General features: G+C 39.5%; 6 protein-coding genes, 1 long non-coding RNA gene and 5 other non-coding genes across 13 annotated transcripts; 2 read left to right on the forward strand and 10 right to left on the reverse strand.

Annotated features, from left to right (window-relative positions):
- Nucleotides 1-4,173: 4,173 nt before the first annotated feature.
- Nucleotides 4,174-16,231, forward strand: LOC146390080 (toll-like receptor 2). The gene is made up of 12 exons (XM_084923156.1): nucleotides 4,174-4,255; nucleotides 7,727-8,007; nucleotides 8,839-8,995; nucleotides 9,111-9,260; nucleotides 9,815-10,021; nucleotides 10,114-10,236; nucleotides 10,361-10,511; nucleotides 13,567-13,731; nucleotides 13,840-14,019; nucleotides 14,095-14,235; nucleotides 14,312-14,820; nucleotides 15,426-16,231. The coding sequence occupies exons 2-12, from the start codon at nucleotides 7,728-7,730 to the stop codon at nucleotides 15,826-15,828; spliced, it is 2,466 nt and encodes an 821-aa protein (XP_084779282.1). The 5' UTR covers nucleotides 4,174-4,255; nucleotide 7,727; the 3' UTR covers nucleotides 15,829-16,231.
- Nucleotides 16,232-20,236: 4,005 nt separating this feature from the next.
- Nucleotides 20,237-22,348, reverse strand: LOC146390081 (uncharacterized). The gene is made up of 3 exons (XM_084918054.1): nucleotides 22,317-22,348; nucleotides 21,766-21,800; nucleotides 20,237-21,148 (listed from the first exon to the last, which is right to left on the reverse strand). The coding sequence occupies exons 2-3, from the start codon at nucleotides 21,769-21,771 to the stop codon at nucleotides 20,393-20,395; spliced, it is 762 nt and encodes a 253-aa protein (XP_084774180.1). The 5' UTR covers nucleotides 21,772-21,800; nucleotides 22,317-22,348; the 3' UTR covers nucleotides 20,237-20,392.
- Nucleotides 22,349-27,945: 5,597 nt separating this feature from the next.
- LOC146390082 (serine protease FAM111A-like) lies at nucleotides 27,946-29,671 on the reverse strand. The gene is given in 1 exon segment (XM_084920378.1): nucleotides 27,946-29,671. A coding segment is annotated over 1 exon segment (939 nt). The 5' UTR covers nucleotides 28,885-29,671.
- Nucleotides 29,672-37,737: 8,066 nt separating this feature from the next.
- Nucleotides 37,738-45,527, reverse strand: LOC146390083 (serine protease FAM111A-like). Its single transcript, XM_084923158.1, has 5 exons — nucleotides 45,326-45,527; nucleotides 42,861-42,926; nucleotides 42,698-42,760; nucleotides 41,088-41,135; nucleotides 37,738-40,994 (listed from the first exon to the last, which is right to left on the reverse strand). Exons 2-5 carry the CDS (start codon nucleotides 42,918-42,920, stop codon nucleotides 39,246-39,248), a joined length of 1,920 nt encoding a protein of 639 aa, XP_084779284.1. The 5' UTR covers nucleotides 42,921-42,926; nucleotides 45,326-45,527; the 3' UTR covers nucleotides 37,738-39,245.
- A 3,149-nt stretch (nucleotides 45,528-48,676) lies between these two features.
- On the reverse strand, nucleotides 48,677-61,102 carry LOC146390084 (RING finger protein 175-like). Of its 2 annotated transcripts, none has more exons than XM_084923159.1 (9): nucleotides 60,955-61,102; nucleotides 60,580-60,617; nucleotides 60,200-60,392; nucleotides 54,640-54,794; nucleotides 53,971-54,078; nucleotides 52,535-52,655; nucleotides 52,095-52,228; nucleotides 51,560-51,661; nucleotides 48,677-51,245 (listed from the first exon to the last, which is right to left on the reverse strand). In XM_084923159.1, the coding sequence occupies exons 1-9, from the start codon at nucleotides 60,973-60,975 to the stop codon at nucleotides 51,125-51,127; spliced, it is 993 nt and encodes a 330-aa protein (XP_084779285.1). In that variant the 5' UTR covers nucleotides 60,976-61,102; the 3' UTR covers nucleotides 48,677-51,124. The 2 variants fall into 2 exon arrangements, with proteins under 2 accessions (XP_084779285.1, XP_084779286.1); XM_084923160.1 differs by having other exon boundaries at nucleotides 60,251-60,392; nucleotides 60,955-61,086.
- A 919-nt stretch (nucleotides 61,103-62,021) lies between these two features.
- LOC146390085 (uncharacterized) lies at nucleotides 62,022-65,385 on the reverse strand. Its single transcript, XR_014799792.1, has 7 exons — nucleotides 65,300-65,385; nucleotides 64,051-64,126; nucleotides 63,732-63,842; nucleotides 63,114-63,237; nucleotides 62,801-62,862; nucleotides 62,536-62,593; nucleotides 62,022-62,323 (listed from the first exon to the last, which is right to left on the reverse strand). It is a non-coding gene; the product is annotated as an uncharacterized LOC146390085 (long non-coding RNA).
- Nucleotides 62,398-62,490, reverse strand: LOC146390086 (small nucleolar RNA SNORD14). Its single transcript, XR_014799963.1, has one exon. It is a non-coding gene; the product is annotated as a small nucleolar RNA SNORD14 (small nucleolar RNA).
- On the reverse strand, nucleotides 62,664-62,756 carry LOC146390087 (small nucleolar RNA SNORD14). The gene has a single exon (XR_014799959.1). It is a non-coding gene; the product is annotated as a small nucleolar RNA SNORD14 (small nucleolar RNA).
- LOC146390088 (small nucleolar RNA SNORD14) lies at nucleotides 62,967-63,058 on the reverse strand. Its single transcript, XR_014799956.1, has one exon. It is a non-coding gene; the product is annotated as a small nucleolar RNA SNORD14 (small nucleolar RNA).
- On the reverse strand, nucleotides 63,330-63,422 carry LOC146390089 (small nucleolar RNA SNORD14). The gene has a single exon (XR_014799970.1). It is a non-coding gene; the product is annotated as a small nucleolar RNA SNORD14 (small nucleolar RNA).
- LOC146390090 (small nucleolar RNA SNORD14) lies at nucleotides 63,912-64,003 on the reverse strand. The gene has a single exon (XR_014799971.1). It is a non-coding gene; the product is annotated as a small nucleolar RNA SNORD14 (small nucleolar RNA).
- Nucleotides 65,386-66,573: 1,188 nt separating the features above from the next.
- Nucleotides 66,574-101,439, forward strand: LOC146390091 (tripartite motif-containing protein 2-like). The gene is made up of 14 exons (XM_084923161.1): nucleotides 66,574-66,770; nucleotides 75,017-75,694; nucleotides 90,518-90,666; nucleotides 91,772-91,952; nucleotides 92,096-92,355; nucleotides 93,560-93,698; nucleotides 93,794-93,979; nucleotides 94,575-94,770; nucleotides 95,837-95,940; nucleotides 96,021-96,188; nucleotides 96,315-96,483; nucleotides 97,397-97,467; nucleotides 97,604-97,744; nucleotides 97,857-101,439. Exons 2-14 carry the CDS (start codon nucleotides 75,596-75,598, stop codon nucleotides 98,007-98,009), a joined length of 2,016 nt encoding a protein of 671 aa, XP_084779287.1. The 5' UTR covers nucleotides 66,574-66,770; nucleotides 75,017-75,595; the 3' UTR covers nucleotides 98,010-101,439.
- The last annotated feature ends 42,740 nt before the right edge of the window (nucleotides 101,440-144,179 follow it).

Raw genomic sequence — 144,179 nt, forward strand, 5'->3', positions numbered from 1 at the left:
CCAAAATAGAGCACAGAGACACTAATCATGGCAGCACAGGAACAAACTCTGAGCACAAGATCCATAGAGGCAATGATAATGACAAATTTCTGAACAATTTTGGTTAATCAGTCATGAAAAACACATGGTTGGAAAGACAAAGGATATTGTAGCTTCCTTAGCACCTCTGCAAACATTTGATAAACTTTACGTTGTGTGAGCCTTATAAAAAAAACCAACAACAACAAATACAAATTTCACCTTTCACACTCTGGAAGTGTTTTTACAAACATCTATTTCCTGTGGTTGAATCTTTTAAAGATGATATGTTAGACATGAAGCCACAACTCTTGTGACATAATGTTCGTACTTCAATTTATATTTCTTAAGAATACAACCGCAGCTGTTGGCTAATTGACAATACTATGATAGTGAGGTTATTTGCAAGTAAAAGACTTACATGCTTTCCTTGGGTATTTGTATGAATTTTACACGAACCCTGGCGTATAACACAGACAGACCTCTAGATGCATTTTAGTGAACTATAGTTACAGTGTTTGGAGCTGAAGGCTGTTTCTCTGACTCAGACCAGCTCACGTTCAGCTCTCATCTGACACTGCCACTCCAGGCCCCTGCTGCTGCTGGAAAGAGGGGAGACATGGTTAGCATGATGCAAATCAACTGTACCAGCCAGCCTTCCCCAGCACTGATCCCTCAACCCACTGCTCCACCCCTCCCCTTCGGCTGAGCCACAAACCACAACCCGTCACATTCAACTTTTACATACGTGTTGAATGATATTTGACCTGTTTCATATTTGATAGCATAAAAAATTACCATAATTATGATTACAGTACTTTACCATGTAATGTGATGCCTTTTCCTGAATTGACCCGAACTCCACCATGATAAGCATTTTTTGTAGCTGGTCACCAGGTCTGCACACATGTTGTGAGGCATTTTGGCTCAGTCCTCTTTACAGAAACTCTCTAAATCTTTTAGGTTTCTTGGCTGCTGCTTGGAAACTCCAAGCTTCAGCTCCCTCAGCAGAAGTTCTACCAAGTCGAAAGATTAGCTAGTCCACTCTATGAGCTTAATGTGGTTCATTTTTAGCTACTGCTTACCTTGCCAGTATGTTTTGAGTCATTTTTGTGCTGTTAAGCTGTTTCTATCTCTGTGTGACTGTGGAGACTTCCTTGGGTCACAGTCCACATTACGTTCCCTCCAAAGCTGTTTGGTATGAATTCAACCTGCATTTTTGTCTTCTTCTGACCACAGCATTTCTGATATTCTGTGTCTATCTTAAAATAAGAGAGAGAAATGAATCTACCATAAAATTAGAGACCATAATTATTTCCTCCATTTTAAGGAACTGGATTTTTGTTCATATTCTGGTTCTATCGTAAAAAGAGAGAGAGAGAGAACTGAAACTACCATAAAATTAGAGAGTTGAATTATTTTCCCCACTATAAGGAACAGTGGTTACACACATTAGGAACAATTTATTGTTCTGCTACCTGAGAGCTAACTGAGATTAAAACAATACTCAGAAGTGGGATTTGGTTGTGGTTGTTGTTTTGGTGGTGTTGCTGGTTTTCTACTATAGGTCTCGTCCCAAAAGCACACACATTCATGCAGCGTTTTTATCTATGTCTAAGTGCAATCTAGCATTCACACATGCTCTGATGTATGCATCAGAGGCAACTTTGGGTTCAGTATCTTGCCTGTTGATACGTAAAGCGTCATCCACCAACTTTCCAGTTGGCAGATGACCTGCTCTACCACCTTAGCCACAGCTGATCCAATTTTCTTTTGGCCCAAATGTTTGCTGGTTGACCAAAAATTCTTTATTGTTAATACTATAACATTTTGTTTGTTTGTTTGTTTTCTATCATCTATATATCTTAGAGTGGACAAAAACTTTTTTTTTGGAGTGGCACAAATAATTTGTGTGCCTTCTGATATGATGCAGCACACCTGATTGTTCTGTAAATAGTTTTAAAAGGTTATATAAAAAACGGCTGCATTTTATGCTCTGAGTCAATAAACTTAGCTAGCAAAGGGAGGCATCCACACTTAAGCCAAATCTGGTAGGAAGTGCCCTCACCTCTACTAAACCCTTAGCTGTCAGTGGGTTTCTTTTTTTGTTTGTTTTCCAAATAAGATCAAAACTCAAGAATGAAAATCTTTCATCTTGATTTTGCACCCTGGCAACTGGCAACGACTGCTAGCCGACATAAAGCTGTAGGTAGGCTTTAGGTTTTAAGTGAAACTGGAAATTGGTAATTGCTTTGCTTTGGTCACTAGATTGTTGCAGTTACTTGTTGTTTATAAAATATGTCCACTGACGTGAAAACACTGCAACTACAACCACGAGATCCAGCATTAGAGAAACTGTGAGGCAAACCAGACTACAGTCCCATCATGTGGTAAGATACCTGTATTGCAAACTACCATGCAGGTATAGTCACAATTTGGATTCTTTAGGAAAATTTAGGGGCGTGTGTCATTGTTCCTCAAATGTTGATTCTGTGTCGAATTTTATTTTTTTAGTTTCTGTCTCAATGTTGTTTCCTGTTTTATTCTTTATGTACTTTGTAATGAATTTAACTTTCATTTGGGGGTGGCTGTAGCTCAGGTGGTAGAGCAGGTCAGCCACTAATCAGAAAGTCGGTGGTTCGATCCCAGGCTGCCTCCTGGCTGCATGCCAAATATCCTTGGGCAAGATACTAACCCGATGTTTGCCTACTGGTGGTGGTCAGAGGGCCCGGTGGCACCTGTGTCCGGCAGCCTCGCCTCTGTCAGTGCGCCCCAGGGCAGCTGTGGCTACAATGTAGCTTGCTATCGCCAGTGTGTGAATGTGTGTGTGAATGTGTGTGTGAATGACTGAATGTAGTGTAAAGCGCTTTGGGGTCCTTAAGGACTAGAAAAGCGCTATACAAATGCAGACCATTTATCTTGTTATTTCTGATGTGTTCCCATTGCATTTCTCACCTTTTCCCTCTGCCCTCATTGCCTGGTGTATATTTATTGCCTCCACTTGTCCTTTGTTGCAGTCTCCTTCAGTTCTGTGTTTTGAACTCAGAAGGAGTATACATTCATCTCTGGATTTAGCAGGGTGCCAGTGAAGAAAAGCCAATATAGCAGACTAACAGGGACTAAATATATATTAGTCCCTGTTAGTATTCTTGCTGCAGCAAATTGGATTAACTGAAGTCTTTTACAGTAGTTCAGCCAAGAAGTAATAAATGCATCAACTCCCGAGCCATAAGAGAAAAAAAAAAGATATAAATGAATGGTGAATGACCCTGTGTACTGTCATCATCAGTCTCTCAATTTTTTGAGAAACTGATGATCCCCCACCCGACATGGACTGGTGTCAGTTTGAAACGTTGAAACAGATCGCTATGTCTGTTTCCCTACAAGTATGACACAGTGCCCTGGGTTATTTATTAATAAGTAAGCCAAAATGCAGAAGTCTGTGTGAAAAACTAAGTACACCCTTACTGCTGACTGATGATGATGTACAACAGAGCCGCCTGTATCCCGTTTTTCAGTTTTAGTCAGTTTAACTATCATCAGCACTGTGTGAAATCAAAAAATATTTATGCTCGTCTGGCCATTTTAGCAGCGAGCGGTTCAGGTTGAGGGGAGGAAGACAAGACACTGTACACTATAAATATAAAATTTTATTTATTATTTATATGATTACAATTACCTTTATCCAGTAACATCATATTAAAACATAGACAAGTGCAATTTTAATGTATATATAAATATATATGCTCGCCTACAAACTCTGCATGGTAGTTGCTTATGTGTGCCAAAAGGAAACAGGAAATCATGGTCATGGTACTGTGCACACAGCGGTTGAAGCATGTTCTGTAACTGAAACCATGTGCATGATAATAATTTTATAATACTGGTACTTCTCCAGCCAGTTTTTTTTCCTGATAACAAATAGTATATGTGATTAAATTTAACAAAATGTAACACAGTTTATTTTTCTCTTGATACAACTTAGCCTAATATAATTTTCCAATTTTAGTTCAGAAAGTCTGAAAACAGTTAAATAGTACATTTGAAATATATTTTTAAACTTTTGCACTCACAAGGTTTCCTCCCAAAGTTCACGTCACGCTCACTACCTCTTTTCACACTTGGTTCCAGCTGTCACCCCTGAGATTTATACTTCCTCTTTATGAAGTCATAAAACACTTTAACTCATCCTGTTGTCTTTAACGAGTTTCAGCAGTCAGCTCGGCAAAAATATAAGGTAAGACTTTGACAAACTTCTGACAGAATCCTAAAACAAACCATGAAAAAAACTTTATGCTGTAAAGTTTTGCTGATTTTTACAAGATTGTTTCAGTTTTTATTTTTAATTTTGCAGCAGCAGTGATGATACCATCGGCTCTGTCACAGATAGAGAAAAAAGGGGAAGAACTTGGGTTGAGTGCTGTAAAAGGCTCAGTAAAAGCTGTTTGCACACCAAACTAAGGATTGCTTTATGTCTCAACCACCACTTTCCACCAAAAGAAATATATTAAAAATAGTTTTATGGTGACATACTGCAGAGTAGCTGCATTTAATGTGAAAGTTGAGGCTCCAAAAGTGCATTTCTATCACCGGGATTGAAAAAGAATAAGAATAATAAAAAATTAGAAATTAATTAGGACTTTATTGTCAATATTCAATCCTATGCAATGGTTTCTGAGTCACCTCATTTTAAAAAAACAAGAAACAAAAAAGAAGAAGAAACAGGTTCAGGGAAGAAATACTGTATATAATCACTTCTGTTTGTGTGTTTGTCTGTCTGTCTGTTTTTTAGCAGTCTAGCATCCACAGTTTTCAAGATATCGCTCACAAATTTAGTATGGTAGATGGTAGATGGTAGATACCAACAACAGCTCAAGCTAACTGAACTTTGGTGAAAATCGGATAAAGGTCACACCAAATGTGAAAATCAGTATAAACGTTATAATACCCACAACATTTTATGGATCGTCTTCAAAGTTCACAAGCACATGTTTAGTCCTAGGGGACACGAGTCCCTGGGTTGACTAAGCATTTGACCATAACCTTCATTTTTAGCACCCAAAGTCAGAGTTAAACTTGAAAAAAACATGTACAAGAAATGACATTGAGAAATACATCATGTGTAGGGGCATGGGGAGATCTGTATAACACACCTTTTTTATTTTCTCAATACGATCCCCTATGACATCACAATGATGCCATAAAGTTTCTCAGTTAAAGTTATTTATAAATATATGCTAAAATCCCAAGTTTTTACAGCTCAAAGGAGCCAGCAGTTTGAGCCAAGTCTGTTTCTAGGTAAACATTATAAAACAGACTGATTTAGGATGTAATACTTTAATGTCATAGGTGAAAGCTTAGGGTCACTTGAGATAGAAAAAAATAATTTTCCAACTTTAAGCTGTTTTAATCGGTTTTAAAGAGCTCTTTTTTAAGTTCTTTAAAACATTATCTTTAAAAACAAAATTATATGACTTTACAATGAAAAGAGAAGATGAATAAACTAGAGTAGATTTCCATATTAACAATGCTAACATCACTGATGTTAGCATTGCGGATTGCTAATGTCAGTATTAGCAATGCTGACATTAGCATAAAGCTGTTCTATGTTTCCCCTTCAGGGGGAGTTATGGTCTACCTGAGTGCTCTTGTTGAAATGTTCAAATACAACTGGAAATACAGTATATTAGGCAAAGAAGTTTTTAAAAAAAACCTTAAAAATTAGTATTTTGCATGACCTTTTCACAGTATCAAAAACAGGAAAAAGTTCCCTGTGATGATATCACAAGGTCATTTTTAAAGTCTGCAAGTGAAATCAATTGAGAGCGCTGCAAGTCCTTCTGTGATGAACTCCATGAAGACGGGGGCAGATGAGGAGAATGCTTTTTGTCTGAGCTCTGTATGAACAGGTGAATCTAATAAAGTCCTGAGTCATGACTAAACTGTTTCTGTAACATGTAATCTGACAAATAAGAGGGGAGTAAACCAGAAACAGATTAATATATGAAGATATAAATGAACCATCCTGAATAAGGACAGTGGGGACAAGTCAACAGTGGTGTGTTAAAGGTTTACATCTGGTTATAGAATTTAATGCCCCATTATAAACACAATCCAACAGATGGAGAGAGTAAGTAGATATATGTCAATTATATCACCATAATCCAGGAGGGGTAAAAAGTTGGCAGCAACAAGCCTTTGACTTGCAGTGAAAGATTTCATAAAAAGAACTTCAACTTAAGCCTCAGTTTGTTTATCAGGCGGTCAATATGTAGCTTTAAGGAAAAACTATTATCAATCACAATACCTACTGTAAGTATCTGTATGAAGCCACAGTTTCAACACAAATTGTCTTGAGCAAATACAAGAGAGGTAAGTACTGCAGGTATGCTGTTTTTATTTGAGAACAACATGATCTTGTTTTTTTCAGCAATTAAAATCAGTCTGAGCTGACACAGCTGTGACTGTATAAAATCAAAAGCCAGCTGTAATTGTTTAAAAACCATCTTGATGATTTGAGCACAATAAATAATTGTATCATCTGCATAGAAATGTACAAATGCATTAAAATTATGTCACAAGCCATTAACATAAATAGTAAATAATTCCAGCCCTGAGACAGAATTCAAAGAAACCTTGAATTCCTGCAAAAATCCCCAGCTATGGTATTTGTTTTGCTGTGATGAAACATGACCTTCACTGCAGGATGTGAAACAGATTTTTGCCATATTTATGTACATCTGTTCAGATCACATTTAGCCCCGGTTTCCTGTCCACAGCTTCATATCTGTGCTCATCCGTGAATGCAACATCTTGATACAAATCATATACCTTAAATAGATTGACAGGCCTTTCTTTAGAACCTCACCTTTATGTTTAAGCTAGCTTTTAGGCTTGGCGAAGGTGTTGATCCCTGTTTGTGTGTGTCCGCGTTAATTTGCAGAACAAAAAATTGATCCTAATGGGATATGCAGCCTGGTTTAAAATTTGCAGTGGTGTATTTGGCTTTTTGGACCTACCTTTACATCAATTTACATACTACATATTTCTATTTTAACATTTGGAAAATTCCGTATGGAAAAATAACTTTAAAAAACAATTACAAATATCTGTGTTATATTTTATACAGTTTCCATTTTACATTACATTTTACATAATATGTAAAAATGTATGAATCGAGTTGTGATTAATGTATGAAAAATGCACAAATATTAGACAAGCATTTGCTATTTCTGGAGTGAAAGGTGCAAAGATTCTTTTTACCATGGGATGAACTGCTCTATAAATGTATAAATATAAAATGCTGAGAAGTCAATGCTTTGAGATGATATTTGTTGCTTCCTGCTCTGATTTCAATGCACTGGCTTTGTTCAAAGAAGATCAATACCCTGGAGCCATAAGAATGGAGGCTGTTATTTGCAACATGACTGAAAACTTCATGTGCTTATGCTTTAACAGATGAAACCATTTTGTGTAGGGTGTGTGACAAGCTGAAGACATCTCTGTTTTCTGATAACACCTTTCACTTTTGCAGAATTGTGTTGTGAATGAAACTTTTTAGGCTTCCTCTTTGAAATTGTGCTTCTTCCCTGTTGTTCTTTCACTTCTGTGTGTGGGTCCTCTGCATTCTGAGAAGTATGACTCACTTTCTCCCTGATTTATAAATCCTCTCAAACACTACTTCATGTCCTTCACTGATTTCATGCAGCATGAGACGTCCAACCAGCTGCTCCTCTGGTCTCTTCTTCATCCTCGTCCTCCTCTTCCTCTCTGAGAGCTGGGGCCAGAGGTTGAAGACAGACAACAAGAAGCCATCCTGCGATCACTGCAACCAGCAGCTCTTCTGTAACTGCTCCCACAGTGGATTCACCAGTGTTCCCACTGTAACAGGCAGAGCCTTGAGTCTTGATCTTTCCTTTAATAAAATAACAGCTGTGACGAATGATGACCTGACGGGCCACATGCAACTGAAGGTTCTTGATCTCCACGGTAACACATAAAGTATTGATGGAGTGGGTGTTGGTGGAGGGGCAAGCTGTGGTGATGAAAAAAAGTGAGAAGAATACCAACAGCTAACTATAAAAAAATATTCTTTTGACAACGTTTTATTTTGAAAAGTGAGACTATTTCAGCCTTTTTATCTGCTTTTTCTGTAACTAGTAGGATCATCAGCATATCCCAATGGACAAAATACTGGTTTTGTCTACTCACTCTGTATTGTTGCAAGTTAAAATTTGAGAAAAATCTTTTTTTTTTTTTTTAATAATGGGAGTCAGTTGGATTTGTGGTTGCATGTTTTAGTCATAAGGGATGTAATTTGAAGCCAGAAGTCATGTTGTAGTGATAGTCCGACTGGGTGAAAGTCTACCAAAGTATATACATTTGGATGTGTAAATTATGCACGTCAAGGGACACTATGGCCATGAAACCTTGTCCTGAAATTTACTTTAAAACATTGAAAAGGTGATTTCAGGTTAAGTGCATGGCATCATCACACTCTCACTTGAAGACTCTGGGGGGAGGCAGTCATGCATAAAATGTGAACTATGATTGTGAAAAACTTGATCCAAAGTCTTGTTATCTATTTAAATATTTACTTTACAACAAAGTGTGCCATGAACAGGGGCTCCCAATGACATTATGATGTTTTGTAACAAGTCATTACAAATCCTTTATCTGCTACAGTTACTTTTTACTTGTTTATTTTCCAGTTGCTACAAAAAAGACTTGGCAGAGCTCTGGGATTTCAATTCAGTGTTTGATTTTCATCAATAAAATGTGTTTACAATTTGTTTTAAGATAGATGTTACTATCCTCCAGGCAATGGCTTAGCTGAGATCCATCCATCAGCTTTTGACTCTCTGTGGAGCCTGGAACAGCTGGATCTCTCTTACAACCAGCTGACTATGCTCAACCACAAATGGTTCAGCAAGCTGGAAGCTCTGCAGCAGCTCAACCTACTCAACAACCCATACAGGTAATAAGCTAAAGGTACCAAAATTGTGACAAGACAAAAAAAAAAAAACGTAAGTTATTATTATTATTATTATTATTACATTATGGTTATTTTCTTTTCCTGTGCTCTCATCTAGTTACCTCGGTTCTCCTCCAGTATTTGGGGCCCTAGTCAGACTAAGGAAGCTGGCCCTTGGAGGTCCTTCTCTGAAGGAGCTCCGGAGAGGAGATCTGTCTGGAGTCACCCAGCTGGAGGAGTTAACTGTTCATGCAAACAACCTGACCAGGTTTGCACGGGTTTTGATAGTGGTGTTAAGTTACTGTCTTTACTAGTGGTGGTAGCTTCAAATTAGTATCCTTTATTCTAACTGCCTTGAGTCTTTTTTGTTTATGGTTAACTGTAGTGAGGCTATGAATACATTTTTATAGGTGGCTATAGATGGCTAAAAGTAAGTTACTTAGTAGGTTAATGAATCAACACGCTTTATGAATTTTCTTTGCTATTGCAAAATTTAACCGTTTCCATCTCAACTTCAGAAATGTGTGTCAAAATAATGAAGAATAACTAAGAGACATCTTTAAAGACTCCTATTTATGGCATAACTCTTTTATATATAATTTCAGTTATATATAAAAGTTACTTTTTTTAAAAAGTCTTTAAAATGTGTTGGTTATGGTCTATTTTTATGGATTTTTTATCCTTATTTGGGCTAACAACACAACACTTCTCTATGTGCTTTTACTAAATATACAAATCAATATCTGATGCTTTTATTATTGTGTATACTGTCTTCCTTTTCACATATCCTCAACTTTTAGCTTCTGTATCTTGCTTCTGCAGCTATGACGCTGGTACATTAGCACACATTTGGCCGCTAGGTCATGTCACCTTGAGTCTCCATGGTCCTTTTCTAACAAATGTGACCTTGGCTGGGTCTATGATTGATGATGTGTCATATCCTGAGACACCCATCATTCTGAAAGACATCAATTTGATTGGAGTTCAGTCTGTTCAGCCCTTTAGTAAGGCAGCCAAAAGGAGGATCAGGTATGGACATCACTTCTACTTGGGTAAAACTGATATTCTAACAAACTGGGAAACAAACAAACCTATTCTTCCTCTGTGTTGTAACTCTTCAGGTATTTGACCCTACATAATGTTTCTGTGTCTGACGAGGCTATTGTTGACTTCCTGGTGGTATTAGATGGAGTTCCACTGACCAAACTTACCATAGAAGATGTCACACTGATAGGCGAAGGCTGGTAGGAAAAAAGCACATTATCTTTTTGGCATATGTCCCAGTTAGCAACTTTGGTTCAAAAGAAATGTTTGTGTATTATACAGGAAATTGAAAACAACGAACTTGTCTTTTTTGGTTGGGGTTAGGTGGGAGAAAGCTAGCCAAACTGATCACAGAAGCATAGATGAGTTCTACATCCGTAACGTTGCAATTCTGGATGTCTACAAATTTACCTCACTTCTACAATTGGGTTTTCTGCTGGAGTATCCAAGAAGGGTGTCTGTCATAAACGCCAAGGTAAAAATCATTTTCTCAATATGTTCCTAACTGTGGAAACAGACAGCTTAAATCTCTGAGACAGCTTTCTGTATCCTTCCCCTAAACCATGATGGTGAACAGTCTTTGTCTTCAGGTCATTTGAGAGTTTTTTTGAGACCCACATGTTGCTACTCTTCAGAGAAAATTTAAAGAGGAGGGAAACTTACGATTGACAATGTTCCCTCTGCTGGCACGGTCTCTGCGCACTGAAAGTCTGCGTTGCGCACAAAGAAAAAATCTAACCTGAATTGTAATTAAAATTCAAACTTCAACAATTCTGTTTTGCAGTGTTAGTCAGTAAGTGACTGGCTGCTCCCGTATGTGACTAGAACGATGACACCTTATCCCATAGTCCAGTCAATGATGCGATTCACATTCGTATATACGCAGCTAATCAACGTCATTTACAGGCTATGACAGCGTCCTTATGTGCCCACACCGGTGTTTTAGCTAGCAAAGCTGTGGCTGATGTGGAGTGAAGCCACGTTAATGACAACATGTACAACCATTGGAGATGTCGACCAATCAAAAAATGATATGGCAAGTTGTTAAGAAACGGGGGAAGTTTTAGGAGTGACGCTGGTGTTTTGAGATGTGAGAGATTTGCGACGTTTAGCGCAAATCTTGTGTAGTTAGTGTGTAGTGTAGTCAATAGTTTTGTTGTGTGTGTCAGAACAATGAGGCGACTGCTGAATGTTACAGGTGTTACAGCAGTGATACATCTGCTGTTGTCAGGACTGCAGGTATCAGGCTGTTGTTCTCCTTTATCACATAGTGGACAGAAATTTTTTTTTTACTTTTTTGAAGAAGTAACTATATAATTAATTGCCCAACATTGGTCTTTATATACTGTATTTTGCAGATAGAGTTACAGGACTCTCTCCCAGACCACAGACTCAGACTCATAATACAAGTCAGAGCTTTATGGAAAAAAAAAAGAAGAAGAAGAAAGTTGTGTTTTCAAAATTCGAGTTCAAGTTATTTTTTACTTCCAGTAGTGTTAACATACTACACAGGTTAATGACTACATTTTTGTTTTACATTTTCATTGTAAATGGGCTAAAGCAGTTAATTAAAAGTAGTCGAACATAAATGTAAATGCTGTAATTTGATTATTTTAATAAACCATGTAACTTGGATGGATTCAATGCTGGTATAACCACAGTGCACACGTCTGATGTCGCTCATAGTGGTCCAAGGAACTGCTCAGGAGGTTTGTGTGTTCGCTCAGACACAGGAAAAATTAGAGGGAACATTGACGATTGACCCTCTTAAATACTCTTTCTCATTATTGAATTCACCTGTGTATGTAGGTCAGGGGTCACTGAGCTTACCAATAATTAGTTCTAAAGGTTTTGGAATCAATAAAATGACAAGAGTGCCCAAATTTATGCACCTGCCTGGTTTTGTTTAAACAATTATTGCACACTTTCTGTAAATGCAATCAACTTCATTTCACTTCTCAAATATCACTGTGTGTGTCTTCTATACGATATATTTAACCTCCTAGGACCTGGCGTCCACATATGTGGACATCACATTTTGGGATGTCTAGACGAAAATACTTAATTTTTCTCTACAAGGGCCTGATATCCACTTACGAGGACATTATACTGCCACTGTTCTATCAAAATTTAAAACCAATGTCCTCATACGTGGATTTCATTTGTCTCAGAAACAAAAATTAGGTCAAAAAAAAGAATCTGGTAATTCTTTGTTTTTACATTCCTCAGGTCCCAATCAACCCAAATGGCAAAGAAAAATTTAAAATGCATGCCATGAAAGAGTTTGGGTCTTAGGAGGTTAACTGACATTTTTAATTGTAACAACCAACAATTTATACAGGAAAATAATGACTATTAACAACATTGCCCAAACTTTTGCATCCCACTGTAGTATGCTGTGCCAGTCTCTAAAGTGACCAGCTCTGTAATGTAAGCTGCTTGTGTAACATTTTGGAGAACAACTCTATGGAAAATATTGATTAGTTTACTCTCTAGAGACATTTTTCAGGATATCCATACAGTGATCAACTATGATTTTGAAAGCCTTGAGTTCACTGTTTTCAGTTGAAGATGGATGTTTTTAAGCTGACAAAAAAAAACTAGTCAGATGAAATCAAAACAAATCTGTCTAGCGGAACATAAACAGACACCTAGATGGTCTGTTTATTTTGTTACATATCTTTAGGTCATCTGTGAGTTTGGCTTTTGTGGAGTTTGTGTGAAGATGTGGATAATTTTCAGATCAGCATGTATTCAAGAGAAAGGTTTTAGCTTACAGGTTTTAGCTTACAAGTTTTACTTGTATATACTATTTATACATACCATAGATGAAGATGGCCATTTCATCTAAAAACTCTTGTTTTTATTTTCTCTGACCCTAGTGCAGTTGAAATCAAAGCCAGAGATTTGTTGAACTATTTACTGATATTATAGATTGTATCAACACATCCCTTTCATTTTAAGTTTTCCTTACAGAGTTAACCTCTTCAGGAGACATAAAATCAAACTAAGGATACTTGCAAACATGTTTATAATGGCCTGCATAGTAGTTGGATGCTCTTTCAAGTTTCTACATGAAACTTTTTTACCTGATAGTTGCTACAATATACTTTGTTCATAGACTGTTTTCTGCATTGTACATGGAAATGGAAATGATTGCCAAAGATGACCCATTTTCCTGTGCATGCAATATTTACATCTGTCCACCCATTTTCTTTAATTTGGCTAATCCAGGGTCATGCAGGGGCCCGGAGACTATCCCACCTTATAGGGTAGCAGGGTACACCTCGGACAGGTATCCAGTCTGTTGCAAGACTAACAAAGAGAGACAGATAACTATTCGTTTTCACAATCAGACCTGTGGCCAAATAAGAATCAACGGTTTACCTAACATGTCTGTCTTGTGGACGGAGTTGTGATGCAAACTGGAGGAAAATACTAGGGGAGACACTAATGGAACTAGTGTCTCCCCTTACCTTACAGCTTCCCACTTTGCAGTCTTATTGATGAGTTTTGGTTCTTTCCTTTAGGTGTTTGTGATGCCTTGTCTTACGTCCCATCTGCTGAAGAACCTGCAGTATCTGGACCTGTCTGACAACCTTCTGACGGACCTGACTCTGGTGGAGACGCTTTGTGGTACAACACAAACTTTGAAGGACATTCGAGTTTTAAACTTCAGTGGAAATGCTCTGAAGGTGAAGTATGAAACTTTAATAAAATCTGTGTTACCTACAAGTATTCAAGAATTCTGAGGATTGATGACAACAAGTACTTTCCATCTTTCATTCCCCATTTTTGTCCAGTCTTTGTCCACCGTGAGCCGACTGGTCACAAAGTTCTCTAAACTGACACACCTGGACATTAGTAGGACCGGTTACAGCTTCATGCCCTCAAGCTGTCCTTGGCCTTCCACCCTGCGATTCCTAAACATCTCCGGGGCAAAGTTCACAGCCATTACCCCCTGTCTACCCCAAACCCTGGAGGTATGAAGACCATGTATTGACCTGGCAGATTGACCTGGCAACCTATTTTTTTTCCTTATGCTTTATTCTTTACAGGTGCTGGATTTGAGCAACAACAACCTTAAAGATTTCACTCTACTTCTGCCTGTACTCAGGGAACTGTATCTCTCTGGCAACAAGTTTCTGAGGTTGCCCTCTGGGCTATCCTTCCCCAATCTACAAACCCTGACCATCCAGGTAATAAGTCAGATCATATGTTTATGCTTCTGATCCTCTTAGTGTTTCCATTATGATACACATTTTATTTCCACAGTCAAATACCCTGAACATGTTTGGCAAAACAGACCTCCAGTCATACCAGCGACTCGATAACCTCCAGGCTGGTCAGAATAAGTTTGTCTGCTCCTGTGACTTTGTCAGCTTTGTCCAGTTGGAACTCCGAGGAGGTGGAGGTATACAACTGACAGATGGAGTGGACAGCTACATCTGTGACTCCCCTTTCTATCTACATGGACAGCCAGTGGATCAAGTCCGACTCTCAGTTGTCATGTGCCATCAGGTTTTGTTTGTGTCAGTGAGCTGTGGCTTGGCGTTGTTTGTAGCCACTCTGCTATCTGTGGTGCTGTGGCGCATCCATGCCTTTTGGTACCTCAAGATGATCTGGGCATGGCTCAAGACCAAGCGTAATTCTCGACAACGGCAGCAACGCAGAGATAAGGCAGACACAGAAGCCCTGATATCCTTTGATGCCTTTGTTTCCTACAGTGAAAGAGATGCTGGCTGGGTGGAAAATTTTTTGGTACCTGAGCTAGAGGAGCCAAGGTAAATTCATCAGTTTTTGTGATATTATTTGACATAATTTCAGCCAAAGTGTCCACATTGTCATTACTGTGTTCATCAGTAATAAAGGTTTCAGTGTAGTTTTTCTGAACAAATACAACTATCTGGCATTTTTAAAAGGGTAGTTCTGACATCCGACAATGAAACTGCTCTCTGTGTAAATGCTGAATGATATAGGTAACTAGAGCTTTTGGCTACTGTTAATGACGGTTAAGAAGACAAAATTGGGTTTCAAACATAATTTAACCTAAATAAACTGAAACACTTCCAAACTGGGTATATCAACCTCTTTAAAAAGCTTCCATTTTTTAATAACCTAAATTTTGGGGTGATGTAGAACACTTGACATGGAAGATCTTTGATCAAGATCTGAGTCCAAAACAATGTGTTATTAAAGCAAATTTAATAGAGTTTTTAAAATTCTTGCGTTAACCATTTTTTAAATCATACAGATTTAAACTCATGAAATGATTGCAAAACTTTTAAAGTATATTAATTATTTTGATTGTGCAGTCTCTGGCTTATACGCTGTATACCAAATTAGAAAGTAGAAAGACTGAAAGCTGCTTTTTTCTTCACTTCAACAGTGAAAGCAGTTCTGGGACTAGGTCGACATCCCACCGGCCCTTGACTCTCTGCCTTCACAAGCGGGATTTCCTTCCAGGACAATGGATTGTGGACAACATCATGAATGCTATCGAACGCAGTCGGAGAACTGTCTTCATCCTCTCCGAGAATTTTGTGCAGTCTGACTGGTGCCGCTATGAGCTTGACTTCTCTCACTTCTGGCTTTTTGATGGTCATGCCACTGGTGAGGCAGCCATTTTGATCCTACTAGAGCCGTTGTCCAAGGATGATGTCCCCAAACGCTTCTACAAACTGCGCAAACTGATGAGTTCCACCACCTACCTAGAGTGGCCACAGGAGGAAGAGGAGAGGGAGGAGTTCTGGAGGAGTCTGCGCAATGCTTTGAGAGGAAACGATAACTAAAAGAGCAGAATATGATAAAGAATGAGAAGAAAAAGAAAGAGTTGGACAATAAGGGATACAAGAGAGGGATAAATAAAGTCAAAGTAATGCTGTAGCATTTTAATTCACTGATATCCAAGTCATCATTACTGAAAATCACAACCCTAGCTCCAAACCCCAAATTTATTCCTGTGTTTTGGAGAAAAGCAAAAAGGACGGGGTTGTGGTTGTTACCAGTTTCTGTCAGTCCAAGGAGGTGGCCTCCTCCACCAACTAGGACATCATTGTCACTAGGGATGGGAATTGATAACAATTTAGCAATCCCAGTTCTTGTTTCACTTATCAATCTCATTGTCTCCAATGTGAGAGTCACCACCATCTCTAAGCAGCATATCAAAGACATTAAAATCATACTAATTAATTACATGCTGTATGCTCAAATGTTTGTACATGTCAGAGCCATTTTCCCTCTTTGTTGTGAACAGTTTTGGGATCATTACTTGAAAAAAGTAATTATTGCACATATTGCAAAGAACGCTTTTCTTTAAAGTAATGCAGTACATTACTTCATTACAAACAGGATAAAGATGTTTGTTATACTACTCATTACTTTAATTTTACTATTTAAAATTATCTGAAAAACACTTTCACATTATTACCGTTCACAATATAAACCTGAGGCTACAGCCCTAAACACCAACACAAATCCCTATCCTGATGACCAGAGATGGGCAGTAATGCATTACTTGTAACACGTTACTGTAATCTGATTACTTTTTTCAGGTAACGAGTAAAGTAAGGGATTACTATTGCAAAAACGGTAATTAGATTACCGTTACTTTCCCGTAGGAACGCTGCGTTACTGCGTTACTAAAACCGTGATTTTTTTTGCGAGAATGTCTCATGACAGTGACGTAAGCGAGTGCGACGTTCGTGACAACAGCTGTGTGCAGATCAACAGTGGATCATATATCGAGTGCGGGAGAGAGTATGAGCGTGCAGTGTTTAAAGCGTGGAAGTACTGACCTTACTTTGAGTTTGATTCCATAAAAAGTGACAAAAACATTAGTGTCCGTTGTGCGTGGGAAGAAAACTTCTTTTTACAGTGAAAAAAAACCCCTAAACTTCCAAGCAAGCACCGGGAGTGCGCTACCACGTAATAGGGCTTTGGAGTCACGCCGCAATGCATTGTGGGAGCGTGGCACCATTTTCGGGGTCTACGAATCAAAACAAACACACTGTGTTGGAACCACGACTACAAGATGCTTAAAAGCAGCTCAAAAGAGAATGGACTGTATAGAGACCGATTTCGTTCAGAGGCGAAGCAGCGGTACTTGCAGAAAATAGCGTGCATTGGAAATGTGGACCCGTATGAAATACGGCCATGGAGTAGAAACCCTGAAGACCAACCGCTATTGACGTAGCCTGACATATTTTCGTACCTTATCTGTGGAATCAGCGCGTACAAGTCGTCATTCAAACAAAGGTAAGTCAGCTCGAGTACTGCGTGTGAAATGCGTTGTGTGAAATGTTTCCCTGCAAACATTCACATTAGTGCAGCATAAATTCTAATTATACATCTTGCTTCCATATTTGTATCTTGTGTCACTAAAAATACATTTTATTTTAATTTTATACATTGATTAATGACCTGCAGAATCTCCTTATCATATTAAGTGATTCATAATTGTCACTTTATGCTTTCTCCATCTCTAAAGTGATGACATCCTTGCATTACATACTTTAGGTTCATTTTCTGCAGGCAGGTTTCTGACAGAGAACAGGCAGATTTACACTATAACATGCAGCGTTCTATAGATGGATGCATAAAAAAATGAAAAATTACATGTATGTGCCAACTTTCTAAACACTTTGTTACATAAAGTAGATAAAACACATTTATGTCAGCCTTGGCTCATAGTTCTTGTCTTTAAATTAACTTTGTCTGTGTGTGTTTCAGGTACTGCACTCTCAAAGACTGAATGAACCAGCATTGCAGCCATGGGTCACTGTGAGCATCACAGGGAAGGTTGAAGCCGCCCGCTGCACCTGTAAGGCCGGAGTCGCGGAGACCTGCACCCACGTCACTGCTCTTCTGTTTAATGTAGAAGCAACAGTGTTGATCTGTGGCACAAGGACTGTTACAGATGAACCTGCATACTGGGTTTTGCTGGGTAATGTGACCAAGATACAGCCAGAGGTTGGCCATAAGATAGACTTCTCCTCTTCAGCTGCCCAAAAAAAGGCTCTTTATCAAAACATAAACAGACCATCCGTATTGAAAGGTAAAAGGAGCCGTCCTCAAAAAAGAAAAATCCCACCTGCTACTGTGGAGGAGTTGTCACTGCTATAATGCCATAATGTTTTATCTAGGGGTCCAGATTTATGCCTGTAGTACACTGCTGCCAAACACCCTACCATAAACATAAATTGTCTTTATGATAAAGTCCATCTGTTGAAAGACAAAGTCCGCACTTTACTGATTACTTATCAGTAAAGTAACAGGTAATATAGTAATCTATATGTGTACCATGTGTTCCTATTTAAGTCAAGAATCAACATGGACCTTTTGCTTATAATGTGATAAAATAGACACTTGTGAGAGCAGGTGGTTTATTATAGCCTGATGAGTTGCAGATGGCAGCAATAACGTCTGAAGCAAACAAAGAAAAGTGACACAAACTGTCTTTATAGTTTTGATTTCATTAGATTTTTTATCATATTGTCTTCATTTATGAACCAAGTTTACAGTAATTAAATTCAGGGATGTAATGATAAAAAGATAAAGGTGTCAACAAATATATTTGTTGAATAAACCATTTAGGTCAAATGTCCCAAGTAATCTGTTGTTATTTTTATACAGTACATTTTTTAAGGCCCTATTTTTTTTTTTTACCAAACCAATACTTTCTTCCTCTACCTTTTTCACATGTCTATAAGTATTGTTTTCAATCATTTTTATTCTGAAAAGAAGTTCAAAACGTACATATTTGCTCGTGAAGAATGGAATTTACTTTAATTGCTTCCCGCAAAACACATTTTCTTCCTCATTTTAAAACTTAAAGCATGCTTGAGTAAATTTTCTATTAAAGTATGATGCTGTCAACTTAACATTAAACACTGAATGAACGTGTGCCTCTGTAATACTTTAATCAACAACAAATTCTTTGTTTTTTGTTCATTCAGTGCTTAAATTTCAAACTATATCAAATGCTTGGATTGTAGATGTGTAATATTGAAATATTTCATCCAGAAAAACATAAAGTTAAACCTTTTGGAGCTGTAAAGCTTTTAATTGTAGGCGTGTTAACCACGATGCTTTGCCAAACATCACAATAAATTATTTGTAATAAGGACAAATTACAATAAAATGAAACCTATAAAAATATACATCTATTTTCATTGTCTTGCTGTTGTTTTTAAAATACACACAAGTACAAGTGACTTCTTATTTGTCATGTTCATTCATCATCTGTACAATAATTTACAAACAGAATATCAATCAAAATATACTTTAGGAAATTTGGCTCTAACACCAAATGAAAGCAACCTTCCTTTATGAAAAAGAGGAAAAGTCACATTAAAAACATATTTTAAAGGAAGCAGGACAGCTCAGTGTTCAAACTTAAAGTCCAAAATGAAACAAGAACTGAGCCTAAAATGTCATATTAAAAACAACAAGAACTAAAAAGAGTCATGTTTTCATGGTCCTGGATCTTGGACCCAGGGTTTATGAGCTTCTAAGATTCTTTTTTATTTAATTAATTAATTTATTTATTTATTTATTCATCTATTTATTTATTTTGCTTTTAGTCATCAGTCGTGTTTCTTTATTCTTCTTTCTTTGGGAGACCAGTTGGTTGTTGTTTGTTAATTAGATTTAGTTTCTTGTGTTTGCTTCCGTTACCTTTAACCTCTGAGATGTGCTTTGTATAATGTTTAATCTTTAATTTGGTTTATTATCAAATGTCAAGTATTCAGGTTAGTGTTCTTCTCAGGTTGTTTCCTGTTTTACTCTGTGGGTTAGTTTTCTGTGATATCTTGTGTTACTTTACTGCATGTCTGTCACTCACCTGATTGTTTCCAGCTGCTGATAATTAGTCTGAATCTCGTCTCTCACGTGTTGTTGTGTTTACAGCCTTAGTATGTCTCTGTTGTTGTTGTGGCATCTGTCATGCGCCCCTTTTTAAACTTCCTGGAGGAATCTCCTTTTTTTCCTGGATTTTGTTATTGGTGAATTTTTACAGAAGTCTGTCTCCTATGGCTGGCATGTGGATGCTGTCAGTTCACAATATGTATAATATTTAGTCTCTAACTTGAATACATCACAATCAGACTAACAACATTTTTGAGTATATATTAAACAGCTTTGGTAAGACAAAAAAAACAACAAGATTTTAAGCAGATAAACTTAAATATGGAACAAAAATACAATTTATTTTTTCAAAGACACAGACTCACAAACTGAGAAGATCACTATTACAATTTCTTGTGATGACAAAGTTGGTTTGAATAAATCTGTACCAAGGTTGTTATAGCAAACTAAAACTAGGTTTTGGGAACAATTACAATTAAAATTACATCTTTATTGTTGTTGAATATATGTTGAGCTGCTTCTTCCTGGTACAGTTGTTTGGTATGTGGATGGGTATCTGTCGAGAGCCACGTCTTTTAGTGTCCGGGCAAAAATGCGGACTTTGTCTTTCAACAGATGGACTTTATCATAAAGACAATTTATGTTTATGGTAGGGTGTTTGGCGAAGTGGACATTGGGCAACTCCTCACACTCTTTTTCTAGTCTGCTGTTGATCTTGTTGATGGTGTCACAGTGCATGTTTTTCATTGGAAGCAGGGCTGACATGACCACTCTGCTCTCGGGGAAAGTGTTGGAAGCTTTCTCTATGACTCCTTTCAGAGATTCTGACAGTCTGTCCTGCTCTTGCCTCAGCTGACTGGAGCCAGTGTGGATGATGATGTGGGTTGGAGTTCCCAGATGCTCCTCTGACAGAAGCTCAATGGCTTTTTGAGTGTTTGGACAATCAAATTTAGCCACTTTGTCCCTGGGGAAAAGTTTCTTCTCACGTATAAATCTTCCATTGGAGTCAATGAGGATAACAATGTCATTCTGGGCCCTCTTTTCTGGTTGTGAGGGGTCAGGGTTTTGACCTATGTGTGACATTGAGAGGATCTCTCTCAACACCTGGATCTCTCTATCTTTTTCACAAAGCTGTTCTTGTAAAGCTTCTACAGTTTGTTCCTCTGTTTCGTCTTGGCTTGAGTCTTCCTCATCAGTGTGGTCAGCATTGCCATTAAATGGAGGGGCAGCTGTGTCTTCACCGCTCTTATAAACAATATACAACAGCATCATTAATATAACATGCAGACTGATAATTACTAATTACTAACACAGAATGTGTGCGCTACAAGGCTGTAGCAAGTAAGGGTTGCTGCAGCACCCCCTGTTGGATTGCAGAGGATTAGCATGGCCACAACTACTTACTATAAAGACTGAATATGAAAAAGCATTTAGTTTTCTTATCTTATTCTGCTATATAAATTCTTTTTTTTAGGTCAGGCATGGTTTGCCTTTTGTCCTCTCTCTCTGCTTTCTCCCCTTCCCTCGTCCCCCACTGGTTGCAGTGATGCCTGCCCCCCCTTAAGCCTACTTATGTGGCACGTGACTGAACACCACCTAAAACTTGATTTATAGTAATGTAATAAACTACATGTTGCTGCTACGCAAACCTCAACACCTGTCTAAAGTCTATTTGGCAGTATTATGCTGTTTAATCACAGCCTTTTGGTTAGAAGGAGCTGAATACTGCTGTAATAATCCTCAGTATCTATTTTGCTAAAACAATTGCTATTATTCCTCTTCTGAAGGAAGAATAATATTAAACACTCAACAAAAACCATAAGAAACTACTAATACATGATTTAGCACATACAGCCACTTACCGCCATCTTGATGCTTTCCTCTTTTGAGATTTATTCTGAAAGAGAATAATCATGTTAGGAGGACAGCTGGAGATACTCTCTCGTACTAACACAACACAAGTATAAAATATACAGGAGGAGTTATGTTATAGTACAAAAAAATCCTCCTCTTCAGACTCAATTAGCACGTTTCTGATCAAATTTCAGCCCTTTTAGAAACAGATAGACTGTTCACTAGACTGTGGAACCCACCCCACTTATGTTATTAGTCATTTCGATTTAATGTTAGCTCACTTTACCTTCCTGACATAGACAGATGTGGAATAATAGAGAATAAGGTTCAACTTGGCACACAGTAACACAAAAAACAAGTCATACTTTCTGTTAAATGGAAAAAAAAGGGCTGACAACATTTTTAAAGCGAAAGTAACTCAAAGAAAAATATAGCTGGAGAGTTTTTTTCTGCGCTGGAGCAAACATTTTTTTTCTATTTTTAGATAACATTTTTGAAGACATTTAGATTCTACACCATCCAATTATTCATTAAAAAAGAAAGAACATGAGCGTCTTACCACAGCTTTACTTGAAGAGATCAGACAGGACAAGGCAACCTCAGCTGACACCACTTGACTGACTTTCAGGTAGTGCTGGTGGATTATTTTACCATTTATCGGCTGATGGCGTGGCCCTGACTTGTTTTGCACGTTCTTTTGTACTTACCCAAGAATATTTCGTGCACACATCTTCAACAAGTTTTTCAGCATACCAACAATAGTTATAGTGAACAAATGCTTAAAACTGAAACTGAATGTGCATTACAGTCACACAAAGCAAGAACTGAACTGAAAAATTGCCTATGGTGGCAACCAGTACATGCCCATGCTACAGTATTGTTTGGCCTGTGATTCCAGTTTATTGCTAGGCAACACGATGATGTCATAATATATAAGACATACAGAAATAAAAATGTCCAAAAAATTGGTCAGTTTAGCAGGCAGATTGCAAAGCAACATGATGATGATGATGATTTAGAAATAATCTGGTTTATAGTGCTCTGCTTTCATTTACATTTGACAAATACTGAAGGTCAAAAGGTCTCTTTTAATGCATGTTATATGTTGATACTCTCTTTAGTCTCAAGTACACTATTGGCAGAAAATCACTTATGTTGATGTTGAAGTACAAGATTCCTTTACGCCTCTTCTAATTAGCACCTTGGGCAACAACAACCTACATTTGTTTTAACATGTGACAAGGTATAAATAAATAACATTACATGAACCTGACCTAAATTAAAGCAGATCCAGTGTAGCAGGTTTCACAGCTACACTCACAGCAAAGAAATGAACCACATCCTTATTACAGTAACACCAGTGAATTTCCAGTAAATGCCTGTTGAATACTTACAAAATATTTAAAGACCAATCCCTTAATAAAATGTATTTTAGTTGTAAGATAAAATAAGATGGCCTTTATTAGTCCCAAAGTTGGGAAATTCACATTATTAGAGCAGCAGAGCGGACAGAGCATGAATAAATAGACAAAGGATAATATAAGAACTATCATAACTACACATAAGCAACAGAGGAAAAAACTCCAGTAAAGTACCATTCTTCTTTTGTTTTACACTTTCTTATCATCTGTCCTGAGACTCTGCTTTTTTGCAGGTACATTTATTGTAAAAACAAAAAAAAAAAATTTTGTTTTGCAGCCCCTCAGTGGGGTTAATTCTGGGAAAGGGAGTCCAGTTCTATTTGGAAAGGTTATAATGTAACATCAAGGCAATGATTGATGTCCACTTTGCTAAGAAAGTGTTTGAAGGGGGAACTGATTGACCCACCACATAAAGAAAAGCTAAGAGTGGTCAAGGGAAAATTTTGCAGAATTTCGAATCTCGAGAGTTCACCTGAAACCTTGGCTGATTGTGACCTACACCCGTTTTCACACCTTGGCTCGTGTGATTAGGATCATTAAGGGATCCTTTGTCCCTCTTGGGGGGACACTCCCATAGGCCTTAAATCTGGGACTTTCCACTATTTGATCCTGGAAATGAAGAAGCTTCTCGAATGAGAGGTGAAACGTCTTCAAGCAACTTAAAGAAGTCCAGACACTTTTCTTTCCAAGCTCCTTAGACTACGATGACCTGGATGACTGAGAACCTTCACAGACATATTGTGGAATCTATTCATCTGGACCTGCAGGTTGGTTAAACCTGCAGGTCCAGATGAGACTGAAGTCACCTGGATGTCTGACGAATCGTTTACCCAATAAAAGTTATTTTTACTTATGCAAATTCAGACATCATGGTTTTCATTACTCTAACTCATTTCTTATTTCCCATATTCACCAAACTTATAGTTTGACTTTTCTTTGATTAAAAATAAAGATGATTTACAACTAACAGGAAAATTTCTGTTTTAGCACTCTGATTGTTTTTACCACATAAGGATGGATGTTAAGATCATCAGATGTGATGTCAGGAGGAAGCCGGGGGGCTTTAATCTCTTTGTCTCATCGCTCTCAATACTTGGGGTTCTCAAATGGTATAGAGGAAGGTGTTGAAATAGTTGAAAAAGTAGTAAACATAGGAAAGTTTGCACTGTCACCTTTTCTCTGTCTACTTCATTTCATCAGTGAGACAGCAAATTTTAAAAGGAGACTTACTAAGCCCGCTTTTAACGTCATTCCTTCAGCACTTTGGTGGTGTTTAATGGATATAGGTTCAAGTGAAACCTAAATATATATTAAAAAAAATAAATTTACAATGTTTTCGTGCTTTCTCTTTTAGTATTATGTAACAATATAAAAGGCACAGAGGGCAGTGAAATAGCTTTGATTGCTTACAATGAGAACATTTTTTTTGTGAATATCCAAAAGCATTAAGTCCTTTCATTAACCACGGATGATCCAAGATCAAAGAAAAGAGAACAGATTGGTCAGTAGGTACTGCTTAGATCTGGGGTTTAAGTTTTGATGGCAATGAACCCCAAAAAGATCAGATTTTATTTTAGAGATTTTATTCTCTAAAAGTTTTTTCCTGGACGATTGAGAATGCATCAAGACATCAGATTTTATAGTTTTATTATGAGGGTTGTTGCTTGTAGTGTGGCGAAATGGTCACTAGGGGGAGCCGGTGGTGTATTGCTTACAGCCAGAGGAGGCGTTCATTCCAGCAACAACCTCAGAAAAAAACACGAAAGTGTCACTGCTGTTTTTATAGTCTGAATCACTTTCTTATTTTATCCTTTTCCTTATTTAGAGGCCAAATTTCTATTTTAAGATAAAGCCCAAATATGGTGAATATGGTAAATGAGGAATTGCTGTGATTCACATCCAGGGAAGCGCTGAATTAACAACTGGGCAAAATGTCTTTATTTAAATAGCATGATATCTGAAAAATGCCTAAAATATTAGTTTGGTCCTCTGTATTGCCATGTTTTGTTACTTCCATGCTTCTGTTTCAAACTAAATCCAAGCAAACATCTTGTATGTAGATGTTACATTTGAAATATTATGTTCAGAAATACTGAAAATCAAGGCTTCTCCAGCTTTAAATGTGGTCTGATAGTTGTGGTTCACTGAAGACCATAAAAACTGCAGACAAATGAAGATTTTAACTTTTGAAACCATGTAAAGCAGAGTTACAGCAACACCTTTTTGGCTGGAGTGGAGTTTCTTGCTAAATTATAGTGCTCAAACTTTTACTTTTTTAATAACTTCACACAGACAAACAAAATACTGTCTGCACATTTAGGGCATACTAACCAAAAAAAAAGACAATATAAAACAATTAATTGAAAAACTGAAAAGAATACATTCTTGTGATGATCTTCTATTAAAGTGGCAAAAGACCAGATTTAAAACTAGCGTCACAGCCAGAGGCCAATTCAAGGAAATAGACTCTAGCGCAGACAGCACTCAGAAACACTCGATCTGAGAGCAAAAGACTTTATTTACAGAGTGCGTGTAGGTGCACAGAGTAAACAGAAAGGCGAGGAGAACTTCAAAAATAAACCATAAACTTAAATGGTGCACAGAGCAAAACAATGATTCTATTACTCAATTTACTTCTATGAACGCCAACTAGAAGCATACTATGGTTCATAAACACAACTCCTTAGACAAAAAAAAAACAAAAAACACACAAACACTACCTGAGAAACAAGGGGTTAGCAAACATAATCAGTACTGTGAGGTTTCCGTGAGGAAGCCTTGGGGCTATCTGACACTGGGTAACTGCCAGTGCAGGACCCCTGGGGCGTGGGACGAAGAAAACGGGAGTAGTCACTAGAAACGAGGGAAACAGGATTTAGCTGGTACACTATGATGCCGATCCAAGGTAAACATGGTGAATTGAAAACAGTCTTACTTTGGAGCAGGCGGAGGTGTACCATAGAGGGGTAGGGGGTCCAGGTGAGGGGAAACCTGATCCGATGACGGAATCCGTGAGAATCAGAATGCTGGGTGGGGAGGCAGGCAGGTGAGCATGTGAGAGAAGCTGTGGGCTGACCAACGATTGTTTCCAGGTAGGTTATGGCAGTGACTTAGCAGTATCCAGAGATCTTCTGCGAGCAGAAAGCACAAAGGTCAAATTACATGGAAAAACCTATGACAAGAAATAATAATAATAATAATAACAATAATAATAATAATAATGGATTGCATTTATATAGCGCTTTTCAAGGCACCCAAAGCGCTTTACAATTCCACTATTCATTCACTCTCACATTCAATAACTGTGGCGGCCTTGACTAACACAGGTTTGCAGACAATCTGGCGAAGTGTGATTGTGAGCGTTGGTCTTAAGAAGTCGGCAGTTCAAATTAAATACAGGTGCAGCCTATCAGCGTTGATGCAGCAGCTCCACCCAGAGATGGAAACACCGGCACTGAGGAAGAACCAAGCACTCCCCTGGACGATGACAGTTCGTTGAAAAGTTGTGTTATGTGTTGTGATCGCAAATTTTGAAGCCAATAAGATACCCTCATTACGCTAATAATGTGGAGGTCCAGCTTTTCAGATCCAATTAAAATCAAATCACTCTTCTGGAAACTAGTAGAATTCTTGTATAAGAGTTTAATACACAGAATCATATGAACAGCAAAACCGTACATTTTACAGCAAAATAATAGCAAAAAGCAAAGCTGTTGTTGGGTATTTTCCATTCCACCAAACAGGTGTCAGTTTGCACTTTGTTCCTCTTTTAATCTCCGACACTTGTTTTACATAACTTTCTGGTGCTACTCCATAACTTCCAAGCGCTGTTGCCAACATCAGTTATTCAACATCAGGCTCCCAGGTGCATCTTAGCAGGGCCAAGTTTATGTAACCCTTTGTATGTTGGCCATAATACAATCAAAGGTTACTTATTGATCCTAATTTCAGACAGTATTGATCACATATGCTCATACAACATTCACGCTCATACAACACGTGGCACAAACTTCAATAATATATTTGTGGATAATATTTGACCTAAATATGTGGGTCTTGTGATTTTAAGCATTTAGGTTAATTGCTTATCACAGTGATTCCATTATATAAACACATATAGATAGATAGATAGATAGATAGATAGATAGATAGATAGATAGAGAGTGTATACAACTATGTATGATTACATAGTATATTGGAAGCAACATATAAAGGAATTTTTGCATAGAACCTATATCGTATTTTTCGGACCATAAGGCACACTGTTGATTTTTGAGAAAATGAATGAATAATGTAGCAGCTGAGCGAAAAAAAACCAAACACAAAACAAACAAAAGAAATTGCTCAGTGCTCAAAAATACTTCAGGGCATACAAACAGGGTATTTTACTATTAAAATATCCTGTGGTAATAAAGTTTATTCCACTAAGTAGAAAAGTAAAAGAAAACAGAATTAAAAGCCACAAGTAGGTGTGAAAAAAATGAAAGTTTGATGTGACGTTGACATAATTTTCACAAGACATTACACAACATCATATCTTAAAAGCTGTGGATGCTAACAGACAGACAAACAGACAACCTGAACCAATTGGATACTGCTGCCTTCAGGGAGAAAAATACTCTGGTATGTACAAAACAGAAGATAGAATTTTATTATTTCTAATTACTATAATCATTCAGTCTCTTTATAACTATATATGTTTTCCCTCTTGCTGGAGAATTTTTAGATCTGGCTACCTAACTAAGCTCAGCCTCGAGTATTTCAGTCTCACTCCATTTTATCCGAGCATTCTTCCAACAGTGCCTCAGGTATGTCTTGCTTTGACCCCACAAAAGATGCAATAATGTTTTCTAGGTGTGAATTTCCCTTTGCCTCCTCCTCAACTCTTTCCACCACCTCCCCATAGCCCTCTTTCTTCAGATTATCCACAAAGTTTTCAAATAGAGTGAGCAGAGGAAAGGCATACTTGAGCACACTCTGATTAGGCTTTAGAAGCCCAAAGAAATATCCACCAGTGTGCAAACCAAGCACTCGTCCATGACCATCGAAAACTGGGCAGCCAGAAGAGCCGTGATACATGAAAAAGTTGTAGGTCACATAGATATTTTCAAATGGGTTATTTTTGATCACCTGATTGACTGCATAAAGAGTGATGAAGTATTCCTTGATGTCCTCACAATTTTTATTAACAGCCTCCTCTCGTCTGTCTTTCTCAATGATACATATAGGATCCATTTTTTTCACTCACCCTCCTGGGTGTCCAACGATACAGGCCTCACCGTCTGAAGGTACAGGTCCAAATCTCTTGAGGAGCCCTGGTGGCACTTCCTCTGTTTCTAGCTTAAGTATGATGTAATCAAACTTCTTGTTGCCAAAAAACACCTTGGCATTAATCTTGTTCTTCTCTGATTCGTGTTTTTCAAAGTTAAAGACAGCAGTAACGTTTACAGATTCATGACAATTAGGTAATTTTGATTAAACCCAGTCTTCAAATAAGTGGGCATTCGTCAAGACATAGTTGTCAAAAAGCACAAAGCCTGTGCCCTGCTTTATGGAGGAACCAGTTATGAGACAAACTGACTTGCTCAGCTTTAGCAGCTCCCTGACTTTGTGAATTCCACTAAAAGACTCCTGGATCTTTCCAATGTTCTCCTTCCTCAGGTTAAATGCTTCCTGTAAAGAATTCCCAGGTAATCTACTTTCCATGTGAGGTGGACACTGGGCACGCAGTAGTTCATAAATGTTCTCAATGCTGATGCCGCTTTATTTGGCTGCTCTTTTTAGACTGATTCCTGTCCTCTGTGCTACATTTAGATTAATCTTATTTCTGTCTTTCATTGTGCATTATTTGATGCTTGTTTTGGTTTTTGCTGTTTGAGTTGTACATGGTCAGGCTGTTGATTTAATTATTTTGCTTCAGTATTTGCTCCTCGTGGAAGACATATCTGGAATTTCTTATTTTCCAGATTATCAATTTTGTCTGTGCACTCAGTCTTACATTTGTCATTGATGTTGACCAGCTCAAAGTAGCCCAGGTAATCAGTGAAGCGGCCATCTCTCTTTAGAGCCTCCACCACAGTTATCCCCTTCTCTCCGTAAACACAGAGATACCTGAACTGTTTTAAAGTTCCACTTTTAAAATGTTTTTTTTTTTTGGCATTTAGTCCTCCCTTTGTATCAAAGTAAAAGACAGAATAGGCATCTCTTGGATGTACTATTTTGGAATCTTGGACTTGAGCCGATTCTACTTTTTCTGATTTACATGAAATGGTCAGAACCTCATGATCCCCAACACAAGAACACGGGAAATGTGTTGGAACAATTGATACGTCGTCTCCTGTACCCATCTGAATGATAACATTTCCATCAGCACCCTTAACCATCTTCTTATACTTATTTGAAGATGTTATGGCCTCCAGCACTGTGCAGGGTTGAACACAGTCAATGGTGTATGTGTCATCAGAACTGAACTTCACTCTGAACTGATGTCCATGTGGTTCCTGCAGGAAATCAGAGTGGGGAAATGGAAGTTTCAAACTTTTGTGGTATTGAAATGAAGTGTATTTTGTACAAAAGGGAATATGCACCTTATAGGCATCACCATTCTCTTCCTTCATTGTCACTGGATGAGGTGTAGCAGTCTGCAAAATAAGAAAACAAAGTATATTTTCAGTTTAATGTGGTAACTATTAGAATTACTGAATAACCCTATTGAAGAGTTGTTTGACAATGTCAGTAAGGGAAAGATTTATATTTATTTCTAAGGTCAAACTATGCGTTGCACTGGACTAAATATTACATATCAAAAACACAAAAAACTTAAAGATGTATGTATCTTCCAGTCAGCTCAGGTCACATTGATGTGGCCTCACCCGAGAGGCTGGAGCTCCCTGTAGCTGCATGCTCACTCTGCGGCTGTCTGGACTAGGACTGCCCTGATAAAAACATGTGCACATACAAATGAAACCAGACAGAAGACAAATGATGAAGCATGAATACTGTAGTATTATTAGACAAGCTGTTACTTACAATTTTCTTCCCCAAAAAGGGCCTGACGTCCTCAGTTATCTTTTGCCATTTCCCGGGAAACATTTTCTTCTGATATCATAAACATAAAGTCAGAGTATGTAAGATGTTTCTACAGCTGCTTCAATCATTATTATTTTATATTTTTTAATACAGATCTTCTTTACTCACTGTACCATGTGGCAAATACACAAACTCTGATGATTCTGCCATTGAAGTCCTGAAGAAGTGATTTTCTGTGTCAGGCCTTTAATGTATCTTCAAACAAAAATCCAAGTTCAGAATATAGCAAACGTAGTTCAATCTGTGTTAAAAGCAGAATAAATACAGATATAACTTAAAAATAAGAAAGTGTCAAACTCATTAAATGCAATAACAGTTTAAAAATCTATATTTGCCTCGCCAGTGTGCTGGAGTTTTCAAAACTGGATCTGGGCATATAGGGTGCTGTGCAAAAGTTTCAGGAAGGTGTGAAAAAAAATGCTGTAAACAGGAAAATAAAGAATGCTTTTTTTTTCTTTTTTTTTGACTGTTTATTGGCCTCAAATGCAAGGGCGTAGATTTGGCATGGACGGAAGGGACATGTCCCCACCAATATCCAGCGATTATTGAATTGTCCCCACCAATAATTTTATCTCTTCGAGTAAAGAAAAACAAACCCGATAGAAAGAAAAAAACGATCTGTCCACGTCTCATTCACCTAGCGGTGCAGAAAGAGTTAAATTACGTTCTCTCCTACATCATGTGACAAATATGGCCAATGTGATTGGCTGTGCCTTTCAGGGAGCTCTGTTTAGTTTTAGCAGCGGCAAGCCTGCGCTACGAAGACCTGCAAGGAGGAGAGGAGGACGTCAGCAAAAAGGAAGAACCTGGACATAAGAAAGTATTTTTCAAAGAAACCTGTAAGTCACTTAAAGCCAAGTTCACTCATAAAATGTGCCCGTCAAAATAACGTTACAGGCTATGTTAGGCTTTGGCCCACATCAGTCTAAAAATGTATGTAACCATGAATAACGTGTTTTTGAAACTAACTGCACAACATGCAGCACTATTAGTTATCTCAGTCTCCCAGAGTAGCATTTCTAATTTTGATTGAAACTGTCAGAGAAAACGGCAGCCTCGAGCAAGCCAGGATATTAGTTTACAGAGGCTGTACCATGTCCACCAGGAGAGACTGGACAGTATAGATGTAAAACAAATATGCCAGCTTTATCTCAGTTAACGAGAGGAGCAGGCATGTGTTTGGCTCCTTCACATAGTGGACATTGAGTTGTTGTGTGGGACACCAGTAGTCCATGTCTGTTGCTGTAACAGTAGTTCATGTTTGGAATAAAACATCCCAGCTCACCGATTTGATCGGGGCAATAGTGCCTAAACTGTTGCATAATTTTGCTGAGAGATCTTTTACTTTGTGGTAATCTTAGATCAGTAGTTTTATGGACAAAAACCACCAGGTCATTCAGTGTTCCCTTAGTGCTAATGTATCAGAGATGTCGGTGTACTATAACTGAAGTAATGTTGTTAAGTCCTTAAAGTCATATTCTTTTATTGTCATGACTGTATTTGAAGCTATTTTTATTTTTGTGTGATACCTGATTTATATGGAATATAGCTGAAGTAAACTAAAGTCTAAAATACTTAGTCAGTCATTTGTTTAATAGTAATTTAACATTATTTAATTCACATATAAAACTATGAATTGTAATTTTAAATGGTTTAAAAGCATGTAGAATAGCATATGTAGGCAAGTATATTTCTCCTTTTTTTTCATCAAGAAGCAAAGACAAAAAGGAAAAAAAAGAAACAGGGCAGGGTTCGGTGGTCGAATCATCCGTCCCCACCAATGCCACAACCAAATCTACACCCTTGCTCAAATGTATTCTGCAGCAGGACAACAACCCCAAACATACAGCCAAAGTAATTAAGAACTATCTGTGTAAAGAAGAACAAGGAGTATTGGGAGTAGAGATGGCACGATACCACTTTTTTATGTCCGATACCGATATCATAAATTTGGATATCTGCCGATACCGATATGAATCCGATATAGTGTATTTTTTAATCAATAAAACGTTTTTTTAATAGCTTGCTGCATTTTGTATAAGTTTACACTCAAGTTTAAATAAATAACAACACTAAAGCTATTCTGTTATACCTGTATGTAAAAAATACACTGCGCCCAAAATATTTCATAGTTCAGCAAAACTGATCAATCTAATAAACTTAAACCTACTCAAGCCTCCCTATTCTGGTATTTTAAAGAGTACTTAGCAGAAATATTAAGCAACCTAACTAATAGGGTTGCAAACTCCCAGCAAAAAAAAATAGGGAACCAGCCTCTTCCTCATGATGCTTAATCAATGTAATCAAATTTAATTTGATGCAGTGGGAAAAATGCACAGAAATAAATTATTTTTCAAGAATAATTAAATAGATTCAACATCTTTCTTCAACAGAATTGCAGACTGCACAGATGGTATCTTCCCAAAGGAAAAAGTAGTATAGCTTAGTAGGGTATATTAGACTTAACAGTTACTATATACAGTAATGGACTATTATATATTTTACATCAGATTAAAACTTTGGGTGTAAGATTCAGATAATTATTTATTAAAAGCTAGACATTTTAAATGAGAATAAGAAAGAAAAGTATGTCTTTGTGCCCCCTTTTCCCTGTTCATGCCCTATCGGCCCCCCTGGCTAAACTTTGCTAGATCCGCCCCTGCACAGTTACCAGCTACGTAGAAAAGGATCCTGGTGTAGAAAGTAATATTAAATAAATTCTAACAACAGCTTATCAAGCTTAATAGTGCTGCTGTTGTTCAACCGCTGGTTTCCTCTTTCTGGTGAGAAGTGGGCCAAAAACTAAGAAGAGAGACGGACTCGCGACAGAAAAGCCGATCAGCTGATCATTAAACAGTTTCACGATTGAAGTAGCAGCAGGAGAGAGAGAGAGAGAGAGGCAGTCGCTCCATATATCGGTTGTTAAGCTTAACGCTAAAATGCTTTACAAACATTCAGAGATGAACTTACACACTTGCTTTACTTCTCTCTGGGATAACTTCCTAGGAGATGAAATGCTGGTTTGGTAGCGAAGCTACAAATACACACAGCCGCTCTATCACGTGATGCATACTGCTGCGACGTGCTAGGTTATGAGCCGAGTTACGCCGTGTAGCAAGTTTTGTGAGGTGCTTTTTTGATATTTAATGGATCGGATTACATTTTTTTATTTCTCGCCGATATCCGATCCAGTAATTTGGGTCAGTTTCGGACCGATACCGATACGTAATATCGGATCGGTCCATCTCTAATTGGGAGTGATGGTATTGCCCCCACAGTGCCCTGATCTCAACATCATCAAGTGTGTCTGGGATTACAAGAAGACACTGAAGGATGTGAGGAAGCCTACATCCACGGAAGATCTGTGGTAAGCTCTCCAAGATGTTTGGAACAACCTACCAGCCGAGTTCCTTCAAAGACTGTGTGCAAGTGTGCCTAGAAGAAAGCAAAGTGTGGTCACACCAAATATTGATGTGATTTAGAGTTCTCTTTTGTTCATTCAATGCATTTTGCTGATTGATGAAAATAAATGATTAACACTTCCATTTTTGAAAGCATTCTTTGCTTACAGCGTTATTTCTCACCTGCCTAAAACTTTTGCATGGTACTGTAAATCAGTACCATTTCTGTCTGGACAAGCAAGGAAAACATTGGTTGCCTTGTCAAATCTAAAACTAAAAATATATTAAAACTTATTAAAGTAAATCAATCTCCCTTCTTTTATCTCAGACAGTGCTGTTATAAAGCTCTAAATCATTCATCATCATTAAAATGGTGATAAAAACTGACACAATCATCCCCTCTGGCTGCCACTGGAGTGGGGCCAATATGGGTGGACTGGGTTGTCTGGTTTCTGGGCCCCTCCCGCAGCGTTCCCTCACATGGCCCTGCCACTGCGAGGCCTGGGTCGGTGGAGGTTGATTGTCAGGCGGTTGATGTTTATGATGCTTGGCTGTCTACCCTGCAGCCACTTCGCTGTGCTGAGGGGCCTGTGCAGGCGTGTGGAGACAGCTGTGTTCAGGTGAGGCGGGGAGGACTTGGACACTAGGCTCAGCTGTCCTCCAGTCCTCCTCCCTCCTGCTGCTGCTGTGGGCTGTGTTCCTCTGGCGTATTGCCCATGGTTCACTGGCTTACATGCCAGTCAGACCTCGCGACTGTCCACAAGTGTCTCTCTTTGGGCCCACTCTTGCTGGTGACGAACCTTGAGTCGCTCCACACTTGGGCCCTCAGTGAACTGAGCAACCAGCCCCTCCCCTGTCGTGGGATGGTGCAGGTTGGATGCTCAGCTACTGGGAGAGGCCTTGGGCCTTGTCCTACCTCAGCCATCCACTGAGTGGCCGAGCTGCTGTGGCAGGCTCTCTCTCCCTGGCAATGTGTCACTGCTTAGTGCCAGGCGGGGATCTGTTATGACGCCGCTTCTCCGGCCGGCAGCCCCAACTTCCCGTCTGCAGCATCGTCCGCATTTTGCAGGTTTCTTTCACAGTGATAGCCAGCTGCCATGCTCGAGTGGCCTGGTAGGCTGTGCTCCCCTAGCGTATTGCCTGCAGTTCGCCGGCTTACACACCAGTTGGACCTCGTTGTGTCTGATATGTCAGCCAGCGAGTGAGTGTTATCCAGCCTGCAGCGCTGGCTCCCTGTTTGGCGTTGCCCGCTTCTTGCAGGGTTGTGCAGCCAGTGGGGTCCCCACTCAGCAGCTCGGTGAGCTACGCTTCCTCTCCTTACTCTGCCCCTGGGATTCTGGGTTCTGGCCCTGGGCACCCCAGGCCCCAGCTGGGGATCCTTGGGGAGCATGCACGCGGGCTCGTCCTAGCCAACCGCCTGTGCTTTCTGGCGTGCTAACCACGTGCCGTGCGTTTACACGCTTGTCAGATCTCGCTGTGTCTGATACTTCAGCCAGTGAGTAAGAGCTCTCCAGCCTACAACGCTGGCTCCCTGTCTGGTGCATTGCCTGTGTGTCACAGGCTTACACGGCCAACACAGGCCCACTCAGTGAGCTGGGACTTATGACTGACCTTAAGTGTCTCGTTTGAGTTCACTCTTGAGGCTCATCTGTCTGCGGACAGCACGTAGTGACAGTGCTGGGGGTGGACTTTCAGATCGTCGCCTTACTCAGCCCTCCACTTCAGCAGGCTAGGCTGCCAGCAGAGGTGGGTCGAGTATCCAAAAATTGTACTCAAGTAAGAGTAGCATTACTTTAAAATATTATTACTCAAGTAAAAGTGAAAAGTAGTCTTCAAAAAAGTTACTCGCGTAAGAGTAAAAACTCTCAAGTAGCGAGTAACTGTTTGAGATGTCTGATTTATTTTATAAATAAATGCTATCAGACAAACAAAAATAAATAAATATACAAATTTTTGTATTTTAAAAAGGAATATATGTAAAAACATCAACAAAATAAGGCACAACAATTCTAATTTCCAGATTTCAGATTTCCACAACATTTTTCAAGCAAGCTTTTTTCACCAATACCTACAGTAAATAATATAAATATATAAACAGTGCAAACAATTTCCAGTGACAAGATATGCTGTAAACTTTATATTCATTTTTGCTCCAAATGGCACAGCAGCCTCAGAGAAACCATTAGAACGAGGCAGCTTCAACATATGTTCATACAAGGCAGCTCAGTTTACCATAAGTTGTATGGGTGTGCATCTATTTCTGCATATTTAGCAAAAATGTGCCATTTCTTAACTCAGTGAGGTGATGGTTAAGCTTCAGCAGCAGTTTGCTCTCAAGGTTCTTTCTGTGAAGCTCTAACTGTTTAGCAGTGAACAGGAGTCCTGCATGACTGAGAAGTCCTTCACAAACTCCAGATGCATGAAGAGCTGTATTGATTTTGATCGACAGCTTCTTGATGTGAGGAACGCCATGTAATAGAGCCACACCTCCAGTGAATGGACATGAAAGGTACCTCTCCAGCCCTGCTTCTGGCTTTCCTGACCCCATGGATCCATCATCTTAGTCGGTTAGGCTGCTGTTTGTGCTGGCCTCATCCAGCTCTGAGTCTAGGTGATGTCTGATGAAGTTGAGACCTCTGGAAAGATGTATGGTTTTCAAAAGAATTAGGTCTGGTCATTATAGTGCTGTATACACTGCAGCTGTGGATGTTTGGCAAGAAGATTTGATCACACTGAAGATGTTTTTTACTAACTCTTGTAGAAAAACAAAATCTTGTCATTCATATCCCGCACAAACAGTTTGCAATGAATTCCAGATTAAGTTTAAAATGAGAATGCGTGCAAGGCTAAGCAGTGCTAGCCAATAGATCCTCCTGTTTGGCTGTTACTCTGGGAAAAGACGAGAAAGACGGTGATGGAAGTGTGACTGGAGCTGCGATGTAGCCTATATAATATTTATATTGTACGAACGTGATAATTCTGTATATTGTAATAACATGATATTATATTGTTCAAACGTGAAAAGTATATTGTTAGAACAATATACTTTTCCACTTTTCTATTTTTCTTTTGCCTGGGTGGCAGCTCTACGCTTCCGTATCCGAGGCTTTTCAATGTGGCCTCACAAAATTATCACGACTACAACAACCATGAAAAGAGTTGGATGGACATTGCTGCTCAATCACAGCTGCCTGGTCAATGTTTTTCATTAGTAATTTAACAAAGTTGATGGTGTGTGTGTGTGTCTGTGTGAGTGAAAGACAGAGAGAGGGAGAGCGAGAGACAGATTTTGTATGATAAGCTTCATGTTATGGACGCACAGTGTGAGCACTCAGGTCGCATCAGAGCATCAGGCCGTATAGTGTGAGACCCTGCATCGTGACCTATGAACTTCTAACCCCTGAGATTCAATTGTACAGTTTGAGCAGGAGCTAAATAACGCAACTGAAAAAAATTGCACAGTGTTTGCCCAGCTGAATGCAGACTGTTTAAACTAAACAAGCTGCTGTTTCACATAATAAAGCCTGTCAGCCGCAGTATTGCCTTCTGTTTTAACAGTTAAAGCAGTAGAGACGAGCTGTTTGCATGTGCGTGGAACTCTAGCGTCATTAACCATGCGAGCAGTTAAAAGGACAGCCCAAGCTGCACTCGCAGCTTGCGCTCGACACCGCTGCTGTAACATAAGACTGACATCCAGCTAACCACAGCTAAAAAGATATTTAGAGAAAACTTACCCTTTCCTCAGGTTACACGAGCTGAGTTTTTTCACGCTGAAAAGTTGTTGTTTTGGCTCTCGCTGAAGACATAGCTGTTCTTTTGTACTGCTTTTAAGCAAAACATTCTTTGTATGTGAGGCCAAGGGTGGTCATCCTCCTCAGCTCTAGCGTAGACGACTGGCTCTGCCATGTTTTCATGGGTTTTTTCTTTCCGTGTGTCCGCTGCTACTTTGAAATGCTTGGGCGGCTCTGCCCGCCACAGTTTCAAACTGGTCATGTGACTGCATGGCCATATCTGATTGGTAAAAAAGTTACCGGAAACTCCACTGGCGGCATGTTATCTAATGTGTTAAACTAATTATTTTTTTAAAAAAGTAACGAGTCAAATTTTGCAAATGTAGCGGAGTAAAAGTACCGTTTCTTCTTCACAAATGTACTCAAGTAAAAGTAAAAAGTATCGTACTTTAAAAGTACATTTTTTTCAAAAATGTACTCAAGTAACTGTAACGGAGTAAATATAACTTGTTACTACCCACCTCTGGCTGCCAGCCCCCCTCCCTGTCTGTCGACAGCACGGGGCGGCTTTGGCTCTGTGGATGGACAGGTCTCATTCCTAGCTTGACCTGCTACTGCAGGCTGTGTTCCCCTGGCATGTTGCCTGCTTCACCGGCTTACACTCCAGTCGGACCTCGCTGTGGTGAGTGAGTCTTCTCCAGCCTGTCGTGCCGACTCTCTATCTGGCGTATTGCCCGCTTGTCGTACGCTTATGCGACCAGCGATCGTAGCTCAAGCATTGGGAGTTCGGCTTGTAATTGGAAGGTTACCGGTTCGAGCCCCGGCTCGGACTGTCTCGGTCGTTGTGTCCTTGGGCAAGACACTTCATCCGTTGCCTACTGGTGGTGGTCAGAGGGCCTGGTGGCGCCAGTGTCCGGCAGCCTCGTCGGACAATTGAACCACTCTAACATGAAGGTGAGTTTAGCATTTATTTTTTTAAATTTTATTCAGAACTGAAATAATAACAGGAGAAAAGGATTGGTGTTACTCACTATGACAGGTTTTATCTTTGGGAAGTTTTGCCAAAAAGACATGTACACCAAACCTCAAAAAATGTGTCTGACAGAAAATCTTTTCCTGTGTGGGTTTTTCAAGAATAGAGTGCAAATAATCTTGACTTGAAATAAACAAATTTCCTTTTTCAACAGGAAGGAAAGTTTAAAACAAAGAAACATTACAGTTCATAATGACAACACTAAACATGTCACAAACAGGTTAACAGCATATGGTTTGTATTACATTGTACTAAACATACACAGCAATGTTAAAACACAAGGGGTAAAAAAAAACATGATTTTCAAAGGATGGTTTTCATTCCACCAGTAGTTATAAAACAAAAAAACAGACATAATAAAAACCCTGGGTAATACATCTGAACAGAAAGCTACACACCCACTAAGTAGAAACTTCTACTAAAATCTAAACATTAAACTAAGGCCAGCTACAAGCTTGGTTTTAAAACATCACATCTATATCATTCATTTCCACCCATTGTAGTGTGCCTTTAAGGGTAAATACAAAATATCTGTGTTTTTCAGTCGCAAAGTCAGAAATTTTCTTATTATATAAATTATTTTACTCAGCATGAGGTTATGTCTGCAGTGTAAGCTTTGACTGTAATCTCTCTCAGTATAGGGCTACAGTAACTTCACTAAGCTTCAAATCCTCCTGTGCCTTATACCACAGGTCCCCAGAGGCACAGGTTCAGGTTACATCTTATGTGTTCAATTCTTTGAAGAATAATGCATTAGAAAAAAAGGAATCTCTGAAATCAGAAATAGTTTGCCACTTGCCCTAATCTGTATACCTAACTGACTTCCATTGGCTCCTCAGCATTGAGTATCTCTTTCAGGTGTGGGTTTCTTTTTGCTGCCTTCTCAACTTTCTTCAACAGCTCCTCATTTTCACTTTCCTTTAGATTTTCCACAAAGTTTTCAAATATAGTAAGAAGAGGAATGGCATATTCAATGATGCTCTCATCACTGTTGACTGAATCACAGACATAACCTGCAGTGTGCAAACCAAAAACTCTGCCAAGTCCATCAAACACTGGAGAACCAGAGGCACCGTGATACATGAAAGTGTGGTAGGTCGCTACCTTTCCTGCTTTACGTCCACCTATCAATATGTCATTAATGCCATGCTCTTTGAGCCAATCACTGATTGTTTTGATGATGAGCAGGTTTTTGTACTGATACAAATGTTCATCAATAGCCTGCCCTCTCTTATCTGTCTCAATGATACATGTAGGATCCATTTTTTTCACCCCCCCTGCTGGGTGTCCAATGATGCAGGCTTCACCATTGGCAGGCAGTGGTCCAAACTCACTGAGCAGCCCTGGTGGGACCTTTATGTTCTGTGCTCTTGTTTGCTGGTTTGGTTTTGAGCCTTCAGGGTTGAGCTCCAGAACTGCATAATCTAGATCAGCATCAAAGTCAGTGAATGTATTCTCTGCTCTAAAGTAGTAGAAATTTGTTTCTGGCTCAGACTTCTCGTAGTCAAATACAGCAAGCACTTCTACATCCTGCTGCAGCGCCTTTCCTTCAACGTAACCATCAAACAAATGTGCGCTAGTCAGGATGAAAGTATCAAACAGCACGAAGCCTGTTCCCATAGAAACATCCTTAACAATTACTTTGCAAACTGACTTTCCCAGTTCTAGCAGCTTCCTGACTCTGTGAACTTCACTGAAGGACTGCTGGATCTTTCCAAAGTTTTCCTTCCTGAGATTCAGTGCTTCCTGATACAAATCACCAGGGAATCTACTCTCCATCCATCGTTTCAGATCTGGAAACTGCTCACGCAGTAGTTCATAAATCTTGTTTCTATCAACATCACTGCTGGTTTCTTTCACTGCGGTTTTTACACGGATTCCCTCCTGTTGTGCTAAATAGACGATCTCTGACCCTGATCTTCTTTCACACTTACTTTGAGAATTATTTGTTGGGCTTTCTTGTGACTTTCCATTGTTTTCTTTTTTATCTTTTGGAAGGCGTATCTTGAATTGTTTCTGGTGTAGTTTTTCTACCTTTTGTGTGCATACAGTGAGGCGTTTGGGATCCTGATTGTTGGACAGCTCAAAGTTGCCAAGGTCATCAATGAAGCGACTGTCTCTCTTCAGAGCCTCAGCCACAGTTATTCCCTTTTCTCCATAAACACAGAGGTTCTTGAACTGTTTTGCATCATTATTTTTAAAAAGTTCCTTTGTTTTAGTGTGTAGCCCACCAACTGTGTCTATATAGAAGACAGAATAGTGCTCTTTTGGATGCACTATTTTGGAATGTTGGACTTTACCTTCAACTTTTTCTGCTCTACATGATATGATCAGACACTCACCATCATCAATACAAGAACAGGGGAAATGTGTTGCAACAATTGACTTCTTATCCTCTTTACCTAGCTGAATGATAATGTTCTCATCTGCACACTTAATCTTCTCATTGCATTTCTCATTTGATTTTATGGCTTCCAGCACTGTGCAAAGCTGATTACACTGAACAGTATATTCATAACTAGCTTGATTGAATTTCACCGTAAATTCATGGGAATGTTGAACCTAGAGGAAATTAGAGTGAGATGGTTAGAAACACAGTAGTACTAAAGAAGCAGAGCAGTATTTTGGTCATGTAATGTAACACGGTATACTTACAGTGAAATCACTGTCATTTTCCTCCTTTGGTCGAGTTGGCGTGAATCCCTGCAGAAATAACAGATATTAAAATATATAAATACATATCAAATTATTCAAGATTCAAAGTGTTTATTGTCATGTGTCCAAAGGAAAAAAAAAGCATTTCTCTATGCAACGAAATTCTTTCTTTGCTGTCCACCCTCAGATGCCGGTTAATATATACAATAGAAATAGAACAGAAAAATACAAATAGTGCAAATAAATAAATGAAGACAGAAAAGGAGACAAAATATTGAAGTGTGAAACAGAGATGTGTGCAAAAGACCTGTGGCTGTAATATGCTGGCTTAATATGCAGGATGACCTGATGTGCAAAAAATTATTTTTACTGTTCAAAAATAGGTCAGCTGTTCAATGACAGTGGGGAAGAAGGAGTTGTTGAGTCTGGATGTTCTGGATTTCACACTTCTAAACCTTCGTCTCGAGGGCAGAAGTGTGAACAGTCCGTGTTGGGGGCGTGTGGGGTCTTTGAAGATAGAGGCAGCTCTTCTCTGGACTCTGTGATTGTAGATGCTCTGCAGAGAGGGCAACGGGGTCCTGGTGATCTTCTCCGCGGTTGTTATCACTCTCTGCAGGTGTTTGCTGCCATACCATGCAGTGATGCAGCTGGTCAGTGTGCTCTCCACAGTGCAGCTGTAGAACCTGCTGAGGATCTTGGCCGACATACCAAATTTCCTCAGCCTCCTCAGGAAATACAGCTGCTGCTGAGCCTTCTTGACCAGCTGTGTGGTGTTCAGTGTCCAGGTGAGGTCCTCACAGATGTAGACGCCCAGGTACCTAAAGCTGTTCACCCTCTCCACTTCAAGTCCCCGGATAGACAGTGGTTGGTGAGGCCTCCTCTTCTTTCTCATGTCCACTATCATCTCCTTTGTCTTGTCAGTGTAGAGGGTGAGGTTGTTGTCCTCACACCATGACACCAGACCAGCCACCTCTCTCCTGTAAGCTGCTTTGTCCCCTCCAGTGATGCGGCCAATCACTGCAGTGTCGTGCGTGAACTTCAAAACGATGTTATCTTTGTTGGAGGTGACACAGTCATGGGTGTACAGGGTGTAGAGGATGGGAATGAGGACACAACCCTGTGGAACTCTAGTGTTTGTAATAATATTGGCTGAAGTCCTGTTTTTTAAGGTTAACCTAATGTCTTTTGTCTTGCTTTGTTTTTTTAGTTTGTAATGTAGATTATTTAAAAATACCTTTATGTCATGTTTTTTGAATATTTGGTATTAAAATGTTGCATTCTGATTACAAAAGTGTGAAAAATGGTGAATCTCCTTGTATGACCTTCCTTTGTCACAATTTGTGGGTTGCACACAGTGTTGGATAATATGAAGCAGACCCTTGCAGAGATGTAAAGCATGAAGTGGCCCTCAGACCAAATCACTGGTATGTGCATATCTCATCAATCATACTTCAACTCCCTATAAAGCTCACACAGATTCAGTTTTCATTGACAGTGTCAGAAAGGTAAAGGTTCATATTTCATGATTACATAAAATATTAAACATCTCAAAAACATACGAGCTTATTTATTGTTCAATCAGCTATTTTCACACTGACATAAGACCTCACCTGAGGGGGTTTAGGTCCTTCTGGCTGCATGCTTGCTTTGCTGCTGCTGCCACTGGGACTGTTCTTTATAAAAAAGAAAAGCACAGATAAATTAATTTGGCTGATAAATACAGAGTAGAAATGGGGAAGCAATAACATTGCAGCATTATTAGTTTTTACTTACCGTTTGCTTGGAAAGAAAGTCCCTAATATCTCCCATGTTCTTTGATCGTTTGGGAGGCATTTTCTCCTGCAATCATGAACATAAAAGCAGAGTATGTCAAGTGTTTGTTCTTAAGACGGAAAAAAACTGTGGTGTTTTGAACAGTTTTGTTGTCCAGAAGACTCACATTGAAACTACACACACCTCTGTTTTCTACTGTAGTCGTCAGGGAGGGATTAAAGAGTTCAGATGTTGATATCCTGATAAAAATAAATAATTAATATCTAAAAAATATCCAGAAAAGGAAAATGCTGAAAATGCCTGTTGGCACACATTATGAGCAAATAGTTGGAAAATGTCAAAATACAACTAATCATGAATGTCTTGTGGGTTTCTCTAAGTTTCTCCAAGCTGAGGCTTAGTTGCTTTTCTAAAATACACTACACAAGTAGCAACAAATTGCCCACCAAAAGTCACATGTGTGTGCTGCTTACTCTTACTCTTACTCTTGAGCCTCTGAACTAATCAGCATAGAGCCCTGCCCAGCAGCTAAGGTTGCTTAGAAGGACTTACACCAGAAGAAGTGCATTTTTTTTTCTTTTCCTAAAAACGTCTAACAGGAGCATTTCCTGCTCTAGGAAACCAAAACATGGCCCATCATACTCATTTTTGTGTTGGATTTGATTTCATTTTGTAACAAATTAGATATGGCAGTATGTCTGTAAGGGGGTAATTTAGCCAAAAAACATAAAAAGCAAAATAAATGCTCAACAAGTATAAATTGTTATGAATTATTATGGTACATTAAATATCTTAGAATCCAAAATTACAACCAGAGCCATGATAAGATAAGACTGGTCTAATAACTGTATGAAACACATTTCCTTTGTGCGTGTGCGTGATGCATGCAAAAGAAAGGCTGCAGGAAGCACTTTGTTCTTTAACGTCTCAATGGTTTGGTTCAGCAAAGAACAGTGTCTCTTTACTAAAGCTGCATTTGTGCCGGCAGATGCTTATCTCATCTCCTATAAAGTTGTCTACTGAGTGGCACAGTCTCAAAAGCCGCACAACTGCCAAAGAATTAATACTCCCTGTGCTGTGGCTATGGTTTTCACTATGATTGATGACACAGCAGCCAGCAAACTATGGGCTATTCCTCTGTCCAGTAATACAATCAGCAGGCAAATATCTATGTCAAAGAGGAGCACCTTAATGATAAGGTGCGTGACAGCCGCTTTTCTCTGCAGATGGATGAAGTTTCAAATTTAACTTTCAAATTCAACTTTCTTATGAAACCTTGTGGCATACCTCAGTGACATGTTTCTGAAACTCAATGAACTGGATTTCCGCTTCAGCTTTTGTTAATGCACAGTTAAAGTGGCTTTGTTTAAAGTGTATTGCACAGCGCTATGCACTGCCCCCTTGTGGTCATCCTACAAACAATGCAGCATGAAGAAGCTGCATGTTGCATATAATGATGCAATGAGGATCCTTTTTTAGGATAGGGGGCAGTGCCAGTTAGATGTTTGCAGCTGTGGGTGTTTGGACTTTTAAAGCACCTTTAAGAAATTTAATGTTCACATTTAGAGGTGTGTGCAGCTGCTTTTTCTCTGCAGATGGATGAAGTTTCAATGGCTCCAGTAACAGTATCATTTTAGCACTCTCAGATCCGACAGTGAGTGGTTCCCGCTACTCATCCAGTCTGAGGAAGCACTGGTTGAAGTTTTTGTGCATTTATTGATTTCTTCTAAGTAATCGTCTATTTTATGAATATTATGGTTTTAAATTTTTACAATGTTTTATATTTTATATAAATATAATTTTTTTATTAAGGTTTATATGTTGTGTTTTGTCTTGTTTCTATGGACATAAAGTCTGTCGATAAAGACTGAATTGAAATGAAAATTACCGGATTCTATCACGTTGTCATCGTCCCGGCGCTCTCTCTCTCTCTCTCTGTGTGTGTGTGTGTGTGTCTCTCTCTCTCTCTGTGTGTGTGTGTGTGTGTGTGTCTCTCTCTCTCGCTCTCATCGCTATGCCTGTGCGGAGCTCATGTTGGGCTCCCGCCTTTGGCCCACGTACCTGCAGTTAATCCCCCATGTAACAGATTTCAGGGACCCGTCCTGAATCCTGAACCCTTGGACCCCCTGAGCGTGAGTGTTGGCAGTTTGGCGTGGAGTTTGTGTGTGAGGATGGTTAGGGTCTCACTCCCCTCGTGGGGAATGAGAGGAGCTGAGCGAGTTTAGACCCCTGGAGCGCGGACCCTCCCCCACCTGTATATAGAGCCTTCCGGTGTTGTTTAATAAAGAACTGTTTAACTGTGTCAGTCCGCGCCTGAGTCCGTCCCGCCTGCCCTGACACACGTATTTCTTAAATCCAGCTTCACACAAACTATTTAATCTAGGTCAGTTTTTGAGCAGGTTTCACTGGTGTAAATTAGCCTATATCCTCTGAGATACAAACACGGGTGAGAAAGTTAAACTCACCTTTCAGTCTGGCTTCTCCAGATGTTTCCAGATGTTTCTCCGGTCAGGCTGAGAGAGCCGCTGACTTTCACAAACACGCGCTGAAAGCAGGTGGGAAATGGAGCAAAGATCCACAAGGTTTCGTGACAGCAGCTCCTAAAGTTGATGATCGGGTGAATAAGAGCGAAAGTTGGGTGAGCGCTCAGTCCTCTGACCGCTTCGAGAGTGAGTCAGAGCAGTCAATACTGGCGCCTCTTCACCGGGAACAAATCCGCAAATAACCCCTCCCATATCTGTCAAATTCAACCCAATTGAATCACAGAGACAAGTCTGCTCAGTATGAAACGTACGGCGGGAGTGTGAGTGTGACATACATTTTTGTGGTTTAACATGTTTCTATTTAATAATTAAACTGTTTCATTTAAAACTATAGTTTTAAAAAAACTGTCCTGGCTAAATTGCACCACAATAACTCCTACTTTAGAGCAATGAGTGTCATATCCAACCGATTGCGGGAGTGTGATTATGACGTTAATTTCTCTGGATTGCAGTGGTGGGCAGAACAATCCAAATATCAACAATATCAATTGATATTTAAAGTTTGTATTGATATTAATCAGTACCAGTGTAATGAAATCAATACTTTCGTTTCTGTTTCTCGCCTGTATGCACTGCTGCGGTTTCATCAAAGAGGCAACCTGGCTGTCTGTGTAAGTGCCGCTGCTTTGATGTGTCACAGCAGGGAGCAGGCGCAGTTTGCTCCTCCCCCTCCCTTCTTGTGTTTTAATGTACGGTCACGTGACTGAGCAGCGCTAGGCAAGCAATAATGATAATTAATAATTACAGAAAATGCAAAGCATACATGATTGTGTTCAAATCTTTCAAAATGTGAAGTCAGAAACTTTATTATGACGCAAGTTCAACTTGCTCAGGTTATCTGGCTTCGTTTAGCAGTGAGGTTAGGTTAGCTAAGTGATTACATGTCACTTCATGAATCAAAACAGGGTTTCTCAATCTAGCCATGAGCGTGTACACATCAAACAATCAGCACTGGTAAGACACGATCAATCAGAAACACGGACAGAGTCGCACGTTTTAGTGTGTATTCACAAGTTAACTGGCTCATCATTACTCTGTTATTAATGCATGGAAGTTGTTCATTGTTTTCATTGAAGTGTGAAACAGAGATGTGTGCAAAAGACCTGTGGCTGTAATATTAAACATATTAGAAACTTAAAAATGTAACTATATTAAAAGTTCAACAATTAGCTCCTTTCACACCAACATAAGATGTCACCCGAGAGGGTGTAGCTCCCTGTGGCTCCATGCTCGAACTTATGCTGCTACCACCAGGGCTGTCCTGATTTAAAAACAACAACAACAACAACAACAACAAACCCACCACACACACACACACAAACGCACATGCAACAAAATTTTTGGCGACAAGTGATAGATATCCATATTATAAATGGGGAAGGATGGACACAGCACTTTTATTAGCATTTTACTCACAGTTTGCCTTGCTAAAAAGCGCATGATGTCCCCCAATTTCTTTTGTCGTTTGGGAGGCATTTTCTCCTGAAATTAAAAATAGGGTATCTGATGTGCTTGTTTTTGTTGGGGTAAAAGGTGGGGAAGTCTTCACCAGATGCCTCACACCAGCAGGCTCAGTTTTTTTACTCAAATCCTCATCAGATAGATAATTAATGTCTAAAAATGTCCACACAAAAAAATCCCCATTGATACACATTGTTGGCTTGTTGCCATTATCCAACACCACAATGATAACACATATTCTAATATTATTAAAAATGCAAAAAAGTTTAAACACTCCCTTTCAAACTAATCCTTTTTAGCACAGTTATTTAATAATCTCTGCCTGAGCATCATATACAATGGTGATTTCACATACGCTGAGCAACCAGAAAGCTCAGACTTGGCTGCACAAGTAGGAACAAATTTGCCCGCCAAAAGTCAAGAATGTGGCGCTTGTACTTGTCCTTTAGAGTCATGCCTTTTAACCAACCAGTATGGAGCCTGCTCATCAGCATTTTAAGTCTGTTTTGAAATACCTACTACATTTTTTGACCTATTACATGAGCAGTTGCTCCTGCAGGAAACCAAAAGTTGGCACCATCGTGCTTTACTGTTTTGTGGTTGTGATTTGTTTGAATCTATATTGTAACAAATTAGAAATTGTTGTAGCTTGTCTGTGTAGGGTAATTTAGTTAAATCTGAGATTTTCAAAGTAAAACTGTCTGCCTGATCCCTCTTTCCTGTGGTCAGCATGTGTTGCCATATTAAGACAGCCTGCTTAAATAGCTGTTTGAAACCGATGTCCTTGATGAGTGCCTGCTGCAAGCGAAACAAAGGCTGAAGGAAGCACTTTGTTCTTTGTAGCCTGAACAGCTTGTCATTAAATAAAAAAAAAAACATTTTCTTACTTGCTTTTATTTCCTTCGCTTTTTCCAGTGTAAGAAAAGTAGTTGGAACCTGCTCTTACACCATTAAAAACATCAACACTTTCATTCCTGTGAATAAAAAGTGATTATGTAAACACATTTGTTTAATAATTAAGCTGAAAGACAATAAAATCCTAACCAAAAATACAGACAAATTTTCTACATAATTCCCAAGAGCTGTTAGAATGCAGTCCAGAATAAAGTGTATTTCTGCAGTGAACATTAACTTACCTGTTAGTGATGAACTTTTTCTTCAGAATCCAAAAAAAGAGAAAGAAATAGGTCTTCAGTTTCTCCTCATGGCATTTCAGCTTACAAAAGCAGACAAAGTGTGGATCTGTGAAGTCTGAGAAAGCTTGAGGTATCAGTATATTAGCATAATAACCGTCAATGGCTTACACGTGTCCTAATCTGAGAACGTCACAAACTTTGCTCCGGGCAGGAGCTGTGTGATTGGTTTAATTTTGAATTTCAAATTTGGGTGGGTAGCAAGATTCACTCACTAAGGACTTCAACAAAGAACGGAAATGATTAAAGGCAGGAAAAATGTGATGTAACTAACACGGAATAACCCCAGAAGGAATTTTAACGGTATTTTGACCGGTGAAAAAGCCTTTGTCAGTATGACTTAAAATGTATGCTTTGGGCTTTTTTAAAGTTGTAAATTTCTTGAAGCTTTGCTTTGTAACTTCTAGATATCCTCTTTTATTGCCATGCACTGCTGATAATGCAACTGCAGTCATCATTCTGTTGCTGTTTGCACGTAGCTTGTGCTCACATCCTGTATCTGTCCTTCTCCATTTTTCCATATTAATATATGTACTTTACATCAAGCTTATTGCTGACTTCGCTCCAACACAACCAACACTATGGAAACCACATTTTTATTAAAATGAAGAGAGCCACATAACCTTAAGCACCTTTTTTAATGACTTTGTATTTAATAAATGAAAGATTAAAGTAATCAGCAGCAGTTGTGATAAGAAAGCAGTCTGATTTGGCAAAGGAAAGCTTTCTACCTGATGCACATATAACTTCCAATCTTCAAACTGTTCACATGAAACTGATGCCCAATCCCAAACCATTCCTTACACATTCCCATTCCCACAGACTGGAATTATCACATTAGCTTCTGTGGATGGATAGACTTACCTTTAAAGCCAGCTTTAAGCAGCCATTAAAGGAGTCACAGTTTTTTGGCACTTAGGCTACATCCACACGTACAGGGGTATTTTTGAAAACTGAGATTTTCTGTTTCTGTTTTGTTTTTTTATTTATTTTTTTAATCCCTTCCACACGTGCAGTTTTGAAAAAAATATCTCTATCCACATGTAAACGCTAAAAATGAAGTCAAACGCTGTCAAGAACATGCCAAATCCAAACGGTGTAGCAATGTTGGCCGATCAGAAGTCTAGAAGCCCAGGAGGAAAAAGAGTGAACAGGGTATTGTACCCTCACAAAACCTAAAGCCACGTCCAAAGTTCGCTCTGATGCCTCTGCCTTTCTAAATGGAGGGACAGTAACTGCGTGTGTATATGTAAGCGTGTAAAAACTGCAGATAGTAAAATTAACAGCAACAGTATATATATATATATATATATATATATTTATTTTTTTAAATGGTAGAAATTTATCTCATGTAAACAATAACGTGGCGCACAGCATGACATCTCAGTTTTCAGTGACTCAAAATGCTGTTTACGCCGAAAAGCACAAATGCATAGAAAAAAATTAGCATTTTCAAAAATAGCCGTGTACATGTTGATGTAGCCCTAGTCGTGGGATTTAATTTAAGCCTTGGAGATTGCTGCTTGTGCACATATCAAAAACACCTAAGACTTTACAATCTCTGGCAAAAACCATGTATTTATAGATATCTGCAGTGAATGAAAGCAGAGTCTCTTTCCATTTTCATTAAAAAAAAAAATTAAAATGAAAATGTAAACATGAAGTTCTGAATGGCCCTCCAAAGTAATAGAATGAATGTGAATAGGTACTGGATTGGAACTGGGCCTTTAAATGGTCCTACTCTAGTAAGTCTATGAAAACTCATTAATAAACACAAATCTGACATATTGACATCTACTGCTACATTAGGCTGACCATTAACCATCAACTTCAACATTAACATCAGCTTCATATAAATTAAAACGTAATGGGGGAAAAAAAAGAAAGAAAGAGTACATTAAATGTAAACAGTTGTACACAACTGTTTAGACTGGACTGGGTAACACTTTTCTTAGTTTGATTCAAACTTTTCTTGAGATTTTCAGTAGATGCACCTATGGCATCCATTTCAAAATCCTATGTTGCCTCTTATCCACAAACTTGGGTGTCCAAACTACCTGCCCACTCAGCAGGGTGACAATACATCAGCTCCTTACAGCCGGGAGTGTGCTAATTCATGTATTGCAGATTCACGGCAAAAACTCAATTTTTCATCAAACCTGAACTGCGACTATGATAAACATGTACTCATCACAATTCAGTTATTATAAGTCGAATCCCGGTTGTGACCCGTTTAAACTTGCAATTGCATTCACATGATTTAATATGCCCGAGAGCTAGCATGTCAGAGTAGACTTGGGTTTCACTTTCATTCTCACGGGAGGAGAAAGTACAACACCTTATGAACTCTGTGAAAACTGTACAACAAATTGGTACCGAGAGTTACACCAGACTTCTGAGTTTTATCAATGCTGTGGGAGACGTATGCCGAACTGTAGCAGAAACAGAAGAACAGCAAACAGAATCAAGATTACACATAGTACACAGCATGCTTCAATACTTTGCATTGGCACACTCAAATACTGTCATGTTACAATTATAAGTGTAAGTGTAACCCAGAGCTGTCATTTTTAAAACAATGTGCAAAGAGCTGCAACGATCCAAATACACATGAAGTTTAATGGGAAGGAGAAATATTATATATATTATATAATAAATTATTATTATATTTAAAAAACAAAACAAAAAAAAAAAAAAAACACTGAAGGAGTGTGCAAATTAATCACTAAATCTGTAAGATGGAAAAAAGTAAAGCACCTTTCAGGTAAACAGAAATAGCATGAATGACAGCCTCACTTCCAGAAGGACCAAACTAGATTCATCTTCCAAAATACTGGCTCTGCACTCCAATCGTTTTATTTGGGTTGGCAGCAGTTTTGGGGTCGTGTTGAGACTCTGACGTTTTCCATTTACTCTGCAGTAAACCGTGCAAGAGTTCAGTCCGAGAACACGAAACAAAATGCTTTGAAAGCAGCTGCAATCGGTTCCTTGTGTGACAGTTTGCTACCACACGTGTCCTGAGTGTAACTCAACTCCAGCCGTACTTACGGCGGTGTTCCTCTGGGCTTTACTCGAGGCCCAGGGAGAAATTAATGCCGTGAACTATACCAATGATGATGGGTTGCCAAGCAACCAAGTATCTGAGCCAGTCGAGAAGCTGCCCATAAAGGACATGCGTCTTCTCCCAGCTGGAAATTGAGGCATTAAGGACAAACATCATGTTTTCTAGACAAACTTTGGGGGTGCACTGTATTAATAAAGAACAGTGAAATCAAATAAGTAAAAGAACATAATGTTGACTGTTACAAGGACAATGTTAATAGTCTACGCTTTTTTCAGTTATTTGGAGATGACTTGCTTCATAGAAATCACTTTCTATGAAGATCTGAAGAAGTTTCTACTTATTTATTCATTAATTCCATGTTATCTTCTTTTTTTAAAGAAAAAACAACAACAACAAATAACAAACAACCCACCAAAACTTCAATCAGCAAAAGGATACGGGTTGTTCATCATCCTCTTCAAGTCAACCTTCTCATTGCAGTATGGACATGTCTGCTTCTTGCCAACAATGCACCAGCCACGGATGCAGAACTCGTGGAATCTGTTGGTTCAGGATTGAGTTAAGGCAGAAAGAGAAACTCTGAGAGCCATTTTGATTTACAGGTGGCTCCCTGACATAGGTGGCTGTAGCTGTTACTTTCCTGCTAAGCTTGGCTAACTAAAGTCACTGAACCAGACCTTGAGTGTTTTTTTTCCACTTTTGGAGGAATTTAATGCAATCGTACGGTTCAGAGGCCATCCAAGAAACTCTCCAGGAAGTCGTACTATTGCCTCATGTGCCCTAACAATTCAAATGTTGATGAGGTGGGTTAGGGTCTCTCAGGGACACCTCCAAGGTAGTAATCATATGGACGGTTAAATAACTGGGACTCCCTGTCAGCTGTTGGAACAGAAGAAGGCTTTCAGACGAGAGGTTAAATGTCTTCAAGAACCTTAAAAGAAGTTGAGCTGCATTTAAGAGAGCTTTAGGATACAAGTGTCCACAGGAGAGCTGGTAGGTGTCTTCTATATATCCTTCCTCCTCCACGTTCACCAGGATCCTCTGACCACAGACCGCACAGATATCATTGGTTAGGCTCCTGCTGGGCATGCCACCCTTGTTGTAGTACTGGAAACACAAAAGTGCTACATCAGCAGAGCATAGAATTACAAGTCATCATTATTTTACTTTTATGGATTTATATACAAAAACAATAGTATTTGTAGCCATTTTCTTTCAAAACTGTTTTTTGATCGTGTTTGTGTTAAACTTCAAAAATAATGACAGCCTCCAAGACTATTTGTACTGTTTGCAAGCACTTAAGCTTAATTTAATTGTAGTTCAAAACACTGTTAGCTTTATTTATTCACAAACTAGCTGAAGGCTGCTATGTTGACCTGGGAGGGCAAAAAAAAAAGAAGAAGAGTGTTTTACCCCGATTGTAGAAGCCATGCAGTCCGAGCAGATCTCAGCAAAGTCTCTGCCCATGACGCCGTAGTAAAGTCCATAAAACAGCATAATCACACCAACATCCATCGAGTCCTCTGCTTTGATCCTGTACAAAGAGAAAAAGGAATAACTCTGTTATTTAGCTGTACTCATGTCAGTACAGCTAATTTAACTGTGCTCAATGGAACTGAGAGGTGTTTAAATGGAGTTATGTAACTACCACTTAGTATCCAAAAAGCCACTAAAGAGGCGTTACACTGTATCTGACGGTAGTCTGTCCTGTAAAAGGTGAAAGGACTACTGTTTGATAGCTGTTTTTAATTATAGTTCCTGTATCCTTAAGCCTGGTGGATATCCTAAGCAAGGAGAAAACCACATTTGGACTGAAAATATGTTTAAGGTCTGTTAAAAACCACAAGCACATCAATTTTATAACCTCTCCAACTGCAAAATCTGGTTTGTATCAGGATCAATGGATGCTCTCTTCATGTCTTGTAGTTTACCTGCCTGTTCAACTTGTGATAAATGTATGGGGACATGAAGGGACATTCATGTCCACTGTATCATCCTCATATACTGGCTCAGAACTGATTTTTCATGGAGTGACTCTTAACTAAAACTTTTCAATACTTCCATTGAAACTGGTTTATTTGTGTTTTGTCCCACTATCTTAAACTCTTCCAGCCAGTTGAAATCTCAAATAAAACAGAACTCAGCGATGGCCGTAAACTCAACCAGAAGTCAACACTGTAGCACCATCTACAGTTCACTGCTACACTTGAGTGGCACTGGTAGCTTTCTGCATGTTTAGTCCATTCTGGAAATGAAACTCAGTGGAAATGAAACTTAACAAAGTGAAACTAAGTGTAAATGAAACTCAGTGAAAACAGAAAGCTCAAAAATAAAAAATTTCATTACAAAGTACACAACTCCAATAACCTGGGTTTCTGACAGTGACTGAAGCAGACTGTGTCTCGTTGCTCTAACTGCTCTACATTTTGATTTCTGAATACTTTTCGTTTGAATACTTTCAGTGTTTAACAGCCACTATTGTATGAACAGTGGCTCCATTGTGTAACATGGTTTTGTCAGGAAAGGCTCTCAATTCAATTTTATTTATATAGCCCCAAATTACACACAACAGTTGCTTCAAGGCACTTAATAAAGTAAAGATCCTACAAGAATACAAAAACCGAGAAAAAAAGCCCTGCAATTATATGGCCCCCTATTAGCAAGCGTTGGCGACAGTAGGAAGGAAAAACTCCCTCTGTATCTGGTGAAAAAAATCTGCCAATAGAAATATGCAGATCTACTTACTGTGGTAACTGCTTGTGAATAAGGGAACAGCCCAAATTAGCTTTGAATGAACTCTGTGTGATTAAACAAGCTCATTAAGAGCTGAGCTGTCAGCACTGACTCACCTGAAGAAGACGTTGAAGCCGAACATGGTGAACATGATGGCCATGTAGCCCAGAACCCCGACTGCATAACTCAGCTTGTAGATGAGCAGAAACCACTTGTAGACCATCCTGGAAATTCAAAGAGACAAAGACCACATCACTCCCTGCCCTGGAGTCCTGCTGAATATAAACGCAATCAGATTTTGTTAATTATTAATTACTTTTTAAGCTTTACATCGATCGCTTTGCTCCTACTTACATTTTGAAATTGCCTCCAACTTTTCATACATTGCGATTAGCTGTAAATGATCTTTTTTCCTTACTTTGTACACATTTATCAGTTTAGTTAAATACATGTATAATGAAAAATTATTCAAGTAATTACACACTTATTTAAGTACCTTTTGTTTACTTCACACTCAATTTTTTTGCCTAATTTTAAGAGCTTTTTTATTTATTAATGTGCTCATTTAAATTAATAAATACTGACATACTTAAGGCCCTGTATGTTTATCAATGTAATTCTGAAATCTTCAGTCTTTCTATTATTTCAGTAAAAGAAAGTCAGTCTTTAGTTTGCCTTCATCTCCATCAACACAGTGGTTTTAAGAGCCAGCAGGATTGTTTCCCTTACCCTTACCTTATTGCAGTAAAATAAACTCTTTAGTTTGTCTCCACTGTTCCCCTTACCTCGGCGTCCTGCAGGACAGCGGCTTGCGGGTGGCTCTGAAGATGACGTAGCTAGTGATGACGGAGAACATCCCCCACATGGACAGAAACCGCCACCAGTACAGTTTGATGGTGAAGTAAAGAGGAACCACCCACATCTGGACCAGAGTCACCAGCTGTTGAGGACAGAGACGTAGTCCGTATTCAGTATCAGACTAAGCCTGCTACATACAGTGGCGTGAATGGAAAATAGCACGTTTCTTCTCTCCCAGAGGACCAAGTCCTTTATACAACATCCTCCATTTACCCAGTCACACAAACTAAACTTTAGCTGCTTTTTCACTAACATTCACAGCAATTTGGAGTCACCATCTTTCCCAAGGATAATTGCACGCAGCCTGAAGCGGAGTAAATATAAAATGTATTGTTTAAATTATTTCCAAAAGTTAAAACCTACCTGCCAATATGTGAAAAATTAATTGCCCCCTAATTCACATAACTGGTTGTGCGACCCTTGGTAGTGAAGATATGCGTAGCTTATTTGAGAGTTTAAAAATGTGTTAGGATGTAGAATTATTGTAGAGACACTGACACTGCCCCGGATGCATAAAAAGGCCTGAGTGTGTCATGGATTTAGGAGTAGATTTCTAGAAGGCCCTCCCCCACTTTGAACTGTGAAAGTAAGACAAAGAAGTTAATGTTGAGTGGAAATTTCCCAGGGGATACCTGGGTGGGGGTCTCAGTGTTTGTAATATGTTAACTCTGTTTTGTATGTTGTCTAAAGGAATTTGGTGTAGCTTGGGTGAGGAGATTACTTTTATGACCGGCAGGAAGTCACGTACACAGAGACACACACAGTGCTTTGACTGTTATGACGCACCCACACCTACACGCACACTCACTCACGTGCACTCACACATACACACAGAGTTTGCAGCACACCATGGGGGTTTTATGATGGGGTCGCTTCTACAAAACTGTGTTTCACAGACAAAGGAGTGAAGATTTGCAGAGGGACACCGACCTTGCACATCTCCCCTTCTAGAAGATGCATGCTTAAATGAAGATGAATGAAGATGAATAAAGGTTTTTGTGACAATGACTACTGAGTCCGGTGCATCTCTGGATGCCTCGAGGAATAATAAAAAAAAAAAAAAAAAAAAAAAAAAGAACCGGGGTGAAACTGATTTCGTAACAGTAGAAAAAGCTGCAAGCAACCTTTTGCATTAACTGCCAATGAGCACCATGGAGGAATTTTGGCCCACTCTTCTTTGCAGAATTGTTTTAAATCAGCCATGATGGTGGGGTTTTCAGCATGACCTGTTTAAGGTGAGGCCAAAGCATCATGACTGGATCATGTCCAGACTTTCACTGAGCCACCCCAAAACCTTCAATTTGGTGTTTTTGAATCAGTCACTCGTGGATTTGTTCTGCTACAAAATTGAACTAAACTTAACTGGACATTATCCTTCAGGATTTTCACCTGCAGATGGGGAAACACCATTGTTGTACATCACTGTTAGCAGGAGTGAGTATATGCTAACAGCTGCAGTTAAGCTTACATGTGCAGAATGACACTGACAATGACACAATAAATGCTTGTAAACAAGTGTAAGGTGACTTGTTTCCTCTAAAGGATTTCCTTTGTGAGAAAATAACATCAGTAATGTAGTTCAGAGTATAAAACAGGCAAAAAGATTAAGTTTTGTCAGGAGCCCGAGAAAACTTAATCCTCAATATTAAAATATAAAAAAATAGTTTTATTTTAAACCTATTTAGCATTACTTTGTATCTACACGAATAACAATGGCACCAGGCAAATAAAGACAAACATCCTGTGCATAAAACTTTGCAGCTTCTAACCACAGCTGATGCCAAATTTATAATAGGTTTCACACAGGAAAAGGTACAGCAGAAACGTTCAGGACGTGGCCAAATTACTTCTCAAACCGCCTCCTCTAGCTTCTTTCCATCATCAGAGGACAAGAAACTTTTGATCGTTTCTACAACTGAAAATCTGACATTTGGCTTTACAGAAACCTCACCATGTGGCTTGTGTTTACCAGAATTATTAGGCTATACTCTGTAAATGACCTCATTAATATTTGGTAAAGTGTTTTGTAAACTTATGAGTGGCTATTATATTGTTGGAGTGAATGCTTTTATTCTGAAAGTCACAGAGCGACAAGGTGCCGTAAATCAAGTGGCGTAAACCATATAGCAGAAGCGCGAGTTTTAATGCACAGAGAGAAGGTGTACTCTATGGTTAATGGACGGGAATGGGAAAAAGAACGGCTATTAAGGTGCAACACTGAGTTGAAAGCAGTTTCTTAGCACCTGGTTGATGAGGGAACAAGGTCTGTAACAAAGTTTGTCCTGTAGATATGTATTTTGTTGTTTTACGGAGCATATAGCTGCTGACCGCTACTAAGCATAAAGGCTAAGTTTTCACCCACTAGAGGGCGCTAATGTACCTCGTCATGTTTAGGCAGCGATGCAACGATTTCCCTGTTATATGCAATAATTTACAAGTTTTAGTGTTATTTGTTATGTAAGGTAAAGAGAATTAATTTGTTATTAATGAATAAGTCAAAAGGTTAAAGGTAACACACTGTTTGATTTACTAATAGTCTTTTATTCTGTATGTTGTAGCTCTTACGGTGTGTTCACATACACGGCTGTTTAATAAAAGGATTGTGAACCATCAGTTTGAGAGACCATCTTTTCAACCGGGGATGCTACATACTCAACCTTACAACTTCCACTGCATGCTTAAACTTTTGTTAGTATGGTCATGATGCACATGGTTAAAGCTGTTAACACTCCACACTTTAACTGCACAAATGATTACACAGAAATCAATTTGAGACTAATTCAAATTTTATGCGCATTGGAAGCAAAAATGAAAAACAGCAGCAATTCACTACCTCTGAAGTGGTCATGCAGTCTAAAAATTGTGGCCTTGACTATTTAACATGTTTTGTTCATAAACACTCAATTATTTTCAATTTTATTTTATTTATACAGCACCATCGCAACAACAGTTGGCTCAGAGCACCTTATACTGTATTGTAAAGACCCCACAATAACACAGGGAAACCCCCAACAATCAGAGAACCTCCTATGAGCACTTTGGCGACAGCGGGAAGGAAATTCTTCCTTTAAACAGGAAGTAACCTCAGACAGAACCAGACTCAGGGAGGGGCGTTTTTTTATTTATTTATTTACGTCTTCTTTTTTGGCTGTTGTACATTGTAGATGGTTCCTACATGTATTATTAAACCCTCTGGGGTTGACAGACGCGGCGGCACGTCATAATGGCGATTTAAGATGACATTAAGACAGAGCCTCACTGAGATCCTGTTTCAATTTGTGTTGAAAGTGCAAACTTCAAACTATGTACCAGTTTTTAAATTGTGTTGATAGGCCAAGAAAAAGTTATGATTAATATTCGCTTACTCCCCGTTTACTGCAAGAAGAGACGATAAACACCAGACAGCGCTCGCATTGCAAGCGAAACCCCACCCCACAACACAGCATCCCCTTTCTTACTGGTGTAAAATTAACCACATCAATCAATCAATCAAAAAAATATATATGGCAACCTACAACATTGGTTGCTGAGGCTGAGGGAAAGATTGTGGGAGCTATGGTGGCAAGTGATTGACAGCAATATTGATAGTGAGTTTTGAAAAGTTGTTTTTGTTTTAAGTGTCACAACAATGAGACGGCTACTTAATGTGGATCAGGCATTGAAACCTTTTTTAGGCTGGAAGTAGTTTCAGAGCCAGACTGAGCTGGAGAGTGACGAGTATGACGATGAAGTGGAAGATACACTTTTTGTTCTACAAGAGGTAAAGAGGGGAAGAGGAGGGGAGGAAGAAGAGCCTCTCACATCCACACAGAGTGCACTAGGAGGTCTGCAGAGAGAGGGAAGGCGTGACACACCCACCAGGTCCAGATCTCCACTGGCCCAGGCAGCAGAGCCACATCTCAGCTCTGAGTCCTGGAAGTCAGAGAAGGATGCTGACATTGCCCCAGAATTTAGCAGGAGAACACCAGGAGTCCAGATAGAGACACTTTGCCCCCATAGCCCAACAGACTTTTTCTTATTGTTTTTTGCTACTCACACAGTCAATACAAATTTGTGCAAACACGAAAAAAATGCTGCAAATAAATAAATAAAAAATAAATAAACAAAAATCATCATTTAGGAAAAAAAATACAAATGCACTGAGACAGAACATCTCTATCAGTTTTTTGGTCTCCTGATTTACATGTCACTTGTGTCACTTCCAAGTCTCAGAGATTACTGGAGACAGAATCATATCTTGTCTGTGCCCCTTCCATCCATAGTGATGATGAGAGACAGGTTCTTCACCATATTTTGGAACATCCACCTCAGTGATCCTGAGGTGGATTTTAAAAAAATGACGCAAAGAAAGGAACACCAGGCCATGACAAGCTTTTTAGAGTCAGGCCTCTAAATGATGAGATCCTCGGTGCCTGCCAGGCTCATTACCAAAAAGGAGGGAGTTGTCAGTAGATGAAAGGATGGTGGCAACCAACGCAAAAACTGGGATGACACAATATATGAAAGACAAATCGACTAAATGGGGGATGAAAATGTTTATATTGGCTGAATCAAGAAGTGGCTACACCATCAGCTTTACCATATACACTGGCAAGAATCAAACTTCAAGTGAGCATGGGCTGGCCTATGATGTGGTGATGAACCTCATTCGGCTTTTTTGTCTTGGCACTGGATACCATGTTTACATAGACAATTTTTATACCAGTCCCAGACTGTTCCTGGACCTGACCAGCATGAGGTTTGGTGCATGTGGTACCTACAGGGAAAACAGAAAAGGATGTCCCAAAGACAGGGCAAATGCTCTGAACAGAAAATGTCAGAGGATCTGAGATGGATCAGAGAGGGCCCACTTGTTTTTGTGAAGTGGATGGACACACGGGAGGTGTCCATGTGCTCCACCATCCATCCCTGCATTTTCAGGGGAGACGGTGAAGAGAAAGGTGAATGATGGACACATAGCTATCAGAGAAATCCCCTGCCCCACACCAATCATGGCATATAATAAAAATATGGGTGGGGTTGACCTGTCTGACCAGCTCACTCAGTATTATTTCACTCTCAGAAACACTGCCTGCTGGTACAGGACCATGTTGCTGCATTTTGTGGACATTGCGACAACAAATGCATTCACCTTGCATCATGAGATATGCAGTGCCAACCAGGTTCAGTCCATAGCGCACAAAGATTCTATAGTGTGTGCCAGCTTTGTGGGATGGACAAGACAGGTGTTCCCCACAGCAGGCGAGCTGAACACATTCCTGTTCAAACTGTCACCGACACAGATGCTGCCCAAAAAGCCACTAAAGGGAGACTCAAATGTAAGCGCTGTCTCCAGGAGGACAACAGGTGGAGTGACACACCCTGAAAGTGTCAAGCCTGTTGTGTGCCCGTCTTGTGGTGAAGAGTTGTTTGAAAAATTCTACATAGGTTTTTAAAATTTACTATTTATATTAAACATGATTTGTTAAACATGTTTGTGGTTTTTACCATAAAAAGAGACAAATCAGTGCCTTTAGCCTCCCAGCTGGCAGCACTCACATTGTAGGAGCGGTGGTGCCTCTGCTTCCACTGCACCAGGACTATCTGAGCCACCACCAGCGTGGCGATCAGAATCAGCACCATCTCTGCGTGCATGGCCTCGTGTCCTCTGTGCTTCATGTGCAGGCGCTCGTGTTGCACCCTGTAAAGATGAAGAAGAGGAGGATTAAGAAAGGAGTGAAGCATGTGCCGGAGAATCAGGACTAAACATGAATTTGTGGGGGGCAAAAGCTGCATTCATTTTCATATTTGTTAAAAAAAAAAAAAAAAAAAAAGCTGATGTTTTTGGATATAACGTGTAAAGAAAATACATAAGAGGGTGTACTCACTTCCAGTTTTCTCTGTGTGTCATTTTCAGCAGGTCGTCCTGGAATGAGGGACAGAAATAGCAGCTGGGAGCTTTGTGGGTCTCACTGGACACTAATGTAGGTTAACACAACTTCCTAAACTGAGAGACAAGCTATTTGATGAACTGTGTTTCCTGCCTCTACCATAACAACATAAGACCTAATATTTCTGTAATAAAAAAAAGGCGTTTCCTTAAACATGCCTCTGTTGTGCCACGTCGAAGCCACAGTATTCACAGCTCACCTGAACTACGGAGCTAATTAGCCTCAGTTAGCCGCTGTTTTCTTCACTTGCCACGGACAGTAACGGTCGTTAAAGTTTATAAACAGCTAGACTGAAGAGTTTAGTTCACTCACCTGGGGATGTACACCCGCCATCGTCTTGCTTTCTGTGCGCTTCTGTTGCAAGCTATCCGGCAACCAGCAGCTAGCTTAGCCCGGTCCCTGCTGACCGAGTAAGGAAGGCCAAGGGTGCCAAAATTAAACGCGATTCAGAGCGACCCCTCCTTTTCAGGTATGAACAAAGCTATTACAGTTTCATTTTAAAATCAGATATTATTTAACACTTTTCCAATTCAGTTTAGCTTGAGTTAGTTTCCAGAGTGGGTGAAGTTACTAAATTGTGAGAATTATTTTTCTGTCAATCCTAATTTCAATTATTGCCTGCATGTATCAGGACATATTTTGTTAAATTGTTTTTCCCAAGGTAACATCTCTGAGTGAGACAAGGCTCAACATGGTTGGTTTATGCTTGAAGTACCCCGAGTTGTGTTCAATTTTGTATCTATAACAAGTCCTTAATTGGGGTGGCATAAAGAGGACCCACAGGAAAAATACAGTAAAGCAAAACTGTCATTTAAAAAAAAAAAAAAAAACAAAAAAAAAAAAAACCACACACAAGCTTTTAATAATAGTAATTAATAGTAACCCATTAGTATTATATGAAAACGTGGTACTGCATAACAGTGTAAAAGTCAGTTGCTTAGAAATATGTAACTTTTTTACCAAGTAGAAAAATCAGGTACACCCATTTACCTACTTAATATGACGAACTTCTCAGCCAACACCAACTCAACATTTCAAGTATAGCCCGATTTATTCCCAAAATAGTCCTCGATACACTGGGTTTTCACTGTATTGTGAATTAATATAGTTGTTCAATGTCTGAAAACATTTTATAAATGTTATTCTGTAGTGTTAAAATTTACGTGATGCAATTTGTGTTCTCTGGGATTCTTCTTCACGTCACTGAGTTAGATGTTGAATAGTTTTCACCAGTTAAAATCTATCAAATATTTAAGCATTTGCCCAAGCAATGCAGCCCAACGAGAAGCAACAGTGTACAGTCTAAAACCCCTTATTGGTTAAATTGTTTGAATGACAATTTCAGCAAGAGAAGACAGATTAAAAACCAATACAAAATCTTTCCACGCCTATTGGATCTTTATTACTTTAAAAATTATGTACAAGTAAAAATACAAAAACTAAACACATAGGCTGTCTTTGCCAGCATGTATGGAAAGCAAAAATCAGTTATTTCAAAACTAAGAACATCTCATTTACAGTCACAAAACTGCTAGCTTGTTTTCTGTTTAAGATTCATTTTATTTTTAAGATTAGATGACAGCCATCTTTCAAACTTCAACCTACAGAAAAAAAAAAAAAAAAAAAACCCTACACAGCTGACTCATGTTTGATTGCAGGTCCATCAACGTTGACGTCCAGCCTGAAAGTGAGATAAATTGAGATAAAGTTAGATCTAGAAGAGAAGAGTTCACAAGCAAAGCTGAAATCTAATGTTCGCTCAGACATCCAAGGAAGATTTGAACCATCTTTGGTGTTTAAACCTCTGGTGGAAACTACGAATGGCAGGAAAAATCATCATCACAGCGATAAACTCTTCAAAGATGTAAGACTTCAACAAGTAACCGTACATACCAGCTTTAACAGCCTGGAGAATCCACAGATTAGCCTTGTATCCGTGGTAATTATCTCCCTGAAAGGGAGAATACAATTTAGTTCTTAGAACAAAGACATTCAAAAGTAGAACTACAATCCTCTAATGTTCGCTCAGACATCCAAGGAAGATTTGAACCATCTTCGGTGTTTAAACCTCTGGTGGAAACTACGAATGGCAGGAAAAATCATCATCACAGCGAAACAATTTCAAAAGGTAAAGTCCAAAATATTAACAAATACATACTGGGAGCAGCTTTGGTGACACAACAGGTTTACAGCTGGTGGGCATAACTGAAGACGTTCATCCTGAAACAGATTGAGGCAGAGTCAGCTCTGAAAGAAGACGTGTTAATAACAAGAGTTGTCTGTGAAGGTTCTCAGTCATCAACAACAGTTAAACTTCAAAGTGTTCGCTCAGACATCCAAGGAAGACTTGAACCATCTTTGGTGTTTAAACCTCTGGTGGAAACTACGAATGGCAGGAAAAGCGTCATCACAGCGAACTGTAAACTCCTCAGAGCAGCTGTACCGCGATCAAATGACCTTTAATAACTTACCCAGAATCAGGTGCAGTGATGCTGATCCACATCTGCTCCTCTCTGTCCAGAACTCCCTGAACCCAGCATGCTAACATGGCTGAACAGCTTCATGACTTTTACTGAAGGCCATTCTCTGCAACGACTGGCAGAAACAGAAAATATGAATAGTTAGGAGCAAGAAGTGACAATCTGATTTAAAACAATATATATAAAAAAAAAAAAAATTCCCTTCAGTCGCTCAGACATCCAAGGAAGACTTGAACCATCTTTGGTGTTCAAACCTCTGGTGGAAACTACGAATGGCAGGAAAAATCATCATCATAGCGACTGGGGGTTTACAGATTTAAGACACTTTTCCAGGGGAAAAAAGATTTTGATTCTCTCTGTATTTCAGAGAAAATATAAAGTAATTAAAATTTGCGTTCTCAATTTGTATGTCTAGAAATTAAAGACGTACACTGTACAGTCTGTACCCTGGAAAAAGCAGTTCAAAGAAATCCTTAAAAGCTGAAAATCACTATGCCCATGATGAGTGGGCTAGAGACCAGGCACAGATTTAACTGGTCTGCAAGTATTTTCTTACACTGTACAAGTTTTAGTTAATGCATCAGTGGGTAACGTAACTGATAAACTTACCTGCAGATTTTAGTTCTTGAGGAATTCACCCCATCTTGCATCCTGATGCACCAGAGCACCTTCCGCACAGTGCTGTCCCAGTTAAGCTCATTCTCTGTGGCTGATGGGAACCTGTGGAGACAGTTGCTGCATTAGAAAGCCAGCATATTAGCAGTAGCTGCTAATTAGGAACAGCTAGTAACGCTCAGACATCCAAGGAAGATTTGAACCATCTTTGGTGTTTAAACCTCTGGTGGAAACTACGAATGGCAGGAAAAACATCATCACAGCGCAGGAAGACGCTTCATATGCATAACAAAAAGCACAAAGTAAAACTTACCTTGATTGTGCTGGAGACAAACTGGAGTGTGTGTCATCCTCGTCAAAAAGAACGCTGTTGAAGCGTCAACATTAAACTGAAAGAAGAAAACACCATTCAGTTAATAGTTCAAGGCCACAGTGACCAGAGTAACTGGATCTCAAGAGAGTTAAATCAGTACAATTACTACACATTAGCTTTTACACTAGTCTGCTGTTTCACCCAACGTCTATAGATCTGTGCATCTACAAAAGGGCCAAAATCTTGACACCTTTAGCCTTTACGATCTTGTTTTACTTAATTTATAAATACTTCAGATTAGGCATAAAAATTTTTCTATGATTTAGTAGCTCCTATGACAATTTAGTAGGTGTGTGCATACCATGTACTTTCTTTTAAAGAGTTCTTATTTGATTTTATTCAAGTGGGCATTTTACTGACACCGACAATTTGTAACTTTGCTATGAAAACTACATTTCATTCTTATTGGTCTTAAATAAGTAACTGATTTCAAATCTGATTGCAGCAGCCATTTTTTATTATATCATGTAAATGAGTCAAAACCTTAGAAAAAAAGCCTGCATCTAGTTAATGTTTAAACAGTTTCTTTTAATACAGGTTTGCTCTAAATCCATACTTTTGCACTTTTTGTAGTTAGGGGGATTTTTTAAAATCATTTTATTTTTCATGCATTTTTAGTAAGTAACCCATTCATTAATTGTATACCTAAAATAACTGAGCTTAATGCTGTTTCACCATATCTGATACCAAAGGTCTATTTCCCTGATTATAACTTGTGCAACACCCCCACCACGTGTTCAGCTGATGGAAATTTCTGGATACTCGTTGCTTATCGTTTTAAATAAAGGGCGAGTTTAAAAAAATAGTAATGAAATTGTAAAAATTATAAAACAATTGAGCTATTATTGACATGCCTATTGATAAAACTTAAAATTATTACATCTTCAGTCACATTTTAGACCCTCTTCATGCCACCACATGGTTTTAATTTATATATCACTTGTATGTATGACCAACGCAGCAGTGTAACTGTAACTGAACTGTAATTAACTCTGAATAAACTCTACAGACGTGATGTTACGAGAAAACCACGTGACAAGTTTACAACGACTCCCACACAATCTGCCACCATCCGTGAAATAATCGCCTCATCGCTGGTAAATATCGGCACGTTGCATCTCAACACAAAGTAATTAATAAATACAACGTTACATTTATTAAATCAAATAAAGATTAAACGCATATTTACCCCGACGCAGACCAACACCCTCCACCTCGACTGCAGGCTCAAATGACGGAACACAGAGTTCCTCACCCTTTTATCTACAGGCGGCGACTAAATGGTGTAATTCAGTTTTACCGCCGCCTGCTGGACCGGAGGCGGAACTGACACACTGTTAAAATGTTATGTATTAATTTCACGTAAATAAATAACTAATGCATTTCATATAAATAATAATTTCATATTATATTTCTATTTATTGATATAATACATGGTACATGGTTTCAAAAATATTTAACTCTGGTTAAATGGTGACATGGTGCGTTATCCTGCTGGAAACAGCCATCAGAAAATGGGTACACTGTAGTCATAAAGGGATGGACAGGGTCAGCGACAATACTCAGGTCAAAAAAAAACAAAAAAAACAAAAAAAAAACCCAATACTCAGGTCAGCACAGGCCTGTGGTGTTTAAATGATGTTCAGGTTGTATTAACACCATACTTGCACCACCTGCAGCAGCCTGAACCATTGATATGAGACAAGATAGAACCATGCTTTCATATTCCGGCCCTACCATCACAGCAGAGATTGAGTTTTGTGAATTTAGCCTCAGTTTCCACCGAGTGTGGCCTTCTGCTGCTGTAGCCTTCCTATCAGATTGAAGCAGTCTGACCACTCTCCTCTGACCTGGATATTTTTCTCTTTTTCAAACCCTATTGATGAGTGTGGAGGAAAATCCCAGATCAGCCATTTCTGAAATACTCAGACCAGTCTGTCTGGCAACAACAACCATGCTCAAAGTCACTTTAATCACATTTTTTCCTCATTTCGATGTTTGGATTGAACTTCAGCAGGACATCTTGACTATGTCTTCGTAGCTAAATCATTGCGTTGCTGCTGTGTGATTGACTCATTAGATATTTGCATTAAGGCAGAAACTTATATCATGAACCAGACAGAAATAAACACATAAGAAAACATAATAATTAGAATATATGATGAATAAATAAAACCAGCAAAACTTGACTTCTCTTTAATTTAATATTTGATTAAAAACACAATTCTGTTAAACGTATTTTTCTAAAACAATTTTGAGTGGATTAAAGGTTGATCAGAGGGAGAGAGACACAGAGATAAAGAGAGAGAGAGAGCCTCCCTCACTGTCACTGAATAACTGACTAACAGAACAGCCAATCACCTCTGCCCTGTACTCTCCATCTCGCTCCTGATTGGTGGATGCTGCAAAGATGACTGATTGGTGCGTTCCTCCTCTTCCCCTCCTCTTCATCTCCTCCCTCCTCCGTGTGGTGGTGGTGCTGCTGCTGCAAGCTGCTGGTGTTGCCGTGACGATAATATCCTCCCCCTCCCACACACACACACACACACACACACACACACACACTAAGAGGACAGGCAGCAAACAAGACGCTCTCGTGACGCGATGGCTTCAGGCTGGAGAACAGACAGCAGTGGTCGGCTGCGTCTGAGGAAAACATGGTGAGTGCTCTCTTTAATTTCCAAGATGAGAGGACAGACGGACGACTGCGTGGACAGATGGATGGCTGGATGACTGATGGGTGGAGGAATGTGTGAGGATGACAGCAGTAGCAGCTGTAGCATGCTGTGTTTTCTTGATAGGGAGAGAGAGAGGGAAGAGGGGAGGATGGACAGACTGCAGATGGATGAAGGTGGAGGACTGAATGAATGAATGAATGCAGGAACAAACTGATCAGCTTTAAAGCACATACAAGCCTGTGTGTGTGAGAGTGTGTATGTGTTTGTGTGTGTGTGTGCTGCCAGGCCTGTAAATGCAGGTTAGCATCCTGAGTGCTAACAGTAACAGTAGGTACGTCACTCCTGTGAACCAAAACTGGGCTGATCTGCTTTCATTTCTACAGCCACATATAAACAGACAAACACATACAGATATGGATGGATTAGCAAACAGACAGCAGGGGCAGGGAGCAGCAGGTCAGAGCTTGTTTGATGTTTGAAGTTAATGTTTCTTCATTTAAAGTCAGTCGAGTGACTACAAAAAATAAACTGACCACAGAGATGAAGAGAAGATGTTGAAATTACTGAAAAGATGCCAAATTAGCAATAATGATACAGAAAAAAAGCCAGAAGACATGAAAAACATCTACAAGAACAAGCAAAAATGACTAAAGAAGATATGAAAAAGGCACAAAATCGCTGCAAAGAGACCCAAAACTGAAAGTTAAAAGCATAACAAAATAACAGAGAAAAAACCACAAAGACACAAAACTACAAAGAAAATCAAACCGGCTGCAAAAGAAATGCAACAGTTAAAAATGTGCAAAATCTCCCCAAAGACGCATCAAGTCACCACAAAGCGAAGCAAAGCAATCAAAAATGCAAAAAAACCCATATGCAAAGCAATAAAAAAAAGTACTCCGAAAGAAGAAAAACAACTGAAAAAAATCACTAGAGAGATGCTAAATAACTTTTAACAGATGCAAACATTCAACAAACAAATAACAAATGTAAAGAGATACTAAATTAAAAAGACAAGACACATCTGACTATTCTCTTCTGCTTATCCAACACCAAGTTAAAAATCTAACATTATAAAAAACACAAAGATTTATAAAATGAAAATAAAAGAAACATTGTAAAATTACAATAAAGAGACACAAAATTAGCATGAAAAGATGCAAAACAGCTACAATGACACACAAAACGACCACGACAGATTTCACACACACAAAAATCATCTCCACACAGAAAAAAACCCTGAATAGGAAACAAAAACTGTAAATCACTACACAGACACACCAGCAACCAGAACAGAGGCAAAATGCTACAAAGAAGAGCATTAAAAGATGCAAAATCACTGCAAAGGCGAACAAAATAAATAAGAGTCACAAAACATTAAGGATGGACCAGGACTTCATTATCATCACAGTTATTGTGTTACATTTAAGTTTGTAACTAAATAGTTAGAGGTTTTGTAAATGGTCGTATCCAGGACAATCTAACCCTGATAACTGAGCTTAAGTGTTTGAGTTCAAGTATGTTATGACCACATGGTCAGTAGTGACAAGCATGAAAATATATGTCTGCAGGATGAACTGGATGAACTACAAATTACTAAAGAAGGAGCAAAGCTACTAGAAAACACATCAAAAAGATTACTAATCATCCATTTACTTAACAGCTCATCCAATATAGTCTATCCTAGCTGAGTGCAGAGTGACAAGCTGGGTCACAGAAAAGACCGGGTGACTATGACGAGATAAAGAACAACTTAAAAGAAAAACAAGATGAGAGAAGGAGCCAGACAACTAAGAAACAAAAACAGAAAATTGACTATAAAAAGAAAAAAAATATGTATGAAGAAGTGCAAATTGCAAACAAGCATAAAGATAGCGAAAAAGAGGTGCTTTGATGAAATCTGTAAACTGGGCATAAAATTAAAAAGCCTACAAAGACAAATAAATAGATGAAGTGATAAAAATTTTCAATAGAAACCATGGAAAAAGAAACAGGTAATTACAAGCTATAGAAGAGACAGAGGAGTGATTAAAACAAAGAGAAAAACAGAAACATTCCCACGGGAATACAAAGGGAGACAGATCAGATTACCTGACTCTGTGTGTATGTGTGTGATGCCACACTGTATATTTACTGGCAAGCTCTTCAGAAACTGGTTCCACTGGTATGTTTCTCAGGCTGCAGGCAGGATGTTTTTTTTTTTTTTTTTTGACTTCTAAAGAAATCTCACAATCCTCTAATGGACGCTGCTCTGCTGAGCCAACATGATGTAAGTCTCTCTCTAATTAAATCAAAGTATTTCGTTTGTAATAACCAGACTTTTGTTTAACCGGCATTCAAAATCAAGTGAAATTAATGTATTACTATGTCAGGTGCCCGTGATGTCTATTATAAAAACAACAACAACATAATAAAACAACTTTGATTAGTTACTATTTCTGATTTAAATGATGACTTTTCCATTCAGCGTGTGCTGTTAGCTTATAAAATGTTCATATATATGTAATTAGTTAAGAGTTTCAGTTTCTTCCTTTGGAGTTACTGCACTGAATCATTCACTTCCATCCTTCTGTGTCCTCCATAAATCTCTTGAATGCCAAGCAGTAACTTAGAGTTGCCTTACTTCTAACTTTAAGCCTCAACAAAATCCAAACAAATAAGCTATTAAAAACAAACAAACTTGCAAACAAAGGTTTATGGAAGCTATACAAAATTTGTACAGCTTCCATAAAGAGAGAAACTAGAGAAACACACAGACCAAAAGCATTCTTTGTAGCAGGCTGTAAATATTTCTGATGTACACATGGAATTTTAACAGAGCTGTCTATGGAGATCTACTCATGTATGGAGCCTCTAGTGGTCCATAGAGGAACTGCAGTTCCTCTAGTGGTCCATAGAGGAACTGCAGTTTTTTGGACTTGAGCATGACCTTTTAACCCCTGACACTGTAGATGCTTTATGAGCATATTTCGTTTATAGATAGTGAGCGGCCCAAGTTGATCACAATTTAGCTTTAAATGGTAAGACTGTGAATGCAGATGAGTTAACAGCAGTTTGAGCTCATCTGGCCAAAGAACCATTGAGGTGAGGCATCCGTCCTTCCACAGTTCACAAGAATCATTCTTCCTCCTACAGTATTTGTCAGATTTTAGTGAATCTTGCACACAATGATCACCTAATAGGTCTTCACCCAAAGCCAAGGTCAAAGTTAAGGTTACATTTATTCACAGACAATAACCTGTGAATAGTGATGAACTGTGAAATCGATGAACTACTACATTGTTGATGTTACTGTTTATAATCTCTTTGAAGAGAGCAAAGTGACTCCTACAGAATTACTTTTACAATGAAACTGTCCATGATAGATATATTTTGGGTTTTTAGTTACATTATTTAGACTTTAATAGTGCTGTACCTCTACTAAAGTGGGGAACGACGAGTGGTCTCAGTTCAAGACCACTGTGATCAAAAGATGACGATCATTTTCTTCTGCAGTAATTTACATTTGCTGGGAGTTCCCGGCCCATTCATTAAGATACAGGGAAAAGCAGAAGCAGGGAGATGAGCAGCATGACAAAACATGAACACTAGGAGCTGAAATGGAGGTGGGTTGAAAGCAGCTTGCAGATGTGCACCAACAGCAACTCTGGGCAGGTTAAAGCAACTTATATAGCGTCCTGTGTGAAATTTACCAGCTGGAATTGTGGATGGGTTTGACTTGTAGCTGATATAGATCTGAGCAATATAGTGTAGCTATTCCTCAAAATAGTGTGAGAAGATTAAACACAGACATCAGTGTGAACCCGTGTATGGGAGAACATGCAGATACATTGATGAATCGCTGACTCTTCTTTATGAATCTGTGAGGAAAGAAAACAAAACAGAGAGAAGGGGTTCGATTGTCTCTTTGCACTGTGACAGTTACAGGCAGCCACCACACACAAGTGCACACAAACACCCAAACACAGCAAAAGCATTGTAGAGCAAAGAAGGACTGAGAAGAGAGAAGAGTGGAAAGAAGGGAAATGTCAGAAAAATAATTTCCTTCAATGTGCCACGTTTGTGTGTGTGTGTGTTTCAGACAGACATAAAGTGTGAGCTTGTCTGTGTAAGGCTGCTTTCACGTCAGTCGAGGTCGTGTTTTCTGGGGGAGGAGGTGTTAAAACAGGATTATATACAAGATCACAGAGAACTCGTAACCATAATCCCTCCTCTTTATGAATTATTCATGAAAATATTCCTTTTTATATTTTACACACAGATATGGGAGTGTATATGCTTTGGCTGAGCAAAGTGACAATGAAAAATAAACCTAGACACCAGACACAAAGAGAGAAGGAAAACAGTCAGGCTTCCAAAAACAGCACTGCTCATAACCTTGTTTTGTCAACTAGTTTAAATTTACATGGATTTACAGCAAAAGAAAAGCAGCCAATTACTTAAAACTGAAAACATGAAAACAACATTTTCTCTTATAAAAAATATTTATGGCTTTTACACTTACCAGTTTTTATTTACATACATGTTAATTCATAGTAATATGGTAATTTCACTCACTTTTATTAAAAAGTCAAGTGAGTTTATTTTCTTTAATTCTTCTAGCAATTAAATAAAAATGTTAAATTTACAAGAAAGAGAAAAAAAGAAAAATCAAAAACATTTGCAACATTGTTGTAAATGCAAAAACAACATTTACTGTTCACAAAAGTACACAATTAGTTATTCTTCACATGTGTAATAAAATATGACATTCATTTTATTTTTTATTGTATTTTGATTTATTTGCAGTGGTGTAGAGTATACACACAGTAGTTAGTATTAATGTTTTTAAATGTAAAGTTATTTTAATCCTTGCATATGAAACACTTAACATGTTTCATTAGATGCATGTTCCCCCCTTAACCCACAGGCAGTGATCCTGCATCTGTTATGGGGTTTCCTGCTTTATGTGTACAGTGCACTGTACACTGGTAGTGTGTATTTAGTTAAAGTGTTGTTGTTTTTAAAGAACTGACAGATTAATGTTTTTTTTCTCCATTTTCAGTGGAACAAATTGAGCTTTTTTCTATCATGTGCTGTGGGACCATAGCTAAAAGTCTATTTTTAGGCGTTCACACTGATTCAGCATTATTACCACCATCTCTGTGACTTTAACATGATAGTAAAAAGAAAAAGCAAAAAAAAAAAAAATTAACCAAAAAAACAGACCTGGAACACTTTGTGAACCGAGCCATAATCATAGCAGCTCTCAGCACACTGCCAGCTAAATTTAGACTAAATTTCTGGGATTATAGAGGACATGATTGCTTCACTTTTTGGTGTATTTCCTCCTAGCTGGTGAACCCCCTCACCCCAGTCCTATGCAGTCTGTTACTATGGAAACCAGAACCTCCCTCCCCACCCGGCTCCCTCTCTGTTCTCCATCACTTTGAAGACATTTTGTTGACCTACATTACTGCTTCCAGAAGCTCTTCATAGTATTTTACTCCACATTTGCTGTTCCTGGTGGTCCAACAAGCAACAACATGCAGTCATCCTCCTGTTTGTGGCATCTGTCCATGGGCTTCCTATACAGGTTAAGCTTGATGTATCGTACCATTTGGGAGGCTATCCCGTCAGGTGAAATATTAAACCCACCTTTAATGCATTATGTTTACATGATAGAGGGTGAGTAGCAACCAGGTGCAGCCAATTAAATGCATGTGGTTAACTGCTTATCAACACCTCTATAAAACTGAAATTTTGATAGTCGTCAAATGTGAAGCCATCTGTGCAACAGCATAAACTTGGTCCAAATTGGGTCATGCAAAAGGAAAATTATCCCAAGCACACAAGTGAATGTTTAACAGAATGGCTGAAAAAGAAAAGAACCAAGATGCTGCAATGGCCCACTCAAGTCCAGATGTCACCCTGACTGAAATGCAGTGGTGGGACATTAAGGGAGCTGTGCATAGATGAACTCTAGCAAACTCTAAAGACATAAAACATTTAAAGAAGAGTGGCCATAATTCCTCCACAACAATGTGAGAGACTGATAAAGTCATGGTTCTTTAATGTGCTGAATCATGTGTCATTTTAAAAGAGTTTTTCACCAGACAACATAGAGTGCTGTGAAAAAACCCTTCTCTTTTTCATGTGAATATATCAGCATTTGTGTATTTTTTTCCAGCTAGTACACATAGTACTATAAACACACGTTTATATTGGCAACTGGAAAAACTTTGTCTATATTAATTAGCAGTTCCCTGGAAAGTTGGAAGAGTTTTTAGAGGCAAATAGTAGTCTTTTAACAATAAACCAGTGGACATGTATGTTACCTCTCGTAAAACCTCTCAAACGCAGCATTAATTAAATGCATTTGAAATATGGAATCCAATCCAATTTAAGAGCAACTTAAAGCCAGGAAATATTAACATAAATCAAACAGCGTCATATCTAAATATTAAAGTGAGACTATGCCAAACAAAGCCGACAGTACTAAAGCTTGATTCATTAGCTAACATTAAGAAAGACCAGAAAGAGGACCAGGCTGGCTAGACAAGACAATTTAAACCACTTTTATCTACATTTAAATCAAATATGTCAAATTTGATTTACATGTAGAAATAATTTTACAGTTTGCCAATATTTGTTTTTCCTAAAAAACAATATACAATCTATCTGTAACACAAATCTAAGAAATTAAGTAAAACAACGAAAAAAGAAATGTTATCAGAGCCAACGAATAATGAATTTTATAAGTTACAAACACAGTTACGAAGTCTAGTTCAGTGAATATAATGGAATAACATATGCCAAGTTTCATTGACTACAAACTCACTAGCCTGGATAATTGTCAGTCAGCTAGCCAAAACTGATTGGAAACGTGGTTCCTCACAAGTATTATTTGTCAGATAATAGCATTAAAAATGCTTTGAAAGGGACCAATGGCTCAAACATGGTTGAGAAGTCAAATTCAGTGACTCAGCTCAGAGCAGGTGAAACTGAGCAGACAACTATCTGCTCTGGCCGATACTTACTTTATAAGTAAGTTGCCCCTTATTTTATACCATCAACAGGCTAAACTGCTGAGTTACATATAAATGTTATCTTTTAGTTGTCATAAAGGGGGAATTAGCTACAGAGACCAATGATGTATTTCATACCAGACGTTTTAATGGAATAAAATGGTAATTTAGCTCACATATGGAGACAGGCTCCAGTGGCCACTGGAGGAACTGCAGTTTTTGGAACTTCTTATGTTTCATTTTTAAACTGGTGACATTGCTGCTTGGTGCTCTTTAAAAGAAAAGCACTCTATACTATTGCTTGTGATTAGATAAAATATCTGAAATGAAAATATAGAAAAGAAACTTTGGGAGCATGAGAAATAACTTTTTTTTAAAAAAAATTACTTTCATTCTGACCGAATTTGCTTTGTCCTATAGCGTGTTTGCAGACTGCAACCAAGACAACTCAGCTCCACTTTATGGCCAGTAAAAGCAGATCACTGGCTGGTTCATTCAGAGGGAAACTCATACATGACACTTGGTCAAGTAACTGCAGGATTTTGTGATTCCGTGAATGCCTGAAAAGATAAAAGGCATTGCACACTCATTACCCATGGAAATACAGTTTTCCCAATGCCATAAAGGTTTTTCATTTAGTGGCAGCGAGAAGAACAACAATTTGAGGTAATTTAACCCATCCATCCATTCGCTTCCATTTATCCTTTTCAGGGTGACACTGGAGCCTATCCCAGCAGTCACAGGGCGAGAGGCAGGGCACACCTTGGACAGGTCGCCAGTTTGTCGCAGGGCTAACACACAGAGACAGACAACCATTTGCACTCACATTCACACTTATGGGCAATTTAGATTGATCAATTAACCTATCCACATTAACTGCATATCTTTGGACTGTGGGAGGGCGTCGGAGTACCCAGGGAGAACCCACGCAAGCACGGGGAGAACATGCAAACTCCACACAGAACTCATTGAACTCAGGACCTTCTTGCTGTCTGGCAACAGTGCTAACCACCGTGCTACCGTGCTGCCATTATAACCCACATTTATTAATCAAATTTAATCTACCTGATTTAATCTTAAGACTGAGACAAAGGCAAAATGACAAAGTATGAAGGAACACAGTCAAAAGTTCGAAGCTTAAGTAAATAATCTCTCTTGTCTCTCCGTGTTTATCTGCTTTTCCAACTAATTCTCATCCCTCTCTCTGTCTCGTTTCTGCAGGACACAGTGTGATCTGCCCACAGCTTGAACCCTATGTGAATCAAATTAACACCATAGTTCATTGCTTTTCACCCAATAAGACCTAAAGAGGATTGACTACTTTCATTCACTCGGTTTATGTGCTTGAAGAAACAACACATGGAAGCAGAAAGATGTTTTAAATGGGATATGTACCTAAATGTGGACACCTGGACACTCTTTCCCCCCATAGTGGAATAACCTATGCCAAGTTTCATTGACTACAAGCTCACAAGCCTGGATTACTGTACCCTGAAATTACAGAAAAACCAAACCTGCATCTGGATTTCTGGCATTCTTCTTTGCGTGTGAAATGTTGATGTGCTTTTCCAGAGATCTAGCATCCGCCAAGAGTTATCACAAGGAGTTCATATGAACATTTGATCCTTTTTATGTTGAATACACAATGGAATAAAAGGGTGAGACAAGGAGCTTACAAAAACAAACAGTACAAAAATACATCTGGAACCTTGTATCCAAACATAAAGCCCCTTCCCCTGGCTGCAGAGTGGAAAAAGGGGTGTGTTTGGAGGTTTACCCTCACCAGGCTGCCACTTGCAGATGGAGGCCCACCAACACTCCCCAGATAGCAGCAGTGAGGAGTGCACCGTCCTGGAGGCTCCACCTGGCAAAAACGCCTGCCCACAACATGCAGGGAAGGTAGGTATTCAATAGGTATGCAAATGTCCTGAACTACATATGAAAAGTGACATGAAAGCAAGCAAAAACATCAGCTTAATCAGCTTAAACCTTGGAGGTAAATTTCAGTTGGCTAAGAATAAACGTTTCTGTTAAACAACTGTTGTGGAAATTTTAATTACCAAAGCCTGCAGACACGATGAGTTGTAATAACACCTTTATTTCAGCTATCTCATGCATAAGGAGGGACGTCAGTCAGGGGGCACTGAAAGTCGTCTCTGACAATGAACAATTCAAGTCCTTTTTAAACACAGTCGCAGAACAAAAGGCTTTTACAGTTGCAGTTCACACCTTGGCTCTAAACAGGAAGACTCTCTATCACCTGTGTGAATCTCCCCCACTCTGGGGTCAAGTCTTCCTGTGTGAGCTTCTGTCTCCTGGCTTCTGTCTCCTGGGAGACATTCACCAGTTTCTCACCGTCTGTTTTCTGGCGTGAATGAGGTGTGAACCAGACGTACTAAACTAAGTAACATGAAAGCATTTCATCAAGACAATACATTAAAGGACAGTACATTAAAGAGAAATCCCACAACAGTTCCCACCCTCTTGATTGCATCTCAATCACTAGTACCAAGGATTTCTCTTCCTAACATTCTGTTAATTACATCAGCAATATTGCACACTCAAAAGGTTTCACAAATTCAAATTTTATTTGTCACGTACACAGTCATACACAGTACGATATGCAGTGAAATGCTTAGACAACTGCTCGTGACCTAAAGAAAAAAAGAAAAGGCTATGAATAAGATAGGAAATAAATATGAAAATTAAAAAGGGTAAATTTAACTAGGAAGGAATAAAATAAAATATAAAAATTAAAGTTAAAAATGAAATAACTGTACAACACAAATTAGAATGAAGGGTAAATTTAACTGGGAAAGAATAAGATAAAATATATAAATTAAAGTTGAAAAATAAAATAACTGTACAACAAATACACAATACACAGTATAGAACTATATAAGAATGTATGAAGAAATATAAATATATATATATATATATATATACACAATAACAGCAGCTGTACAAGTATTAACTGGAAATGAAGAATATAATGACCAGTGTTGTGCAATCCACATTATTTAGTGTCTTGTGCAGTGCAAATATGCTTAAAGTGATTAAGTGATGAAGTGAAAAACAATGTCCAGAATGTCCAGTTTTTGTGTAAGAACTATATGTGTGGGTCAGTACTGTGTGGTGGTGTGATTGAGAGACCGTATCGCCTGCGGGAAGAAGCTCCTCCTCAGTCTCTCTGTGTTGGTCTTCAGGGAGCGGAATCGCTTTCCTGACCTCAACAGAGAGAACAGTCCGTTGTTGGGATGGCTGAGGTCCTTCACGATCTTCCTGGCCTTGGTCCAGCACCGCCTGCTGTAGATTGAGTGCAGGTCAGGGAGCTCGGAGCGGATGGAGCGGGTCAATATGCATCATTCTTACAGTGTCAGGAAAATAATTTCACTCATCACAATCATCCTCGCTCTCGCTATCATCAATGTAATCTTCAGCCTGCAATAGGGGAAGCTGCAATTTGGGAGACTCGCTTCCTCTTGTCAGTGCCACTGTGATTAATCTACTCAATAGGGTACGGAGGCATGGGATCAGACAACAACCGCAGCATGTGAGAATGGCAATAAAAGTGGCTATGGACATTAGCAACGACATTACTATGGCCTTATACTTCCCAAACTGTCTGTTGAACCACCCGTCTAAGGGGTTAGTAATGCCGGAGTCCTCTGTCATTTGGGATGACAGTGCTCGCAAACCTTCCAAGGCTCTGGTTACAGTGCCATCTGGGGCTGTGTTGTTTGGAATGAAAGTGCAGCACAGAGGACCTACCATGGTGCAGACCCCCCCTTTTTCAGCCAAGAGCATGTCCAGAGCCATTCGATTCTGCCAGGCCATCAAGGATGTGGCAGCCAGCTGTTCGGATAGGCCCGCCACTGCATCCCGTGTCAGATTGGCCAGTCGTTGGACATTGTAATGTACATAGTTGATTCTGTCCACATTCTTATTCGGAGTTACCCATAAGAAGATGGACTCAAACCCCCCTGCAACCTGGTTGGCCAATTTAAACTCATCAGGGACACCTCTGGGGACACCTATATAAGTTGGGGAGTTTTTAGCCAACTCAAAATCTTCCGTTGTGGTCCTACGGGCCCTTCCCACATGGGCCTCTGCAGAGGCGTGGGACCCTGCTAACACTATAGGGAGTGCCAACCTCACAATGGTGCAGGTTCCTGACCAGCCGCTGGGCAGAGTGTCTCTTAGCACCTTGTCACCGCACCACCAGAACAGATCGGCTCGAGCCACATTAATGCTGCTCATATTTTCCCATTTTGTGACATTTATTATTTTAGCACACCATGAATCTTCAGGAGCTCCTACGGGGGTGGTATTTATCCTGGTTAGGCACGTATAATTTCCGGCCTTTGGGGAGAACACGGGGGGGGGGTGACACTTTTCCTTACCACTGGGAAAGGAGTACTTAATACAGCGCAATCATGGTCCACCCTCTCCCTCATGTGGAGCTGTAACATGCAATCAAATCCTGGCCTGTCCTCCCAAAACAATAAAGGGGCAGGCACAGTGAACAGTGTGGGGCGGGCTGCAGAGCAGGCCACACAGTCTGTCATGTTGTTTACCCTGGCTGTGTATGTTATCCAGTCAAGCCAAGTATTTTTGTCTATGTAACCCGTCTCTACTTGCACGACATTCTCTGGGGAGGTGATATTCAGATAATTTACAAAGGGGTCCGCAAGTGGTCTGAACCTTTGCTTGGCTATGGTGGCGGTGACCTCTGTTGCATTAGCACGGGTCATACTGCGGTTTGGGCTTAATGCATGATGTAGTCTTACCTTTATTATGCCCATTGTGTCTGCACCGGCCTGGTCCACTCCTATGATTACATAAAAGGAGTCTTCTTTGGAGTCGTGGCATTGTCCTGGGAAGTTTGGTCTCCTGGAAAATGGGTTCCAATTCAGGTTCTTAATTGTTAGCAGTAATGGGTTCAGGCCGGTACCAGTCGCCAATTGGGCTCTAACAAAGGAAAAACTGTTCTTACTTTTCATCTTACCCTCTGTTGATTTTGTCTGTTCTCCCCAGTACCCCGGCCTGGAATGCCACCACACAAAACTCCAACTTGGACACCACTTCTGGTATCCCGGAACGCCATGTCCAAATATGCACAAATAAACATCATAACCTCTCCAGCTTTCATTATAGCCTTTACAGTCTATCACATTGCACAGATCAAAGCTGAAAGTCTGGGTAGTCGCATACGTATAGTGTAGCTCAATGTATCCGCCATACTCAGTAAGGCATTTGTCTCTCATCTCATGGGTTGCTCCTTCTGTTGCACGAACTTCCTTGGATGTTGGCATGGTGCCCAGCTGCTGATCTCTCCAGAGGCTCCACCAGAGGGTGATCATCAGCCCACTGAAAAGCATCAGAGCTACCCCAGTGATGAGCTGCTTCCTGGCTTGTTGCATTGTTGCAGGTAGAGGGTAGACTGCCTACTGCCTGAATGAGGTGCAGGGATTATTCTGCCCCGTTTGTCTTTTCTAGTTGCTCCTCCGTTCTGGGTGGTTCTCCTCCAAACAGCTTACAGTGGCTGGCGTGGATCCAAGTAACTCGTTCTCCAACCTTCACCGCTGTTTGTGTGATCAGTAGGACTTGGAATGGGCCCAGCCACCGCTTCGCCTTCCAGTGTCTCCTCCTGAAATCCTTCACTAGCACCAAGTTCCCTGGTTTGAACGGGTGCAGGGGTCCTTCTGCTGGCCTGGGTAGGGCTGCTTTCACTGCTCGGTGTACCTGCGAGAGAGTCCTGGAGAGATTTTGACAGTACACAATCATTTCGCTGTTGCACAACTCTGTGGACATGCCAGTCCGTTTGGGGGGTACTGAGGTGTACTGGAGGTCTGGTTCGCGTGCGCACATACATCAGCACGAGGGGAAGTGCTTTTGGCCATGTGAGGCCAGTTTCTTCACAGCACTTTACCAGCTTGGATTTTAAGGAGCCGTTCATTCTCTCCACAGCACCTCCAGATTGTGGGTGATATGCACAGTGTGTTTGCAATTTGAAACCTAGTTGCTCGCTAATCTCCTTCAATGCCTGGTTCACAAAGTGAGTACCATTATCACTTGTGATTTTTCCCGGGATGCCCCACCTGGGAATGATTTCTGACAGGAGGGCTTTTGCCACTGCACTGCTGTCTGCACTTTTAGTGGGGAATGCTTCTACCCACTTAGAGAACATGTCCACTACTACCAGACAATACTTCTTTCCCTCGGCTGGTGTCAATTCAATGAAATCCATCATTAGATGGTCGAAAGGCATGTCTGGTGGGGGGTGTGCTGCAGGGTTTACCTGTACTGGGCGTCCCACATTGTTGGTCGCGCAAATGAGACACCTTTTACAATACCTCTCAGCTGCTGTGGAAAACCCTTTGGTGAACCATAACGATGTTACTGCTTGTAGCATCCCCCCTTTGGATGCATGGTCTAACCCATGTGTCCATTTTAGAAACCAGGGGAAGAAGTGTTTAGGTAGACATGGGCGGCCGTCAGGAGATCGCCAGACAGATTCGACCAGTGTGCAGCCATGTTTGCGCCACAGAGTTTTCTCTGGCTGGGAGGCAAATGACTGTACAGCAGGAAGATCAGCGAGGTTAGGTGTGGACAGTGGTGCCAAGACAAGTTGGAAGGGTAGGCCTCCTTCAGCTGCTGCTTTGGCTGCTGCATCGGCGGCAGCATTTCCTTGGGAGACAGAATCAGTTTTACCTGTGTGTGCTTCACACTTCACTACAGCAATGCGAGCAGGCAGGAGGATGGCATCCAGCAGCGCTGCTACCTGGTTAGCATTGAGGATGGGCTTCCCATCAGATTTCAGGAACTTTCTGTGCCTCCACAAGGTGCCAAAATCATGCACCACACCGAACGCGTAGCGAGAGTCAGTGTAGATGGTGGCCGACTGACTCTCCGCAAGTTTACAGGCTTCTGTGAGCGCCACAAGTTCCGCAGTCTGTGCTGAGAAGTGTCTGGGCAACGAGCCTGAAACGAGAGTGGCATGATCAGAACACACTGCAAAACCCACCCGGTTAGTTCCACGTGAATCACGTGAGGAGGAGCCATCTACATACCTTCTTTTTGTAATGGTGTTTGGCTTTTTTGATGCCCCTAAAGACTCCAACCCCCGACGCATGTGGCAAGGACTCCAGACCATCACAGACTACAGGACCACCAAACCCTCCCCCGCATCCTCTGATGTCTCCTTCCTCAACGAGCTCAACAACTTTTATGCTCGTTTTGAGCGAGGGAACCCCACAACCACAACCAAAGCAGACGTGACGCCAGACCACCAACCTCTGACTCTCTCCCCCACCGATGTAGGAGCGGTGCTGAGCAGGATCAATGTCCACAAGGCTGCAGGCCCTGATGGCATACCCGGGCGTGTTCTCAGAGCGTGTTCTGGGGAGCTTGCAGGAGTGCTGACAGACATATTCAACCTGTCCTTGGCCCACGCTGTGGTACCGGCCTGCTTCAAATCCACCTCCATCGTCCCGATACCCAAAAACTCCAACCCATCTTGCCTCAATGACTACCGCCCAGTAGCACTCACCCCCATCATCACTAAGTGCTTAGAGCAGCTGGTCCTAGCACACTTCAAATCCTGTCTCCCCCCCACCCTGGACCCCCACCAATTCGCATACCGCCAGAACAGGAGCACAGAGGATGCAGTCTCCATCGCACTGCACTCTGTCCTCTCACACCTGGACAACAACAACACCTACGCCAGAATGCTGTTTATAGACTTCAGTTCAGCGTTCAATACAATCCACCCCTCACAACTCATCAGGAAACTGACAGACCTGGGCATCAGTTCCCTCATCTGCAAATGGTTACTGGACTTCCTGACCAACCGCCCCCAACATGTCGGCTGGATAACCACTGCTCATCTACCATCACAATGAACACCGGTGTACCACAAGGCTGTGTGATGAGCCCCTTCCTCTACTCCCTCTTCACCCACGACTGCAGACCTGCTGATGGTTCCAACACCATCATTAAGTTTGCAGATGACACCACGGTGATTGGCCTCATCAGTGACAACGATGAGGCCGCCTACAGGGAGGAGGTGGATCGTCTGGCTGAGTGGTGCGACACAAACAACCTGCTGCTTAACACCGAGAAGACCAAGGAGCTCATCGTGGACTACAGGAGGAATGCTGACCCACATCCACCCATCCACATTAAGGGGACGGCTGTGGAGCGTGTGAGCAGCTTCAAGTTCCTGGGAGTCCACATCTCCGAGGATCTCACCTGGACGACCAACTGCTCCAAGCTGGTCAAGAAGGCTCACCAGCGCCTCTTCTTCTTGAGGACTCTGAGGAAGAACCACCTGTCCTCAGACATCCTGGTGAACTTCTATCGTTGCACCATCGAGAGCATCCTGACCAACTGTATAACAGTCTGGCACGGGAACTGCTCTGCCTCGGACCGGAAGGCGTTGCAGAGGGTCGTGAAAACTGCCCAGCGCATCGCCGGAGCACCACTTCCTGCCATAAAAGACATCTACAGGAAGCGGTGTCTGAAAAGGGCTGGGAAAATCATCAGAGACCCCAGTCACCCATCACATGGACTCTTCACCCTCCTGCCCTCTGGGAGGCGCTACAGGAGCCTCCGGACTAAGACCACCAGGTACCGGAACAGCTTCTTCCCCACAGCTGTCAGACTCCTGAACGCTGCCTCCTGACATCTGACCCACGTTAACACATGGACTGAACATACACACACCCACAATGGACAACTGTACCCTCAAACACACAATAATAACATGGACTGAACCACCACTCACAACCACTAGCACTTTATATAGATACTGTAGAAATTATCCACATATCTAATTTATCTTAACTGCACTACTGTATAGCTCTGTAAATAATCATTCTGTACATATGATAATTTTTAACCCTACAACTGTTTACAACTTGCATAGTTCCCATTTCTGTATAACTGTATATCTCAGATTTCTGTAAAGTTATTTATTTCATATTCTGTATAGTTTTTCATATTTATATCCTGTTCATAGCCTGTACATAGCTTGTACTCACTACAGCCTGTACATACCTATAGTTATAGAATATTCACAACATACTTCATACCGTGTACATTATAACATACCATAATAGACCCATTTCTGTAATATACTTACATATCTATATTATTGCTAATATATATTGTAATATATCTATATCACTAAAGCACTTCTGGATGGATGCAAACTGCATTTCGTTGCCCTGTACCTGTGCATGTGCAATGACAATAAAGTTGAATTCTATTCTATTCTATTCTATTCTATTCTATTCTATTCTATAACACTATGTCAGAGTTCTCGATGGGAACATCTAACAAGTCAATCCGAGGTGTACAAGTTTCACCCAATACAGCAGTGCAGCTGTGTGGTTCACCATCCTCTCGTGTGGGGAGAAGAGTGGCTGGGTTAAGTGTTGTGCATCGTTTCACTGTGATGTTGGGCATGTCAAGCAGTATGGAAGAGTACCTGAGCCAGCGAGCTGCAGAAAGGTGTGAAGTTTTCTGCTCCAGCAAAACGAGAGAAACTGCATGGGGTACCTGCACTGTCAGAGGAGAGTGCCCTACGATGTCACGTGAGGCGAGCACGGCCTTCTCACACGCAGCTACTGCTCGTAGGCATCCAGGCAGTCCTGCAGCCACTGGGTCAAGCTTGGAAGAGTAATAACCCACCGGGCGAAGTGAATCACCATGCTGCTGTAAAAGAACAGAGGACATGAAACCATTCTTTTCATCCACCATTTGTGTATATGGTTTGGAAGCGCTAAAACGAGCGCTGTTTGCAGCAGCTGTTTCAAGGAAGTGAAGGCAGCTTCAGCCTGTGGTGTCCAAGAAATGCGATCATTGGCTGACAGACTTGCACCATGAATGAGTCCAGTAAGTGGAGCCTCCACAGAGGAGTAGTGTGGAATGAAATTGCGGCAGTATGATGTGGTTCCTAGGAATGACATCATCTGTTTTTTGGTGAGGGGTTTTGGAATGGTCATCACAGCTTCCACCCTCTTGGAGGAAATCTGGTGAGAGTTGTAAGAAATCACATGCCCTAAGAATGTGACTTGCTCTTTACAAAACTGCAGTTTTGACTTACTAGCTTTGTGGCCCCTGTGATGCAAATGTGTCAGTAAAGTGAGAAAATCTGCCAGACACTGCTCTTGTGTGGGTGCACACAGTAGCAGATCATCGACATATTGCAGTAAAACTGTGCCTTCAGAGAGGATCAAGTCTGACAGAGAGTCTCTTAAGGCGGCACTGTAAATCGTGGGGGACTCACAGTAGCCTTGACACAACCGAGTGAATGTGTAAGCCTTTCCCTGGAACTCAAAAGCAAACCAGAACTGGCTATCTGGGTGAACTGGAACAGAGAAGAATGCATTGGTCAGGTCAGCAACAGTAAACCACATAGCGTCGGATGGGATTTGGGACAAAATGGTGTGGGGGTTAGGAACCACAGGGGCTCTGGGGATTACAGCCTTGTTCACAGCTTGTAAGTCCTGCACAAACCGCCACTCAACAGGTTCATTTGGTCCTCTGATTTTCTTCACAGGGAATAGTGGAGTGCGAACCGGAGAGGTGGGGCATGGGATAATTACTCCAGCCTTTAACAGGGATTCAAACACAGGAGTAATCCCCTCTATGGCTTCCTGTTTCAGAGAATATTGTCTTTGGCATGGTCTAAACGAGGACTTTGGAGTGATTACCACTGGCTCACAATCTGTAATCAGGCCTACATCATACTTAGATGAGTATGGCACCTCTGTCAGCAGGGGGTGTGAGGAGTTTAGAGGAGGTGTCGTTTGAAGCAGACAGTGTGAGACAGCTATGTTCGCTAGCTCAACTGAGCGGACACACTGGACTGTATACGTCATGGTCTTTTTGTAGGCTTTCATTTCTCGAGAAAACAGTACTGTGGGATTCTCTGTAGTCTCCCAATCGCAAGCGCGGTAGCACCGGTGCATAAATTCTCCCATGTCTTCCCACTGGCAGCTGTGAGCTTTTGCCAGGGAAACATGTGGGACGGATGCATCCATAGTAAACATGTTTCTTTGCTCATCGGTGAGAGAAATCGCAAGCGCGGCAAATGTGGAGCTCCAAAACATACATGTCACAGTCAGTAAATCATTCTCGGTTCTGTACCATTCTTCCTCATAACTGTCATCAGGGCCATGCAGACAAAAGTGAGACGTGCAACTCAACTCTCCAGGAGCCATAAAACAGACATCTGGAGGCATGCAGTTGCGAGTCGCTTGTATGAATTCTGTAACAAGTGGCCCCTCCTCCAGCTTCCACCCGTAAGCGAAAGCTGGAGTCATGGGGTCATATTTCACCATCATATAGTCATAGTCAGATTGCGTGATTGTGATGCCATTAAAGCAGGAGATTAAACTTATTTTCAGTTTGCACATCAAATCTCTGGCAAGCAAATTGACTGGGCACAGGTCTGAACACAGAAACTCATGTGTGAATTTTCTACCCTGTCCGTCTACACAACACAGGGGTATGGTGAAAGTTTCTCTCTGTATGGTTCCTGATGCTGATACAGAATGAGTGAACCTCTCACCCAGCACGGGCTGGGGTGAGAGAGAATCTGAGCATAGTACAGAGTAGGTGGCCCCGGAATCTACAAGAAATTCTACTTCCTGATTACAAACTAACATTTTATATGTTACACTGCTGAAATGATGGGCCAACTCATCTCCCGTGCAACATATTTATTTTTACAGAAAAGCTGTAAAGACAGAAAAATGTCTGATTAATCAGTTCTTTCGGCGCGCGGGCCATACACTGCCTCTTCACCACTGACACTACTTCTTCTAGTGTAGCGTCAGCTACCGATGCGTACAGGACTGAGCGCCCTCTGCTTGTGGAACTTAAACAACAGTAAAACTGACATTACAGTGGCCTTACTAAAAGAAAATGTCTCTGAGCATCAAATAAAATGGGGGGCTACTATTTTCATGTCTCTGTCTTTAACATAGTGCCACATATACAAGGGCAGTGATTTATAAGGCGCGCTATTTAAATGTATATATGTACCAGCTGGTGACAAAGAAACGTGTTCTACATGCTCAAAAGAGTGCTGTATTAAAGTGTGTGTGTCTGTGTGTAAAACACTTTCTATATCAATGGGTGTGTGTATGTGTGTGTGATTTTCACTTCCCTGTTCTGATGAGGTGGGCAAACCACAGCCTGAAGCGTACTCTGGCATCCTTTCCCTCCGTTCTCAGTCCGCTTGCTCCCACCGTGGGCTCAGCCTTTGGTAATTCCGGCGTTGCTGTCTATCTCCACGACGGCCCCACAGACAAAACAGGCGTCCCGATCTCGTCTTGACTGCTGTTGTTGTTGATAATGTCCTCGGTCTCGTCTGTTCTCCCCACTTCGGCCACGCCAACTGTCTCTGTTGTGGAAACCTCCGTGCGGGTTTGCCACGGCTTTATACAGTGTTAGGGCTGCATTATGGAGGTCGGCATTCTGTTTTTCCTCTCTTTTGCTTTTCTTTCCATCCAGGTGGCTCTGAGCGTGGCGGGCATGGCGTCGTAGCTCTGTTAGCCGCGGTTCATCTTCTCCCCCCACGTATGAATGCTTTACCTTGGCTGCCACATCTGATCTCAGTCCCCGGAAAATATGGCCGCAGAGATGGTGCTCATATGTGGAGGCGGAGGCGCCCGTCACGTCATCTTTGGGTATTCCCCCATTAGCTTCAAACACAGTTGTCATGCGATGTATGAAATCATCCACAGATTCATCCTTTCTTTGCTTGCAAGCCTGAATCTTTGACATGTCCACCTTATCTGGGAAAACCTCCTTTAGCTTATCTATCAGGTGGGTCACTGCAGTACAATATTCACGGTTTTCTCCATTTTCATAGGTCAGGTGTCGTATCCTCAGCGTAGGATCAGGCAAGTGAGGTGATATTCTCCTCAGGTCGCATGGTTTCAGCTTGCCTGCCAGTGCACGTCTAATTTCTTGACCCGTGGGACGATATTCTTGGCAGAAAAATAGGAGCTGCTCACCGAACTTTGCACCCGACACGAGAGGGTCAGGTAGATGGCTTGTGGCGTCAGCGATGTCTGACTGTGTCCACGGTCTGTGCACTAAAATAGGTCCCTCGGGTCCCGCCACTTCCACCATCGGGAGCTGCAGGGGTTATCCTTTCACCTGTCGCTGTTTTCGCGTTCTCTGCCCGGTCTGGAACTTTTCGACCTCCTCGCTGCTGTCTGCGTTGTCTGTATCGTCCCGCTCATCATCAGTGAGAGAATTTTCAGGCTGATCCGTGGCAAAAGGCAGGGCGTAATATCCATGGCGGCTGTCCTTACTTCTGCTCTTTCCTCTCCGTTGTTGTGTTTTCTCTTTCGTCGCTTCAGCTCGCGACGCACTCCGTGTGTGACTGAGCGCTGTGTCGGATCTGAGTGTCATTCTTTCCGCTTCATCCTGGCGGGGCTGTCGCTCCTCAGTTGCGGAATTGGCGCTGGCATCCTCTGGCGGTGAGGCGTGTGGTGCAGAGCGGGATAGGGAGGGAAAGGAGTCCAGGTCCGCATCGGCTTTCAGGCCGTGCAAAACAGCCTGAACTGGGGAAGCACAAACAGTGCGTGAACAGGGAAATGATGTTTTGTTCTCCGTGTTATACAGAGGTGGAAGAGGCGCTGAGGCAGATTCTGCGTCAGCCTCCCTTCCACGCACTTCTCTAGGTAGTTCTTTCAGAGCTGCTTTGTTTTCTCTCCTTTCTGCTTCCACCATCCACATTTTCAAACATTCCTTCTCATCGCTTACCCTACGCAGATCTATGGTTCTAACTTTCCCTTTCTTCAATAATTTTGCTTTTTCCTCCCGCAAATGTTCCTCTATTTTCTTTAACTGGTTAACACTTAGCAATCCCTTTTCAGGAAACCCGTTTACTTTTTGCCACTTAACAACATATTTCATACACCCAATTCCCCATTTCTTAACCATACAGTCAAATATTGAGTTTTGTCCCTGGCCACCTCGTGGAGCGCTTGCCACAGCCGCCTCTCGAGCCGCTAGTCCGGCTCTGCTGGCTGCCTTACTGGATCTAGATCCCATATTACTACACGAGGCGTCCCCCGTGAGGTTCCTTGCCTTCTACGGACCAAGGAACGAACACCGCCACCCCCAGTCTCCTTTGAAGAAGTTAGGATCTTTTAGAAGATGCTAGGGATGTCACTCCGTGATTCTACACGAAGACTCTCCGTGATTCTACACGAAGACTCCCTCGGAGCTCTTGCCCTGGAAGGTCGTAACACGTTCACCTTCTTGAGCTCTCCGAAGGCTGCAACACGCTCACACAGCCAGACACAAAACTCTCGTGACTTGTTAAAAAGGTAGATACAGCTCACCGTTCTGCAGGAGTTTCCCCTCGATTCGTCAAGGTGATCTCGGTGGTTGCTGAAGCACAGGCTCTGTGACTCTGCCTTTCTCTTTGCTTTAAACAGCTGGCAGGACCGAAGCGTTTTGCTACCTCGGCCGTCCTTCAGCGAGAACACTGAATCACCCTGCTCACAGCGCCAAACTGTTGTGGAAATTTTAATTACCAAAGCCTGCAGACACGAGTTTTAACAACGCCTTTATTTCAGCTATCTCATGCATAAGGATGGACGTCAGTCAGGGGGCACTGAAAGTCGTCTCTGACAATGAACAATTCAAGTCCTTTTTAAACACAGTCGCAGAACAAAAGGCTTTTACAGTTGCAGTTCACACCTTGGCTCTAAACAGGAAGACTCTCTATCACCTGTGTGAATCTCCCCCACTCTGGGGTCAAGTCTTCCTGTGTGAGCTTCTGTCTCCTGGCTTCCGTCTCCTGGGAGACATTCACCAGTTTCTCACCGTCTGTTTTCTGGCGTGAATGAGGTGTGAACCAGACGTACTAAACTAAGTAACATGAAAGCATTTCATCAAGACAATACATTAAAGGACAATACATTAAAGAGAAATCCCACAACACATCAGTGGTACAAAAGGAAACCAGAAGTCTTCCAATACCATACAAAGTTATGCCTTGCCTGTAATTCTGTTCATATCCATTTATGTTTATGCTTAACCTCCATATTATAATCCTTATTTATTTTTATATTCAATCCATATTTATTTATTTTTTTTATATTACCTCCAATATAGACTGTCCCTGCCAGCTAAACTGAAACTGAAGCCAAAGATAGGACATCTACCTACAACACATGACAAGCGTCTTGATTTTTACACAAACAAACGATAACTCTTTGATTTTTTCGGACTTGGGTTTGGTAGTATATGCCTATATGGACAAAATGAGAATAATTCAAACGCCATTTAACTTGAATATCGGATGTTTTCACAGATTATGTGTGCTGATGACATCAGGAGTTTTTATAGATCATTTATGCTGATGTTAGCATTATTCATATGGAAATTTAGTAAAGCGTATTAATCTTTTGTGTCATTGTGAATTCAAGTAATATTGTATTTTGTTTTTTTATAGAGCTCAAATAAAGAAAGTTTCTAGGTCCCCCAAGGTTTTTCTTGATTCGTGTGACCCAGACCTTTGACCTATGGCCTTGAAGCATTGCATACTAAAACGGTGTATTTTACTACCTTTGCCCACATGGTGGGAGCAGAATCTGCAAAAATCATTGGTTTTTATCATGTAAAAACTTGAGATTTTAACATATATTTTCACGCAGTTCGTGATTCTACAAAACTCTATGGTTTCATTGTAATATCGTATGGAATAGTATTGCAAAAAAAGTGCATGGTACAGCACACTCTGTGCCCTTTCATAGTGTATATATCACACTCAATATAGTTTCTTTAAATCTTCTCTTCTATGTCAACTTTGACCTTTGGCACTAACAATGAAGGTCTAAGTCAAATGCTTAGCCATCCTAGGTACTCATGTCGCCCAAGGCCTAGTATATACCTGTAAAGTTTAAAGATGAGCCATAAAAAAATTGGGGTAATATAACATTTTTACTGATTTTCACTTTTGGTGTGACCTTGAACTGATTTTCAGCAAAAATAAAATCAGCTTGAGCCTTTATTGGTATCTACCATCAGACTAAATTTGAACATGATATCTTGAAAACTGTGGCAACTAGCCTGCTAAAACACGGTCAGATAAACAGACAAATGGAACTTAGTAAAGACTGGACTCTAAAAGACTGGGTGGCTGTAGCTCATTAAGTAGAGCAGGTTGTCTACAAACTAGAAGGTTTAAAAAGTTGCAGTTTTATAGGAGGTATGTGTGCTGCTATTTCTTGGACAGTTTAAGTGACTATAACAGAAAATAAAACTGTGCCCTGTTAAGAAATATGATGCAAAAACACAAGTTTATAGGACAGATATGAGCAAGTTATGGTTCTCAACAGTAAATTCTGAATTCACATTAGAGATTAGATAAAACTTTATTAATCCCTCGGGTGGGTTCCTCCGGGAATTTCTGTAACATGTATTTTCAGATTCAGATTCGGTCATACATATAGAAATGACTGAATCATGTACTGCAAAGTGTAAGCCCAAAGCCTAATCCATGTTATCTATATGTTGTTCCTATTTAATCCAGTTACTGATTAGCAACTGTACAACAATGAGACTAAACTAAAGACAAACCTGCATTTTAAATATATCTAGGCTATCATGGGGCATTCAGTTCTTAATAGTGTAGCTTCTCTCTCCTCTTTCCTCCCTTCATGTAAACCTTTCAATTTGCAGGTTGCTGACTTGTACTGCTCTGCCTGCAAGTGCGCTCTGTGTGAGGACTGTCTTCCCAACCATGCAGAACACCCTAAGGTGGCCCTCAGCCAGGCCCTCGAGCAGCACCGCAACAACCTGCAGGAAAGACTGGGCACTGTTCAGGACAGGTACAGGTTGAAATACTTGATACAACATTAAGAAACTTTATTCAGTCCATTAATCTGTGCCCCCAACAAACCCTTATGTTAAACTGTTGTGCAGTGGTGCTATTTTCCATTTATCAACAAAAACACACACAAACCCCCCCAAAAATTTTAATGCTGAATTACTTTTTTTAATATATATTATAAACTGCAGAAGTAAGCCAATGATAAATATCAGCTGGAGTTTATTAGGAATTTCTTATTTTTATATATTGTATATTTTTTAGTAATTCCCAAAGACCAGGAGAGGGCTCTCTCATTAAGCAAGATTCATTTAAGAGTCACTTGGGCAATGCTCATTGATTGTTTGTTGCAGCAAAACACAGATGTTCCCTAAATGCCTCACATTTGTTAAGAAAAAAAAAAGATAGAAGAATAAAATAGAAGAGTGACAGTGTTCTGGGCCAAGGACTTTTCTCAAGAAAGACAAATGATCTCTGGAATTTAATTTAAATGCTACTGTGGGAATGAGTCAAAAGATTTCTTAAAATACATACGGGCTTGGGTAGAAAGTTAAAGAAGTTACCAAGTATTTATATTGAAAATACCCATCCATTCATGTATGGAATTATTAGTAAACAGGGAGTAGTAAATGTAGGTCCCACATTCAAATTGCACTTAAAATACTAAAAGTCACATTTTTTCGTTTGCAAAATTGGAAAACAATAAAATACAAATCAGCTGATAGCATTTAATTCTTGTAGCTCCAACAGGTACAGATGTATTTGCTGTGGAGAACAAGTTCCAGAACAACTGACATATTCAGTTAAAGTATAATGTAGGCATACTTAATATAACTCAGTCACAAGTAACTAGTAACAGACAGTGGGTGGAGGAAAGAAGAGATGCTGACATCTGGTGGACAGTGAGCAAAATACAGTACAAATGATTTACCAGGCTATAAAATCTTGACATTAACAATAACATGTTATTAATTTTTCTCAATTAAAAATACAGGTTGCATATGTAAATATTTAACAACATAAATGTAGCATAAAGAAAGCTTGCTATTGTTGTTTTGCAAATTAGATATGTAACTGCCTTTCTCTTTTGTGCGTGTCCTCTCTAGACTTCCTCAGATTTCAGATGTACTGTCCTTTGTTAAAGAGATCCTCCAGCAGCTGACCAATCAGAGGGCTTCCATTGAAGAGGACATTCAATCAAGCTTCGAGGACTTACACAAGCAGCTGGATGTTCGAAAGAGTGTACTGCTGATGGAGCTGGAAGTTACATACGGGCTCAAACAGAAGGTGAACAGAGTTTGTTCAATTTTTCCTTTGATTCTTTGGTAAAAGTACAACCTCCTCAGTCACTGGTATACTTCTTTAAATAAAACAAATCAAATGAAAAAGTCTGAAACAGTCTAATGAAACTTTTCTTTTTCTGTCTCCAGGTTCTCCAAGCCCAGATAGACAGCCTTCTACGGGGAGAGGGAGACATCACAGCCACCTGTACCCAGGCAGAGGAGGCTCTTGCTGGAGATCCCTGTGTGGCGAGCCTGCAGGTGGAACGAGAGCTGTGGGAGAGGCTGGGTGAGCTTGCTGGTCTTGGTTTGCCATGCCAGCCGGAAGAGAATGACCAGCTGGATCTGGTGATGGAGACAGATGGGTTAAGGAAGTCCATACACAACCTGGGGACTATTGTTACAACCAGGTGAGACAATTCAAATCAATTTCAACTCAGTTTTACTTATTTAATGCCAAATCACAACAACAACTGCCTCAAAGCAATTTATATTGTAAAGTAAAGATCCTACAATAATATAGAAAAACAGAATAAACCCCTGTATGAGCAAGCATAGGGGAAGGAAATGGAAAGGAAAAACTGCCTTTTAACAGGAAGAAACCTCTGGCAGAAGCAGGCTTAGGGAGGGTCAGCCATCTGCCACAACTGGTTTAAAGTGAAAGGGGAAAGATAAAAGACTGTGGAAGAGAGCCAGAGATTAATACTAACTAATGATTACATGCAGAGTGGTGTGTAAACACATAGTGAATAAAAAAGGTGAGTGAAAAAAAACAAACAAAACAGAAACACTCAGTGCATCATGGGAACACCCCAGCAGCCTAGACCTACTGCAGTGTAAAGCTTAAAAAGTTTTAAGCCTAATCCTAAAATCAGAGAAGCTCATTGAGACTTGTTTGTATCATTTATGCACAGCTCCCTATAAGGTCCCACCACAGCATTTCAGTCAGGCTGAAGACTGGAATGGGCCATTGCATCACCTTGATCCTTTTCATTTCCAGCCATTCTGTTGTACATTTGCTGCTGTGCTTGGGAACATTGCCTTTTTGCATGACCCAATTTGGCCCAAGTTTTGCAGACGGCCTCAACTGACTCTGAAGAAAATAAGAGCAATCTATAAAATCCGCTGTATACCAAAGTATTCCAATCAGTGATAAATAGCAAGATGTTTTAGCTGTATTTTTTTTTAGAGAACAACAAACTGTTTTTCCAGGCTAAATTGTCATCTTCTAAATTATTAAAGATTACTAAGCACCCCAGCTTATCAGCTATCTGCTTTAAGGTGCATTTTTGAAAGTTATACCAGGAAGGCAATAAATTCTGATTTAAGTCTTTCTTTGTCAGAGGAGCTACAGTATCCAGAGTCGTACGCAGTGACGATATAAAACTATTAACAAGATAACAAACTCTGTAAAAGCAGAGTTCAGGTAACTGCTCTGCACTGTGTTGGTATAAGGCACTGAAGAAGATGCAGCTGAGGAATTATATCCATGGCCGACACAGTCTCTAAGGGGATGGGGTTTTGGGGCATTTCAATGATGATGAAACATATTGAACCCTGTGGTTTTGGATTTAATGCCATTTCATTAACACTCGTCTTTCTTCTCGTCCTCAGTGCGGTGGCAAGCCAGAGCGAAGCCATGGGTGCAGGTCTTGAGCAATGCATTGTTGGGCATCCTGCCTCTGTTACCATTGTAACAAGAGACAAGTCAGGGGGAGCCTGCAAGAGTGGAAATGCGATCCTCTCTGCTGAGGTTCATTCTACACCTAAACTCCATAAAATTAAGTACTACCCTGTGTTTACACTTCAATGCAAACAGTGACAAAACATTATGATGTGTTGATGTAGGTATTCACACCAGACGGCAGCATAGTAGATGGTGAGATAGTGGACCACAAGAACGGGACATATGAATTTGTGTACACGGTGCCAAAGGAGGGTGACTTCTCACTGGCTCTCCGTTTGTATGACCAGCACATCAAAGGAAGTCCCTTCAAACTGACTGTCACCAAGACTCTAGAGGCTGAACTAGACGTAGGTGGATCTTTCTTTCAATATTAGTACATTTCTACTGTCCATTTGGCAAATAATGTCTAAATTCCTTTAATAGCAACTGTGATATACACCAACAGCCTATGTACGGCTCATTCATGTCCAGTGTCCTTTAGCATCTGTGCTGAAGGACACTGGACATCAGGACCTGAAACATCAGCTTATGACATTACTAAGAGGAATCTGACACTCACTTTTTAATTATTGTTATGAAGGCCTAGTCAAGTAGTTTTGCCTAAACCTAAGAGGTTGTTAATCCTCTTCCCATCAAACGAAACTTGCATTAAAGTATGCCCAATCTCACTGCAAAACTTTGTGCTAATGTCCTCACACAACACAGAAAAGCTCATATTGTTGACCACGTCGTGCTTGTCTCTTGAAGTTCAGAGTTCTTGAGCAACAATGATTCAAGCAACATGACTTAAGCAATTATAAAACCTAAATTTATTTGATTGAGCTTACCCTAAATTCATCGATACATTGACTTTGGCAAAGGATGTAGGAAGCTTTCCAAACAAAAACCATATAGCCTTCATAGTTACTGTGTATTGTGTTTCCCTTTTTGCTCTCTCTCCAGGTTTCTCCCTCTACAACAACGGCAACCAACTCAGCAGCCAATGCTACGCCGTCCACTGGCTCATCTGAAGGAGCAAAGAGACGAGGAAAGTCACCTGGTCAGAAGAAGAAAGGCTCAAAGAGGGCCAGCAGTGCCCTTGGTACCCCAAGGCGCAAAACTCAGAACCCCATTGAGGACGACCTAATTTTTAGGATCGGTGAGACATTTAGCTGGAAGAAACGAATCGTACAGACAGACTAGGATATTGTACACTTGCTTTTTTAAAGCTAATATATCCTCATTTTTGTGACACTGAAAGGCCTTTTTAATACTTCAATCAATTTGGGCTTATTTCTCCCCATCATATGCATCATTTTTTCCAACATGGTGGAATTTTCATCTGGCTGATTCCAGTGTCTGTTACTTGTTTCATGTTAGAGTTTATGAAGGGACTAAAGTAATGACATTGTGAATTTTAAAAGCTCAGATTCACCAAATTGTCAGTATTGTAGTATTGTTTTTTTTTTTTTTTTTAATCTTAGCACACAAGTATGATGGGACTGTCAGAATAATTCTAGTATTTACATCATAGCTAATCTTAGATTCTCCTAATTTAAACACTTCATAAATTTGTCCTGGAATTGCACCACACATACGAGCATTTTTGTTTCAGAATAATCCAAATTAATTTGTAATAGCAAGAACAATAAAACAATATGAATCTTCCCACAAATAAACAAGTCATTTCAACAAAAAGGACAGGGTTTGAGACAGTTAACATCATCACATAGTGCCTGACTGTAAAAAATATAATTGCCTCTCTGTATAATCCTATCAATCCAACAAGCAAAAAGTTGTTGAAAACATGTTGAAGACGACTTTGATATCCAGCTAAAATGATAAAGGTGAAATGCCCAGTTTTAGTCTTGATAATAATATTCCACTCAAATGTCTTTTAGACCTCGCTTCAATTCATTCAAAACTTAGGTAAATGTGAAATGGTCTTCCCATAGAAAGCCTTTCTTCAAAGTCAGTAACACAAAAAGAAAACATGAATTTTCACCTTTTACTTTCAACAAAATTTACACAGACGAGCCTTCTTTTTAAAATAGAAAACACAATCCATGGGTATTTTGTGCTTGAGGCGGCAGGTCTAGTCCAAATGTATGTTCAAGGAAACTTGAACTCAAATTGAAGCTTCATGCAAAAGGTTAGTGTCTCAGTTGTTTATGAAAACATTTCTATGTATAATGGAATTTAAAATCATATTTTGCACTATTCAGGAACAAAGGGAAGGAATAAAGGAGAGTTCACCAATCTTCAAGGAGTAGCTGCCTCTTCCAATGGTAGGATACTGATCGCTGACAGCAACAATCAGTGTGTCCAGGTATGGCCTTCAAAAAGCTGCATTGTTCATATAAAAACCCCAAATTTATATTGAAAGTTAAACAATGTATATATGTCCAGATTTTCAGCAATGAGGGAGAATTTAAGAGTCGTTTTGGAGTGCGGGGACGATCGCCAGGTCAGCTACAGCGTCCAACTGGTGTAGCCGTGCACCCCAGTGGTGACATCATTATTGCTGACTACGACAATAAGTGGGTTAGCATTTTCTCCTGTGAGGGCAAATTCAAGGTATGTGTGCTGATATGTCAGGGTTGAAGGGGTATTGTGCTTTATTGCAAGCAAACCCTCATTCTAATGTTTTCAGTGTTGTTGATCTATGCAGCAATCTTATTGCTTGTATTTGTTGTTCACCAGGCAAAACTTGGCTCTGGCAGACTCATGGGACCAAAGGGCGTGTCTGTGGACCAAAACGGTCATGTTATTGTGGTTGACAACAAAGCTTGTACTGTCTTCATCTTTCAGCTGACTGGAAAGCTCATTACCAAGTTTGGAAGCAGGGGCAATGGTGACAAGCAGTTTGCAGGTAATGTGGACTAAATTATATTATTTCACGTAATTTAATTCCCAAAAATCTACTATGGGTTGTAAAGAATAAATATATATAAAGAAGAAAAGGCAAATATATGAAGAGAAAATGTTTGATTCCAGATTGTCTTGAGATTAACGGCTCTTTAAAAAGTTAGTACTATATAGAAAACATTGATGTTTTTAACCCCATGAGGTCTGAGTCATCACTGGTAATGAATGCAGTACTAGCTGCCCTAACCCCATTTTTTGGTGACCAGCACAAAGTATAAGAAATATAAATAGTCAGTTAGAGCAATTAGATTGCGTACCCTTTTGTCCCCTGACTGCCAAAACAATGAAAATGATACGTCCTAAAAGTTAAGGATTGGGACAATCACCACTGATGGCTTAGATCTGAGAGGGTTAAAACATTTACCCCCCAACTTTTGGCAATAAGGGAACAAACAACATCTTCACTTGCATTTCTTGTTTGTCCCAGGCTTTGAGGCTAGGGTTGTAGTTATCACTGATGACCTCAGAAGGTTTACGTGCGCTAATAACCATCACTTAGCAACTGCCAACCATCACCTAAGTGATGGTTGGCAGTTGCTAAGTCTGAAAATTGATTTAAGAACTGAGTGCACTTGAAATTCAGTTTAAAGTTGAACCCTATGACATTTAAATCACTTGATGACCCCAACATTTAACTGTAAAATATTGTACATTTTGTTTTTTCTTTTCTTTTTTCCCCTTTTTCTTTTCATTCTAAGAGACTTCAAAAACTATTCAGATATACAAATACCAGTGTTACCTTTCTCTAAAATACTTGCGAATTGAAAGTGTTAAAAGAGGCTAAAGCTAATTGAAAATACATTGTTCGTTGTACAATGTACAACCTATTTCTTTGTTCCTGTTTTTCTTTCCTAAAGGTCCACACTTTGCAGCAGTGAACAAAAACAATGAAATCATTGTGACAGACTTCCATAACCACTCTGTTAAGGTACAGCATTTTACTGAGCTTAAAGGATAGTTTTAGTGTAATGTTATGGTAAAACAAGCTAATATTTCATGTCAAGTCCAAGTATGCTTTCAGAGGATTCAAAATAATATATCTTTATCATTATTTCTCTGATTAGGTTTTCACGCTTGAAGGAGAGCTTGTACTGAAATTTGGTTCAAATGGGGAAGGAAATGGGCAGTTCAATGCTCCCACTGGTGTAGCAGTGGATATTAATGGGAACATCATTGTAGCTGACTGGGGCAATAGCAGAATACAGGTAAAACGTTAAAATATGAAAAAACTTTTATATACAGTTAACCTTTTATATATGAAAGCCCTACCGTGTAAGGTTTTTATATATAAATAATACATGTCTTCGACATTTCCAGGTGTTTGATGGCAGTGGCTCCTTCCTGTCCTATATCAACACATCAGCAGACCCTCTTTATGGACCCCAAGGTCTGGCTCTGACTTCAGATGGACACGTTGTAGTGGCTGACTCTGGCAATCATTGCTTTAAAGTCTACCGCTACCTACAATGATGGAGGCTTGGATGATGATGGGGGATGGTGACGTGGACGCGATAGACAAGTTGAGGTTTAAATGAAGCGATAGAGTGAGCACTGTCAAATAATATGAATTACTGCATGAGCCTCTAACTGCTCCCTGTGAATGTTGAAAATGGGATAGAAGGGATGAAAAAGTCAGTGAAAAAGTGTTCAGTTCCCATTCTGGGTTCCAACCAGAACTCATGACGGACGTACCTAATTTGAATATTTTTGTTGATTATTATTAGGTAAGATCATAAAAAAATAAAATGAAAACAAAACATTGATAGCAGATGAGTCTCAAGAGGGCTTAAGATCGGCTCACGTGAAAATCTCAATAATTTCCAGCTGTCATACAGACATTGCAGAATGGGATGTAGATAAAAGTTATGCAATACTGGTTCAGAGATGTCAAATTTGAGAGTTTCAGTGTCTATAAATGGACTAATGAGGAAAGCTTTAGATAATAATATGAAAAAAACCAAAACCAAACAAAGGCTGCAAGAGAGATGACAATGATTTCTTCAGAAACAACTGCTTACTAAATGTATGATGTGGTCAATGAGACATAAAAAGGAGCAAAGGCATTAACATGGACACAAAGGGACATAATGGAAATAATGTGGAGAGAATGAAATGAAAGACTGAAAGTTTTCTAATGTTCTGCCTTGTGCTGTATGTAATACACAAAATAATTGATTATGAGCTAAAAGAGACCTATGTCTTCCAATTTCATTACATAATTAGAGACTTCCACTGTGGATTTGGTGCCACACTTTAACATCCCTTGAGCAAAGCACTTAACTTAAAGGTAGCGCAGCTGGAGAGGACAGCAATTGTGCTGAAGCATACAAGATTTTATTTCTAAATATGACAAAAAAATTCCAAATTTATAAGACATAGACCACTTTTAGTCCAAAGTGCATTGTTTGTACATTAGGATTGTTTGAACATGGAATGTTATTTTGATCCCATATAACAGTATTCTTTACAAATCTTAGGTAATAGATTCATTATTAGAAATGATTGCTTGACTCTAATTCTGACTGTCTGAATTAATGACTGATTGACTTGATTTGACAAAAAGCATTGTGTGTCTATGCTTGGTTTGAGTGTTCAGATATTTTTTTCCTGATAAACCTGTTGCAATGAGAAAAAAGTGAAAAATTTATCTTATATATTTGTGAAGATATGTTTAATAATATTGCATAAGCTGTAATCAACATATTTGGACTCAGTAACAGCAGCCGTCTTTTGCAGGAACATTTACAGGTCTGGTGCCCTCATGAGCCCTTTGAGCCATTTTGTTTCCATTGCATTGTAGGATCAGTTGATTTTATGATGTGAACAAACCAGTTTTACAATGTCAAGGTCTGTGATACCAATTCACAACGCATAAGTTAACAGAACTGATGTCCCATGAAATCAAAACAACAACAACAGTGACAACAATGGAGGGGACCAGGATGGCTGTTGCATTTACATTTGATGTGCTCCCCAGAACTCCTCGCTATGTCCTGCAGTTGAAATGCCCTATTTTTACATATTTCTCTATGCTTGTCACCATGGCAACAAAATATCAGAAGGATATTTTGGGGGAAGGAATTCTAGAATGTCTCTATTCATTCTTCCTTATTGACAAGGATACAAGAATGCTTTAAGAATTCTGAAAAACTGCTGTTGCCCGCTTGTAAAATTCCACATATTCTGTCAAAAAAGAGAATACCTCAGTGTTCTAGAAGCATGCCTCTGTTGTTATGTAACTGTTGACACCAAACATATCAGACATCTACTGCGAGCTCCCATTTTACAAGTCTAACCTAAAAGACAATTTACAGTAACATCAGTAAAGTATAGTTAAAGTAATGTTAAAGTCTCAAGCATTAGCCATTTACATTTGGAAAAGTGCTATATGCCAGTAATAAAGACACTACAAAGCATTTACATAAACTGTTGAATAGGTAAGAGAAGAATTTATGTTATTTCCATCCGCGATGAGTTGGGGAGATTTAACATGCACTATTAATATACTGCAAACTTCTTTGTTGATTGTGGTAGTTTAAGTGGCATCACATCAATTACTTACACATTTAGTCTTTACTGAAACAGGAATTGAGAAACTCATCATTATGTTCACAGTTGGTCAGAGATTCTATAAGTTATATATTTTACTACTTCTATTTATTGCTTATTATTTATTTATCTAATTAGTTATTTTCATCTTGCCATTTGATTGTGTTACACCATGTGCATTTAAATTCATAAGTGCCCGTTACATTTCATCTTACTAGACATTTCAGTCTTTAGGCTGAAATGGGACTGGGATTAGAACTGCTGTTAATATTTTGTCAAGTTTCCTTATTTTTCTTTTTTAATCTTTTGTTAAATTAAAAAAAATCAAGCTCATCAGTTAGCAAAAATAGCTCATTAGCACCTCATTTTGGGATCAACAACACTTTTAACTCAAAACTAATAAGTTAGTTGTAAAAACAGTGCAGTACAATGACCAACCTTATGAAAACATTAGCTTTAAATGGCTAATACTGCTTTTTTCTTACATAACTGATTACAAGCTAACTTATTAATTTTGACTTGTTTGTAGCCGTCAGTTTTGATGTTGAATGTTGATCATTTTTTCACATAGAAACAACAAAATCAATTTTAATAACAATGAAACAACTTCATCTTCAATACAATGACAGTAATCATTATTCAGTCCAATAAAAAAAATGGTTGGCGCCTCCTCATTTGTGTAATTTGTTAGTCTGTTCATGGATTTGCTAAGACTATATTTTCTAACATAAGCATCCTGTAATGCTGCTAAGTGTCAGATTTTGCTCATCAACTTGAAATAAGATCTTTTGATTTGTCGGTACTATTGACTGTTTTAAAGAAATTCGACTGTGTTTCCTAATGTAACCTGGGCTTTGTTTACTGGATATTGAGCCTTAATGTTGGTATTACATATGAATGTTGTTTGATCTGGTAGAATTGCCTTCTCAGTAATTTTGAAGTAATGATTGTTTTGGAAAAATACAGTAAAGAAGATTTAATTACAATTTCAGACACAAACAGCTCATTTGTAGCCAACACAACCATTGCAAATTTTCTTTTGGAAACCTGAAAAATAAAAAATAAAAAATGCCATTGCACATATGTACAAATGTGTGTGTTTTACGTGTAAGATCTTTAGCAGAAAATACAACAGCATTGTGTATTGCACTGGTTTGATTTTTTTTCCCCTGCAATCCTATTATGGTGTTTTAGAAGACAGCTTTTAAAATACTGATCGCTTTCATACAGTGTCACTTTCAAGGTCTTTCTTGCTCTGTAACTGCTGTCATGTCTGTTCACTGTTATGGACTATGACTTAATATTCACATACACTCAACACTGAAAATAAAGCATTGATTCCTGAATAGCAGCTGTTACTATGGCTTGGTTTTGTCCAAAATGTGAGCAATGTCAACTAATTTACCATCTATATACTTGGAGAGCCTTAATCACAAATGTTAGAAAATATCAAAGGTTTACATGATGGCATGGGAAAGTATAATGCCTGTCATATTAAGAAAGCAGTGTTAAATATCTCTACACTAATGACAGTCTTGTATTCTCATTTCTTTGAACAACTGCAAAATGTTTATATAACATTCTTCAAACATCACTTAGTCATTTTTTTTAAGATATGACTACTTTGTGCTTGGAACGGTTCACAGCCGAGTGTGAAGCGGTGGGAATGAGAATCAGCACCTCCAAATCTGAGGCCATAGTCCTCAGCTGGAAAAGGGTGGAGTGCCCACTCTGGGTCAGGGACGAGTTCCTGCGACAAGTGGAGGAGTTTAAGTATCTCGGGGTCTTGTTCATGAGTGATGGGAGAAGGGAGCGGGAGATCGACAGACGGATTAGTGCAGCGGCCGCAGTGATGCGGACGCTGTACTGGTCTGTTGTGGTGAAGAGAGAGCTGAGTGTAAAAGTGAAGCTCTCAATTTACCGGTCGATCTACGTCCCTACCCTCACCTATGGTCACGAGCTGTGGGTAGTGACCGAAAGAACGAGATTGCGAATACAAGCGGCGGAAATGGGCTTCCTCCGAAGGGTGGCTGGCCTCTCCCTTAGAGATAGGGTGAGAAGTTTGGCCATTTGGGAGGGGCTCAGAGTAGAGCCGGTGCTTCTCCACATCGAAAGAAGCCAGCTGAGGTGGTTCGGGCATCTGACAAGGATGCCTCCTGGGTGAGGTGTTCCGGGCATGTCCCACCGGGAGGAGGCCCCGGGGCAGACCCAGGACACGCTGGAGAGATTATATCTCTCGGCTGGCCTGGGAATGCCTTGGTGTTCCCCCGGATAAGCTGGAGGAGGTGGCTGGGGAGAGGGAGGTCTGGGCCTCTCTGCTTGGGCTGCTGCCCCCGCGACCCGACGCCGGATAAGCGGAAGAAAATGGATGGATGGATGGATGCTCTGTGCCTGTGACAAAACTGGAAGGTTAAAAATTGACTTTTGCTCTTTTGAGCATTTGAGTACTAGGGCATCACAGTTAATGTTTGGCTCACTCTTAATATGTGTATAAGGGCACTTAGTGATGAATATGAATCAACTTTACAAATTTAAGCAGTTTATTTATTTATTTTTTTTACTTTTTGGTTCAGTTATTTTTTGCTAAATACCTGACTACCTGATTTACCTTTAGATGTCAGCCTAACATTGAATACAAGATGTAAAGATTACATTTGGTGTTTGTCATTCATGATTTCATCTGGTTGCCTAGTTCTCGAATTCTACACTGCAGCACTGTTTAAAATATTAATATACATACATTACATTTTACCAATACATGTTGTAAGCAGTTCATTACATATTTTAATGCATGCATTTTTCACACAAGTAACTATAATGCTCAATGACATGGACATAGACTATGTTCCCCAAAGGACCACAGTTTACATTCATTTATGCTATAGATAAACATCATGGAAACCAGAGGGTGATTCCTACATTTTTTACTAACATAAATTTAAATAAAGAATCTACTAATGATGAAATGAATTTTAACTGGCATCATGAAGATGCTGCATGTCTCAGCTAAACATACTTTTGAACTTGCAATTGAACCTAATCAAAACGGTCAGAAAAAATAAGATAAACATACACAAACTATTTGCTATTATTATTATTTTACAAAATCTGAATGTGAAGAAAATTATATAGGAGCTACACCCCATTAATTATTTAAAAGCTTAATAAAATAAAATTAAAAAGTCATGATTACTTTACTTTTCTCATGTATGTGTGCTTACAGTACAGGTAAAATGTATATGTTTATATATACAAACACACACAAAGCAAAAACAAGCATTGTACGAATAATAAAGACAATTTCTGCTGTCATTTGGATTGCTGTTATTCTGTATTTGAAATGTATACTTTTGAAAAACAAATAATTTATTCTGTGTTGCATCCATCATTCCCCTGCTTTAAAAGGCAGTCTAAACACATTGGCATTAGCTCTGATCAGTCAAACTTCATCTGTGTGGACAAATGCAGAATACATTTTGTGTCCTTTGTTAAATATATAAAAAAAAGTTTTGTTAAATATAAATAAAAAAATAAAATAAAAACCAGTTTGATCATCATTATCTTTTAGACACAGGGCAGTGTCAACTCCAAAACCTCTTGTTAAAAAGAATTCACTAAACATCATGATAGCAATCACCTAACAGTAAGGTGGGTGTCGAGTATTTTAACTACTTTTGACAGCTGGTCTGTCACTTAAGCTTACAAAGGTGCATTAAATTACCACTTAAGACTTATTCTCTTTTGTTTCTTAATTTTCTTGGGTCTACTTCTGGATCTAAAGTGTGGCCTTGGCCCCGTATTATATTAATAATACTACTGAAACTGTTAAAATGTTTTAGCATACTATACTCTTTCAAACCATTTAACTCTGTAGTCTCTGCTATACTCAATTCTGTATTCAATACTTGTCTTTACTTGTTGTTATAACAGGGTTTTCCTGCCCTATGCAGATACAACAGAGGTAACACCAAACAGCTGGGCAAGTTAAACCAGATGAGACACATTAACGCCAAACATTTCACAGTGCTGCTCACCAGAGGTGAGTCGTTAAGAGCATTTGATACAAGCAACCCAAAAAACCATAGCCACACAGCACAGCTTATAGCCGTGACAGTGTAGAAAGCTCTCAGCTTTGATTGGTCAACCTTTTCCTTTTCCCTACCCCCTTCCCCTGGCCCTGGGCGAATCAGAACAAAGAGAACAGAGAGGCTGCAGAAAGATATGATTATAATGGATGGAGCCAAAAGGCAGAACGTTGGGGCAGATTGGTAGTTAGGAGGTAATAAGAGTGCAAAACCCATCAGTCCAAAGCTCAGCAGCCAAGCACAGCCGATGGTGATGTTTCTTATCTTGACCCCACGAGCATTTCTTAGACTCATGTAGGTGATGGGGTGAACAACAGCCAGATAACGCTCTACACAGGTCAGGAGGTGGAACAATAACTCTCCATAATAAGCAGTAATAGAAGCAGATGATCCTACTGCCGCACTCACTGAGTGATTAGTGTATGTGCCACAATACATGACCAAACACCCTAAGATCCAGATCAACTCAATGGCAGCTATATGGTAGGTGAAGATGTCAGAGTGGCTCGCTGTTTTAAAGGAGCGCTGCTGCCGCCATCTTTGGTGACCAGAAAAAAAGACGAGAACAAAGACAGTGAGGAGGAGGACGATTCTCAATGTATAGAAGGGAATCAATTTGGATGAATTTATGGGGCAGGAATTGTCCAGAAGATCGCTGGAGGTGGAGTTAAGTGACATAACTACTGTATGATGTAGGTCTGAGGAGAAAAAGAAACAGTCAGTGGGACAGACAGTGGAAGTCCTGGTAGTTCACAGTTATAATGCACCTTATTAAGGAAATGTTAGAGAAGAATTCTGATTACTACAGTGCCAGATGGGACAGGCAAAAATGTAGCTGAATACAGCCCTTAGTTAGTGTAGCTTTGGGAGTAATAGTGGGAGTAATGACTGATCATTGAAATAGTTTTTTTCTGTCAACAAACACTCTGACATGGAATGTTAATTGTAAACCAACATTATATTACAAAATCAAAATGAGATGCACAGGAAATTTGTAACAGTAGAAAAAATATTTTCAAAAACTAAGAAAAACAAAATGCCAGTGTGTTGCTCACGCATAATATCCTATTATCAGGCTGGTGGAGTACAAAAACAAAGAACTTATCATTATCCTCTGTTATCTAAAATGTTATAAAATTGTGGATTTTTCCACACTGGGAAAAACATAAATCAAAGCAAACGTCTATAAATGATACTTAAACAAAAGTTCATCTCTCACTGACTATAAATATTCTCAAATTCAAAACACATTTTTTTCTCTTATCCTTGAAATTATATAATTCTGTAATCCCAGTAAATTGTCTCTGATTTATCAGAGACTATCTTGTTTCAAAATAGTTGCCAAGTGGGAGCAGTTATGAGTCCAGACAGAATATACTATGTTTGCTTCATCACTAAAAATCAACTGATTCCCTAAATTAATCTAGTGAGGATTACTGCTCAAAGCTGTAATAAAACAACAGCGCTGTGACTTGGACCAAAGCAAAGTGGGGCTTTTTAGAGTAATGCTGAAAAAAAAAGTTCCAAAATTGTCACTGAATTAGCTTTTACAACACTATTAACAACAAGCACCTAACATATAAAGGAAGTGATCTAATCACAGAAAAAGGAAAGCAAAAAAGTAGATCATCCATCGAATAATAAATTAATGTATAGTTAACACAGATTAAAACACTTTCATCTCCCTGGCATCAGTATAAAAAGATAAATAACAGATCAAATATTTGTGAAAAACGGCATTTAAAAATTAATGTTAATATAATCAAATATTAAATAGCACCTTTATGGTTGAATTGTTTCCTCTGGTTTGCGTCTCCAAACTGACCGACTGCTCTTCACTCTAAATGTGCTCTGATGCTTCTGCCGGTGTTCAGGTTGCTCACAGTTCACACAGCAGGACTTTTGCATAATTCAATAAGTGGTACTTACTGTAAAATACACCATTAAATTATACTTCAGCATTTGGGTCATAGTGCTACATTACAGGGTACATATTTATTTTCTAACAATTATAGATAATATATGTAGCAAAAATCAAATTCTTATTTCCACCCCAACATGTAGGAAACCAAACTAACATGGAGTTTGTGTAATTAGTGCAACTGGTTTAGGTTGAGTTTTTTGTATGTGACAGAAAATAGCATACAGTTTAGGACTTAAAGAATTTTAATGTATATTTTTTACTCTATCAGTCCATTACATGAGACAGTATTCAAATGGCTTGTAATCTAAGACAGGTGTTCATTCAAATTAAGCAATGTCATATATATACTAAGAGCAGTTTGATGGGATCTAGTTTACAGCATGTGCGTGAGGATTTTAAAATGCATAACTCTAGCTTCCATTATTATTAGAAGAGTTACTGTGACCCTGATACATACTGCAACACATAATAGTGAAATACAATGTATATCCATGGTTAGATCATGCTTGCACACACACTAGTTTCATTCACTAGACCCAACTTTGAGTTTAGATAAAAATAAAAAGAGCTTTTGTGTGTTTGTTTTTAATGTGAAGCAGTTACGATGATTATTTTATTTGTTCTCCTTTTCCTATGTCAAGAATTTGAAAACCCATCCATCATCCCATTTTCTTTCACTTATCCAGGGGGCAGCAGTCTAAGCATAGAAGCCCAGACATTTCTTTCTCCAGCCACTGGCTTCAGGTTATTAGGGAGAATACTGAGGCATTTCCAGACTATTCATGAGATGTAATCTTCTCACTGTGTCCAGGTTCTGCCCCGCAGCCTCCCTCTGGTGGGACACACCCTCTCCCAGAAGGCCCCCTAGTCAGATGCCTGAAGCACCTGAACTGGCTCCTTTCGATGTGGAGCAGTGAATCCACTCTGGCTGAACATCTCACCGTATCTCTAGCGGAGAGGTCAGCCACCATTCAGAGAAAGTACATTTTTGCCACTTGTATCTGTTTTTAGTAGCATGGAAAACTAAACCCCAAGGGTCTGTTAGTTATAAAGGACTGGAGTAACCTATAAGTACTATTACTGTTGCTGAGTAATACTCAGATTTTTACCTATAATCTTTGATGAAGGGTTAAAAAGAGAATATCCACAATGTCCAAGACTCAGAATGTCTCATACTTATGTTCTCCTTGTGTATATATGTCTATTTATATATGCTTTTCACAGCTTAACTGTTTATTCTATCATTACATATATAATTCATTAGATAATAAGTCAAGCACCATTTGAATACAGCATTCAAATCTAATGTTTATTTACTGTGTGTGATGCTGTTTTTCTGAGGACTAATTTACGTCTTCATAGTGGGGATATAGTGGTATTTTGGAGGTATGTAAGGACGACACGAGAGCTTATCACATTTATTCTAACTTTAATCTCAGCTTCACTCACTCAGCTTTCACAAGACGGCAAAATATCTCCTAGAACCCAGAAATATTACTCCTCTCACTGAAAGAAGCAATGACAAACAGCAATGAAGAACTCATTTTTAATAACAATGAAAAAACTGTTGTTCAATACAAGACAGTAAACATTGAGTCCATATAAAAACTCATGCCATCTTCCCATTAATGTAATTTGTCAAGGATCTGTTAACAGTATATTTTCTGAGTTTTCTTAGGCTAAGTTCACACTGCAGGTGAAAGCACATCAAATCAGATTTTTTTGACTCTACAGGGAGTGCAGAATTATTAGGCAAATGAGTATTTTGTCCACATCATCCTCTTCATGCATGTTGTCTTACTCCAAGCTGTATAGGCTCCAAAGCCTACTACCAATTAAGCATATTAGGTGATGTGCATCTCTGTAATGAGAAGGGGTGTGGTCTAATGACATCAACACCCTATATCAGGTGTGCATAATTATTAGGCAACTTCCTTTCCTTTGGCAAAATGGGTCAAAAGAAGGACTTGACAGGCTCAGAAAAGTCAAAAATAGTGAGATATCTTGCAGAGGGATGCAGCAGTCTCAAAACTGCAAAGCTTCTGAAGCGTGATCATCGAACAATCAAGCGTTTCATTCAAAATAGTCAACAGGGTCGCAAGAAGCGTGTGGAAAAACCAAGGCGCAAAATAACTGCCCATGAACTGAGAAAAGTCAAGCGTGCAGCTGCCAAGATGCCACTTACCACCAGTTTGGCCATATGTCAGAGCTGCAACATCACTGGAGTGCCCAAAAGCACAAGGTGTGCAATACTCAGAGACATGGCCAAGGTAAGAAAGGCTGAAAGACGACCACCACCGAACAAGACACACAAGCTGAAACGTCAAGACTGGGCCAAGAAATATCTCAAGACTGGTTTTTCTAAGGTTTTATGGACTGATGAAATGAGAGTGAGTCTTGATGGGCCAGATGGATGGGTCCGTGGCCGGATTGGTAAAGGGCAGAGAGCTCCAGTCCGACTCAGACGCCAGCAAGGTGGAGGTGGAGTACTGGTTTGGGCTGGTATCATCAAAGATGAGCTTGTGGGGCCTTTTCGGGTTGAGGATTGAGTCAAGCTCAACTCCCAGTCCTACTGCCAGTTTCTGGAAGACACCTTCTTCAAGCAGTGGTACAGGAAGAAGTCTGCATCCTTCAAGAAAAACCTGATTTTCATGCAGGACAATGCTCCATCACACGCGTCCAAGTACTCCACAGCGTGGCTGGCAAGAAAGGGTATAAAAGAAGAAAAACTAATGACATGGCCACCTTGTTCACCTGATCTGAACCCCATTGAGAACCTGTGGTCCATCATCAAATGTGAGATTTACAAGGAGGGAAAACAGTACACCTCTCTGAACAGTGTCTGGGAGGCTGTGGTTGCTGCTGCACGCAATGTTGATGGTGAACAGATCAAAACACTGACAGAATCCATGGATGGCAAGCTTTTGAGTGTCCTTGCAAAGAAAGGTGGCTATATTGGTCGCTGATTTGTTTTTGTTTTGTTTTTGAATGTCAGAAATGTATATTTGTGAATGTGGAGATGTTATATTGGTTTCACTGGTAAAAATAAATAATTGAAATGGGTATATATTTGTTTTTTCTTAAGTTGCCTAATAATTATGCACAGTAATAGTCACCTGCACACACAGATATCCCCCTAAAATAGCTAAAACTAAAAACAAACTAAAAACTACTTCCAAAAACATTCAGCTTTGGTATTAATGAGTTTTTTGGGTTCATTGAGAACATGGTTGTTGTTCAATAATAAAATTATTCTTCAAAAATACAACTTGCCTAATAATTCTGCACTCCCTGTATGCGACCCATATCCGATCCTGGTATGACAGTGTGAACGGCACAAATCCGATATTTTCAAATCCGATCTGGGTCACTTTCGTATGTGTTACTGTATCTGATACATATCCGATGTTTTAGAAAGCGACTGCTGTTTGAACAGTCATGTCACATCCGTCTTTTACGTCACTGACACAAGACAGACGCCAATTATCAGCGCCCGAGAAGACATCGCGAACGCTTCCTGGCCCTCCAGTGTAGATGTCAGTGAAACTGTTGGGAAGACAACGTTGGAGAAACGTGAACATTTTATTTGTACTGTATAATCTGCAGATTCTGACAGAAATCTGCAACTATCCTTTGAAGCACCGCTCCTCTCTTAAACAGCAATAAGGATCATTATTAGGTTATCTACATTATTATGTAAATAACAAAATAACTTAAAGCAAAAATTGGGAAACGTAAAATCCGAAGTCTTTATATTAAGGCCATCAGTCAAACAATATTGTTTGCTCTGGGTCTAAACAGAACGGGTTGTGTGTGACGTCTTCTTTTGCGCATGCGGGCCGCTTTGAGGGTTCACACTAGGGAGCGTTTGCTGTTGTATTTTATTTGTAGTGTGAACGAGCAGATTTGATCAAAAAATTGGAATTGAGCATTAAGACCTGCAGTGTGAACGTAGCCTTAGTCAGTTTCAGTCAGTTAGTCAGTCTCACTCCACAGATCTTTCTCGCTCTTTCTACTCTGAGCACTCAAAGCACTTTACACAACTTGCCTTATTCACCCATTCAAACAAGCAGTTTTTTTTTAACCCTCTTTATATGTAAGTGAAACCTGGGGTTAGTATCTTGCCCAAGGATATTTAGCATGTAGACTTGAGCAGATGGGGATCAAACCACCAACCTTGCCATCAGTAAGTGACCTTCTCTACCACCTGACCTACAGCCACCCCAAACTTTCATGTATGAAGATGTAGAGAGGGTTTTTGTCGGGTTTTATGAAGTTTTCTTTTTATTTTGCATGTTCAGAAATTCTGTTTTTCTTTTTGTTGCCTCAGAGCAATGTTGTGCAATAAGGGCTTATGGTCTGAGGGAGACTTCTATAATAGTGTGTTTGTATGTAACGCTACATTATTTCATGTATTCTTACACAATTTTTTACACATTTCACATGTTGCTGATGTGATACCTCTTGCACTAATGGAGGGCTTAAAAAAATTAAGCGACAGTTGCCAGGCCACAAGGCATATGGGTGACTATGATAAGATTCAACCTCTTCTAAATCACATTCTCGTGAAGCTGAAACATTGTTTGTGGATGAGCCAATGGTGTCATTTAAATGCAAGAGCTAATTAAAAGAAAGGTTTCAAAATGTTACTCCTAGCTGAATATATTAAATTCAACTCATTGCAATTTTATTTATATAGTGCCAAGTCAGAGCAAGATCTGATGGCATTTCACACAAATTTGAAGGTACTGGGAAAGATGTCCAACCACCTGAGCTTCCAGGTGTAGGGGAAAGTCGAAATGTGGCCTCACATCATAACTGAACAAAGTCAGTGCAAATCCAAAAAGTGAAGTAAGTAGAGAGGGTGAACCAGTAATGAGACATCTCAAATGTATGAGCAGAAGAAGATGCAGTTCTGATTCCAAATTAGGATCTCAACTTAACATTACATAACTTTGGCCAACAATATGTGAAAACCTCATCAGCCCCAACTGGTCACGACTGATGCCTGCCCTTCTCTGAGCCTAATAACAGGCCTTTTCAAGTGTTTTTCCATTCTTTATTTTAAAATTTGTTGACATGTTTGAAAGAATTACCTTTGTCCTTTAGATGCAGGTGCACACCTGAATATTGCACCATGTTGCACCATGCATTTAAGTGGCTGTTCCAATGTAGAGGTCTGAGCACTCTGCGCTGCGCTCCACAGCACACACTACGTTGTCTTTGGAATGAACCAGTTTTTAGTCTGAGTGTGTGGCTGGATCTGAAGTACACTGAAGTGTCATGGTTGGAGAAAATTTTTTTCTGATAAACCGGCTACATAAGGGATGACGATGTTGTTCCGTTATTAATTTTGTTTCTCCCTGGGTAGTGTCTGAACAAGGGAATGTTTTTTATTGTTGCTCTCTAACACTTGTGTAAAACAGAATGGCCCAATGTGAGTCAGCAAATGATGTTGAATAATTTTCAGCATGTATCATCAAAATGTGTGCAGTAGAGTATAAAAATGTAAAATGAGTTGCTTGAACACGTGCCTGTCAAATGTATGAATGTTTCACTTGTTGACCAATAGAAGAGTATGAGAAGCACTGATGACATAGATGCAGATTATGTTTTTGAGCTGTTTATTTTCGTCAGCTTATCAAGTGTGCTCTGTATCACAACAACGTTTAGCGATGAAATAGAAATTGCAGGATGTACAGCTCAAAGAACCACATTAATTTATGCTGTAGATAAACATCATGACAACTATAGGCTGATTCCTGCACATTTTTACTAACATAAATGTAAAAAAAGAATCTACTGATAATGAAATGCATTTTAACGGGTGTGATGTAGATGCTTCTTGTCTCAGCTAAATATACTTTTGAACTTGCCAGTGAACCTAATCAACATAGTCACAGTAAATATCATAAACATGCACAAATTATTCGCTATATTACAAAATGTGAATGTGAAAACATATATAGGAGCTACAATTAATTTGGCTTTAAATAAGCATAGACTTTATTTTTTAAAGTTGTTCATCTGTACAGGGAAGGTTTAAAGTTAAACTTTATATGCAAACACACACAAAGCACAAACAAGCATTGTACAAACAATAAAGATGATTTGTGCTGTCATTTGCATGGCCAGCAGCCATTATTCTGCATGTGACATGAGAACTTTTGGAAGACACGTCATTAAGTCAGTTTTGCATTTTTTCCCAATTCAAACAAGGATGAAAGCAATGTGGTCAAAATTTCACTTCAATCCAGAACCCTTTTCAAAGATTAAGATAACTATGACAGCTGACCATATCTATGATGTCACATCTAGAAATAACAAGTGATGGATCAAACATGTATCTTATGATTACTTTCTTTTGAGTGCAAAAAGGACACTTTTCGCCCTTGCAAAAACACGTTAGGATTGGCCTTATACGCTTTTTGAACCCCGAACAAGCTGCCTATAAGCTACTGGAACCAGTTCATAAGCTAGAAGGATAGCACTTTTCAGCTTATCATAATTCAGACTGTCCTAAGCTGACAATGAGGAACAAATTTCCTGGGCCTTGCCTACCAGCTTGCGTTTTAGCAGGATGGCCTACACATCCCGCAGCCAGCGGAAGGCTACAGCTATACATTCAAATGACTCAAAATAACTGTCTACCTCAGTGTTATGAAACACCTGAGCCAGCTGACTTTTTTCCTACATCAAAAGCTTCCCCTGGCTGCAGAATGGAGGCAGACGTAGGAAGGGAGGCCTGTTGGAGTTCTAACTGTTGAAGCTTGACATTTGTCTCCACTTCCACCTTTTTCAACTTGTGATTACTCAGAAGATAACAAAGGCCAAATAAAAAATGAATGCCTGAAGGAAGAGCCTACACTCAGCTAGACACTCCCCTGTACTAACTGGAGAGAGTATCCCAAATACACAGAATTGGCTAAAGTTATTGTTTTTTTATGTAAAAACTTGGGATTTTAACATATTCATATACAATGCATGCTCAATCATCCAAAAAAGTAAATCCCAAAAGGTTGATTCTGTTACGTCCAAATGAACAGAAACAACCTTTTGGGAGATATTCAAAATAGTTTCTTTAAATATTTTTCTTCTATGTCAACTTTGACCTTTGACACTAACAGTGAAGGTCAAAGTCAAATGCTTATTATTCCTAGGTACTCATGTCACCCAAGGCCTATTATATTCTTTTAAAGTTTAAAGATGAGCCATAAAAAAATTGGGGTAATATAAAGTTTTTACTGATTTTCACTTTTGTTGTGATCTTGACCTGATTTTCAGCAAAATTAAATCATCTTAAGCCTTTGTTGGTATCTACCATCAGAATACATTTGAAAATGATGTCTTTATAACTGTGGCAACTAGACTGCTAGTCAAAGGAGATTGCAAAGAAAAGCGTCTGGACTTCTTTAAGTTGCTTGAAGACGTTCCACCTCTCATCCGAGAAGCTTCTTCAGTTCTAAGGTCAAATGGTGGGGAGTCCCAGATTTAAATCCAATGGGAATATCCCCCCAAAGAGGGACAAAAGGACCCCCTGATGATCCTCTAATCACCTGACCCAAGGTGTGAAAATGGGTGTGGGTCCGAATCAGCCAGGGTTTCGGGTGAGCTCATTGTGAAATCTGGCCCCAACTTATCATGCGATTTCCTGAGGTCAGATGGCCCAGGATGTGAGTGGGCGTTAAGGCGTCTGGGGACTCAAAACTGGATTATAGATGGCAGACAGTTGGTGTCGTAAACCACCGCCTCTGTTCAAAGATGGTCGCTCACAGTGGACATAGATGGCTTCTTTCACTCCTCTTTCAAACCATCTGTCCTCTCTGTGCCACAAACCAGCCAATCACACACTTGGATGCAAAAAAACTGATTGGCTGTTTTGGTCTCCAATCAGGTCGAAATGACAAAATGCAATATGCCAGAATCCATTTAGTCCAAAACTCAAAAAAGGCAGTGGCGGAGGAGCACAGAGTGGCGGAGTTTGAAATATTACTCTTTCTGGGTCACAAAATAAACTTTTAAGATGTTTTCATGTGAGAATGGTGCTGTGTGAACTTCAAATATCTGCTCGACTTATCAAGACATCACATATTTGCATAAGTGCACTAACGTTTTTGAAGATGCCTGTTACCCACCAATAAATTTCTCCTCAAAATGCAACACTTGCACCTTCAAATGTTTTTTTTTACGTGCGCTCAGAATAGTGGCACAAAAATAACGCCATAGGTATAATGATAAATGACGTGACAGAGACTGTATCTCTGAAATATTTATTTTAATTCAGCTTATCATGTGGACTCTCCATTACAGAAAAGTATCATAAATAAAAAGTAAAATTAAAATTAAATTGAAATTCCAGTATATACAGCCCAAAGGACCACAGTGCAGATTATTTTGTGCTGTACATAAACATCATGACAACTATAGGTTGATTCCTACACATTTTGACTTTTTGCTTTTTATTAATATACATGTAAATAAAGAATGTACTGATGGCACAATGAAATTTAACTAGCAAAATGAAGATGCTGCATGTCTCAGCTACATATTTTTGAACTTGCCAATGAACCTAATCAACAGTCACAAAAACATACACAAATAATTTGCTATGTTAGGAAGGCACGGCGTGAAGAGAAATATTTTGGAGCTATACACCACTAATTCTGTAAAAGGTTAATAAAATAAAAAGTTAATGCTGTCTTTAATTTTCTCATGTATGTGTGCTTACAGTACAGCTAAAAAAAAAAAAACCATACCGTCCAAAGCAAAACAACCTGCTGTATTTATCTCTACCTGGTGAATTTGATACAAATGTGTTTTCAACATTCTGTTAATGATGAAGTGAAGGTTCTGTTTTCAAGCTTATAAATACTACAAAGTTTAAATAAATCATTACTGCCTGCCAGGCCTCATACAATCTCACACAAAGGAAAAACACGCACAAATAATTTATTCTGTGTTGTATCCATAAAAAGCAGTCTAAACACATGGGCATTTGCTCAGTTACATCAAACTTCATCAGTGTGGACAAATGCTGAATAACTTGTGTCCTCTGTTAAAAACTCTCCAAAAGACTAGAGTTCTGTTAAATAATAATAAAGCCATGAAAACAAATTTGATCATCATTATCTTCAGGACACAGGGCAGTATCAAAAGCCTACAAAGTTACATGAAACCAGTTAAGAGTTATTGATCAAAGTCTTTTGTTATTATAGTAATACAACGAAAACTGTTCCAAATGTTGTAGTCTACTATACTTTTTCAAACCATGTAGATCTATAGTCTCTGCGGTACTCAATCCTTGTTCTTCATTTGTTGGTATTACAGCAACATGACAGTTTCCCTGCCCTATGCAGATACAGCAGAGGTAACACCAAACTGCTGGGCAAGTTAAACCAGATAAGAAACATTAACACTGAACACTTGACAGTGCTGCTCACCAGAAGTGATTTGTAAAGAGCATTTGATACAAGCCACCCAAAAAACCATAGCCACACAGCACAGGTTATAGCTGTGACAGTGCAGAAAGCGCTCAGCTTTGATTGGTCAACCTTTTCCCTACCCCCTTCCCCTGGCCCTGGGTGAATCAGAACAAAGAGAACAGAGAGGCTGCAGAAAGATGTGATTATAATGGATGGAGCCAAAATGCAGAACGTTGGGGCAGATTGGTAGTTAGGAGGTAATAAGAGTGCAAAACCCATCAGTCCAAAGCTCAGCAGCCAAGCACAGCCGATGGTGATGTTTCTGATCCTGACCCCACGAGCATTTCTTAGACTCATGTAGGTGATGGGATGAACAACAGCCAGATAACGCTCTACACAGGTCAGGACGTGGAAAAATAACTCTCCATAATGAGCAACGTTACAAACATATAATCCTACTTCCACACTCACTGAGTGATTAGTGTATGTGCCACAATACATGACCAAACACCCTAAGATCCAGATCAGCTCCATGGCAGCCACGTGGTAGGTGAAGATGTCAGAGTGGGTTGCTATTTTAATAGAGCGCTGATGCCGCCATCTTTGGTGACCAACATAAAAGACGAGAACAAGGACAATGATGAGAAAGGTGATTTTCACTGTATTGAAAGAAATAAATTTGTATGAATATATGGCGCAGATATCGTCCATAACATAGTTGGAGGTGGAGTTAAAAGACATAACTGCTGTATGATGTAGGTCTGAGGAGAAAAAAAAAAGCAATTAGAGGGACTGGAAGGGATTGACAGATCACAGTTCTAATGCATCTTATTATGAAAACAGTCTCTGACAAATTAGTAGTGCTTTAGGTACAATACTGTGGGAGATAACTGGCACTGATATAGGGTTTTTTTTGTCAACAAATACTCTAACATAAAATCGTAATTGTTAATCAACATTTAAATACAAACCACAATAACATGGGTATGAAATTTTTGACAGTAGAAAAATATACTCAGAATGTATTAAAAATACAATATTTTGCTCATTCATAATATCATATTATCAAGCTGGTGGAGTATAATAATAAATAATTTTCCATTATCCTCTGTCATTAAAATCTGATCACATGTAATTCATAGAGTTGTTCACAAATAAATCAAAGAAAAGGTCTATCTATGACACTTAAAGAAACGTTTTCATTTTTAAATGAATATAAAAAATTTCAAATCCAAAACACATTTTGTCTCTTAATTTTAACAATTCGGTAATCCCATTCAGTGTTCTCAGATTTACCTACAAATAAGGATCTTCTCATTGTAGTGACTCGATTTCACTACAGTTGCAAAGTGGAAGCAGCTATGAGTTCCACACAGAATATACTGTGTTGACGTTATCATTAGAAATTATCTGGTTTAACTTAACCTGACCCACTAAATTTAATCACTTCCTCAAAGGTGTAATAAAACCATTGCGCTGTAACTTGACCAAAGAAAAATGGGCTTTTAAGAGTAACCTTTGTTTTGAACAGGTTTAAAAAAAATTAATGAATTAATTTTTTAAAAACTATTAATTACAAGTTCCTAACATATAGGAAGGCAAAAAAAGGTAGATAACCTACATCAAAATTTAAATTAATGTATAGTTAGCACAGCTTGAAACACTTTAATCTCAGTTGAATCAGTACAAAAAGATAAACAACAGATTAAATATTTTTTGAATAAGAAGGCATTTAAAAATTAACGTGCCACTATAATCACCTTTTTGGTTGAATTGTTTCCTCTGGTTTGCGTCTCCAAACTGACCGACTGCTCTTCACTCTAAATGTGCACTGATGCTTCTTCTGGTGTTGATGGTGGTCAGAGTTCACACAGCAGCTGAACAATGGGGGCCTTTTGCATGACTCTATAGGTGGTTACTGTAAATTACAGAAGCAAATACTTCACCATTTGCGTCACAGTAAGGTATTGCAGGTTACATCAGTATTTTCTAACAACTATAGATAATATATGTAGAAAAAAAACAAATTCTCTTTTTCACCCCAACATGTAGGAAACCAAAAACTAACATGGAGTTTGTGTAATTAGTTCATCTGATTTTGGTTGAGTTGTATATACATGACAGAACAGTTTAGGATGTGTAAATAATGGAAAAAAATCAACATGCTTAGAATTGTTAATGTCTATGTTTATTCTATCAATCCATCACATCTCACAGTATTCAAACGGCTTTAAGACAGGTGTTCATTCAAATTAAGCAGTCTCATGCAGCCTGTATCTACATTGAGCAGTGTGTGTGAGGATTTTACTATGCATCCAGTATCAACTCTACTTCCATTGTTATTAGAAGATTTATTGTAACCCTGATACATATTGCAAGCCATAATTCTGAAATGCAGTGTTTATAGTGTATAATGTGTATGTTTATCAATATTTAAACCTCTCTGTCTTAAATATATATGGTTATATCATCTTATATCATCCATTATAGAGATCAGAGCACTCTTCGTTGCACTCCACAGCACACACTATGTTGTTTGGATTGTGTTTTGCCAAGTGCACTTCTATGTTTTGACTGGAGAAATTTCTCCTGAGTTTCTCTCTGCTTCTTTATAAAGGAAGACAATATTGTTCCGTTTGTCATTTTGGCTACGTTCACACTGAAGGTCTTAATGCTCAATTCCAATTTTTTGAATCAAATCTGATTTTTTTGTCTGCTTGTTCAGACTACAAATAAAATGTGACAGCAAACGTGCTCTAGTGTGAACCCTCAAAGCGGACCATTATTATTATTATTGTTATTATTAGAAGATTTATTGTAACCCTGATACAATAAAACACAACGCGCTCTGTTTAGACCCAGACCAAACAGTATTGTTTGACTGATGGCCCAAAGACTTGTTTCTGACTTAACGTTTCCCAATTTTGCTTTAAGTTATTTTGTTATTTTGTTATTTACATATGGCCTAATAATTATCCTTATTGCTGTTTTAGAGAGGAGCGGTGCTTCAAAGGATAGTTGCAGATTTCTGTCAGAATCTGCAGATTATACAGTACAAATAAAATGTTCACGTTTCTCCAACGTTGTCTTCCCAACAGTTTCACTAACATCTACACGGGATTGCCAGGAAGCGTTCACGATGTCTTCTCCAGTGCTGATAATTGGCGTGTGTCTTGTGTCTGTGACGTAAAAGACGGATTTAATGCGACATGACCATTCAAACAGCAGTCGCTTTCTAAAACATCAGATATGTATCGGATTCAGTACCACATACAAAAGTGCCCCAGGTTGAGCCGTTCACACTGTCATAGTATGATCGGATATGGGTCGCATAGGGTCAAAAAAGTCGGATTTGATGCATTTTTGCCTGCAGTGTGAACGTAGCCTTTGTTTCTTCCTAGTTGGTGTTTGAACTAGATAATGTTTTTATTGCTTTAACAATTGTGTTAAATAAAATAGCCTAAGGTAAGTCAGCAAATGATGTTGAATAGGTTGTCACATTTACAAGATACAACAAGACTTTCATGTTTCTATGGTAAACCTAAGTAGGATCTGCATGAAACTCAACTTATTTTGTTCTTGTGTAGATGGCATGATACAATCTAGTAAGAGTGGATAGTTGCCTGGAATCACAAAATTTGCAAGATCACTGGGGTTATAAGAGGCAGACAACCATACAGACACACATGTGTGCTATTGCTACATATTATGGTTTAACCTGTCAAGGACAATAATGTAAAGAAAAATCTTTAACAAGCTTTGTAATCATAGCTTTCCTACTTTTTTAAGCCTGGTTTGACAGCTTGGTGGTGCAGTGGTTAGCACTGTTGCCTGGGTTCAAATCCACAATCTGGCTGAGTTTGCAGTAGGTTCTTTCTGGGTACTTTGCATGACTTTTAACTGTAGAAGAAAACCGGTTATTGGGGTTAGGATAACTGGTGATTCTAAATTAGCCACAAAGAACCTAATCAACATAATCAGAGAAAATATCATAAACCTCTACAAATTATTTGCTATAATAAAAAATCTGAATGTGATCAGAAAAATAGGAGCTACCCCCCATTAATTCTTTAAAATATTAATAACATGAACAATTATTGCTTAATTTATTTTTCTCATGTATATGCACTAAAAGTACAGCAAAGCCCCTACATGACCTAAAAGCACTACAGCCTGCCTTCATTATCTCTACAAAATGTGTTTTCAACATTCTGTCATGAAGATATGAAAGTTCTGTTCTATTTTTTTTTCCAAACTTATGAATACTACAGAGATTAACTGAATGATTACTGCCTGCCAGGCCTTATATGAGCATGCACCTTAAAACATCCTGCCTAGTACAACTGAACAACCTGAAAAAAATACATATGTAAACACATACAAAGCACAAACAAGCATTGTACAAACAAAAAAGTTGATTTGTGCTGTCATTTGCATAGCCAGCAGGCATTGCTCTATATACGACATGAAAACTTTTGGAAGTCAAATCATTTGGTCTGTTTTCCATTTTTTTCAAACAAAGATGAATGCCTTTTCAGAGGTTGACATAACTATAAGAGCTGAGCATGTCTATTAGGGCTGCCACAAAAACGTATAGAACAGAGAGGCTGCAGAAAGTTATGATTATTATGAAGGGAGCCAAAATACAGAAAGTGGAGCAAATCTGTAGTTAGCAGGTATTAAAATTGTAACACATGTCATTCCTAAGCTCAGCAGCCAAACACAGCCAATAGTGATGTTTCTGATCCTGACCCCACGAGCACTTCTTAGACTCATGTAGGTGTCTGTTGTAGGGTGAACAGCAGACAAATAATGCTCTACACAGGTCAGGAGGTGGAAAAAGATGAGGACACATAGCGTGAGGAGGAGAGTGATTTTCACTGCATAGAAGGGAATTATTTTTTTTTAATTTCGATGGATTAATGGGGCAGAAATAGTCCAGAAGATATTTCAAAGTGAAAGTAAACTTTAATGTCATTTTTGCTATGTACAGTATAGAGAGATGAGATGACGAGGCTCCAGTTACAGTAGTGCAAAAGAACAAACAATAAATTAGAAAATAAATATACACTTTTGGAATGGGGGAAAAGGATCAATAACATTTTTAAATACAGTTTACAGTTAGATGCTTGAAGTCACCTTGGAGTGGTTTAAATGAACCCTTATGGAAGGAGAGAAAAGAGTCCAAATGAGGGGTCAAGCACGATGCAGGAGTCCTTACTGATGTAGTGCTTGTGGAAGATGTCCTGTAGCAGAGGTAGAGATGTTCCAATTTTCTTGGTAGCTGCTTTAACAATCAGCTTGTGCGTTGTTGCTGGCTGAGGTCGCTGACTTTGGTCACCTGCTTCAAGCGTCTCGATACACCACACTAACAGCCAAAAAAAACTAACACCTACTCCACTGGTGATGGAGTAGGTGTTAGTGGTCCAGGTGAGGTCATCTGAGATGGGAACGTGATACTGTTAACAGTCTCTACCGTGGAACCGTGGATGCTGAGTGGTGTGTGGGTGGAGCGAATCTTCCTGAAGTCAACGACCATCTCCTTGGTTTTGTCCACATTCAGTGGCAGGTTGTTCTCGCTGCACCAGAACGCCAGCTCTGTACGCCAACTCGTCGTTGCTGCTGATGAGTCCAACCATGGTTGTGTCATTGGAGAACTTGATGATGTGGTTAGAGCTGTGTAGAGCAGTGCAGTCGTGTCAGGAGAGTGAACAACAGTGGGCTGTAAACACAGCCCTGAGGAGCTCCTGTGCTAAGTCTGATGGTGTTAGGGGTGTTGCTGTCGATTCACATGTACTGAGGCCTATCTGAAAGGAAATCTACTATCCAGTTTCAGAGAGAGGTGGAGTTTATATTACCACCACCAATATCAACCCACAATCTTCGATCCTCACTCTGAGACCTTGGTAGCTTTAAGGCCTATGGCGTTATTTGTGTGCCTCTATTCGGAGGACACATAAAAAAAAGATCCAAGAGCAAATGTTGTATTTTGAGGAGAAAATTATAGTTGTTACTGCTCATGAGGTTAGCCTTAGTTAGCTTTTTCCACTCCCGTATGTGTTGGTTAATTGTGTGCTGATTATATACCCAGTGGTCTACAGAACGCAGCCCCGTGTGTTTTCTGTTTGAATTTTGCAATAAAACCTTTATTTCACTTAGTTACTTGTGTGAGGACTTAAGTATGTTGCTACTCCCTGTCACCTAGCAGAGGGGGTCGTAACAATTATCCACATACATACACAATAACAGCCCTTCTCGCTCAGTTGTTGGCATTTGCTCTTGCGCAGATCTCTGCTTTGTGTGCCGACAGACATCTGCGGACCTGCTCTCAGTGTGATTATAGCTACATTACCAATTAACACAATCAGATCCAAGTAACACCGAATAATAACTTTTATAAGTTACAAACAAGGTTGAGTAGTCTGTTTCACTGGATATAATGGAATAACATATGCCAAGATTCACTGACCACAAGCTCACTAGCCTGGATTATTGTCAGTCAGCTAGCCAAAACTGACAAGTTCTGGGGTTCCTCACAAAAAGTCATATTATTTGTAACTTACCAAGGGACCAGTGGCACAAACATCCAAGTCCAATTCATTGCCTCGGTTCAGAGCAGGTGAAACATATCAGACATCTGCTGTCAGTGCAAACCAGACAGGAGATATTTCTTACTTTATACCATCGAACGGCCAAATTGCTGAGTTATATAAAAATGTTCTCTATCTTCAAGTGGTTATAGAGGGAGAAATTAGCTACAAAGACCAATCATATATTTCCTAGCAGGCTTTTTAATGGAATAAGATGGTAATTTATCTCACATATGAAGACAAGCTCAAGTGGCCACTGGAGGAACTGCAGTTTTTGGAACTTCTTACATATCATTTTTCAGTTGTGGTCATTGGTGCCTGGTGCTCTCTGTGCTGTTCCTTGTGATTAGATAAAATTCCTGAAATTAAAATATAAAAAGAAAGTGTCAAATTATTTGAAAAAATTATTTCATTTTTTCTCTGACCAAATTTGTTATGTCCTATGGCGTGTTTGCAAATAGTAACCAAGACCCCTCAGCTCCAATTTATCGCCAATAAAAGCAGATCACTGGCTGGTTCATTCAGAGGAAAACTCATACATGAGACTTGGTCAAGTAACTGCAAGATTTTGTGACTCCATGAATGCCTAAAAAGATAAATTAAAAGGCATTGCACACTCACTAACCATGGAAATACAGTTTTCCCAATGCCATAAAGGGCTTTATTTACTGGCAGCGAGAAGAGCAACAGTTTGAGGTAATATGACCACATTTGTTAATTAAATTTAATCTAAATGACAAAGTATGAAGGAAAACAGTCAAGAGTTAGAAGCTTAAATATACAATCTCTCTTGTCTCTCCGTGTTTATCTGCTTTCTAACTAATCCTCATCCCTCTCTCTGTCTTGTTTCTGCATTACAGTGTGATCTGCCCTCAGCTTGAACCATATGTGAATCAAATTAACACCATAGTTCACTGCTTTTTTACCCAATCAGACCTAAAGAGGACTGACCACTTTCATTCACTATAATTCTCTTGGTTTATGTGCTTGAAGAAACAACACATGGAAGCAGAAGGATGTTTTAAATGGGATATGTATGTAAATGTGGATGCTTGGAAACTCTTTTCACCATTAGCAGAATAACGTACACCAAGTTTCATTGACTACAAGCTCACAAGCCTGGATTTCTGTACCCTGAAATTACAGAAACAAACAAACCTGCATCTGAATTTCTGGCATTCTTCTTTGGGTGTGAAATGTTGATGTGCTTTTCCAGAGATCTAGCATCCGTCAAGAGTTATCACAAGGAGTTCATATGAAAATTTGATCCTTTTCTTTTGAATACATAATTAAATAAAAGGGTGGGTGTAACATCCCCATAAATGAGGCCTGGGGGAAGGTGTGGGGAACAATAACAAACAGACCTAGAAAGAATGAGAAGGAAGCCAAACAGGGGAGTATGGAATATATTATGGTTTTATTATGAATTCTCTTAACACAAAGAGACCACAACGCCGCTTTATAAATAAGAACAAAAAGGAAAAATGGTCACAACTCAGTCTTATGTTTCTAATGAAAGTGGAAGATCAAACAAACAAACAAATGCACTTCTGGGGCCCAGAGGCGCACCCTGATCATTAGCAGCGGCACACCGTACTGCTGCCCACTGTACTCAAAACCACAGTAAGGACAACCATGTCATAGGACCTATCCATTCCCTAGAAAGCAGTGCAAAGACACAAAAAAGCCAACCCGCACGACACATTTCTTCCCTAACTTATATAACATCTTAATATCTTAAATGTCGATCCAGGGGCGAAACGAGTGAATGAGCAGCAGCTGTGTCCTGGGCAAAGAGAGAAAGAGAGACAGAGGCTGTGTCCCAATTCAGGGTCTGCACGCTTGAAGTACGCGTACTACGTACGGTGTGTACTATAAGTACAAGAAGTGCAGAAGTGAGAGGCTTGTGAAATGGGACGGTCTAACCTTCGTCGCGCTGTTCAGGTTGCCTAGCAACCATGATACTAACCACGAGAAACGTTAAATACAGCTTTGTGTGACAGAAATGAAGGTCATTCATTTTTGTCATGACATCACTGTGATTAGTTGAGTATCTGAGGCTGAGACCACGGGACTGTAAAACATGATTGTTGGGCTTCATTTCTTGGCTTTAAAAAAAAAAAAGCCAAGAAATGCACTATGCGCCTCCAGGTGTTTTATCAGATTCGAGGTGTTACCTCCTTTGACAGTATCACCTTAAAGCACTTGTTGCAGGCTGCTGAGTTTGCATCTTTTGCTGTGAAGTACAGCCAGACTTTTGACTGCTTCGCCTCGGGCATTTTTCATCTGTAGGTTGAAATAGCTGATACAACATTAATAGCCCCACTGCGAATCGCTACCTGGGACACAAAAACCCCTCCACCACAGGTGGGATCCCAGGGGCTATGTTGTCTGCGGGCATGGAAAATTGGTCCTAGTTGAGGGACCAGACAAAGAGTGACACCGGAAGGTTTTCACAGATCCTGTGTGAAAACTTGCCTGTTTTTTTCCTGTCTTCAGAGTTGGCTCTTGGAGTGGGGAGTAGTATTTTCCCGACCCAGTTTCCACCTCCCCACTGACACAGCAGTTCTGCTGCATTCTAGAGCTGTCTAGTTTACCTTAAGTTTGTCATGGTCCCTGTGCCTCACCAGCTGATCCTGTATTAGGCAACATGTGTTTTGTTGTTTTTGCTCTCTCCCTCTCTTTCTCTCTCTCACCGCAGTGCTCATTATGGGCTCCCGCCCCTGGCCCACGCAACTGACATCTACACACCTGTGTAATCACGAGGCCTACTTAAGACGGCAGCACTGTGTTACTCGTTGCTGGATCGTTGAGCAATCAGCGTCAGTCGCTCAGTCGTTAGTGAGTCAAATTCTGTGAAGTTGTTTCCGTCTGTTCGTCGTTAACTCTAGTTTCTGTGTACAGATCTTCCCCGGACCTTTCCCTGCCTGCCTGTCATCCTGTGGACGAGTGTGTGGATTTGTGTTACCCAGTTGTGGAGAGAGGAGAGAGATTCTTTGGAGTGTGTCTGATTTCCGTTCTTCCCCTCACATACCCCGGACTGCACTTGTGTCCATCCCATTTACCTCGTGCCACTGGGCCGTGACAAACGCGGGCATGTGCATAGCCAACTCTGAGTACCTTGGCGCTGATTCTTAATCTGATTGTGGTCGCCTCCCTCTGCCAGGTCGCGGTCAACTTTTGGAGGTCTTCCTGAGTTGAGCCCAGCAGGGTGATGTCATCCGCGAAGTCCAAATCAGTGAGATTATGCGCTTCGTGCCAAGAGACACCGATGCCAGCTTGGTCAACTGATCATCGCATGATGTAGTCAATTACCAACAGGAAGAGGAAGGGGGATAGCACGCATCCTTGTTCGACACCAGTATTGATCTTGAAGAAATCTGTGCAGCTGTCATCCGTCCGGACGCAGCAATGGGAGTTGGAGTAGAGAAGCATCTACAAACAGCTGAGGGACTCTATAGTGGCGTAGGATAGCCCATAGAGTCAGCTGGTGGACGCTGTCAAAAGTGAATGAAATTAATAGAAATCTTCCTTTGGTATTCCAATGTTTGTTCAATGATCATGCGGAGGGTGAAGATTTGCTCGACGCACGACCGGCCACTCCGAAAGCCATCGTTCGTGGCAGAACACTTTCCTGGGTACCGACAGTAACGTGATGCCCCGCCAGTTGTCACAGTCACCCAAATCAGCTACACTCTGGGATGAGCTAAAAGAGGCTGTGGTCAGTGCAGCAGAATCGAAGATTGGTCGCCGACAGGGCAGCTTCAAGGAACGCTGGATCTCCGACCGTTCATGGGAATTTATTGATCACTTCTCTGTCTGAAACAGTCTTATGGAAGTTTTCTTTTTCTGTCTCCAAGTTCTCCAAGCCCAGATAGACAGCCTTCTATGGGGAGAGGGGAACATCACGGCCACCTGTACCCAAGCAGAGGAGGCTCTTTCACACCTATGCGCAATTTAGACTAACCAATTAACCTATCCCCACAAACTGCATGTCTTTGGACGGTGGGAGGAAGCCAGAGTACCCGGAGGGAACCCATGCAAACATGGGGGAATATGCAAACTCCACACAGAAAGACCCCGGCCTGATGGTGGAATTGAACTCAGGACCTTCTTGCTGTGCAGCAAGATACTAACCCTGACTTGCTCTCTGATGCATCCATCAGAGTATGAATGCATATTAATGATAGTTAGAAAAGCACTCACCATATAGATATGTGCTTGTGTGAATGGGTGTGTATGGGGTGAATGCAGCGTGTTGTATAGAGTGCTTTGAGTACTCCAGGAGAGTAGAAAAGCGCTATATAAGAACCAGTCCATTTCCCATCTGATATATATATACAATAGTCACAAATGTTAGAAAATGTCAAAGGTTTACATAATTGTATTGGAGAGTAAAATGTCTTACCCATTCTGTATCATATTAATTAACCAGTGTTAAATATGTCTACTCTGATATTCTCATTTTTTGAACAACTGCAAACTGTTTATAACATTCAACACTTAATAATTTAAACCTTGCAGTTTTCTCACAGATACAGTAGTAGTCATATCTTTAATAAACTGACTTTTTTGAGTATTTAAGTACTAGAGCATCTCAGTTTATATTTGACTCCTTATTAAGTTGTGTATCAAAGCATAATTGCCAAAAATGAATCGACTTTAAAAACACAAGTTTTTCTTTTACTTTTTAAATGGTGTTATTTTTGGCGATTACCTGACTTTATCTGATTTTACATTAGACATCAGCCTAGAATTGAACACAAAACCTAAAGATGCATGGAATTACTTTGTACTAAGTGTAATTCTATTCTCTAACACCGTTTAAAATATCAATATACACATGTTACATTAATGTATAATGAACTGCTGAAAATGTGTTAATAAAATGTATCCATTTTGTTTTACAAATGCAGCTAGAATGATTGACAATATGACAGAGACTGCATCTCTGAAATATTTATTTTCATAAAGCTTATCAAGTGGTCTGTCCATTACAATAAAGTATCATGATAAAATTGAAATTATGCACAGCCCAAAGGACCACAGTGCACATTATTTTGTGCATTACATAAACATAATGACAACTATAGGCTGATTCCTACACAGTTTTACTGACATAAATATAAATCAAGAATGTACTGATGATGTAATGAAGTTTAACTAGCAAAATGAAGATGCTGCATGTCTCAGGTACATACTGTTGAACTTGCCAGTAAACCTAATCAACAAGGTCAGTAACAAATATTATAATATTTACATAGTATCACAAACATACACAAATAATTTGCTATATTACAAAGCCAGAATGTGAAGAGAAATGTTTTGGAACTACACCCCACTAATTCTGTAAAAGGTTAATAAAATTTAAAAAAATATGCTGTCTTTTTATCTAATAAATTGTTTATATACACAGAAAGTAAAAACATGCATTGTACAAACAATAAATCAATTTCTGCTGCCATTTGGATGGCTATTAATTTTTTATTTGAAATGTATACTTTTGAAATACATGTAATTTATTCTGTGTTACATCCACCATTCCCCTGCTTTAAAAATACACATTGGCACATTGATGAGGTCTGACGTAAACATAATTACACCAAACTTCATCAGTGTGGACAAATGCTGAGCAAGTCTTTGTGTCCTTAGTTTGAAACTCTCCAAAAGACAAGTTTTTTTTAAATATCAATAAAGTCATGAAAATAAATTTTATCATCATTATCTTTAGGACACAGGACAGTATCAAAAGCCTACAAAGGGACATTAAACCACCAGTTAAGACTTATTGTTCAAAGTCTTTTGTTATTATAGTAACACAACTGAAACTGTTCCAAATGTTTTAGTATACTATACTTTTTCAAATCATGTAGATCTATAGTCTCTGCTGTATTCAATCCTATTGTCATGGCTGTGTGAAGGCAGACAGGAATGGTGGACCCAAGCGCAGGACTCACGGAGCTTTATTACTGGTTCCAGGCAAAACAGAAAACTGGCTAAACTGGACATGTGGCTAAACTGAACAGGCAGGCAGGCAGGCAGGCAGGCAGAACACACAGTGAAGGACAAGTGTGAGCAGACGTTAACGACACGACACCTGACTACACTGGAACAGAGGGAACACAGAGAATCATGAAGGGCAAAGAGATCAAAACCTGGGACCTAGAATTAACAAAACTAAAATACAGGCAGCAATAACATCAGGGTAATAAATAAAACTATTCAAATCACTGGGTCACAGACCCAGGACCATGACACCTGTACTCAATCCTTGTCTTCATTTTTTGGTATAACTGCAACATGACAGTTTTTCTGCCCTATGCAGATACAGCAGAGGTAACACCAAACTGCTAGGCACATTAAACCAGATAAGAAACATTAACACTGAACACTTGACAGTGCTGCTCACCAGAAGTGATTTGTAAAGAGCATTTGATACAAGCCACCCAAAAAACCATAGCCACAAAGCACAGGTTATAGCTGTGATGGTGTAGAAAGCTCTCAGCTTTGATTGGTCAACCTTTTCCTTTTCCCTACCTCCTTCCCCTGGCCCTGGGTGAATCAGAACAAAGAGAACAGAGAGGCTGCAGAAAGATATGATTATAATGGATGGAGCCAAAATGCAGAACGTTGGGGCAGATTGGTAGTTAGGAGGTAATATAAATGCAACACTCGTCAGTCCAAAGCTCAGCATCCAAAAACAACCAATGCTGGTGTTTCTGATCCTGACCCCACGAGCATTTCTTAGACTCATGTAGGTGATGGGGTGAACAACAGCCATGTAACGCTCTACACAGGTCAGGAGGTGGAAAAATAACTCTCCATAATAAACAACGTTACAAGCATATGATCCTACTTTCTCACTCACTAAGTGATTAGTGTAAGTGCCATAATACATGACCAAACACCCCAAAACCCAGATCAGCTCCATGGCAGCCATGTGGTAGGTGAAGATGTCAGAGTGGCTTGCTGTTTTAAAGGAGCGCTGCTGCCGCCATCTTTGGTGACCAACATAAAAGACGAAGGCAGAGAAGGCCAGGAGGAGGATGATTCTCATTGTATTGAAAGGAATAAATTTGTATGACTTTAGAAGGCAGATGTCATCCATAACATTGTCGGAGGTGGAGTTAAGTGACATATCTGCAGTATGATGTAGGTCTGAGGAGAAAAAAAACAGTTAGAGGGACAGACAGGGGAAGTACTGATAGTTCACAGTTATAATGCATTTTATTAAGAAAACAGTTTCTTGACCAATTAGTATAGTCAAGGACTGTATAACTACCAATTGTACTAATTGTACTAGGATATTGAAACGCAGAACTGACCGCCACAGGAAATCCTTTGTACCGGTGGCAATAAGACTGTAAAACTCTTCCTCGCTCTGTAGGTGATTTTCCTGGGGATTAATAACAAAAGTTATTCTGTTCCCATTCAGACCGTGCAATACCACCCAATGTTTGTTTCATCTCCCTATCATATGCTGCTACTTTCTTTTATTCAGTTGCACAATACTATGTCACTTAGAATCACCTGCACTGACAGCTAAGCTATTTATTTTTCAGGATATAGTTTTATTGTTATAAACAGGACTGTTTTGACTGCACTAACTGGACTGTTTTTAAAGCTGCATCTGAAAAAACGGACGGACACTGTGACACTGTGACATCATACATCAGTTTTTGTGAAGATGTGTGTGTGCCAATAAAGTCATTTTGCACATACAACAACAATAAACCATGGTTCACTCCTGAACCCCAACATCTTCGTAAGGCCAAGGAGGACGCCTACAGAAGTGGTGACAGGGCCCTGTACAAGCAAGCCAGGAGGACACTGACCAAGGAGATCAAAGCAGCTAAAAGGATCTACTCCCAGAAGCTGGAAGAACGGCTCTCAGCCAAAGACCCTGCGTCAGTGTGGAGGGGCCTGCAGGAAATCACCTGCTACAGATGCCCCCCACCCACTGTTGAAGAAAACAAAGGCCTGGCCAACGAGTTAAATACATTCCACTGCAGGTTTGAGATGGACAGACCCTCACGCTACACCCCCCCCCGAGACATTGTTTCAGACATTGACCCCCAACACACCTCCCACCCCTCCTCCCTTCCCCCCTTCCCAATCCAATCTCAAAGACCACCCCCACCCTCCCCATTCCAGACTCGACAACCACCCTCTCCAATTCAGACTCAACGATCTCCACCACACCTCTCAGCCCGCTTTCCTCCTCCCTGAAACTCAGAATACACACTATTTCAGAAACAGACGCCCAGGAAAGCCTCCGGACCAGACGGTGTCTCACCCTCCTGCCTCAAAACCTGTGCTGAACAGCTGGCTCCCATCTTTACCCGTATCTTCAACAGATCCCTGGAGCTGTGTGAAGTTCCCTCCTGCTTCAAACGCTCCACCATCATCCCCGTTCCCAAGAAACCCACCATCACAGGACTGAATGACTACAGACCTGTCGCCTTGACGTCTGTGGTCATGAAATCCTTTGAACGACTGGTGTTAGCACATCTGAGGGACATTAAAGGCCACCAGCTGGACCCTCTGCAGTTTGCCTACCAGGCAAACAGGTCGGTGGATGATGCAGTGAACATGGGGCTGCATTGCATCCTGCAACACCTCAACCGCCCGGTAACTTATGCCAGGGTCCTGTTTGTGGACTTTAGTTCGGCTTGTAACACCATTGTGCCTGAACTTCTCTCTTCCAAACTCTCCCAGCTCAGCGTGTCACCAGCTACCTGTCAGTGGATCACCAACTTTCTGACAGACAGGAAGCAGCAAGTGAGACTGGGGGAGATCACCTCTGAAACTCGGTCCCTGAGTATTGGTGCCCCTCGAGGATGTGTCCTCTCACCACTACCGTTCTCCCTCTACACTAATGACTGCACCTCCAAGAACTCGGCTGTTAAACTCCTAAAGTTTGCAGATGACACCACTGTCATTGGCCTTATTCAGGATGGTGATGAGTCTGCATACTGGCAGGAAGTTGAGCTGCTGGTACTCTGGTGCAGTCAGCACAATCTGGAGCTGAACATTCTTAAGACTGTAGAGTGGACTTCAGGAGACATCCCTCAACTCTGCTCCCCCTCACCATATCAGACAGCCGTGTCAACTGTGAAGACCTTCAAGTTCCTGGGTACCACCATCTCCCAGGACCTGAAGTGGGAGACCAACATCAACTCCATCCTCAAAAAGACCCAGCAGAGGATGTACTTCCTGAGACAACTGGGGAAGTACAGTCTTCCACAGGAGCTGCTGATCCAGTTCTACACTGCGGTCATTGAGTCTGTCCTGTGCTCATCCATCACAGTCTGGGATCATGCAGCCACTAAACAGGGCAGGAGCAGACTGCAGTGGACTGTACAGGCAGCAGAAAGGATCATCGGCGCCCCCCTGCCCTCCATCCAGGATCTGTACCTCTCAAGATCCAGGAAATGAGCAGGGAAAATCATCACAGACCCCTCACACCCTGGACACAGACCTTTTGACCTGCTGCCCTCTGGCAGATGGTGCAGAAGCCTGCAGACCAGGACCACCCAACTGTCACACTGGTCCCACTGCCAGACTGTAACTGCACCTTTTGTACATTCTGTAGTATTCATTTCACCTCATTTGATTTCTGTATTTTATGTATATAAGTTTAGATAAATAAATAAAGTTCTTCTTATTTTATCTTATAGATTTAGGTGCAATACTGTCAGCAATAATTGGTACTTGATATAGTTTTTTTTTTTTGTCAACAAATACTCTAACATAAAATCTTAATTGTCAACCAACATTTAACAACAAACCATAATGACATGGGTAGGAACTTGTTGACAGTAGAAAAAGTATACTCCAAAAGAAAAAAAGAAAAAAACACACACAGGGAAATAAGTAAATCAAAGCAAATCAAAGAAAAGTTTTCATTTCTAAATGAATATAAAAAATTTCAAATCCAAAACACATTTTGTCTCTTAATTTTAATAATTCTGTAATCCCATTCAATGTTCTCAGATTTACCTACAAACCAGGATCTTGTCATTATAGTGATATATACTGTTTTATGTTATTAAATATGAACTGATTTAACTGAACATGACCCACTAAATTTAATCAAGCTGTAATAAAACCATAGTGCTATAACTTGGACCAAAGAAAAATGGGCTTTTTAGAGTAATCTTTGCTTTAACAAAGAATAAAACAAAAATAGGTTTTAAAATATTCACTGAATTAGTTTTTTTCAAAAATATTAATTACAAGTTCCTAACATATAAAGAGAGCGAGGTGAAAAAAAACGTAGATAACCTACATCAAATTTTAAATTAATGTATAGTTAGCACAGCTTGAAACACTTTAATCTCAGTGGCATCAGGATAAAAAGATAAACAACAGATTACATATTTTTTGAAAAAGAAGGCATTTAAAAATGAACGTGTCACTATATAATCAGATATTAAAGAGAACCTTTATGGTTGAATTGATTCCTCTGGTTTGCGTCTCCAAACTGACTGACCGATCTTCACTCTAAATGCGCTCTGATGCTTCTTCTGGTGTTGATGTTGGTCAGACTTCACACAGCAGCAGAACTATGTCAGCTTTTTGCATGACTCAATTAGTGGCACTCACTGTAAATTACAGCACTAAATTATACTTCAGCATTTGGGTCACAAATGCTGAAGTATAACTCATCATTTGTCAGTACAGATGTACCCTGCAAATACAGGGCTGTCAAGGATATGTACATAGCAGAAAAAATATGTTGAATAAGATTTTTAATGTCTGTATTTTACTCAATCAATCAGTTAGATGTGACAGTATTCAAATAGGTTGTAATCTAAGACAGGTGTTCATTCAAATTAAGCAGTGTCATGCAGCCTGTATGTACATTGAGCAGTTTGATGGGATCTAATTTACAGCATGTGCGTGACGATTTTACTATGCATGCAGTATCAACTCTAACTTCCGTTATTATTAGAAAACTTACTATAACCATGATACATATTGCAAGCCATAATACTGAAATGCAATGTATGTAATGTATAATGTTTATGTTTTAACCCTCTCAGGTTAAATATACATGGTTAGATCATCTATGATCATCCACACCAGGGGCGATTCTAGGATCAGAGCTTTGGGGGTGCTGAGCACCCAGAGAGCTGCCCAGCCAGGCAAGATAAACTTTACACGTCACGATGAGACTTCTTCCCTGTCTCTGTCAGTCCCTGCATCCTTAAATGTCTCCAGTTGTCCCGAGTTCCCTCTGACTGTCTCCTCTGTGCATCTAAACCCCTGTTTCTCCCTGTCCTCATCGTCTGTTGTCTTCATCTCCTTTATCAGTCATCATAATTTTACCATCTCTGTGTAAGTCTGCAAATTTCTTTATTAAATCATGAGATTCTTGAATTCATCAAGTCTCTCTGTGCCTGGGTCCTCGTCACAAAACATGACATCACTGTTTTGTACATTTTAACACAATTAAATCCCCACATTTGTGAAAGAAAAGCAAAACACTTTTTTGACAAGTCTGTAACAAAACCATCAAATCTGATAAAGGTTATTTAATGCTGCTAAAGAAGAATGGATTGGAATTTAAAAAAAAAAAAACCCAACATATTCTAACCTTAATTACTGCAGGAGAAAATGATGCTCATAGTGAGTAAGAAGTAAACTGAGTACGTTTTTTGGACAGAGATACACTTTTAATGTGTATGTATAATATAATACAGATACATAAAAATACACTCCAAAATAGAGTCCTTGAAACGTACAATTGTACAAAATGTTAATAAAAAAATATAAAAATGGAGGCAACTTTGCCTCTGGTACAATGTATACTATGTATGAAAAGATCTTTACTGCAGATACTACTATGGCTCTGCAGATTTTTTCTTTTATTTTAACCTATGTGGCCTCACCTTGAGGTTGGCAAATCACTTTTGGTGGTCAAGTCTCTCAAGCAGTTTAACAGTTTCTGTTGTGCCTGTCACTGTTCCCTGTCTGTTTTCTTACCTGGTTCTTCCTGACCTTGTACTTTCTCCTCACGTTCCCCTCTTTCCTCTCTCCCTTGTTGGACTGACAATCATACACAAATAGATTGTATTCAATTAGATGAAAAAATTATATTAATATAAAAAAACCCCACTATTAATATCCACTAATAAAAAAAGTCCTCTCTCAGTGTACTTTCAACCAAAAGGCAAATAACCAAACCACATGTACATCTAATAAAAGATATAAATATTGAAACACTGATCCAACATTATCCTTTATTGACGGATCATTTGATCTCACACTTTTACCTGAATGTGGCTCCTGGGTTTAATATCAACACGTGCACGTATTACAAGATAACCAACTTCTCTCATTCCATTTCAAACAGGACAGTGTGTTAGGATGCCTGGGTCGTTGAGCCAGGGTTTTGAGTTTATTGTATTATTTATCATTTCTATTCTTTGGTTTCTTCGTTAGAGTTATGTCTTATGGTTTATGTCTCTGTGTAATCCTTAGTTGCTATATCCCCGTGTCCAGTCAGTGTCTGTCTGCCCTGGTCCCATGTCTCTGTTCCCTTTGTTGCAGTGCCTGCGTGTGAGTCTGTCTTTAGTTCAGTCTGTGTTATGTTTCCTGTTTTATTTTGAAGGTCCATGTCTGATGTTAATGTATCTGGTTTTGCTTCACCTTGTCTCGTTAGACCTGATTTGCCCCAGCTGTGTTTCCCTCCTGTTACCTGATACAATCTAGTAAGAGTGCTTAGTTGCCTGGACTCACAAAATTCACAAGATTACGCAAAATTTCAAACCACAGGAAAACCACTGGGGTTATAAGAGGCAGACAACCATACACACACCACATGTATGCCATTGCTACATATTGTGATCTAACCTGTCAAGGACAAAAACGTAAAGAAAAATCTTTAACAAGATTTGTATCGTACACTGAAAAAAGGCTATGTTGGATTTACTTAATTCAATAGTGCGCATTCGTTGCACACAATTGTTTTGCTTTGGCATAAATTTATACAACTGAGTTAAATCAACACTTATCCATCAATAAGTGTTGATGAATGTGTTGAATAAGTGTCACTTACTGAACACAGCTTTTTCATCTGCAATAAACCTGTAGTTGTCTGCCTCTTATAACTCCTGCAGTTTGATATCTCATGTGATCTTGTGAATTTCATGAGTCCAGGGAACTAACCACTCTTACTAGATTGTATCATGTCATTTCAACAAGAACAAATTAAGTTGTTGAACTTCAAATAGATCCTACATGATTTAATTACATTCATAGAAACAAGAAATTCTTGTGTTTAAATGACAAATTAGACTTTTGTAAATGGAAAACCACCAAATTTCCTTTTTTCATTATACCAAAAGAAGAGAATGAGAAGCTTCAGACTATATACTTTAACTGTTTATTTTCATTCAGCTTATCAAATGGACTCTCAATTACAATAATGTATCACAATAAAATAGAAGTTACAGTATGTCCCAACGGACCACACTGCACATTAATTTGTGTTGTACATGGATATCATTCAGTTCAGTTTATTTTTATTTCAAGCATGTACATTCACAATCATTACAAAATATCATTCCATTCTTCTGTTTGAAAAGGTGTAGGACGAAGCATGCACTTATTTTGCCCTACCTTCTCAACTATAAGGTGATTTCTACACATTTTAAATTCTGCATGTCTCAGCAAAAACATACGTTTTGAACTTTAAACATTCTGCGTAGTACAACTGAACAACCTGAAAAAAAAATGCATATGTAAACACATACAAAGCACAAACAAGCATTGTACAAACAATAAAGGTGATTTGTCCTGTCATTTGCATAGCGAGCAGCCATTGTTCTGTATGTGACATATGATAACCTTGGGAAGTCAAATCATTTAGTCTGTTTTCCATTCCATCTCTTCCAACAAAGATGAATGCTTTTTCAAATGTTGACATAACTATAAGAGCTGAGCATGTCTATGATGTCAAATTTAGAAACCAGTCATGGTCCCAACGTGTATTTTATAGTTACATTCTTTTTTGTGCGGCTGAAGAAATAGTGCTTCTTCAAGACATCGTTTTAGACGGAATTTCCTCTGCTGCACTTTTCAGTCATGCATTTCTCCCAAATGTTTGATTTAAAAATACACTTACATTAGCGCCGCTAACAGGGTCTATTTCAGGATATAGGTGTGGTTGGACTGTTGACTTAGCCCTGTTTTATAATAGTAAAAAAAAAAAAACCTAAAACGGTTCCAAACATTTTATTATATTATACTTGTAAAATCATGTATATCTCTCGTTTGTAGCCAAATTCAATTCTTGTCTTCATTTGTTGATACAACAGGAACATGACAGTTTTCCTGCCCTATGCAGAAACAGCAGAGGTAACACCAAACATTTGGGAAAGTTAAACCAGACCGCATACACAAACACTGAACACAGGACGGTGCTGCTCACTAGATTTGAGATGATGAGAGCATTAAATACAAGTATCCCAACAACCCATAGCCACACAGCACAGCTTATAGCCGTGACAGTGTAGAAAGCTCTCAGCTTTGATTGGTCAACCGTCTCCCTTTCCCCACCCACTTCCCCTGGCCCTGGGCGAATCAACACACAGAGAACAGAGAGGCTGCAGAAAGTTATAGTTATTATGGAGGGAGCCAAAATGCAGAACAATGGGGCAAATCTGTAGTTAGGAGGTATTAAAACTATAACACATGTCATTCCTAAGCTCAGCATCCAAACACAGGCAATGGTGATGTTTCTGATCCTGACCCCACGGGCATTTCTTAGACTCATGTAGGTGATGGGGTGAACAACAGCCATGTAACGCTCTACACAGGTCAGGAGGTGGAAAAATATCTCTCCATAATAAGCAATATTAGAAGCGTATGATCCTACTGTCGCACTCACTAAGTGATTAGTGTACGTGCCACAATACATGACCAAACACCCCAAGACCCAGATCAGCTTCATAGCAGCCATGTGGTAGGTGAAGATGTCAGAGTGGCTTGCTGTTTTAAAGGAGCGCTGCTGCCGCCATCTTTGGTGACCAATATAAAAGACAAGGACACAGACAGTGAGGAGAAGGATGATTTTCACTGCATAGTAGGGAATCAATTGGGATGATTTTATGGGGCAGAAATAGTCCAGAAGATAGTTGGAGGTGGAGTTAAGTGACATTTCTGTTGTATGATGTAGGTCTGATGCATGAGAGAAAAAAAACAATTAGAAGGACAGACAGTTAAAATAAATCTTATTAAAATAAGACCAGTTAGTGTAGTTTTGGGAGCAAAAGTGTGAGTGGTACCTGAAATATTTTTATACCGCATTTTTCTTTAATCAACAAATACTTTCAAAATAAAATGAAAAAAATGACAGGGTATTGGTCGTGTATAATATCATACTGTAAAACTTGTGGAGTGTAATAACAAACAATTGATCATTATCCTCTGCCATCTAAAAATTCATTAAATTGTGGATTAGTCTGCACTGGGAGGGAAAACAATCAGAGCAAACATCTATATCTTCTATATATGGTATAAAAAGTTTCATCTCTCAGTACATATTAATATGTTCAAATGCAAAACACATTGTGCCACTTATCCTTGATCCTTTATCTATGATATAATCCTGTAATCCCAATCAATGTTCTCAGATTTATGTAATCTACAAACAGTGATTTCTTCATTAAACCATAGCGTTGTAAGTTGGACCAAAACAAAATGGGGCTTTTAAGAGTAATCGTAAGAAGAATAAAACAGAAAATGAGTTTCAAAATAATCACTGAATTAGCTTTTGCAGCACTATTAATTACTAGTTTAACAAGAGATAACATTAATATATAATAACTACAGATTGATACACTTTAACCTCAGTGGCATCACGTTAAAAAGATGAGTAACAGCTCAAATATTTATGAAAAAAACATGTAAAAATTAATTTGTTGCTAAATTATAAGATATTAAAGAGCACCTTTTTGGTTAAATTGTTTCCTCTGGTTTGCGTCTCCAAACTGACGTCTGCTCTTCACTTTAAATATGCACTGATGCTTCTGCCGGTGCTCAGGTTGCTCACAGTTCACACAGCAGCTGAACTATGTCAGCTTTTTGTATGACTCAATTAGTAGCACTCACTTTAAATTACAGCAGCAAATTCTACTTCAGCATTTGGGTCGTATTCTAGGGTACGTCTGTATTTTCTAACCACCATGGATACTTTGTATATCAAAAATATATTTTTTATTTTCACCCCAACATGTAGGAAACCAAAAACTAACATGGATTTTGTGTAATTAGTGTAATTGGTTTAAGTTGAGTTTTTATATGTAGCAGAAAATAACATACAGTTTAAGACTGTTGAGGATATGTACATAGTAGATTAAATACATTGTATAAGATTTTTAATGTCTGTATATTTCTCGATCAATCAGTTAGATGTGACAGTATTCAAAGAGCTTGTAATCTAAGACAGGTGTTCATTCAAATTAAATGGTGCCTTAACTTGAATGACCCTGTGTGTACATAAAGAATTTTGATGGAATCCTATTTATAGCATGTGAGTGAAGATTTTAGTTTGCATAACTCTAGCTAGATTGTTAGAAAATCTCTGTTCAGTGCCAAGTCGAAATCCAAACACGCAGAGTAAAAACAAGCGTCTCTGCAGAAATTTACAACTGTAATTTTTGTGATAAAATTTTTTGAACTACTCATTGTAGGTGCATTCTTCCCTGGAAATTCATTTTAGCATAATACCTTTTTTAATTCAAGTACAGAGGATTACTTTCTCTCACTTTTCCTCTTCAAAACTCTGTGTTTGTCAACCACAGTATATTCAGTAGGTGTCATGATTGGCTGTGTGGCAGGCAGGCAAGCAGGAGTGGTGGACCCAAAATGCAGGACTCAGACACGGAAGTGAAACTTAAAGCGCAGCTTTATTGCTGGGGAAAACCTCGTACTAACTAAACTCACCAAAAGACCAACAAAAGTCTGAACAGAGGAACTGAGGACAGAAACACTGGAAAAGAAATACTAAACTGGAGCAGGTGACTAAACACTAGAAACTAGTGATGGCCCGCTTGAAGCTAAAGCTCCGGTGCGTGCGTCAAAAAAATCAACACACTGCTTCAGAAGCACTGTGTCGAAGCTTGATTCGTTTGGCCAGAGTCACGTGATCAGTGATGTCCAAAGCTTCATTTAGAACCTAACTGCTTCGGTATCCGATTCAATGGTCGTGTCCAAATTCATGGGCTGCATCCTCCTGAGGCCGCATTTGTAGACCGATTACGCCACAGCGACGCGCCGAAGGCTGTCCAAACTCGTAGACTCCTCTGAATGCAGCCGACAAATGCGTCCTCCTTTTCCCCGAATTTGAAGGATGGGTCGGGTGTGTCCTTCGTGGCCCACCATATCCCAGAATTCATAGCGCGGCCCAGCCAAACTCCAGTTTCCAACAATGGCGGCTGCTACTAAGTTTTAAAATTACTCCTACTAATCTTTCTGGGTCACAAAATAAACTTTTAACATATTTTCAGGCGAGAAAGTAGCTGTGTAAACATCAAATATCTGCTCGGTTTATCAAGATATCGCATATTTGCAAAAGTGCTTCGACGTTTTCGGAGACGTCTGCTACCCACCAGCTCAATAGCTAGCCGGGAGCTCGAGGGTCACTGAAGCCGCCGAGAACGGCACAACTCCCGGCACATCGTTTTCAGATCACCGCGGACTTTCGCTACTCAGGTTAAACATAATATATAAGTCACTTAGACAACCTAAAAATGTTATTGTTGGGCTTTTTTCAGTGTTTTATTTGTTTGTGAGTAAAGCGGTTTGGCTGAGATTAAAGTTATTAGATTAGATTAGATAAAATTAAACTTTATTAACCCCCCCGGGTGGGTTCCTCCTTGGTTTTTACACAGCTGAATAAACGTCAAATAGAAAACTGATTAAACAGAAGTGTGAGATGGTCGAGAATTTACGCCAGTGTCCTGTTATATTTTAGATAGCAAGGAGCAGACGGCCGAGTTTATTAAACTCCACCGAGACAGCGGTGACGCTAATCAGAAGGCTAGACCGTCCAATTTCACTGCCGTTTACTTCCGGCCTACCCGACCTTCTGAGGACCCGGCCCACGTAAACCGCGAAGGCCGGGTCCTCAGGAGGATGCAGCCCATGAATTTGGACACGACCAATGGTTTATAAGGAAATTAATCATTCGCGGGATTTGTGGAGCGTTTTGATGGTGACAGATAGCGAACCACTGATCATTCCACTGAGAGATTTGGAGCCAGCGAGGAATAGAAGAGGTTCTGTTGTGTGGGAGAATTTTGAGTTCATTTTTGTCAGTCGGGTGGGTTTTCCAGCTTTATGTTCTGGCCGTTTGCTTTTGTTTTGTGCGTGTTTATTTTATCTGAAAATGGGAAAAACTTAAAATGTCAAAAATCTGTTTCCATAATATAAATATCATTAAATAACTTTAGAAAAACTTCCACTTGACTCTTTACATGTAATGTTGTAAAAATATATATTTTATTGTTTAGTTAATCTGAAAATGTTAATCTGCCAAATGTGCAGCAATTGAATTTATTTATTCTCTTTATCTGATAGTTTGTGGGGCCCAGTTAGAATGTATAACTGCATCTCTACCAGTTTCTCTGCACTCCAGCCTCTTCTGTGCCATGTGAAGGGATTTTCCTTAAGGCAGGAGAAATTATCTCCACGAAAAGGAACAGGTTCGACCATCGCACACTAGAACAAATTCTCTTCTTAAATAAAAATGAAAAAGGGCTACTTTAAATGCATCATGTTTTTAACTTGCAAGTTCATAAGCATTTTCCCTTTCCAGTTCACAATCAATTCTACCCCCAGGTCAAAAATATGTCTGGGAAAATTTCCCTAATATAATATTATTTATAAATATACCCGTCTAGTGGTAATTGCATACGTGCATGGAGGCAGGACCTCACAGCAGAAATATACTCCATAATGTGTTGTACATTATTATATGTATATTATATGTAATGTGGTATTTTTCAATTATTGTATTTACCAACATCAAGAAGTCACAAGCAAAGAAAGACCACACCATGGTGCATATTTAAACAAGGAAAGTTTACTGGTCAAAATTATTTATTAAAGAAATAAACAAAATTTTTTTAACCACCAGAGAATACACGTTCAAAACAAACACAACAGCAGCCCAATATCAGGCAGGATTCCACTCTGTAGAGTGGGCAATCATTATGAAGCAGGTGGTTTTATTTTGTGGATTCAAGCTGCTCTTCATATTTTTGGCCACCAGATGTCACCAGAGAGGACTGTGTTGAAAAGCTTCGAGTAATGAACCGTTTTTCAATACAAGCTTCAATGCTTCAGAAAGCTTCATTTGGCCATCACTACTAGAAACACAGAAGCAGAACACACAGCTAGTTGAGGGTACAACACAACAGGGAACACAGGAAAACACAGGGCTTATATACACAGGGGAGTAATCAGCGAATGGAAAACAGGAGGGAGACACAGCTGGGAGGGTTTGGGCTAACGAGACACGGGGAGCAAAGCTAGACACACTGAGATGAGGCACAACCTTTCACAATAAAACGGGAAACAAGAAACAGACATAGACTTGACACTGAACTGAATTTATACTAAACGAGAGACACAACCTAAGAACTAATCCCTCACAAAGAATAACTGAAACATAGAATGATACTAATAAACAAAGCATGACAAAAGGATCAGAATACAAACCATAATACAAAGGAATATAAGAACTGAAAATGCTGGGTCAAAAAGACCCAGGACCGTGACAGTACGATTACTTTTTGATAAATCATACATGGTAAAAGTCAGAAATTTTCAACTATTAATCAGACTCATACTTTCATTATATTTTTGGTTAAGAATAAAGATGATTTACTTTTAGCAAAAGCACATATACGGGGGGTCATCTGATTACGGGAGTTTTCTTCTGTATTATTGTAGGTTCATTAACTTCCAATATAAGGCATTTTTGAGGCGACTGTTGTTGTGATTAGGCACCATATAAGAAAAATTATATTGCATCAAACAGGGGAGATGCAGGGCTCCTCAGTGCACAGAAGCACCAAACGTCATGTGTATAGAGTGTAATGTGCACCTCTGTTTTACAGCACAGAAGAGCTGTTCTGTAAAGTTTCACACAGAGTGACAACTCAAAACATGAGAATAAATGTGACATGGATGTGGACAATGCAAAGTGAAGACTGTATCAATCCATACATGTAAATATATTTTAAGTGTTTTTCACTTATTTGTTGACACTTTTGGAAGTTGAGTCTTGTCCTGTCGAGGTGGCTCTTCTATGTTTTGCCATGTGTTTATGGATTGGCTGTTTGGTTTTTGAAATGTTTGGGTTTGAGCACTCCTTGCTGTACTGCACAGCACACAATGTTGTTTAGCTGATGTTTTGGAGTTTTTGTCCCTGGGATGAAGCAAGTTTTTGTGTGAAGGTGTGGCCTGCTGTTGGTCTGAAGTGCACTGAGATGTTGTGATTGGAGAAAATTCTCCAAAGTTTCTCTGATAAACCTCGTCATTCTGTTTTCAAAATGTGTGCAGTAAAGGCTTAAACTATAAAATAAATTGCTTAAAACATGTGCTGGTCAAATCAATGCATTTTTCATCCAGGGAGCAACAGCAGAGAATAAAAGCACTGATGACATAGGTGCAGACTATGTTCTTAAACAGTTTATTTTCATTCAGCTTATCAAGGGGGCTCTATACTACAACAAGGTATTGCGATAAAATAGAAATGTAAATTTTTAAATTTTAATTCAATTGAGCCCAATAGACCATGGTACACATTAATTAATCATGACAACTATAGGCTTATTCCTACTCAGTTTTACAAACATAAATGTAAAAAAAGCATGTACTGATAATGGAACAAAGTTTAATTTACCAACAAATCTAATCATCATAGAGAAAATATCATAAACAAAAGCAAATGGTTTGCCATATTACAAAATCTGAATGTGAACGAGAAATATATAGAAACTATAACTAATTCTGCAAAAGGTTATACTATGAACAATTATTGCTTAATTTACTTTTTCTCATGTATATATGTGGTAAAAGTACAGCTTAAAACTTCACAGGATCTAACAGCACTACAGCCTGCCTGGATTATCTCTGGTGATTCAATGTTCTTTTTTAAGTGAAGGTTCTGTCCTATTAGTTTTCAAGGTTAGGAATACTATAGAGATTAACTGAATAATAACTTCCTGCCAGACTTTGCATGAACATACACTTTAATTTTGAAAATATACAACTGGAAAACTTATATAATAAAATGTATATACAAGCACACAAAGCACAAACAAGCATTGTACAAACAATAAAGATGATTTGTGCTGTCATTTGCATGGCCAGCAGTCATTGTTTTGTCAGTGACCTGAAAACTTTTAAAGGACAAATCATTTAGTCTGTTTTGCATTTTTTCCCAATTCAAACGAGCATGAAAGTAATGTGGTTAATGCTACTTCAATCTAGAACCCTTTTCAAAAGTTAACATAACTATGAGAGCCGAGCATGTCTGTGATGTCACCTCTGGTAATAAGAAGTGATGAACCCAACATGTATCTCATAATCACTTTCTTTTGTGTGCAGCTGATAAAATTTAGAATCTCATTCCCCAAAAGTTAGTTTTATATATAATTTGTTCAGCTGCATTTTCACTTATTGATAACTCCCAAATATTGGATTTAAAAACACATTGATATTAACACTGCTTTGGCAAATGTAGAATTGCTGTTTGTGTGCTTCTTTAAAAACTCCCCAAAAGATAAAAGACAGAGCTCTGTTAAATATGAATAATGCCATAAAAAACAATTTGACCATTATTATCTTTTGGAATAAGAAAAAGGGTAAGTTTAATAACTATCTATGATCCAATGTGGATGTTTCATTTTTCTGTGACAAAAAGAAAACAAAACATATTCAAAGCCTGAAACTTTTCACTTACAATGCTTTTCAGATAAACATCCAGCTAAGACTTATTGGCCAGTGTCTTTAGTTTCTTGATATTCTTGAATCTGTTTCTAGATCAA

The sequence above is a fragment of the Perissodus microlepis genome, chromosome 3, assembly GCF_051167445.1.
Source record: "Perissodus microlepis isolate ML-2025 ecotype Zambia chromosome 3, ASM5116744v1, whole genome shotgun sequence".
Lineage (NCBI taxonomy): Eukaryota > Metazoa > Chordata > Actinopteri > Cichliformes > Cichlidae > Perissodus > Perissodus microlepis.

What these genes read in the sequence shown, in the direction of transcription:
- LOC146390083 (XM_084923158.1), bottom strand. Translation starts at nt 42,920, where the DNA reads ATGCCTCCCAAACGATCAAAGAACATGGGAGATATTAGGGACTTTCTT. An exon ending in ACTTTCTTTCCAAGCAAACG is followed by an intron (nt 42,761 to 42,860) that starts GTAAGTAAAAAC and finishes TTTTTTATAAAG; the next exon opens with AACAGTCCCAGTGGCAGCAG. An exon ending in AAGGACCTAAACCCCCTCAG is followed by an intron (nt 41,136 to 42,697) that starts GTGAGGTCTTAT and finishes TTATTTCTGCAG; the next exon opens with GGATTCACGCCAACTCGACC.
- LOC146390091 (XM_084923161.1), top strand. Translation starts at nt 75,596, where the DNA reads ATGGAGGCCCACCAACACTCCCCAGATAGCAGCAGTGAGGAGTGCACC. An exon ending in CTGGGCACTGTTCAGGACAG is followed by an intron (nt 90,667 to 91,771) that starts GTACAGGTTGAA and finishes TGTCCTCTCTAG; the next exon opens with ACTTCCTCAGATTTCAGATG. An exon ending in ATGCGATCCTCTCTGCTGAG is followed by an intron (nt 93,699 to 93,793) that starts GTTCATTCTACA and finishes GTGTTGATGTAG; the next exon opens with GTATTCACACCAGACGGCAG.
- LOC146390084 (XM_084923159.1), bottom strand. Translation starts at nt 60,975, where the DNA reads ATGGCGGGTGTACATCCCCAG. An exon ending in GGCTTCAACGTCTTCTTCAG is followed by an intron (nt 52,656 to 53,970) that starts GTGAGTCAGTGC and finishes CTCTTTGTACAG; the next exon opens with GATCAAAGCAGAGGACTCGA. An exon ending in GCATGGCTTCTACAATCGGG is followed by an intron (nt 52,229 to 52,534) that starts GTAAAACACTCT and finishes TTGTGTTTCCAG; the next exon opens with TACTACAACAAGGGTGGCAT.
- LOC146390080 (XM_084923156.1), top strand. Translation starts at nt 7,728, where the DNA reads ATGAGACGTCCAACCAGCTGCTCCTCTGGTCTCTTCTTCATCCTCGTC. An exon ending in GAAGGTTCTTGATCTCCACG is followed by an intron (nt 8,008 to 8,838) that starts GTAACACATAAA and finishes ACTATCCTCCAG; the next exon opens with GCAATGGCTTAGCTGAGATC. An exon ending in GCAGCCAAAAGGAGGATCAG is followed by an intron (nt 10,022 to 10,113) that starts GTATGGACATCA and finishes GTAACTCTTCAG; the next exon opens with GTATTTGACCCTACATAATG.